Source organism: Hypanus sabinus, chromosome 16 (genome assembly GCF_030144855.1).
Source record: "Hypanus sabinus isolate sHypSab1 chromosome 16, sHypSab1.hap1, whole genome shotgun sequence".
Lineage (NCBI taxonomy): Eukaryota > Metazoa > Chordata > Chondrichthyes > Myliobatiformes > Dasyatidae > Hypanus > Hypanus sabinus.
Window position 1 is genome coordinate 45,557,545 of NC_082721.1, and position 121,896 is coordinate 45,679,440.

General features: G+C 43.2%; 3 protein-coding genes and 1 non-coding gene across 9 annotated transcripts; all 4 read right to left on the reverse strand.

Annotated features, from left to right (window-relative positions):
• Positions 1-29,376: 29,376 nt before the first annotated feature.
• Positions 29,377-46,704, reverse strand: LOC132405901 (uncharacterized). The gene is made up of 3 exons (XM_059990878.1): positions 46,597-46,704; positions 42,862-46,234; positions 29,377-29,394 (listed from the first exon to the last, which is right to left on the reverse strand). Exons 2-3 carry the CDS (start codon positions 44,950-44,952, stop codon positions 29,377-29,379), a joined length of 2,109 nt encoding a protein of 702 aa, XP_059846861.1. The 5' UTR covers positions 44,953-46,234; positions 46,597-46,704.
• An 87-nt stretch (positions 46,705-46,791) lies between these two features.
• On the reverse strand, positions 46,792-46,863 carry trnag-ucc (transfer RNA glycine (anticodon UCC)). The gene has a single exon. It is a non-coding gene; the product is annotated as a tRNA-Gly (tRNA).
• Positions 46,864-57,975: 11,112 nt separating this feature from the next.
• dapk3 (death-associated protein kinase 3) lies at positions 57,976-109,112 on the reverse strand. 6 transcript variants are annotated; one of them, XM_059991666.1, is made up of 10 exons: positions 108,942-109,093; positions 89,568-89,711; positions 88,800-88,948; positions 79,716-80,076; positions 73,661-73,790; positions 67,520-67,568; positions 66,865-66,891; positions 64,412-64,564; positions 64,244-64,289; positions 57,976-63,422 (listed from the first exon to the last, which is right to left on the reverse strand). In XM_059991666.1, the coding sequence occupies exons 3-10, from the start codon at positions 88,883-88,885 to the stop codon at positions 62,880-62,882; spliced, it is 1,395 nt and encodes a 464-aa protein (XP_059847649.1). In that variant the 5' UTR covers positions 88,886-88,948; positions 89,568-89,711; positions 108,942-109,093; the 3' UTR covers positions 57,976-62,879. The 6 variants fall into 6 exon arrangements, with proteins under 6 accessions (XP_059847649.1, XP_059847653.1, XP_059847650.1 ...); XM_059991670.1 differs by lacking the exon at positions 89,568-89,711 and having other exon boundaries at positions 109,054-109,112; XM_059991667.1 differs by lacking the exon at positions 89,568-89,711 and having other exon boundaries at positions 108,976-109,096.
• On the reverse strand, positions 96,946-100,588 carry LOC132405839 (uncharacterized). The gene is made up of 2 exons (XM_059990829.1): positions 100,364-100,588; positions 96,946-100,085 (listed from the first exon to the last, which is right to left on the reverse strand). Exon 2 carries the CDS (start codon positions 99,916-99,918, stop codon positions 97,648-97,650), a length of 2,271 nt encoding a protein of 756 aa, XP_059846812.1. The 5' UTR covers positions 99,919-100,085; positions 100,364-100,588; the 3' UTR covers positions 96,946-97,647.
• Positions 109,113-121,896: the final 12,784 nt, after the last annotated feature.

A 121,896-nucleotide genomic window follows, 5' to 3' on the forward strand; every position in this document is an offset into this window, starting at 1 on the left:
TCGATGATTTCTCCCAGTTTTTGTCGGACCATTGCCACCCTGAGATTAATTCTGGTCTTTCTCCACGGATGCTGCTCGGGCACGTTACGTCCCAGTGGCATCAGTGGCTGGGTGATTTCAAGCCAGCAAAGGGTTTCATTATCGTTGCACAGCATCAGCTCTGAGCCAGTGAATTAAAGACCAACTCCTCTGCTCTACAACAAAAGAGGGGTGCACAGCCTGGAAAATCTTCCTCTGACACGGAGTTAGTCCTAACACCTCTCCCCCCACACCACCGACAGGAGGCACTGCCTCAAGAAGGCAGCAGCTATCATCGATGCCCATGCCATCTTCTCACTGCTGCAATCAGACAGGAGGTACACCCCACCGGGTTCAGGAATAGATGATTCCCTTCAATCGCCCGCTTCTTGAACTGAGCTGCACATTGCTAACCCTATCTCCACAGCGGAACACTCTTCCACCACAATGGATTTGTCTTCGCTTTTCACTTTGCACCAAGCGCTTGCTTTCGTGCAGTCTGTTTCTTCAGCTTATCTACCAGTTATATCCAGTGTGTTGTCTGGATGCCACTCGCGTTTTTCATCGTACCTGGAGCTCACTGTATTTGTGCACATGACAATAGACTCAACCTGACTGGAAGAGAAGACGAGGGAGGCAGGACAAGCCAACAGCAAAGGGCAAAACTGACTGTGAGACCACCTTGCACCACAAAGAACAGAAGCAGGAGTAGGCCATTCACCTGCACAACTCCCCACATTCCCTTATAGTGAAAAATCTATAGATAAGGCTGTGTGAAGCAAGCTGTTTCCTTCATGAGGGTGCTTTGATAAGGTGGCTAAGGAATCGGAGGCCCTTTGCAGAGTGGACAGGTGGACAGACAAACCTTTTCCGTGATATTGTTCAGAAGGAATGGGCCAGGACACCAGGGAAAATTCCCTGCTCGCCTTCAGATTGTGCTGTGGTGCCTTTTAGGTGGGAACACCACCCCTTCAAACTCCCCCCAAGGTCACACACTGTCACTTGAAAAGGACCTCCCTTTCTCCACCATCCTGGAACACGCCCCCTACCCGCCCCAGCAACACAGTCGTTTCACCAGACAGACAGCAGAGAGTCACAAAGGTCAGCTGGATTCCCCCCCCCCCCACTGAAGGTAGTTAGGGAGGGGGGTAAATACAACCCTTATTCATGAGAGACATGTTCTGTAAACAAAAGAAAACCTGAAAGACAAATGTTCTTTTGATTTCATAAGGCCTAGTGCAACTCTCTGTCCACATTGTGTAGTCATGGGAGCTATTACCCAATCACTGGAAGTGAGAGTCAGCAACAATCATTGAGTGCTAAGTTGAGTGCTTGAGACATAAACCCAACCTTAAAACCTCTTCCCAAAAGTGATGCAGTATGAGGGTTGACAAAAAGATAGAGATGTAAAATGAGTCTTACACCAGCATTCATACTGAAACTGATTGAAATCTTGAGCTAACTGGAAGTCAAATGTACTGAGTGGAAGTCATCCAAATACTGAATTCTAGTGTGTGACCATACAACTGGGTGGAATTGAAAGAAGCCACATCAAAGATGCTCCCCTGTAGTGGGCCTTGATGCTCTTAAAACTATTTTCTGGTATCTTGGGCAGATAGTGCATAGATGCAAACTTCTACAGATGTATTGTTGAAAGTATCTGACTGGTTGCACGCTAGTCTGTGAAGGCAATTTGAAATCGCTGGACTATAAGAAGCTGCAGGGAGTAGTAGACTTTGCCCAATACATTATGAAACGTCCCTCCTCACCACTGCTAGTATCTACAGGAGGCATTGCCACGAGAAAGCAACATCTACCAAACAAAGAACCCACCATCTGGGCCACGCTACCTCTCGCAGCTACCGTTGGCCTGAAGTCTCACACCACCAGGATGAAGAACAGCTACTCTCCTTCAACCATTCAGTTCCTGAAGGAACCGGCACAACCCGCCTCACAAGACAGTATAGCAACACTCTGACCCCTTTCATCACTTTGCAATACAATGCACTTTATTTCTTGTTCTAATTGTGTTTTGTTTTAGAAAAAATGGTGCATGGATTATGTTTTCCTTGCAAATGTTGCATATCTGATGCTATGTGTCTGTGATGCTGTTGTAAATAGGTTTATCTTTGCACCTGTGCATATGACAATAAAATTTACTTTGACTGACTTGGGCGCCACGGTAACATAGTGCTTAGTGCAACACTATCACCACTTGGGGTGTCAGAGTTCGGAGTTCAATTCCGGCGTCTCTGTAAGCGAGTTTGTAATTCCACTCCATGTACGCGTGAGTTTCCTACAGGTGTCATAGTCCAAGTATGTAGCAGTTAGTAGATTAAATAGTTACTGTAAATTTTTCCATGATTAGCTTATGGTTTAATCAGTGGGTTACTGGGTGGCACTGCTCAAAGGGTTGGAAGGGCCCAATGGTCCATCTCCAATGCCAGAAGAGATGGACAGGAGAATCAGTCTGTCCACCAACAAACAGTACCTGATTGTGTAGAGTGTAGGGACCGAACCCCTCCATGTGACTGCAGTGGGCAGAGATGTTTAAGCACTGTGACACACAAAAAGGAAGAATAACCCTGGGAGAACTCAACCTCCTGTGAAGTCTTGTGGAATCAGGTCAGACATGGGCATGGAAATATCCCCCTGTCAGGCTGATCAGAAACAGGTGACATAGGGTCAGACATTGTTGAATCATTGAGGATAGAGCAAAGGAACTGGAAGGATAAAAAGACCCTGATGGAAATTGTATACAGACCCCAAACAGCAGTAAGGATGTGCTCTACAAATTTCAATGGGAGATAGAAAATGCTTGCCTAAAGGGCAATGTTACAATAGTCACAGGGAATTTCGATATGCGAGTAAGTTGGGAAAATCGGGTTGGTGCCGGATTCCAAGTGAGCACATTTCTAGAGTGCTTTTTAGAGCAGCTCGTGGTTGAGTGCATTAGGGGAGCAGCTTTTCTGGGTTGGGTGTTGTGCAGTGAACCAGAATTGGTTAGAGAGATTAAGGTAAAAGAACCCTTAAGAGAAAATGATCATAATATGATAGAATTCATTCTGAAATTTGAGAATGAGAAGCTAAAGTCAGATCCCTTTGACAAGGTTCCACACGGAAGGTTAGTTAGGAAGGTTCAATCATTAGGTATCAATATTGAAGTAGTAAAATGGATTCAACAGTGGCTGGATGGGAGATGCTAGAGAGTAGTGGTGAATAACTGTTTGTCAGGTTGGAGGCCGGTGACTAGTGGTATGCCTCAGGGATCTGTACTGGGTCCAATGATGTTTGTCATATACATTAATGATCTGGATGATGGGTATGCAGATGATACTAAGGTAGGTGGCATTGTGGATAATGAAGTAGGTTTTCAAAGCTTGCAGAGAGATTTAGGCCAGTTAGAAGAGTGGGCTGAAAGATGGCAGATGGAGTTTAATGCTGATAAGTGTGAGGTGCTACATTTTGGTAGGAATAATCAAAATAGGACATATATGGTAAATGGTAGGGCATTGAAGAATGATCTAGGAATAATGGTGCATAGTTCCCTGTAGGTGGAATCTCATGTGGATAGGGTGGTGAAGAAAGTTTTTGGTATGCTGGCCTTTATAAATCAGAGCATTGAATATAGGAGTTGGGATGTAATGTTAAAATTGTACAAGGCATTGGTGAGGCCGAATTTGGAGTATTGTGTACAGTTCTGGTCACCGAATCATAGGAACAATATCAACAAAATAGAGAGAGTACAGAGGAGATTTACTAGAATGTTACCTGGGTTTCAGCACCTAAGTTACAGAGAAAGGTTGAACAAGTTAGGTCTTTTTCCTTTGGAGCGTAGAAGCTTGAGGGGGGACTTGATAGAGGTATTTAAAATTATGAGGGGGATAGATAGAGTTGACATGGATAGGCTTTTTCCATTGAGAGTAGGGGAGATTCAAACAAGAGGACATGAGTTGAGAGTTAGGGGGCAAAAGTTTAGGGGTAATACAAAGGGGGACTTCTTCACTCAGAGAGTGGTAGCTGTGTGCAATGAACTTCCAGTAGAAGTGGTAGAGGCAGGTTCGATATTGTCATTTAAAGTAAAATTGGATAGGTATATGGGCAGGAAAGGAATGGAGGGTTATGGGCTGAGTGCAAGTCGGTGGGACTAGGTGAGAGTAAGCAATCGGCACAGACTAGAAGGGCCGAGATGGCTTGTTTCTGTACTGTAATTGTTATATGGTTATAGGAATCAGTATAACAGTGGAGTAAAGGGAATTACAGAGGCATGAGAGAGGAATTGGCCAGAATTCATTGGAAAAGAACACTGGCAGGGATGACGGTAGAGCAGCAATGGCTGGAATTTCTGGCAGCAATTCGAATGGCACAAGATATATACATTCCAAAGAGGAAGAAATATTCTAAGAGCAACCATGGCTAACAGGAGAAGTCAACGCCAACGTAAAAACCAAAGAGAGGGTGTATAATAGAGTAAAAATTACTGGGAAGTTAAGGATCAGGAAGCTTTTAGAAACCAACAGAAGACAACTAAATAAGTCATTAAGAAGGTAAAGTTGAAAAGTAAGCTAGCTAATGATATTAAAGAGGATACCAAAAGTTTCTTCAGATACATAAAGTTAAAAGAGTGGTGAGAGTGTACATCAGACCACTGGAAAACGATGCTGGAGAGGTAGTAATGGGGGACAAGGAAATGGTGGACAAACTGAATATACATTTTGCATCAGTCTCCACTGTAGAAGCCACAAGCAGTATGGTGGAAGTTCCAGGTGTGAAGTTACCATTATTAGGAAGAAGCTTCTTGGGAAACTGAAAAGTTTGAAGGTAAATAAGTCAGCTGGAAGAGATAGTGTACATGCCAGGGTTCTGAATGAGGTGGCTGAAGAGATTGTGGAGGCATTAGAAATGATCTTTCAAGAATCACTAGATTATGGAATGGTTCCAGAAGACTGGAAAATTGCAAATATCATTCCATGCTTCAAGAAGGGAGAAAGGCCAAAGAAATGACATTATAGGCCAGTTAGTCTGACCTCAGTAGTTGAGAAGATATTGAAGTCGATTGCTAAGGATGTGGTTTCGAGATACTTGGAGGCACATAATAAAATAGGCCATAATCAGCACAGTTTCCTCAAGGCAAAATCTTGGCTGACTAATCTGTTGGAATTATTTGAAGAAATAACAAGCAGTATAGACAAAGGAGAATTGGTTGATGTTGTGTACTTCGATTTCCAGAAGGCCTTAGACAAGGTGTCACACGTGAGGCTGCTTAACAAGCTACATGCTCATGGTATTACAGGAAAGATTCTAGCATGCATAAAGCAGTGGTTGATTGGCAGGAGATAAAGAGTGGGAATAAAAGGAGCCTTTTCTAATTGGCTGCCAATGACTAGTAGTGTTCCACAGTGGTCTGTGTTGGGACCGATTCTTTTTGTTATATGTCAATCATTCAGATTATTGAATTGCTGGCTTTGTTGCAAAGTTTGCAGACGATACAAAGATAGGTGGCGGGGCAGGTAGTCTTAATGAAGTAAAGTGACGAGAAGGACTTAGATTAGGAATATGGGCAAAGTACTGGCAGACAGAATACAGTGTCATGAAGTGTATAGTCAGGCACTTTGGTAGAAGAAATGAAGGGGTTGACTATTTTCTATGTGGTGAGAAAATACAAAAATCTGAGGTGCAAAGGGACTTTGAGTCCTTGTGCAGGATTCCCTAAATGTTAATTTGCAGGTTGAGTCTGTGACAAGGAAAGCAAATCCTAAGTTACCATTCATTTCAAGAGGACTAGAATATAAAAGCAAGGATGTAATGTTAAGATTTTGTAAAGCACTGGTGAGGCCTCACCTGGAGCATTCTGCGCAACTTTGAGCCCTTTGTCTTGGAAAGGATGTGCTGAAACTGGCAAGGGTTCGAAGAAGGTTCATGAAAATGATTCGAGGATTGAATGGCTTGTCATATGAAGAGCATTTGATGGCTCTGGGCCTGTTTTACTAGAATTCAGAAGTATGAGGGGTGATCTCATTGAAACCTATTGAATGGTGAAAGGCCTTGATAGAGTGGATGTGGATTGGATGTTTCCTGAGTCTAAGACAAGAGGACAGCCTCAGAAAAGAGGGCATCATTTTAGAATGGAGATGAGTAGGAAGTTCTTTACCCAGAGAGTGGTGAATCTGTGCAATTAGTTGCCATAGGGCACTGTGGAAGCCAAGTCCTTATGTATATTTAAGGCAGAGTTTGATAGATTCGTAATTGGTCAGGGCATGAAGGGATATGGAGAGAAGGCAGGTGATTGGCGCTGGGAGAAAATTTGGATCAGCCATGATGAAATGGCAGAGCTGACTCAATGGGCCAAGTGGCCTATTTCTGCTCCTATATCTTATGGTCTTAAAAACACCTCCACCCACTAACCCATCCCCCATCTCTCAGCACCACTACATCCACACCTCTCCACAGCTCCTCAGAACCCCTCATCTCCCCATGTAATGCCACTTATAATCCACACCTCATACCTACATTGATACAGTCACTGTCGTACTGTGTTCCTTAAAGTGTCACTTTATGAACATACAGTCTATATATATCTAATCTTATGTATATACAGCCACACTCAGTACTATAGATTGTGTTTTAAAGGATTGTTGTTATATTTATATTGATTGTTTTTTTTATTTTATGCTGCAGCAGATCCAGAGTAACAATCGTTTGCTCTCCTTTACACTTGGGTACTGAAGAACGACAATAAACAATCTTGTATCTGAATACGACCATGCCCTCCATTCGGGCGGTGATGAGTCCTCTTCCTGTTGGAACAGTAGGTGGATGAAACACTGGAAGTAGCAGGGGTACAGAACGTATTCTGGATGGGGGCTTCACCAAGACTGGCGTGGTGGCACCTCCACAGACTGGGCTAGCCAGGACCTGAGAGACAGGGCTATCAGACAGATAGTGAGTGACCTGACCCTCACCAGTCTACCTGCACATCCATTAGTAGAAGTGCCCCCCGCACAGTCCTTGGGGAGAGAAACGTTCATCCATGCACCAAGGACGCCCTCCATTGTGGTGTGTGGCTCTACGATTGGTACCAGGTCTGGCAGCTCAAACCCGGGTATCTGTGAGGCTCTTAGTATCAGCAGACACGTCCCCCAACACAACCTGTCAGCTCTCAGCACGGTACACTGTCACTGTTGAGCCAAGGTATAAAGTTCAGTTGAATGAGGAGCGCAGGAAGGCTTCTGGGAGTAGCAGCAGCTGAACCCAGCAGCTGTCCGAATGGAGAAAGCACCTCATGCACAGTAAACATCAAACACAGGGCATGCTGGACAGAGGTGAGGGTGGACTTCACATCCAGTGGTTCAGACAGAAGCACTTCATCAAGCAGTGGATAGTGGTAAACCTTAAATAGTTAATTGGAGAAGGAGGACCCAAACATATCCCCATCCTCAGCCCCAGTGGAGCCCAGTCTATCAGTGCTAATAACTTGTTGAATCATTAAAGCATTTACAGCCGTGATCAGTCAGAAGTGTCAAGTGGAAGATTGTCTCAGACGCCTCCTGAAATGCCAACCATCACAGAAACAAGTCTTCAGTGTCAAGCTACCAGCCCGCGAAGGGCTCCAATCCGGCTCGTGGGAAAAGAAGTATATTCATGACCATTTATTATGTATCTGTACGGCAGCCGTACAATAGGCAGCAGTTAACCACCCACTGTGCATCAGCACCTACCACCCTGCACTAAAGACCACTAGAGCCCCACGTACATCGACAGACACAGTATAAACACACAGGGTACTCAGGTAAGTAACACCTGCAGCAAGGCTGAGCCTGACGACGAAGGTTGGATATTCAATGACAATTGGAAAATTTGGAAAGATTGTTTTTTCCTTCTGTGAGGTCAACAGCAAACCTGTGTGTCTGATATGCTGGCAACAAGTGGCTGTGGCAAAAGAGTACACTATGAGACATCACTCGGAGAAAAATATGACAATAACACAGGATGACTCAGAACGCAAAAGGTAAATGAGCTTGAAGCAGCTCTGAAAAATCAGCAATCAGTGTTCACCAAAGGTCGAGGGACTCATGATGGAGCAGTCAAGGCCGGCTATATTATTGCCAACAAAATAGCTGCTGCATCGAAGCCAGACTCAGGGGGGATTCATCAAAGCATGCATGCTGACGGCGGCCGAGCTGCTGTGCCCTGAGAAGAGACAGGCTTTTGGTAATATCAGCTTGTCAAGAAATACTGTGGCAGAGAGAATCGGGGACCTTGCAGGAGATTTGAACAGTCACTAAATGACAAAGTAAAGTCATTTATTGCCTTCACTATTGCAATTGATGAGAACACCGACGTGACTGATGTAGCTCAATTGGGAATATTTATTCGTGGTGTTGATGCATCTTTGACCGTCACCGAAGAGTTTGTGGAGATGGTGCCCATGACAAACACCACAAAGGTGAATGACATTTTCTCCAGCCTCATCAAGGCCTTGGACGGAGTGGGGGTTAACTAGCGTCACGCTGTCAGCATGGCAACAGATGGCGCACCGTCCATGGTCGGGAAAAAGGCAGTAGTTGTTGCGAAACTCAGAGAGAAAGTTCAGACAGAGAATCCAGAGCAGAAATTCTGGAATTTTCATTGTATTATACACCAAGAGGCGTTATGTAGCAGGAGCCTGAAAATTGACAATGTCATGGATGAAGTAATCAAAACAAATTTTATTAGAGCCAAGGGACTCAACCATCAGCAATTTGACACTCTTTTGTCTGAAAGTAATATTGGACATGGCCTACCCTACCACAGTGAAGTCCGCTGAGTGAGCAGAGGGGTTGTGCTCAAACGTTATTTTCAATTATGTGCGGGAATTGGACTATTCATGAACGAGAAAGGGAAGCCAGTGGCAGCGTTGGATGACCCAGACTGGCTTCATGATTTTGCGTTTTTGGTGGATATAACAGAGCACTTAAATGTGCTTAATGTTAACATGTAAGGCCGCAACAAACTTGTTACGGAATACTACGACAGCATTTGTGTCTTTCAAATTAAATTAGGCCTGTGGGAGATGCAACTATCCCAGCTCATTTCCCTTCTGTGCTCATGGGAATAATGACAAAATGGACAGATACAAGGACAAAATATCATGGCTGAAAAGTCGGTTTCAGAATCGTTTCCAAGTCTTCATTCAGCTCGAGAAGTAATTCTCACTATTTTGCTCGCCGTTTGCCGTCAACGCAGCATCAGTTGTCCAGAGGAACTCCAAACGAAACTAATTGAAATTCAGTGTAACTCGGCTTTGAAATATAAATTTGAGCCTGTGGGTCTAGACTCATTCCATCAATACCTGAGACCGATGTACCCCAAGATGACAGACCTTGCCTCAAAGATCCTTTGCATGTTCGGGACAACATATCTCTGTGAACAGGCATTCTCCATAATGAACATTAACAAATTCAACTGCGCTCACAGCTGACACACAGACATCTAAATGACATTATGAAAATCACAACTGCCCAGAAACTGGTCCCTGATGTTGAGAGGCTGGTTAAAGCCAAGAGATGTCAGGTGTCTGGAAGCAGCAAGTGAAAAATGAGTGACACTGTTTGATGCACCGCGACATGTAAGCAAAATGCATTGTGAAATACTGAGTGTCATAATATTGTGATTCATTCATTTTCTGACTATTCTATTACTGTAAATGTGATCACTTCAATAAAAATTAGAGGCTAACTATGTCCATTGTCCGAGTTTGATTGCTGGAAGCAAGCTAATAAAAATTAGGTGCAGTTGTGTAGCCTACATTTACAATTTGTTTCATTAGGTCTATATTTGAGTCTGCTAATATTCGATTTTAAATGGTTTATTAATGGAAAGAGTGTGGCTCTTAAAACAGTCTTAGCCAAAATAGCATTGTTTTTTCTCTTAACAACACACACAAAATGCTGGTGGAACCCAGCAGGCCAGACAGCATCTATAAGGAGAAGCACTGTCGACATTTTGGGCCGAGACCCTTCCTCAGGACTAACTGAAAGGAAAGATAGTAAGAGATTTGAAAATAGTGGGGGGAGGGGGAAATGCGAAATGATAGGAGAAGACCGGAGGGGGTGGGATAAAGCTAAGAGCTGGAAAGGTGATTGGCAAAAGTGATACAGAGCTGGAGAAGGGAAAGGATCATGGGACAGGAGGCCTCGGGAGAAAGAAAGGGGGAGGGGGGAAAGCACTAGAGGGAGATGGAGAACAGGCAAACAACTAAATATGTCAGGGATGGGGTAAGAAGGAGAGGAGGGGCATTAACAGAAGTTAGAGAAGTCAATGTTCATGCCATCAGCTTGGAGGCTACCCAGCCGGTATATAAGGTGTTGTTCCTCCAACCTGAGTTTGGATTCATTTTGACAATAGAGGAGGCCATGAATAGACATATCAGAATGGGAATGGGATGTGGAATTAAAATGATTTGGCCACGGGGAGATCCTGCTTTCTCTGGCAGACCGAGCGTAGGTGTTCCACGAAATGGTCTCCCAGTCTGCGTTGGGTCTCACCAATATATAAAAGGCCACACCGGGAGCACCGGACGCAGTATACTACACCAGCCGACTCACAGGTGAAGTCTCGCCTCACCTGGAAGGACTGTCTGGGGGCCTGAATGGTGTAAGGGAGGAAGTGTAAGGGCAGGTGTAGCACTTGTTCCGTTTACAAGGATAAGTGCCGGGAGAGAGATCAGTGGGAAGGGATGGGGGGGACGAGTGGACAAGGGAGTTGCGTAGGGAGCGATCCCTGTGGAAAGCAGAAAGGGGGGGAGGGAAAGATGTGCTTGGTAGTGGGATCCTGTTGGAGGTGGCGGAAGTTACAGAGAATTATATGTTAGACCTGGAAGCTGCTGGGATGGTAGGTGAGGACAAGGGGATCCCTATCCCGAGTGGGGTGGCGGGCGGATGGGGTGAGGGCAGATGTGCAGGAAATGGGAAAGATGCATTTGAGAGCAGAGTTGATGGTGGAAGAAGGGAAGCCCCTTTGTTTAAAAAAGGAAGACATTTCCTTTGTCCTGGAATGAAAAGCCTCATCCTGAGAGCAGATGCGGCGGAGGTGGAGGAATTGTGAGAAGGGGATAGCATTTTTGCAAGAGACAGGGTGGGAAGAGGAATAGTCCAGGTAGCTGTGAGAGTCTGTAGGCTTATAGTAGATACCAGTAGATAAGCCATTTCCAGAGATGGAGACAGAAAGATCAAGAAAGGGGAGGGAGGTGTCGGAAATGTACCAGTGAACTTGAGGGCAGGGTGAAAGTTGGAGGCAAAATTAATGAAGTCAACGAGCTCAGCATGCATGCAGGAGGCAGCGCTAATGCAGTCGTTGATGTAGCAAAGGAAAAGAGGGGGACGGATACCCATATAGAGTTGGAAAATGGACTGTTCCACAAAGCCAACAAAAAGGCAGGCATAACTGGGACCCATGCGGGTGCCCATGGCTACACCCCTGGTTTGGAGGAAGTGGGAGGAGCCAAAGGAGAAATTATTGAGAGTAAGAACTAATTCGGCTAGACGGAGGAGAGTGGTGGTAGAGGGAAATTGGTTAGGTCTGGAATCCAAAAAGAAGTGAAGAGCTTTGAGACCTTCCTGGTGGGGGATGGAGGTATATAGGGACTGGACGTCCATGGTGAAAATAAGGCGGTGGGAGCCAGGGAACTTAAAATCATTGAAAAAATTCAAAGGATGAGAAGTGTCACGAACATATGTGGGAAGAGATTGAACAAGGGGGGGATAAGACAGTTTCAAGGAATGCAGAAATGAATTCGGTGGGGCAGGAGCAAGCTGAGACGATAGGTCTACCTGGACAGGCAGGTTTGTGGATCTTGGGTAGGAGGTAGAAACAGGAAGTGCGGGGTGTGGGAACTATGAGGTAGGTGGCAGTGGATGGGAGATCCCCAAAGTTGATAAGGTTGGTGATGGCCTGGTGCTCCTTAGTGGGGTCATGATCAAGGGGTAAATAAGAAGAGGTATCAGAGAGTTGTCACTGTGCCTCGGCCAGGTAGAGGTCAGTATGCCAGACAACAACAGCTCCCCCCTTATCAGCAGGTTTTATAGTGAGGTTGGGACTGGTGCGGAGGGAGCAGAGAGCAGAGCGTTTGGAAGGAGTGAGGTTGGAATTGGAACAGGGTGTGGTGAAGTCGAGATGGTTGATGTCCCGTCTGCAATTAGCAATAAAGAGATCCAGAGCAGGCAGAAGACCAGAGCGGGGTGTCCATGAAGAGGAGGAGGGTTGAAGACGGGAGAAGGGGTCATCGGTGGGGGTAGGAGAGTCCTTGACAAAGAAGTAAGCTCGGAGACGGAGACGGTGGAAGAAGAGTTCAGCGTCATGGCGTACGCGGAACTCACTGAGGTGTGGGCGAAGGGGGACAAAGCTGAGGCCCTTAATGAGGACAGAGCGCTCTGCCTCAGAGAGTTGAAGGTTGGAGGGAATGGTAAAGACCCGGCACGGATGAGAGATGGGATCAGAGGGGGGAGGGAGGCTGGTAGTGTCAGTGGAGAGGGGACGGTTGGGGTGAGAGGAAGATGGAGCCTCTGAGGGCCCGTTTTTTCTCTTTCTCATCACAACTTTCTTGTAGCCTACGACTGTAAGTTAATACCAATCATAAAAATAATGCTTGCTAGGCAATCATAAGAAATGAAATTCGTAAAGTGAAACACTTTATAGTTATAGCAGAGACTGAGACACATAGAACCATAGAACATTACAGCACAGAAACAGGCTTTTCGGCCCTTCTTGGCTGTGCCCAACCATTTTTTTGCCTAATTCCACTGACCTGCACCTGGACCATATCTCTCCATACACCTCTCATTCATGTACCTGTCCAAGTTTTTCTTAAATGTTAAAAGTGAGCCCACATTTACTACTTCAGCTGGCAGCTCATTCCACACTCCCACCACTGGAAGAAGTGTGAAGAAGCCCCCCCTAATGTTCCCTTTAAACTTCTCCCCCTGCACCCTTAACCCATGTCCTCTGGTTTTTTTTCTCCCCAAGCCTCAGTGGAAAAAGCCTGCTTGCATTCACTCTATCTATACCCATCATAATTTTATATACCTCTTATCAAATCACCCCTCATTCTCCTACGCTCCAGGGAATAAAGTCCTAACCTATTCAACCTTTCTCTGTAACTCAGGTTCTCAAGTCCCAGCAACATCCTTGTAAACCTTCTCTGCACTCTTTCAACCTTATTCATATCCTTCCTGTAATTAGGTGATCAAAACTGCACACAATGCTCCAAATTCAGCCTCACTGATGCCTTATACAACCTCACCATAACATTCCGACTCTTATACTCAATATTTTGATTTATAATGGCCAATGTACTGAAAGCTCTCCTTACAACCCTATCTATCTGTGACACCACTTTCAGGGAATTTTGCTTCTGTATTCCCAGATCCCTCTGTTCTACTGCACTCATCGCTGCTCTACCATTAAGAGTAGGTTGAAAAAACGAAGGCAACGAAAGCTGTGGCAGCACACGCATGTGCACAACTGATCCGGCCTGCATGAAGTCGCATTTTGCCCAATCCAGCCCTTGACCTAAAAAGAGTTTGACACCCTTGAGCTGATTCATTTCCTTTGCCACCCCCGGTGGTATCAAGAAACACTGTTCAAACTCAGAAAATCGACAAGTAAAGTTCAGAACATGGAGTTGAGAAACTAGGAATGTAGACAAGAGACATTCAGAATGAGACTTCGAACTTGAGGAACTCAGAACATAAACTTGAGACACTTGGAACATGGACTTGAGATCCTGGGAATGTAGACAAGAGACATTCGGAATGTAAATTTGAGAACCTCACAATATGGACTTGACAATAGATAGCATTCTCAGTTAAAGCTAACGAATGTCAAAACACCACTGAACAACTTCCACCAGGTCCATTACTTGCCCAGGCCTTTCTGTCACAATGTGCACTGCCAAATCGGAAACCAAGTGCTGAGGATAGTCAGACGTTAATGTAGAGGTGGCACCCAGAGTTTATTCATGAGAGTTCCAACAGATCATCGGCGGCTCAGCTGAGCAACAGCATACGATGTAACATTCTCAAAATTACAACACTGCAATTAGTGCTAATTGGGTATCTGCTTAAGTAGTACAAGTGACATGAATCCATGAGCCCATCAAAATAAACTTAACAAGTTGAAACAGAAAGCACCAAGAGACCATATTAGTGACTCTCATTAAGCAACAATTACGCAATTCAGGTGCTTTAAAAACATCAGAGGCCAATACTCTCTGATTCCCTGTACAGCCCTGAAGAGTCCATCATGTCGGCAGCAGAAAGATTGAGTACAGCAACAAGGATGTCTTGCCGCAGTTCCACAGGACTTTGATGAAACCCACTCTGTCTACAATTGTGTTATTTATTGGTTGTTAAACATACAATTATTGCTCTTATATTTGTGCAAATTCTTCCTTTTTATCCCATCCAAATTATGTCAACTAAAACTCTGCTGCCCTTATCCTAAATCAGCTTCTCCCTTTCAACCCCAACATTCTGCAACCACCACCACCTTCCTGATGAAATTCAGATGATCAGTCAGCTGATGAATGCTTCCTCTTTTGGCCACTCAAACAATGTGCAATTAGTTTAAGCAAAGTTGTCTCTCTCATAAGTTTTCCTGCATTTCCCTCACACTGACTCTGCTTGTCACTGGGTGAGATGAGTAATGAACCCTGTGACTATTCCACAATTCCTGCTCACCAAGCTCTTAGGTAATCATCTCTGCTAAACTTTCTGCTTGGATACAAAGTTAAAAGCTGATCTGAACTCAAACCATAGACTGGGTCCCATCTATTGGCTCTGTATCCTCACCTTACCTTGGAAGGCCATTGAGAGTCATAGCTTCTCCTTGGCTCTAAATCTCTATGCCAACAAGTACATTAATACAAGAGTTAAAGAGAATATTCCAAGTGAATTTGAAGAGATACCACTAAAAAATTTATTGCATGAAATGCAGCCTTGTGAGGTTGGAAGTTAAACATTAATATGGTGAGCAGATTGATTAAAGGGGAGAAACAGAGAGTGGAGATCCACAGGTTGTTTTCAGATTGAGAGAATGTTACTAGTAACATACCACAGTAATCAATGATTTATCCAGCAAAGTGTATGCGAGTTTGGGCCTTCCATTCGACATCAGTAAGACCAAGGACCTCAACCAACTTGCCCCACACTGCTCGACATAACGTTCGCAACAAGGTTCTGGAGATTGTGGACCATGTCATATATATCAGGAGCCATCTCTCTTCAAGGACAAAATGTGACAGTACAACCTTTGGTCAATTTAAGGAGAAAGAGTGAAGATCAAACCTGGCCAAAAAGCTGTGATCCACCAGGCAGTGAGTCCTAAGCTTAGGAATGTTTTTGAGACCTAGATTCTCTACAGCTGGCAGCTCAGGACACTGAGGAGATATCGCCAACTTTGCCTCTGCAGAATCTGTGGCCGAGTGGGTTTCCATTGTGTCCTCTGGGTTCCTCCCACATCCCAAAGACACAAGTGAGCAATTGGTCACATGGGTGTAAATGGTTGAGCTGGAAAGGACTGTTACCATACTGTATCTAAAATTAGATTAATAAAGATTCCTCCAGTGCCACTGGAAGGATAAACAAGCCCATGTTGGGATCCTGTCTCATCACCCAGTATTGAAGCCCTAGGTACTTGCAGTCACGTTGTTGAGATTCTACACTCTCTTACACTTGGTCAGAAGATTAGAGAAACAGATACTTTTTAAAAGGTGCTGAAACTGTAAATATTGGTGTAGAGCTGATTCATGAGATAGGGAAAGTAAACAGGCAGGCAAATGAAATGTCGGCCTTCACAGAAAAGGGGGTTGAAGTACAAAAGAAGGGAAATTTCACTCAGGTTGTCCAGGCCTTGAGTGAGACCCCACTTAGACGACCAAAGTGTATGGGTTACTCTGAAGAGAAGGGATGCAATTGATGGACCAAATGGCCACCCACATCAAGGGGAAGAAAGTACCATGACCACTGCTTTCCTTTGGCGCTTCACCACACAGGACAGCATGCAACAACATCCCACTCCAAACCTGGTCCTTGTGTTTCTGCTGTTACTTTCTCACTGAAAGTAAATCCTTTTGAAACCCTGAAATAAATAAATTAGAGTGGAATGGGCAGTAGGCTGTGGGCTGGGTTGTGGAAGTCTGCACAGCAATGGGGAAGGCACAGCACACGCAAAATGCCGGAGGAACCCAAGGTCAGGAGGTGTCTAAGGTTTGGGCCCAAAACATCGACAGTTCATTTCCTATCATAAATGCATCCTGACCCCGAGTTCCTTCAGGATTTTGTGGGTGTTGCTCCTCAGCCTGTGGGCTCATTTTCGGGGATTCTACAGCTCTCATCTCAGTAATATTCATTTATCTTTTTATTATTTTCATGATTTCCCCTCTTTTGCACATTGGATATGTCTTCGGTATGAGTGTTTTTTCATGGATTCTATCATATTTGTGTTTTCCTGCAGGTGCCAACAAAATCAGTCTGCAGATTGTACATGGTACACATTCTTTGATATTAGATTTACTTTAAACTTTGAGATTTCTAGCATTTTCAGTCTCCACTTGAAAGTGTCTCGGCCGTGGGTAGTTGTCAGTATTTCGTGTCGGTGTGTGGAGGCATGAGGACACTTGCAGGCACGTGCCAGAACTGCAGCAACAACTGTCATTTGTATCACACCTTCAATTAATGAACCAAATCCAGATAGATTCAGAGGAAATTTACTCCACACCCTGTCCCCCTCCCTGTGTTTAAACAGGGGAATCGCCTTTCCATTTTAAGACTAAGATCTGTAACTCTCACTTCGACTAGCGGCCTAATATAGGGGATGATAGCCCCCCCACCCCCGGCCCGGCCAAACATAAGAAATCTCATTTGGGCGGATGTCGCGGGATGTGTCCCCTATTACAAATCAATACCCCAAAATAACAAACACCATATGCGATTAAACGATTGAGCTTTATAATTCTTAGTTTGACTACATGGTTAGTAAAGAAACAAAAAAAAAAGGACCCATTCTCATGAAACAGCCTAATGCGCAAACATTGGAGCTCACTGATAAGGCCGTTCACCCACCGTCAACCTCCTCCGATCGTCACTGACCTTCGGACCCTCGCTCCAAGTCCACTCCGTCCGAGATCTACCAACTGCTTCCATTCGCGTCCTCTCTCCTCATCTCTCCCCGGCAAAAGACCGCGAATTCCCAGCTGCCAGACACACAAGAAAGAACAACATCCCACTCATTGGCTAACATGCCCCGTTATCTCTAGTCATACCCCAAACATTGCTGTTACAGAGAAACCATTACCTCAGCAGTGGAACATTACAGAGAAGTCATTACATTGGCAGTGATCTAATAGCATTCCCAAAATATGGAATTTCAGGCCTTCCCTCTGATACTGATGATCACCAGTGGTCACTCCAAAGGGAGAGAGGGTAATGGACCAACTACTAAATTGTCAGGTTAGTACAGATGGGTAGTGGAGGATTGGCAGGTATGTGGTGAGTTTATGTGTTCTGTTACTGTTGTGCTCAGATCCCAATGAACAAATACATTTAACAATACCACCTTTTTGATACTTCACCTGTAGCTGTTCCAACGAAAGTGTTGAACCTGGCATTCATTTGTGAGAATTCCCAGGATCGGCTAGAAACTATGCAGTTGAGAGAGACTTGCGGGAACTCACCTGTCAGTCTTTTAGCCAAGACACAAGATCACCCTGCACATTGAAGTCCATTGACGTTAGCCCATTTTCTATTGTATTCTCAAGTTTTATTAATTATATATAATGATTCCGTTTTTCTATTAAGTAGGTTTAATATTATTTCTACTGGTCATTAATTCACTGACAGATTGAGGCTGAGATATTTGGAACCTCATAGCTCTGACCCTTTAAACCACTCACACTGTCAGCCGGCTCCCATGCCAGAAATAACAAAGGCTTGGGCTTCCAGATGAAACAGTGCAGAAACTTACATTCATGGTCAGTGTAAATGCTGATGAAAAAGAACACTAACATAGCACTATTGCCATCCTGATGGCTCCCTGAGCTGGTTCCCTTTTCATTGTCCAAAGGGCTTTCCCACAGGGGGTGACCAGCCTGGACAGCTTCAAACTGCAGTCAGTGCTGAGCTGACTTGGTTTAGCTCATCCAGATCAGTTGGGGGTTGGGTGGGGGGGGGGGGGGGGGGTAACAAAGACAGTCTGGGTTACTGCCCTAACACCTGACTTGTTGAGCACTTGCAGTGACAGTCACGGAGGAACAGCGGACTCTGCCAAGGTGAGCGCTGGCAATGACTGAACCCAGGCAGAGAGGAACAGCAGACTGCTATGGAGACACGGAAACAAGAGATTATACATGCAAATACCAATGAAGTATCGGTGCTAACATCAAGCAACACTCTCCACACAACAACTCTTCCCCCAAGCGCTAAATGAGAGTCCACATTAAATAATCAAAAACCCTGTGCCAGTCACAATTAACTTGTCAAGGTTAAACAGAAACCACAAGGGTTGAACAACCCTTATTAAGACAACAATGAGTAAGTAGAGGTACTGGAGAAATCTGGGAGCCCAATGCCACGGAGGCTTACGGGGTTCATGACTGACACACACTGCTGAGTTCAGAGTCAGGCTGGAGGTGATAGCCAGAGCAGATAGACCAACAACGCTAACTGTCCAAGGCAGCATAGAAATGTGCAGAATATTCTCAATGGCCACTTTATAAGGTAGACCTGTACACCTGCTCATTAATGTAACTATCTAATCAGCCAATCATGTGGCAGCAATTTAATGCATAAAAGCACGCAGACCTGCTCGAGAGATTTTTGTTTTGTTTGGACCAAACATCTGAATAGGGAAGAAATGTGATCTCAGTGACTTTGACCATGTTTGTTGCTGCCAGAAGGCATGGTTTGAGAACCTGAGAAACTGCTGTTCTCCAGGGATTTTCACGTGCAACAGTCTCTTGTGTTCACAGAGAGAGAACTGTGTGTGAAGTGAAGAAACATTCAGCTCTGTGGGCAAAAGCACCTTGTAATGACAGAGGTCAGAGGAGACTGGCCAAACTAGTTCAAGCTGACAGGAAGGCAACAGCAACTCAATAAACAATAACGGTTTGGAGAAGAGCATCTCCGGATGCACAACACATCAAACCTGGAAGTGGATGGGCTACAGAAGAAGGCCATGAACGTACACTCAGTGGCCACTTCTTTGTAGCTAATGAAGTGGCCATTGATGTACGTCAGAAGCCATATTGAACCAACAGGGGAAAGCAAGAAACAGAAACAGACTGGAAGTGCTCAGCAAGTCAGGCAGCATCCGCAGGGACAGATCAGAGTTCACGTTAAGAGAAACTGGTTACAGAGTTAAACACCTGTATTTTTTTAAGATAGGGAAATAATTCCTGTTTATAAAAAAAAAAATGTGAGATGGGGCAGATTCAATTTTCTTCCGGACGACACATAGGGAGTCCAGATCGCGAGCACAGCTGATAAATTGCGCTGGCGATGTAACATCTTCACAGTTTGCTCCCACTGGGTTGCCCTGTTCCTTCTGCCCGTGGCAGGAATACACTTGCTCAGTACTTTGGCAATCAGATTATTCCAAGTTCAGAATAACTTTATTATCAAAGTGCATATACGTCACCATACACAATCCTGAGGACCGTTCTCTTGCGGGCATACTCAATAAATCCACGATAGAGTAACAACCATAATAGAATCAATGAAAGACCACACCAACTTGTGTGAAAGGCAGCATCTGAACAAGGACTTCAACCCTGGACCCTCAAATTAAAAGTCTGATGTTCCACCAACTGAGCCATCCAGGCCCTTATCGACAGAAACCTCATCAGCCACAGGATGACCGTTGGACAACAACATGAGAGGGAAGTGGGAGAAATTCTGAAGAAATTCATTCCTGCAATCTTTATAATGGTGGGACTTCCCTTTCATTAGCCATCTCCCCTCAACCTCCAGTGCTCCATAGAAAATGGTCCAAGTTTGTCCACTCTGTCCTTTCAGCTAATAAAGTCTATTCCAGGCAGCATCCTGCTGAACCTCATTTGCACCCTCTCCAAATCCTGCGCAACCTCCCTGTAATGGAGTGATCAGAGCTGTACATAAGTATTGGGTTGAAGTGTTAGACCCTACATACAAGAACAGTTAATATATACACCTTATATACTGGTTGGGTAGCCTCCAACCTGATGGCATGAACATTGATTTCTCTAACTTCCATTAATGCCCCACCTCCCCTTCTTACCCCATCCCTGACATATTTAGTTGTTTGCCTGTTCTCCATCTCCCTCTTGTGTCCCCCCCCCCTTTCTTTCTCCTGAGGCCTCCCTTCCCATGATCCTTACCCTTCTCTGGCTCTGTATAACTTTCACCAATCATCTTTCCAGCTCTTAGCTTCATCCCACCTCCTCCGGTCTTCTCCTATCATTTTGCATTTCCCGCTCCCCCCACTACTTTCAAATCTCTTACTATTTTTCCTTTCGGTTGGTCCTGACGAAGGGTCTCGGCCCAAAACGTTGACAGCGCTTCTCTTTATAGATGCTGCCTGGCCTGCTGTGTTCCACCAGCATTTTGTGTGTGTTGTTGTTTGAATTTCCAGCATCTGCAGATTTCCTCGTGTTTGCTCTTTAAAAGAACAATTAATGTCCATTTTCATTAGGGACCAGGCACTTTACGTCAGCACTGAGGGTGCTCTCTCCCCATCCAGGTAACATGCAATACCACTTTACTAGCCGGAAATTGGAGCTTTTTTCCCTGCTTCCCTTTTTCTCTCTAGACCGGATGACATTCTGAAGCTGACCAGCTGGGCTTGCTTCCCTCCTGCTCTGCATTTTGCAACCTCTACATCCTTCAGTTTAGGTTTTTTAGTCTGTGTTTTCACTCTCTAAATGCCGCCACATGTCAGAAAACCTTGTAACTATGGTCGCTCTGAACTTACTCTATCAGAGACCCTCGTCCACACACATCCTGTCCATCCATAAGTTTCCTTTGTCTGCTTTTTCAGTTCTGACCAAGGGTCTTTATCCAAAGACATTGATACGGTTTCTCTTCCCACAGATACTGCCTGACCTGCTGGGAATTCCAGAATCTTCTGTTTTAGATTTCCAGCATCTGCAAATCGTTATATTTCCATATTTTCCAGATTATCAGTTATTACTTCGATTAATACATTAACACATTCAATTTGACTTTTTTTAGAATGTTATCTGGTTGTATAATCTTCTGGTCAACCAAGTGAGCTGAAAGGGATTGTGGGATTGGGGCCTGCTGAGCCAAATGCTGGACCATTAAGATGTCTGCATTGTTGTCACGATATGTGGGTTATGACAAAAGAAAAATAATCGCTGAAATTTCTTCTTGCAAGGGTGTTTAGTCAATGCATCAAAAATCCAACTCACAAAAGTTAACCAAAATGGTTAAAAGAAAACTGCCAATATTTACAAACAGTTATCTACCAGAAAGCATATTTATAGCTGCATATCATGTCCAGTGCGAATGTCCAATATTGGCAGCTCAATCTCTCACCTACTGTGTGTGATCCACCAGGTCATACCATTTTTAATCACCCACGCAGTTAACTTTAGACTACACAGGAATCAGAATATGGTATACTCCACAATGTAGTTACAATCATATTGCAAAATAAACAGAAGTATCTACCTTAAATACAGTAAGCAAACAATATACACACATCATTTACACATCCCCATCACTAAAGAAATGGAATGGCAGGAAAGGCACCAGAAAGCCAAAGCTTTAGGACATTTTAGTAGAATATGCCTCGAAGACATTGAAGCGCACACTCTCAGCACAATGACAGCAGAAAGACAGGCAATGTTTGAAACGCTCTTGGGAATATGGATTAGCTAAGTTTTCCAGAAACTAAAGGGACAATCTGCTGGTGTCAGGAGATGACTATGCGGCACTTGAATCAACTGTAGAATATTCAGATTGTTAAAATATATTTTCATTAAAGAGATGTGGGCTCCACAGGCTGTACACCCTAGCTGCCCCTGAGATATTTTGTGAACTTCCTTCTGGAACCACTGCAGTCCTTGACGTGTGAGTGCACCCATAGTTTTGTTGGTTCCAGGGTTTTTACCCAGAAACAGGGAAGGGACAGTCTGGGTGGTGTGTGGCTCAGGGGCAACTTCCAGGTGTTGCTAGCCCAATGCATTTGCTGTCCTTCTTCTTCTAGCTGGTTGAGTTGGGTTTAGAAGGTGCTACCTAAGGAATCTTGGTGAGTTGCTGCAGTGTGTCCTGCAGATGATGCAAACTGCCGTGGAGTGAGTGAATGGTTGTGGGTAGGGGGGATATCAAATGGGCGGCTATGTCCTCTATGGAGTCAAGCTTTTTGAGTTTTGTTGAAGTTGCACTCATCCAGACAACTGGAGAGTGTTCCATCACACTTCTGACACTAGTCTTGTAGATGATGATCAGGCTTTTGGGAGTTGGGAGATAAAACTCCAAACAATAAAATCTTAATTAGCTATCAAGGTGGTGTTGGCAATACATGATGACAAATTGCAGCAGCTCTCAAAACTGTTCTTCTGAACTGTAATCACTGCAATCTGCAGCCTGTGGTTTCCCTTTAAGAAATGTACTTATGAACCATCTAAATAAACCAACAATTTGACGATGTCCTGAAGGGCTCAGCAAGCTTGATCGTCAGGAATGCAGGTAGAGCACCTGGAAGCAAATGGAAGTCCACCAGCACCAGGTTAGGCTTCAGGCCAGGCTGAAACAACGGGGAACACAACCACTGCTCCCCTGGCATCTTCCTGGCCAATATACAGTCACTCAAAGTCAGGTCAAGTCAAGTCAAATTTATTTATAAAGCACATTTAAAAGCAACCCATGTTGACCAAAGTGCTGTACAAACCATAACAGGTAGCTAAAATCACACAGACAAGAAACACAGATATAAACAACAAGGTACTCAGCTTAAAGGAACAAAATAAACAACACATGAGCCTAGGCACAAGGCAAAAATCAGCCACATCAGGAAGATTCAAATGCTAGTGAATAAAGGTAAGTTTTGAGTCTGACTTGAAAGAGTCAATGGAGGTGGCAGATCTGATAGGGAGGGGAATTCTGTTCCACAATCTAGGGGCTGCAACAACAAAGGTGCGGTCACTCCTGAACTTCAGTTTAGATCGCAGGACAGCCAGGAGCCCCAGGTCAGCCGACCTGAGGGAGCTGGAAGTAGAATAAGGGGTTAGAAGGTCTGCGATATAGGGGGGCAGCCCACTTAGGACCTTATAAACAAACAGGAGAACCTTAAAATCAATTCTGAACCATACTGACAGCCAGTGGAGAGAGGCCAGGATTGGAGTAATATGGTCCCTCTTCCAGGCATCTGTCAGGAGCCTGGCTGTGGCATTCTGGACCAGTTGCAGGCGAGACAGGGACGACTGACTAATTCCAGTATGCAGGGAGTTGGAGTAGTCCAAGCGGGAGGATATAAGGGTGTGGATGACTTTCTTGAGATATTTGTAAGAGAGAAACGGCTTGATTTTGGCAATAGTACGAAGCTGGAAAAAACTGGTTTTTACTACTGCATTAATTTGCTTGTCAAACTTAAAGGCGGAATCAAGTACCACACCAAGGTTTTTGACAAGGGTGGACATGATACCAAGACTGTTGGTAATCACTTTGATGGAGTCAGGGGGGCCAAATAGGACAAATAGGAAGTAGACTTGCCTTCATTCAGCTGTAGGACGTTTTGTGCCATCCAACACTTTATGTCCACAAGCAGTTCACGAGGCTAGCTAGATTTGACTGGTCGTTTGGTTTCAAAGGGAGATAAAGCTGTGTGTCGTCAGCATAACAATGGAAGGAAATGTTTTTGAATGATTTGGCCGAGGGGAAGCATGTATATAGAGAAAAGAATGGGACCTAGGATGGAACCTTGTGGGACTCCGCAGGAAAGACTAGCTGGGGAAGAGGAAAATTTGCCTATGTTGATGGAGAAGCTTCTATTTTTGAAATAGGATGTGAACCAGTTCAAGGCAGTGCCATCAACACCAACCCCATACTGGAGATGGTCTATTAAAATGACGTGATCCACAGTATCGAATGCTGCGCTGAGGTCAAGAAGAATTAGGATGGCAGAGTCACCTGAGTCGATAGAGAGGAGCAGGTCATCGTACACTTCCAGCAGGGCAGACTCTGTGCTATGATAGGCCTTAAAACCTGTGAAATCTTTCCAAGATGCTGTTTTGGTGTAGGTAGGACAGCAACTGACTAACAACAACCTTTTCGAGAACCTTTGACAGGAATGAAAGTTTAGAAATAGGTCTGTACTTATTAGGTAAGGTAGGGTCCAAGTTGTTTTTTTTCAGGACGGGCTGGACCATGGCACCTTGAAGCAGGTTGGAACGGTACCAGTGGCCAGGGAACTGTTGATAATAGAGAGGATGCTGGGACCAGCTCTGTCACAGACATCCTTCAGGAGGGCAGTAGGGACAATGTCAAGGGGGCAGATTGAAGATTTCATGGTAAGGGAGGGTAGCGTGATGGGTTGGAAACAGTCCAGTTTAGATGACCAGACCAGTGAGACAGCTAGGTCACAGGTAGAGGTGGGGAATGTTCATTCTAATGTCCCCAACGTTGCTAATGAAGAATTTTTAAGATTCTTCGCACTTAGCAGGTGCATCTAAACTAATACTGGGGGCAGAACAAATGACAGAATTTATGGTACCGAATAAGACCTTGGGATTATGAAAGTTGTTAGAAATTAGGTCAGAAAGGTATTTTGCTCTCGCAGCCTTAACTGCATCCTGATATTTGTGAAGGTTGTTTCTCAAAATTTCAAAGGAAATTTGAAGCTTATCACACTTCCACTTTCGTTCAGATATTCTGCACTTCCTCCTCAGGGCACTGGTGGTGTCATTAAGCCAAGGCAGACCTTCTGCCTTCTGAGAAGGCTCAGGCTTCTTGAATTTAAAGGGAGGTACAGCATTCAGAATAGAGGAGCAGATGGTATTAAATAAGGAAGTGGGAGTAGGGTTAAATTAAGCAAGTCACCAGGATCAGATAGGTATACAGCAGAGTGGTACAAACAATTTAAAAATGAGTTAATTCCTGTTTTACTCCCCACACTGAACTGGGCGCTAAAAAAAGGATAAATGTCACCCAGTTGGAAGGAAGCGATAATCTCAGCTATACCGAAAGAAGGCAAGGATAAACTGGAATGCAGGTCATTTAGACCAATATCCGTTCTTAATGTAGATTATAGGTTATTTACCTCCATCATGGCCAAACTATTAGAGGAGTTTCTACCCATACTGATACATAACGATCAGACAGGTTTTATATGACAACGCCAGACTCAAGACAATATACGGACACTTCACATTATGGATCATAAACAAAAAAATAAAGTCGAAGCAATAGTGATAAGCGTGGACGCTGAAAAAGCATTTGATTCAGTTAATTGGAATTTTCTTTACAGAGTTTCACATAGATTTGGTTTCCAAGACACAATTATTAAAACTATATAGACACTATATGACAATCCTACTGCTAAGATTAAAATCAATGGATATTTATCAAATAGTCTTACCCTAGAAAGGGGCATGAGACAGGGTTGTGCATGGTCACCACTACTCTTCACGCTATATCTGGAACTATTAGCTCAATACATCAGACAAAATGAAGATATCAGGGGAATTACTATTAAAGGGACAGAGCATAAATTGGCTTGTTATGTGGATGACATTTTGATCTATCCAGGGTAACCAACATACTCTTTGCCTAATTTGATGCAATCCTTTGAACAATATGGTCAATTATCAGGATACAAGATCAACATGGATCAAACCCAATTACTTTCATATTACTATAGCCCACCAAGAGAAATTGAAAGTCGATACCCCTGGGCATGGCACACAGAGTCTTTCAAATATTTGGGCATCATTATGCCGAAAGATTTGGCAAAATTATCAGAATGTAATTATCAGCCTCTATATAAAAAAATTAAGGAAGATGTGGCAAGATGGAACCTGATTCCTTTTTTCAGTCTCAGTTCAAGGATTGAGTCTATTAAAATGAATATACTGCCCAGACTGTTATATCTCTTTCAGACCCTACCAATAGAGATTAATCAAAGTCAATTCAATGAATGGAACAAGATGCTATCAGGGTATATTTGGCAGGGTAAAAGGCCTAGAGTTCGTCTCAAAACTTTGCAATTAGCAAAGGAAAAGGGGGGATGGGGCCTACCTTCTCTTAGAGATCATTATTTTGCAGTACAGTTGAGAGCTGTGATATGTTGGTGCAACCCATCATATGATGCTCAATGGAAAAACATTGAGGAGCGGGTACTTCCCATCCCCATACAAGCAATTTTGTCTAATAACAACCTGCAAAGTTACATAAGTACTATTGATAACCCATAGGTGAAATTGACTCTTAAAATATGGAAAACCACTATAAAAGAATATTATCTAGAGGGAGATACTGCAATTCTCAAATGGTATGCATATGACTCGGATTTTACACCAATAAACTGGATGCTAGATTTAAGGACTGGACAACTAAAGGAATAACAGTTCTTTGAAACATAATGAAAGAAGGAACACTGTTGAGTTTTGAAATGCTTAAAGAGAAACACTTATTAGAAAAATAAGATTTTTATCGATATTTACAGTTGCGACAATATGCTAATAAGATGCTTAAAAATGTAACCAAGGCAAATACATGCTTGATAGAGCTCTTTAGAAAAGCATATAATTCAGATAATGGTAGTAGAATCATTTCAAGCATGTATAAGGGGTTGTCAAATCTTAAAACACATTCAACTTCATACATTAAAACAAAATGAGAGAAGGAAGGAGGGATAATTATATCTGAGGAAGAATGGACAACAATATGGAGATATCAATGGAACTGTTCCAGTTCACAGAAATGGAGGGAGTTTGGATGGAAAAACTTGATGAGATATTTTATTACACCCTCTCAGAAATTCCATTATGATGGTAACCTCCCTGTTTGCTGGAGAAATTGTGGAAATCAAAATGCAAATCATTATCATATTTTTTGGGATTGCCCTATTATCAAAAATTATTGGAGGGGGATACACAATGCCCTACAAGACATCTTTAAATGTGAAATACCCTTAGAGATTAAGACCATATATTTTGGATATATACCTCAAGAATGGTTGAAAAGAGATAAATATTTAATGAATATATTGTAGGTGGCTGGTAAAAAGACTCTTACTAGGAAATGGTTATCACAGGAGAGCCCAACTTTAAATACATGGATGGAAATTACAATGAATATTTACAAAATGGAGAAGATAGCAGCATCTGTTAATCATAAGCTGGAACAATTTTATTCATGCTGGGAAAAATTGTTTAACTACATAATGCCTCATAGGCCTGATTTTATTCTCACAAATCAATGAATCTGTTGTAAAAAAAGAAAATCACTCCCTACTTGTACATAGTTCTTTCCTTTTGCTTGTTTTTTCTTTCCACTCTTTTGTATAAGTGTATACCCCAGATAAATACTTTGTGGAGATTTTGTGATATATCTGATTATATGATGTGTATGTACAATGTCTGAAATACATCTTATGGAAATGTTTGTTTGATGAACTTCAATAAAAAATAAATTACAAAAAAAAAATAAGGAAGTGAGTTCTTCAGTGGGGAGGAGAAGCCTCAATAGTACTGATATTAGGAGCAGCTATGAGAGCCTCAGAGAACTTTATTAGCAGTCGAAGAGTTAATGTAACAAGAGCAATGTATAGGAAGATGAAATTTAAAAGGCAGAGATGCATCAAACATAACAGCACTGTGATCCAACAGACAAGCATCAATTATTTCCACGTTGCAGATCGGAAAACTAGACGATAAGACCAGGTCAGGTGTGTGGCCTAGCATGTGGGTGAGTCCGGAGATAAGCAAAGCAAGATTACAAGACTCAAGCAGATGCATAAAATCACTTACGAGAGGCTTAGCCGGACAACAAACATGAATATTAAAGTCACCAAGAATCAGAACTCGATCAAAGTTGGGCATAGTATTTAAGAGGAAGTCCGCAAATTGAGTAATAAAATTTTTACGTATTTCTGGTGGACAATGCACAAGAGCAATGAAGAGGGGATTGATCAGGCTCATTTTAATTAATTGCACCTCAAAGCTGGGGAAATAATCAGAGTTCAGTAGACAGCAATTAAAATGTTCCTTAAACACACTGGCTAAACCCCCTCCACGTGCCAAAAAAGTTACATTCATCTGGACAGAGTTCAACAAGTGGAGCAAGCTCACCAGTGCTTAACCAGGTTTCTGTCACCAGTAAGAAAGCAGGATAGAGGACCTACGGGCAAGATTACTGCATGGGATGGAAATGAGGCACTGTTCCGTTCTCTGGATCATTGAGATATGGCTCACCTCCAACACACTGGACACTGCACTCCAGCCCGAGAGGCCCTCAATCCATATGACAGCATCTGGAAAGGGCAGATGCGGCGGCATCTGTTTCATGATAAACTCATGGTAGTGTTCCAACGTAGCAGTCTTGTCTCACTCTTGTTCTTCCAACATGGAGCATCTAAATATTAAGTGCCATATTAAATATTAAGTTCTACTTATCTGCTGTGATCCTGATTGCAATTTACATACTGCCAAAGGCAGATATTAAGTAAGTGCTCAATGTACTGGGTGTCATGATTAACAAACCAGAAACAGCCTACCCTGGTGCTTTTCACATCCTTGCCAGAGACTTCAATCAAGCTAGCTTGAAGAAATCTCTGCCCAGCTATCATCAGCACATTTGTTCAGCACCAGAGGACCCTACACTCAACCACTGCTGCGCTGTTATCGAGAATGCCTACCGTTCCATCCCTCGACTGTATTTCAGCAAATTTGATCATCTGGTTGTCCTCCTCCTACCTGTGTAAAGGCAGAGACTGAGAGTAAGGCACCAGAGATGAGGACATCAAAAAAATGGTCACAGGAGGGAAAGGAGATGCTATGGGATTGTTTTGAGTAGGTGGACAGGGACATGTTCAAGGGCTCATCAGAGCACCTGAATGAATATGCCACAATTGTCATGGACTTTATAAAGACATTCATGGATGACTGTGTCCACAGAAAATCATTTAGAGTCTTCCCCAACCAGAAACCCTGGATAAAACAAGAGATTCACAATCTGGTAAGGGCTCTATTGGTGATATACAGCACAGGTAGTCCAGCAAAGTACAAGAGGGCCAGGTATGACCTCTAGAAAGCTATCTCATGTGCAAAGTGGCAATCCGGATTAAACTAGAATCACAGGAGGATGTTTGACAGCTGTGGCAGGGCTAGAATGCCATCTCCTCCTACAAAGCAAAACCAAACAACATAAAGGACAACAAGGTTTTGCTCCCAGATAAATTCAATGTCTTTTATGCTCACTTTGACCAACAAAACATGGACGTAACTTCACAAACCCCCACGGCCCCTGACAACCCTATAACTGCATGGGCATGTTTGTTAGAGCTGTTGGGGAGGGTTTAAATTAATTTGGTGGGGGGGGGGGGAACCAGAGTGAAGGGACTCAGGTTAGGATGGGTGGTAAAAAATAAGCAAAGATAGCGTGCAGTCAGACTGTCAGGAAGGGCAGGCAGATGACAGGACAAAATTGCAGCCAGCAGGGTGAGTATCAGTGAATTAGGGATGCAGAATCAAGAAAGGTAGCAAATGTGGCACTCAAAGTGTTATATCTCAATGTACAAAATATAAATAAATGTGGATGATCTTGTTGCACCGTTGCAGATGGTCAGGTATGATGCTGTGGCTATCACTGAATTGTGGCTGAAGGATGGATGTATGTGGAAGCTGAATGCCCAAGGTTATGTGTTGTATGGAGGGATAGGAAGGTTGTCAGATAGGGTAGTGTGGCTCAGCTGGTAAAGAATGGCTTCAGATCAGTAGAAAGATGTGTCATAGGATCAGAAGATGTTGAATCTTTGTGGGTTGAGTTAAGAAACTGCAAGGGTAAAAGGACCCTGATAGCAGTTATATAAAGGTCTCCCAACAGTAGCTGGGATGTGGACCACAGATTACAGCAGGAAATAGAAAAGATATGTCAAAAGGGCAATGTTATGATGGTCATGGAAGAGTTAAACATGCAGGTGAAGTGGGAAAATCAGGCTGGTAATGGATCTGAAGAGAGTGAGTTTGTTGGATGCCTATGAGATGGCTTTTTAGAGCAGTTTGCCGTTGAGCCTGCTAGGGGATCAGCTAGACTGGATTGGGTGCGATGTAAAGAACCGGAGGTGATTAGGGAGCTTAAGGCAAAATAGCCCCTAGGAGGCAGTGATCACAATAAGATTGAGTTCAACTTGAGATTTGATAGGAAGAAAGTAATGTCTGACACAGCAGTATTTCAGTGGAGTAAAGGAAATTACAGTGGTATATTTGGAAATGACAGAGGAGTTGGCCGAAGTAAATTGGAAGGAGTTGCTGTCAGGGACGACAGCAGAGTAGCAATGGCGTGAGTTTCTACGAAAAATGAGGAAAGTGTGCGATAGATGCATTTCAAAAACAAGGAAAATATATAAATGGCAAAATTATACAACTGTGTCTGACAAGGGAAGTCAAAACGAAGCAAAAGACAGGGCATCCAACAAAGCAAAACAAACAGGAAGATTGAGGATTGGGAAGCTTTTAAAACCCTACTGAGAGCATCTAAAGTAATTATTAAGAAGGAAAAGATTGAATATGAAAGCAAGCTAGCAAACAATATCAAAGCGGATAATAAACACTTTTACAAGTTTGTAAAAAAATAAAAGAGAGATGAGAGTGGATATAGGACCGCTAGAAAATGAGGCCGGAGAAATAATCACAGAGGACAAGGAGATGACAGATGAACCAAATGAGTATTTTTCATCAATCTTCACTGTGGAAGACACTAGCAGTATGCCTGATGTCGTAGTGTGTGAAGGAAGAGAAATGGGTGCAGTTACTGTTACAAGAAAGAAGGTGCTTAAAAAGCTGAAAGACCTAAAGGTACATAAGTCATCTGTGCTGGCATTGGAGCGGGTCCAGAGGAAACTCACCAGAATGATTATGAAAATGAAAGGGTTGATGTATGAGGAGCATTTGATGGCTCTGGACCTGTATTCACTCTACTTTAGAAGAATGTGGGACAAGCTCATAGAAACATAGAAAAACTACAGCACAATACAGGCCCTTTGGCCCACAATGCTGTGCCAAACATGTACTCACTTTAGAAATTAGCTAGGGTTACCCATAACCCTCTACTTTTCCATTCACCTGGCCCAGATGAATTTCACACTAGTGTCCTGAAAGAAATTGCGGAGACATTAGAAATGATCTTTCAAAAATCATTGGACTCTGGCGTGGTGCCAGAGGACTGGAAAATTGCAATTGTCACTCCACTCTTTAAGAAAGGAGGAAGACAGCAGAAAGGAAATTTATAGACCAGTTAGCCTGACCTCAGTGGTTGGAAAAATGTTGGGTCAATTGTTAAGGATGAGGTTATGAAGTACTTGGTGACACAGGACAAGATAGGACAAAGTCAGCATGGTTTCCTTAAGGGAGAGCCTTGCCTGACAAATCTGTTGGAATTCTTTGTAGAGATGACACATAGGGTAGATAAAGGGGATGCAGGGTACGTTGTATACTTGGGCTTTCAGAAAGCCAATGGCAAGGCCACATGAGGCTGCTTGCCAAGTTAAGAGCCCATGGTATTACAGTGGTTACTGGCATTGTTAGAACATTGGCTGATTGGTAGGAGGCCAGTGAGAGGGAATAGAAGGATCCTTGGCTGGTTGGCTGCCAGTGGTTAGTAGTGTTCTGTAGGGGTCGGCATTGGGACCGCTTCTCTTTTTTTGCTGACTATCAATGATTTAGATGATGGAATAGATGGCTTTGTTATCAAGTTTGCAGATGATATGAAGATTGGTGGAGGGGCAGGTAGTGTTGAGGAAACACGTAGGCTGCAGAAGGATTTAGACAGATTAGGAAAAAGGGCAAGGAAGTGACAATAAAACAGAATGTTGGAAAATGCATGGTCATGCACTTTGGTAGAAGAAATAAGTGTGCAGTCTATTGTCTAAATGGGGAGAAAATCCAAAATTCAGAGATGCAAAGAGACTTGAGAGTCATGTGCAGAACACCCTAAAGGTTAACTTGCAGGTGGAGTCGGTGGTAAGGAAGACAAATGCAATGTTAGCACTCAGTTCAAGAGGACTAGAATACAAGAGAAGGGATGTGATGCTGAGGGATTATAAGGCCCAGGTGAGGCCTCACCTTGTATGTGAACAGTTTTGGGGTCCTCATCTAACAAAAGATGTGCTGGCATTGGAGAGGGTTCAGATTAGGTTCACAAGGATGATTTGGGGAATGAAAGGGTTATCATAGACGAATGTTTGACAGCACTGGGTCTGCACTCACTGGAATTTAAAAGGATGAGGGGTATCTCATTGAAACCTTTTGAACGTTGAAAGGCCTAGACAGAGTAGATGTGGAAAAGTTATTTCCCATGGTGGGAAGTCTAGGACAAGAGGGCAGAGCCTCAAGGTAGAGGAGTGTCCATTTAAAACAGAGATGTGGCGTCTTTGTTTAGCTTCTCAATCCTGATAAAGAGTCTCGCCCAAAAACATTGACTGTTTACTTTTTTCCATAGATGCTGCATGACATAGAGGCTACTGTGGGAGGCGAGGGAGGAGATTGCTGAACCTCTGGCAATGATCTTTGCATCATTGATGGGGACGGGAGAGATTCCAGAGGATTGGAGGGTTGTGGATGTTGTTCCCTTATCCAAGAAAGGGAATAGAGATACTCCAGGAAATTATCTGACCAGTGAGTCTCATCGCTTTGTGGATCCAGAACTGGCTTGCCCACAGAAGGCAAAGAGTGGTTGGAGACGGGTCATATTCTGCATGGAGGTCGGTCACCAGTGGTGTGCCTTAGGGATCTGTTCTGGGACCCCTACTCTTTGTGATTTTTATAAATGACCTGGATGAGGAAGTGGAGGGATGAGTTAGTAAGTTTGCTGATGACACAAAGGTTGGAGGTGTTGTAGATAGTGTGGAGGGCTGCCAGAGGTTACAACAGGACATTGATAGGATGCAAAACTTGGCTGAGAAGTGGCAGATGGAGTTGAACCCAGATAAGTGTGAAGTGGTTCATTTTGGTAGGTCAAATATGATGGCAGAATAAGGTATTATAATGGTTATACTCTTGACAGTGTGGAGGATCAGAGGGATCTTGGGGTCCGAGTCCATAGGACGCTCAGAGCAGCTGTGCAGATTGACTCTGTGATTAAGAAGGCATACGGAGTGTTGGCCTTTATCAATCATGGAATTGAATTAAGGAGCCGAGAGGTAACATTGTAGCTGTATAGGACCCTGGTCAGATCCCATTTGGAGTACTGTGCTCAGTTCTGGTCACCTCACTACCGCAAGGATGTAGAAGCCATAGAAAGGGTGCAGAAGAGATTTACAAGGATGTTGACTGGATTGGGGAGCATGCCTTATGACAATAGGTTGAGTGAACTCCCCCTTTTCTCCTTGGAGCGACGGAGGTTGAGAGGTGACCTGATTGAGATGTATAAGATGATGAGAGGCATTGATCATATGGATAGTCAGAGGCTTTATCCCGGAGCTGAAATGGCTAGAATGAGAGGGCAAAGTTTTAAGGTGCTTGGAAATAAGTACAGAGGAGATGTCAAGGGTAAGATTTTTATGCAGAATGGTGAGTACGTGGAATGGGCTGCTGGCAACAGTGGTGGAGGCAGATATGATAGGGTCTTTTAAGAGACTTTTGGATAGGTACATAAAGCTTAGAAAAACTAGAGGGCTATAGGTAAGCCTAGTAACTTCTAGGGCAGGGACGTGTTCGGCACAACTTTGTGGGTCGAAGGGCCTGTATTGTGCTGTCGGTTTTCTATGTTTCTATGAACTGCTAAGTTCTCCACTTTTTTGTGTGCGCTGCTCTTTGCTTATATATAGTTTTTCAAGAATTTTATTGACATTTCTTTATTTTCCTGTAATTACCTGCAAGAAAATGAATCTCATTTTAAATGGTAATAAATTTACTTTGACTTTTAACCTTTCAAAATGTGAGATGAAGCTAGCAGAGGGTGATTTCTGCAGCACTGAGCTGCTGATATGTTCATTCAGTGAGTGTCTCTGTGGTAACACAGGTAACAATAATCTATCACTAGAGAGTGTAATGGGGAAGTGACTGCAAGAAATCGCAGAAAGTTGTGGACACAACTCCCAGAGAGCAGCCTCCTCTCATGGACTTTGTCTGTACTTCTCACAGTCAACATCGTCAAAAGCTCCAGCCACCCTGGACGTTCTCTTTCCTCCCCTCTCCCACTGGGCAGCAGATACAAAAACTCTGAAACACATACCACCATGAAGGCCAGCTTCTATCCAGTCTAATGAATGGTTCCCTGCAATGATTAATATGATCTCTTGACCTCACAATCTACCTCATTATTTCCTTGCATCTTATTGTCTGCCTGTATTGCACTTTATTCTGCATTCTGTTATTGCTTTACCTTGTTCTACCTCAATGCATTGTGTAATGATCTGATCTGTATGAACACTCTGCTTTTCACTCATTCTCAATGCATGTGACAGTAATAACCCAAATCCAGTTCCACACTTCATCTAAGTGGCTCACGCAGATTGTTGTCACTTCTCTTAATGTGCATCTCCCCTAAGCACTGCACTCACAGACAGATTTCCATCCCATTCAATTTCATTGAAAGAGCATCCTGCACCTTGTGCATTGCTGGTCCCCATAGATACAGGCAACCATCGGCTGTGCTCATGTACATAATGGCTCCTAATCAATCTTTCCATTAACAGGGAGTGTTTCATCCCCTTAGTTTGTGGATAAGCATGAGACTTGTGCCATGCTCAATTCTTCCTGCTCAAGAAGTCTACACTACTGTGACTGGCATTGCCTGAAGACGATACTTGGGGACATGGGCTGCTTGCAACTTCCCCAGCTCCACAGTTCAGGGTCCACCCACACCTCTCCACTGAGAGCCAGGCAACAACAATAAACAGTTAGTTGTGGAAGTCTTTCACAGCTATCCTTTTACAGTAGGAGCAGATTTTGTCCATCTGGCGCTGACATTCTATCATGATTTGTAATCCCTCTCAAATCCACTCTCCTCCCTCCTCACCAAAAACTTTGATGTCCTTACTAATCAAGAAACCTCCAACCTCCGCTTTAAATACATCCAGTGTCATTTATATTATTGGGCAGCCAATATACGTTGTGCTACCTTTTGGTCTTTTTTCCATGGCCAACCCGAGTGCCCTAATTGGGTGGCAATGGAGTTGAGCTCCACTAAAGATTTATCTATTTCTGCACTTCTTGGCTCTGTACTCCCTAGTAGTTTGTCTAGATTAATAGTTAATCCTCTTGTTAGACACACTTTGCATAAATGGACTCAGTTTAGGAAATTTTATGGTTTCCATGGTTTTTCCTTTTCTAGCCCTATCTTACATAATCACCTTTTTTTTACCTACTACGTATGATTCAGCATTCCATGATTGGTATAGGAAGGGCATTAGACGTTTTGAAGATCTTTTTATTGATAATCGCTTCGCGTCTTTTCAACAGCTCTCTGCTAAGTTCAATCTGCCCAATGCTCATTTTTTTAGATATCTCCAAATTAGACACTTTATTAATCCTTTAATTCCTAACTTCCCTGAAATGCCTGAGAAAAATGTTATGGATTTATTTCTTTCTATTAATCCACTAGGTAAAGGTTTAATATCATTTATTCGTGATAAATTAGCATCCTTACGACGTGCCCCTGTGGATAAAATTAGAATGGCTTGGGAGCATGATTTAAATATCTCCTTATCTGATGAGACTTGGGACTCGATTCTCAAATCGGTTAATTCAACCTCTCTTTGTGCTCGCCATTGCCTTTTACAGTTTAAGATTGTTCATAGAGCCCATATGTCTAAATCTAAACTATCTCGATTTTACCCTAATATTAGTCCTCTCTGTGATAAATGCAAAAGAGGCGAGGCCTCTCTCATTCATATGTACTGGTTTTGTCCTAGCTTGGAGAAATTTTGGAAAGATGTCTTCATAACGTTATCGTATATTCTGAGTCACCACCTAGAACCTAACCATTTAATTGCTTTGTTCGGTTTTTTTGGGTGAGACAGATTTACGTCTGAGTTCGACTAAGTGTCGAATATTATGTTTTGCTTCTCTCCTGGCTAGACGTTTAATCCTCCTTAGATGGAGAGATGTTGCCCCGCCCATGCATGCTCAATGGCTTGATGATATTATGTCCTGCTTAGACCTTGAAAAAATTCATTATTCAGTTCCTAATTTGGATACAAAGTTCCATAAGGTCTGGGGACCTTTTATTGAGTACTTTCATAACCTTCCTCTTTACTAAGGTTTTTTTTCGGCCCTTTGCTTTCAGCTCCTTTTTTTTTGGTAGTAGGCATTAATATCTTCTGTTGCTAACTGTATTCACAGTTTTGGGGGTTTGAATGCCCTGATTTATACTCTCTATATTGTGTTGTGGTTGCTCTGGAGTTCTTTTTTGTTGCGGGGCTTGGGGAGGATACTAATTTTACATGTCTTCAATTTGGGTGCTTTCTCAATTATCTTTCTTTGTATCATATTGTTATTGTATGTTTATTTTTGCACTGTATCAATGTTCTTCATTTCGATCTGGGGTTTTTTTTATCTGTAGCGATGTAGAAAATGTATAAAAAAACTAAAAAAAAAATCCATTGTCTTGGTTTCCACAGCCATCTGTGGCAAGGAATTCCACAGATTCACAACTGTCTGGCTAAAGAAATTCCTCCTCATCTGTTCCAAAGGGACATCTTTTTATTCTGAAACTGTGCTCTCTGGTCCTAGATTAACCCACGATAGGAAATATCCACTTTATCTGGGCCTTTCAATTTTTGATAGGTTTCAATGAGACTCCCCCCCCCCCCCACCCCCGCCAACCTCATTCTCATTCTTCTAGACTCCCGCGTGTACAGGCCCAGAGCCATCAAATACTCCTCACACATTAACACAGTCGTTCCCAGGGTCATCCTCTGTACCCTCTCCAGTGCCAGCACATCCTTTCTTAGATAAGAGGCCAAAACTGTTCACAATACTCTGTGGTCTGACCAATGCCTTTTAAAGCTCCAGCATTACATCCTTGCTTTTATATCTAGTCCTCTTGAAATAAATGCTAACACTGCATTTGTCTTCCTTACCAGTAACTTAATTTGCAAGTTAACCTTTAGGGATTCCCAGATGACTCCCAAGATCCTTTGCACCTCTGATTTTTGAATTTCTCCCCATTTAAGAAGACAGTCTATGCTTTTAACCCTTCTACCAAAGTACATGACCATACACTATCCTATCCTCCATTCCATCTGCCACAATTTTGCTCATTCTCCTAATCTAAGTACTTCTACAGACCGCCTGCTTCCTCAACACTACCTGCCCCTTCACCTCTCTTTGTATCATTCAAAAACTGGCCACAAAACCATCAATTCCATCATTGAAATCAGACTATTAATGTGAAAAGAAGGGATACCAACATCAACTCCCAGAGAACAGCCCTAGTCACCAGCAGCCAACATGGAAAGTCTCCTATTATTCCCACTCTTTGCCTTCTTCCAGTCAGCCAATTACCTATCCTTGCTGCTGTCTTTACTATATTACTACGGCCTTTTAACTTGTTCAGCAGCAATGTCATGCTTTGCAGCCTCATGCGTGCCACTTTGTCAAAATCCTTCTCAAAACCCAATTAAACAACATCCACTGATTCTCCTTTGTCTATGATGCCTGTTATTTCCTCAAAGAATTCAAACAGATTTATCGGGCAAGATTTCCCCTGAAGGAAGCCATGCTGACTATAACTTCCCAACTTTTGTCTCCTTCCCTTCTTAAAGAATGGAGAAATACTTGCAATTTTCCAGTTCTCTGGAACCATTCCATAATCTGATGATTCTTCAAAGATCATTATTAATGCCTGCACAATCTCTTCAGCGACTTCTTTAAGAACCCTGACATATAGTTCATCTGATCCAAATGACTTATTCACCATCAGACCCTTCAGCTTCCCAAACACCACCTTATTAGTAACAGTGACAACACCCACCTCTGCCCACGACACCCACCATTTCTGACATACTGCTGGTGTCTTCCACAGTGAAGACTAATGTAAAACACTTACTGAGTTCATCTGTCATTGCTTACTACCTCTCCAGTGTCATTTTCCAGTGGTCCAGTACCTATTCTCACCTCATTCTATATCAGAAAATTATATCGTTGCCTAGCTGACCTTCATCTTCCATCTGTTCCCTCTTTATGGCTTTTTTAGTTGCCTTCTGTTGGTTTTTAAAAGCTTCCCAATCCTCCAGTTTCCCAATAATTTTTGCTCTATTATATGTCCTCCCTCTTGCTTATATATTTCATTTCCCTCATCAGCTACAGTTGCCTCCTCCTCCCTTTAGAATACTTCTTGGTGTATATCTACCCTGCACCTTCCAAGTTGTTCCCAGAAACTCCAGCCATTGCTGTTCTGTCATCATCCCTGCTAGTATCCCTTTCTAATCAATTTTGGTAGGCTTCTCTCTCATGGCCTCTGTAGTTCCCTTTATTCCACTGTAATACTGACAGATTTCTCTAACTTCTGGGGAAGTTGCCAGAAGTTAGAGAAATCTAGGTTCATGACACAAGGTTGGAGACTATCCAGACAGCATAAGAAGTGTTTCTCCCCCAACCTGAGTTTGGCCTCGTCGTGGCAATAGAGACGGCCATGTACAGATACATCAGAATAGGAAAAGAAAATCAAAGCCAGGCAGCATCTATAAGGAGAAGCACTGTTGACATTTTGGGCCGAGAAACGTTGACAGTGCTTCTCCTTATAGATGCTGCCTGGCCTGCTGTGTTCCACCAGCATTTTGTGTGTGTTGCTTGAATTTCCAGCATCTGCAGATTTCCTCATGTTTGCAAAATGAAATGGGTAGTCACCGGGAGATACTACCTTTTGCCAACACCTCATATTCCACCTGGGTAGCATCCAAAGTGATGGCATGAAGTATGATTTCTCTAACTTCCAGTTATTTCTCCCCCTTCCCTTCTCTCCTTTTCCATTCTCCATTCTGGTTTCCTTATCTCCCCTCTCTTCTCACCTCATCCTTCCATTTCTTCTATGCTCTACTGTCCTTCTCTTATTAGATTACTTCTTTAGCCCTTAACTTTTCCCACCTATCATCTCCCAGCTTATTTCAGCCCCACCCACCTTCCCCCTCAACTGGTCTCACCTATCACCTTCCAGCTTGTACTCCTTCACCACCCCACCTTCTTTTTCTGGCTTCTGCCCTCTTCATTTTCAGTCCTGATGAAGGGTCTTGGCCTGAAACATCTACCGTTTGTTCCCCTCCACAGATGCTGACTTGCTCCAGAATTTTGTGTGTATTGCTCAGGATTTCCAGCATCTGCAGAATCTCTTGTGTTTATGGGAGTGTTGTTTAGAAGCTGGGGGGAGAGAGGTAGGAGGCTGGGGCTTGTTTTCACTGGAGTGAAGAGGCCTGAAGGTGACCTGGCTCTCCCTTAAAGCTCCAGAGATATCGGTTCAATCCTTACCTTGGGTACTGTCATGTGGAGCTCCTGAGTTTAATGGTTCCACTTAATATCAGAGGATGCATATAATATACAACCTGAGATTCTTACTATATGCAGACATCCTCGAAACAGAACCCCACAAAGAATGAATGACAAAAAAATGTTAGGACGTCAAAGCACCCGACCCTCTCCCCCCTGCACAAACAGCATCAACCCTCTCCCACTTACTCTAACATAAAGCATCAGCATTCTCACCGCTCACCATGCAAGCAAAAGCAAAACCCCCAAACAGAGACTATGGTCTACGGCCCATCTAAAACTAAATGTTTGACCTCAGACTCTCTTTCTCACTAACAAGGGAGCGACAGATATCACTCTTTCCACGACGAGAGGGGAGACAAACAGTCGCTGTTTCGATGTTACAATCACAGTCTGAAGCATCGTTTTATTTAAGTGTAACTCCCTGGGTCGCCTCAGGCTCGCTCAGCTCGTTCTTGTCTAGGGGGAGCAGCCTTCGGCCCCGCCAAACTGGGTAATCAGCTGGTGTGGATGTTGTGTGATGTCCCCGCCTCACCCAAAAACAGACAGTACACCATATGCGATTAACTGAGTACAATTTATAAAGGTTACTATAACTAAGTGATTAATAACGATACAGTATATATGAAGAGAAAATTAAAGAAAAGGCGCCAAACTTATCAAAGTCCAAACCACTTCGTGCACAGCGTTGGAACTCAATTTCTGAAGTCTTCTGGCCACCATTCGATCCCCTCCGAACTCCTCGACTCGCAGCTCAGGACCCTCCGAACTCCTCGACTCGCAGCTCAGGACCCTCCGAACTCCTCGGACTCTCCAAACAGCTCAGGACCCTCCGAGTGGTCAACCAAGCACATCTAGCTTCATCCCCCCCCCCTCCTCGGAGAATCTCCCGGCCTCGGACCCCCCTTTGGGGTCCGATCCTCGCCCAGCTTAGAGCATTGCGTCCTCTCTCTCGACCCCCTCGCGCCGATCTGCCCAAAAGCCCGTCAACAAAAGCTTACAGACTCAGAAGAAAGAACATGATGCACCATCAATAACTCACACTGAGACGTAGGCGAGATATCGGCTTTTATTGACTGGAAGAAGGAACCAGGAGTGAGTGTCTATCATACAAGGTCCTGGAGACTGAGGCCGATCTTCAGGCCGCAGGTCTCCTTTATACAGGGGCCTGTGGGAGGAGCCACAGGAGCAGTCAGCAGGGGCGTGTCCCGACAGGCACATAGTTCACCACATTCACCCCCCCTTCGTTTGAAAAAGTCCTCATGTAGCGAAGGTTCTTACAAGTCAAGCCGATCAGGCGGTCGAATCTGTCGCTGCGATCTACGTAGCACCGGCTGTGACCGCATAGGTGCCGGCAACATTGGCGATTGCACAGGGGACGGGGGTTGCGCGTGTTCTTGCCCACTAGGCGCCGGTGATCCCTCATGCATGTGCGAGGCGCCTGGTATAAATGCGTACGAAACGCCCGGTATACAAGTGTCGTGAGGAGTCTGTGTAGGGCCTGGTGAGTACGGTGTCACCTCTGGTGCAGGGTTCACAGTAACCGGAGAGCCTTCAGGGTAGTGGTCTGCTCCACCTGCGGGTGCCAGGTCGCGGATGGAGACCGTGTCCTCCCGCCCATCAGGTAAGACCACGTAAGCATACTGGGGGTTCGCATGGAGAAGGTGAACCCTCTCCACCAGCGGGGAGTATTTATTGCTCCTCACATGTTTCCGGAGCAGCACTGGCCCCGGGGACGTCAGCCAAACTGGTAGGGTGGTCCCAGTGACAGACTTCCTGGGAAAAGAGAATAGGCGTTCGTGAGGGGTGGCATTGGTGGACGTACATAACAGAGAGCGGATAGAGTGCAGTGCCTCAGGGAGGACCTCCTGCCATCGAGAGACCGGCAACCCTTTGGACTTAAGGGCTAAAAGTGTGGCCTTCCACACTGTGGCATTCTCCCGCTCTACCTGGCCATTACCCCGGGGATTATAACTTGTGGTCCGACTGGTAGCAATGCCCCTAGCTAGCAAGTACTGGCGCAGCTCCTCACTCATAAAGGAGGACCCTCTATCACTGTGGATATAGCAGGGATACCCGAACAGAGTGAAGAGCTGGCGCAGGGCTTTTATGACGGACGTGGCAGTGGTGTCGGGGCAGGGGATGGCAAAGGGGAACCGTGAGAACTCGTCAATAACACTGAGAAAATAGACATTGCGGTCAGTGGAGGGAAGGGGGCCCTTAAAGTCAACACTCAGGCGTTCAAAAGGGCGGGTGGCCTTGACAAGTTGTGCCGTGTCAGGACAGTAGAAGTGCGGTTTGCACTCGGCACAAATTTGGCAGTCCCTGGTCATCGTCCTGATGTCCTCCAGGGAGTACGGCAGGTTCCGAGCTTTCACAAAATGGTAAAATCGGGTGACCCCCGGATGGCAAAGTTGTGCATGAAGGGCGTACAGCTGGTCGAGCTGTGTGCTAGCACATGTTCCCCGGGATAGGGCATCAGGGGGCTCATTGAGTCTGCCAGGCCGGTACAGGATATCATAGGTGTAGGTGGAGAGTTCTATCCTCCACCGCAAAATCTTATCATTTTTGATCTTGCCCCGCTGTTGGTTGCTGAACAGGAACGCAACCGAGCGCTGGTCGGTCAGCACAGTGAATCTTTTGCCAGCAAGATAGTGCCTCCAGTGCCTAACAGCCTCCACTATGGCCTGGGCTTCTTTCTCCACCGCGGAGTGCCGAATTTCAGAGCCTTGGAGGGTGCGAGAAAAGAATGCTACTGGTCTGCCTTCCTGATTAAGGGTAGCAGCCAGAGCGAAATCGGAGGCATCACACTCCACTTGGAAGGGAGCGGTCTCGTCCACTGCATGCATCGTAGCTTTGGCAATGTCCGCTTTAATGCAGTTGAAGGCCGCGCAGGCCTCAGCAGAGAGGGGAAACGAGGTAGACTTGACCAGGGGGCGAGCCTTGTCTGCGTAATGGGGGACCCATTGGGCGTAATAGGAAAAAAACCCCAGGCACCGTCTGAGGGCCTTGAGAGTGGTGGGAAGAGGGAGCTCTAACAGGGGGCGCATACGTTCGGGATCAGGCCCAATAACCCCGTTTTCCACGACATACCCAATTATAGCAAGGTGGGTGGTACCAAAAACACACTTGTCCCTGTTATAAGTAAGGTTCAGAGCTGCGGCCACTTGGAGAAACCGTTGGAGGTTGGCGTCGTGATCTGGCCTGTCATGACCACAGATGGTGATGTTATCCAGATAGGGAAATGTGGCCTGCAGTTGGTACTGGTCCACCATCCGGTCCATTTCCCTCTGGAAGACAGAGACACCATTCGTGACACCGAAAGGGACGCGCAGGAAGTGATAGAGCCGGCCGCCCGCCTCGAAGGCGGTGTAGGGGCGGTCCTCTGGGCAGATGGGGAGCTGGTGATAAGCGGATTTCAGATCTATTGTCGAGTACACCTTATACTGAGCAATCTGGTTGACCATATCCGCGATGCGGGGTAGGGGGTATGCGTCAAGCTGCGTAAACCTATTGATGGTTTGACTATAGTCCACCACCATCCTATTTTTCTGCCCAGTCCGAACAACAACCACCTGGGCCCTCCAAGGGCTTGTGCTCGGCTCAATGATCCCCTCCCTGAGCAGCCGCTGCACCTCCGACTGAATGAAGGCCCGGTCCCCCGCACTGTACCTCCTGCTTTTGGTTGCCACAGGTTTACAGTCGGGGGTCAGGTTGGCGAACAGCGGTGGGGGAGGGATCTTGAGAGTGGAGAGGCTGCAAGTGTCGGTAGCGCAGCTGTTGGCCTGGTTCTGGATGGGATGTGTGTGTCCGTGTGTGTGTGTGGTCAGTAGCGGGGTATGTGAAGAAGTCCCACAAAACTGAGGATTCTTGACAGTGAGTGGTGGGAGGGGCCCGTCGTATACCATAGTCACACTTTCGAGATGGCTCTGGAAGTCCAGCCCCAATAGCACAGGTGCACACAGATTAGGCATGACCAGCAGTTCAAAGTCCCGATATACTGTGCCTTGCACCACCAAAGTCGCTACACAACCCGCCCGGATGTCTGCGGACTGCGACCCAGAGGCCAAATGGAACCTCCGACTGACCGGCCGCGTTGCAAGTCCGCAGCGTTGCACTGTGTCCAGGTGAATAAAACTCCCAGTGCTGCCCGTGTCAAACAGGCATCCAGTCCAATGCCCCTCCACCTGGATGTCCATCATGGATCTTGCAAGCTGGTGTGGGGCGCTTTGGTCGAGAGTCACAGTGGCCAGAGTTGGATCGCCGTCGGGGTACCCGGTCAGCATCGGAGGGTCGGGGGCGGGGCATGCTGACGCCGACAAAGATGGCCGCTCACATCCGGGGTACCCGGTCAGCATCGGAGGATCGGGGGCGGGGCGTGCTGACGTCGACAAAGATGGCCGCCCACATCCCGGCATGCAAGATGGCGGCCCCCACGTTTCACCCGCAGCGCTGCACTCCGCTCGAGGTTGAGACTTACAGACCTTGGCGAAATGGCCCCGCTTTCCGCAGCTGGAGCAGGTCGCTTCTCGCGCTGGACAGCGTTGTCGAGGATGTTTCTTTTGGCCACAGAAATAACAAAGCACGAGTTTCTTACGGGCCACAGCCGTGGTCTGGGTCGGGGAGCTCGTGGAATGGCGACTGGCGGCGGCGTTGGCGAATTCGCTCCCGGGAGCCGGCGGTGGCGGGGTCTGAGGCGTCCACGAAACCGGCGGGGAATCGCGCGACTGGACAGCGTCGGCGTTATGCCGCGCAGCTTCTAGAGCGTTGGCCTTCTCTATCGCCGAGCTTAAGGTAAGATCCGAGTTCTCCAGCAGCCGCTGGCGCATGTACACTGACCTCAGTCCCGTCACAAAGGCGTCTCGCACCAGCAGCTCCGCATGCTGTTCTGCCGTGAGCGTCTTGCAGTCACAAGCTCGGACGAGTGTCTGTAGTGCTCGGAGAAACTCAGCGCACGATTCGCCAGGCCGCTGTTGCCGGGTAGCTAAGCGATGTCTTGCGTAGACGGTGTTCACCGGCCGCAGGTACTGTCGTTTGAGGGCGTCCAGTGCCCCTTCGTAGGTCGGCAGGTCCCGGATAAAGGAGTAAACTTTGGAGGAGACCCTCGAGAGTAGGATTCTGTGCATAACGGCGGGTTCAGTCGCACGAAGCTCCGCCAAGTACGATTGGAAGCATGCAAGCCAGTGTTCAAAAGCGAGAGCTGCGTCAGGGTCTTGAGGGTCCAAATCCAACCGGTCCGGACGCAAAACGGGTTCCATGTTTTAAAACTTCCAGTCAATAAAATTGATGCACCATCAATAACTCACACTGAGACGTAGGCGAGATATCGGCTTTTATTGACTGGAAGAAGGAACCAGGAGTGAGTGTCTATCATACAAGGTCCTGGAGACTGAGGCCGATCTTCAGGCCGCAGGTCTCCTTTATACAGGGGCCTGTGGGAGGAGCCACAGGAGCAGTCAGCAGGGGCGTGTCCCGACAGGCACATAGTTCACCACATTCACCCCCCCTTCGTTTGAAAAAGTCCTCATGTAGCGAAGGTTCTTACAAGTCAAGCCGATCAGGCGGTCGAATCTGTCGCTGCGATCTACGTAGCACCGGCTGTGACCGCATAGGTGCCGGCAACATTGGCGATTGCACAGGGGACGGGGGTTGCGCGTGTTCTTGCCCACTAGGCGCCGGTGATCCCTCATGCATGTGCGAGGCGCCTGGTATAAATGCGTACGAAACGCCCGGTATACAAGTGTCGTGAGGAGTCTGTGTAGGGCCTGGTGAGTACGGTGTCACCTCTGGTGCAGGGTTCACAGTTACCGGAGAGCCTTCAGGGTAGTGGTCTGCTGCACCTGCGGGTGCCAGGTCGCGGATGGAGACCGTGTCCTCCCGCCCATCAGGTAAGACCACGTAAGCATACTGGGGGTTCGCATGGAGAAGGTGAACCCTCTCCACCAGCGGGGAGTATTTATTGCTCCTCACATGTTTCCGGAGCAGCACTGGCCCCGGGGACGTCAGCCAAACTGGTAGGGTGGTCCCAGTGACAGACTTCCTGGGAAAAGAGAATAGGCGTTCGTGAGGGGTGGCATTGGTGGACGTACATAACAGAGAGCGGATAGAGTGCAGTGCCTCAGGGAGGACCTCCTGCCATCGAGAGACCGGCAACCCTTTGGACTTAAGGGCTAAAAGTGTGGCCTTCCACACTGTGGCATTCTCCCGCTCTACCTGGCCATTACCCCGGGGATTATTAATCCCCATTTGGTTTACAAAGGAATACATTCTCGTTATCAGTAAATTAGCATTCCTGCTAGTTAACAAAAGGAAACCCTTTCCCAACAGAGAAAAAAAAGAAACCCCCTTTACATAAGGTTCCCGGACGAGACCACCAGAGTTCAGGGGCTTCCTACAGCCTCCCTCGCCGTCCCGATGTACCGGTTCCCGGCGACGCTTCAGTACGCAGCACTGGCAAGTATTCGTGTCGACAAGGCCGCACCCGGACATTCCCAAAACACGGCCGCTGTAGATCACGGAGTCCGACAGAACCCCAACCTCCTTGAAAAGGAAATCAGAGACATTAATAAAGGAAGAATTTAACTGTTTCGCTGATAGGACAACAGAATTATCCCTCTGGCGCTATCTTTCATTGCTATTGTTGTGTGGATTCCCCCCATTTTCTTCCCATAGTAGGTTAATTTGCCATGCGTGTGGGGTTAAAGATATTGAGCATAAATAATGAGAGTGATGTTTGATCGTGCCAAACATAGAGCGATGGGCCATGATTCCTCATCGGGAACCACATTTATACGCCGATCAACAAGTATTGCGCTGTGCCGGTTCACCAGCTCGACACCGCCGCCAATATCGGGGCCCATCCACTGCCCCGTTCCAGGGTGAATGAATGCCCCGGTACAGACCTCCTGGGCCGGTTTGGAGCTGGTTGCTATTTGACAACATACAGCGGGTGGGCAATTCACTCACTCACAATGAAAGCGTAAAGCGAGGGGAAGGGAATGTAAAGATTGGTGTAAACGTTAGCGCCTGTCAGAGGGCGGCGCCGCGACACTTCCACGTATTAATTAAACATCAGCTGCGATTTTGTGTAAAACGGTTGCGATGGCCGGGAATCGAACCCGGGTCAACTGCTTGGAAGGCAGCTATGCTCACCACTATACCACCATCGCAGCGCTGGGAAACAGCCTGAAAGCGCTCGCTACATCGACACCACGTCAAACAGCAGTTATTGTTCAAGGATTATTGACTGGATTTTATGATTAAAAGTGGTGCTAGGAACTAGGAAAGACCGTGGAATGCAAAATGTGAGCAGCTACCGACGGCCATTCTATTTTCCTTCCGTATATTCTCCAATTTCCATCAATAGAATCACAGCCTGTTATGGAAATACCAAAGCCGACAAAAAGTGGCGGATACAGTCCGGTCCATCACTGGAAAGGAAGGCACAGCTACAAGAAGCGGTGCCAGAAGAAAGCACCATCGTAATCAAGGACCCCGCCATCCAGGCCGTGCTCCCTTCTTGCTGCTGCCATCTGGAAGGACGCACAGAAGCCTCAGGTCCCACACCACCAGCTTCAGAAATAATTACAGTACTACCTTCAACCATCAGGCTCCTGAACCAGCGTGGACATCTCAACTCTGGACTGAGTCCATAACCTATAGACTAACTTTCAAAGACTCTACAACTCATATTCTCAGTATTAATTAATCAATTCACAGATTGTTTCCCTGTGCTCTCCAGTTGTGTGTGTCAGTCATAGTATGTAGTTTTTTCATTGACTCTATTGTATTTCTTTGTTCTTCTGTAACTGCCAGGAAGGAAATGAGTCAAGGTAGTATACTACTTTGATAATAAATGTACTTTGAACTCTCCCATTAACCTCAGCTTATCCTGTACTGCTGTATTGTTGGATCTACTTTTGTCTGGTGTCAGGATCCCGGACTTCCTGCCAGATTGCTGGCAGGTGGTAAGAGTGGGCTTCCTTACCTCTGACCCTCAACACAGGAGCCCCTCAGGGCCGCATCCTAAGCCTCCTCCTTCACCCTCTGTATATCCATGACTGTGTCGCCACCCACAGTTCCAACCTGCTAATTAGATTTGCTGACGATACTACATCGATTGGCCTTATCTGAAATGATGACAAGGCAGCCTACAGAGAAGAAGTCATCACCCTGACACAGTGGTGTCAAGAAAACAAGCTCTCCCTCATTGTAACAAAAACAAAGGAGCGGATTGTGTATTACGGGAGGAGTGGAGACAGGCTAACGCCCATTGACATCAATGGATCTGGTGTTAAGAGGGTGAACAGCTTTAAGCTCCTGGGCATCCACATTATTGAAAACCTCACATGGTCTGTACACACCAGCTGTGTGGTGAAAAAAGCATTACAGTGCCTCTTTCACCTCACCTTGGTTTGAGTCCCCAAATCCTAGGGACTTTCTACAGGGCACAATTGAGAGCATCTTGACTGGCTGCATCACCACTGCCTGGTATGGGAACTGTTCTTCCCTCAATCACAGGACTCTGCAGAGAGTGGTGCGGACAGCCCAGCACATCTGTAGATGTGAACTTCTCACATTCAGGACATTTACAGCAACAGGTACATAAAAAGGGCAGAAGAATCATTGGGCCACCCAGGAAACGATACCACAGCATAAAAGCCAGGACCAACAGGTTCCAGACAGCTTCTTCCACCAGGCCATTAGACTGATTAATTCATGCTGATACAATTGTATTCCTATGCTATATTGACTGTCCTGTTGTACACACTACTTATTACAAATTATTATAATTTCCACATTGCACATTCAGACGAGATGTAATGTAAAGATTTTCTCTCCTCATGTATGTGAAGGATGTAAGAAATAAAGTCAATTCAATTCAGTTCAGAAAGGAGGTTGATAAATTGAATCTGTTCTCATTTAAATTCAGAGCACTGTGGGTCGATGTTATTGAACATGTTAGTGCAGACACAAGAGACTACAGATGCTGGAATCTGGGGAGCTCAGTGGTCAGACAGCATCTGTGGAGGTAAAGGGATCACTGATGTTTTACGTGGTGATCCTGCACTCTTGACTCAAAGCTGCAGCTATCGCAATCCTAGTGAGGTACTGGAGTTGTTTTACCATGGTCACACGCACAGTGAAATCACGCCATCCATACAGATCATTCTGTACATCTAAGCAGATCAAGGAGGTAAACAGGAAAACAGGTGCACAAGGACCACATGAAGATAAGGAATTCATCTTAAGCATGAGGTCCATTCAGAAGTCTGATAAGTGGAATAGAAGCTGGCCTTGAATCTGGCAATGAATGCTTTTGTATTTTCGGTCCAAATTCAGCAGAGAGAAGAGAGGTCTGACAGGCTAAAATAATATTTCTTTCCCCTATTGGAGGTATCTATATTAGGTGGCATTATTTCAGAGTAAAGGGTTGTCTGTTTTGGAGGGAGGTGAGGAGAATGTTCTTGTCTTAAAAGACGTGAATTTTTGGAATTCTCTAACCCAAAAACCAGTGGAGACAGAATCAAGGGAAAGCATGAGGGTGTGGGTAAAGGGGTGTTACAACCCAGACTGGATCAACTGTGCTATGGAAAGGGAGGGAAGGTCAGAATCAGGTTTAATATCACATGAATAGGTTGTGGAATTTGTTATTTTGCGGCAGAACTACATTGCAATTTATAGTAACTGTAAATTATAACAAGTATGCATAGTGTGTGTGTATATATATATATATATAGAGCGTAGAAAGAAAAGAAAAATTACAGAGTGTTTGTGAGTTTACTGCCCATTCTGAAATCTGATGGTAGAGGGGAAGAAGTTGTTCCTGAAGTGTTGAGTGTGAGGGCATGTCCTGGGTGATGGATCAAGGGTGGACTAACCCATATTTGCTTCTGTTCCATTTCTCATTCCATTCTCTCACACTATCCTCCCTTTATCTAGTTCTCCCTTTCGTTCCTAGGGTGATCTTACAACCCAATAACATTAGAATAAGGCGTTGACCCTCCATGCAATTAATATTTTAATTTTTTTTTAGGATCTAGGTACCATTCATTCTCAAATGCCTAGAAAAGCTGATGATTTTCAGTAGGATTTTCCAAGTTATAGACCCAATGACAAAGAAGGACTGTCAATATATTTCCAAATTCAGTGACCTAGAGGGGAGCTCGGTAATTGGTGGAGTTCCCATTACCTATTACCTTTGCCCTCTGTGGTAGATGTTGAGGGTTTGGGAGGTGCTTTCAGAGTAATCCAGGCTAAGAAGAGCACTGCCTTTCACCGGTGGTCCACACTTCAACCATTTTACAGCAGTGGTAGCAACAATCTTTGGTTCAGGTGGAGTCTGGGTGTCAAGCATTCCAAATGGTGTTTAACTTCTTGAGAGCTGTTGGTGATGCACTCCTGCTGTCAAACTGAGAGCATTGTATCACATACCTAACTTCCTTTCAGATGTTGAAAATTTAGGGTGTCTAAAGGAGGGCAACAAATCAAAATGAAGATTTTTAAAAAACAACTATCTCCAACTACACACCCCGCCATTATACTAATTTCAACCAGCCCCAAACATGCCCCGGTTTGTCACACATGCTACCTGAACTTCTCCTATTCCACAATCTCTCTCGTCCCATCTCTCCCAGGCCAAATCCATTCCTGCCATCATCCTGCAGAACACCAGAAATCACAGGCATCCAGTTGCAAAAACAACTCACTACTATCATCTTATCGAAGCCAATTTCAAATTTAATTAAACGATGTGCCGTGTATCTCATGGGTTCTATCCTTTTGGACCAGTCTCCCTTGTGGGATATTGCCAAAGTCTTACTGAAATCTGTCTAAACCACACCTAATGCACTCTCTCCTCTTCAATATTTTTCTTACTTCAAGTTTAATCAGTTTGCTCAGAGACTCACAACTCCACCCTTCTCCTGCATGACATGCTGTGGCTGCCCGATATCCCTCACCTACCAAGACAGGTAGATAAGTCACCCAGACCAGATGGACTGCATCCCAGGATTCTGAAAGAGGCAGCGGAAATGGCTGTGGATGCATTCGTATGATCTTTCAAGAATGACTGGGTTCTGGAAAGCTTTCAGAGGTCTGGAAAATTGCAAATGTCTCTGGAACCATTCCAAATGTTACTCCACTCTTTAAGAAGAAAGGCAAAAGACAGAAAATTATAGCCCTAGGCCAGTTAGCCTGACTTCAGTAGTTGGCAAGGTGTTGTAGTCCATTATTAAGGACGAGGCTTCAGGGTACTTGGAGGCACATGATAAAATAGGCCAAAGTCAGCATGGTTCCTTATGGAGAAATCTTGCCTGACAAATCTGTTGAAATTCTTTGAGGAAATAACAGGCAGGATAGACAAGGTGTTAAACACATGAGGCTGTTTAGAGGCCATGGCATTACAGGATAGAATGGATAGAAGATTGGATGATTGGCAGGAGGCGAAGAGTGAAAACAAAGGGGGACTTTTCTGCTTAGGTGCCAGTATTTAGTGGTGTTACGCAGAGTCTGTGTTGGGACCACTTCTTTTCGCATGATATGTCAATTATTTGAATGACGGAATTGATGTCTTTATGGCCAAGTTTACAGATGATACACAGATAGGTGGAGAGGCAAATAGTGCTGAGGAAGCAGGGAGTCTGAAAAAAGACTTGGATTAAGAGAATGGGCAAAGAAGTAGCAGATGGAATACAGTTTAAGGAAATGTATAGGTATGCTCTTTGTAAGAATGCATAAAGGGATAAACATGTATTTTCTAAACCAGAGCAAGTTCAGAAATCAGAGGTGCAAAAGTACTTGGGTGTCCTCGTTCTGGATTCACTAAAGGTTATCAGTGTTGTCAGTGGTAAGGAAGGCAAAAGCAATGTTGGCATTAATTTTGAGAGGACTAGAACATAAAAGCAAGGATATAATTCTGAGGCTTTATGAGGCATTGGTCAGACCGCACTTGGAATACTGTGAGAGATTTGGGTCCTTATCTAAAGAAAGGATGTGCTGGCATTGGAGAGGGTGCAGAGGAGGTTCGCAAGAATTATCCCAAGAATGAAAGGGTTAACTTATGAGCATTTGTTTGCTCTGGGCCTGTGCTCACTGGAGTTTGGAGGGGAAATCTCATTGAAACCTGTCAGATATTGAAAGGATGTCGAGAGGCTGTTTCCTATGGTGGGGATATCTGAGATCAGAGGGCACCACCTCAGAATACAAATACATCCCTTTAGAATGGAGAGGAGGAGAAATTTCTGTAGCCAGAGGGTGATGAATCTGTGGAGTTCATTGCCACAGATGGCTGTGGAGGCCAGGTCACTGAGTATATTTAAAGTAGGTTTGCTAGGTTCTTGATTAGTCAGGGTATCAAAGGTTACAGGGAGAAGACTTTATAAAACTTTATGCAACTTTATAAAGCTCTGGTTAGGCCACATCTAGAGCATTGTGTACATTCCTCTAGCCCACTAGAGGCTTTGGAGAGGGGGCAGAAGATGCTGCCCGGCTTAAAGGGCATGTGCTATCATGAGAGGGTTGTTTTCTCTGGAGCACCGGAGGCTGAGGGAGATCTAACAAAGGTTTATAAAATTTGGAAAGGCATAGAGTGAACATAGACGTAGTGAATATTGAAGCAAAGTGTTCATTAAGTACCTCCACTATCTCCTCCGGTTCCATACACACTTTTCCATTGTCACACTTGATTGGTCCTATTCTCTCACATTTTATCATCTTGCTCTTCAATGCTTGTAGGATGCCTTGGGGTTTTCCTTAATCTTGTCCACTAAGGCCTTCTCATGGCTCCTTCTGGCTCTCCTGATTTAATTCTTAAGCTCCCTCCTCCTAGCCTTATAATCATATCGTTAACTAGTTTTTTTAAACCTTTCATAAGCTCTTCTTTTCTTCTTGGCTAGCTTTACAATGGCCTTTGTGCAACACCGATCCTGTACCCTACCATCCTTTCCATGTCTCATTGGAACGTACCTACTCAGAACCCCACGCAAATATCCCTCGAACATTTGCCATGTTTTCTTGGTACGTTTCCCTGAGAACATCTGTTTCCAATTTATGCTTCCAAGTTCCTGCCTGATAGCCTCATAGTTCCCCTTATTCCAATTAAATGTTTCCCTAACTTGTCTGTTCCTATCCCTCTCCAATGATATGGTAAAGGAGATAGAATTGTGATCACTGTCTCCAAAATGCTCTCTAAGGCAATTTCCAGTCTTAGCCTGGAACCATCACATTTGAAAAGATATATATGAAGAACAATGCTGACTTTCTACTGTATATATTCAGTGGATTTAAGCTTCTAATTATTGAAACATTCACTTGGACAAACTGAACCCATCTTGTTTTACTTGGGTGCCTCATCTTTAGTTGCCAGTATAAGTTTGGATTGAAAGGTTAATTAATCCCTGTAAGTTACCATTTATCTTGGGGATGATAGGAGAATCAGGGTGGAGTTGTCGCACTGAGAGGAGGATAACTGAAAATCAACTCCAGGGACTGTTGGGATTATGGAAAGACAGCACAGATTAAATGGGCCTTGACAAAAGGCCTGTGAGCCTGGTTCTCATTACACAAGTGAAAGGGGGAAGTTTAAAGGAGATGAGTGAAGCAAATTGGGTGCTTGATGGGCTGCCGGGGTGGTGGTAAAAACATACCATGATACCGTTAAGAGGCAGTTAGATAGACAATAGCATGCGGGAAATTGGGTGGGGGCGAGTGACGGATCAGGTACACACAGAAAAGATTTAGTTTAATTTGACATTATGAGCAACACACTGCGGGGTGAAGGCCCTGTTCCTCTGCTGTACTGTGCCATGTTCTATAACAAGTAGTGCAACAGTGTCAAATATCCATTTTAGTTCTACTTCTGTAATTATAAATTTCATAGCAGTCCCAGAGTGCCTTCAATTACATTTCCCTCTAGCAATTTGTTCCGTCTGGTTTCTCTGAATGAAAGTGTACAATGGGGATTGTGTGGGTATAAAGTGTACTATTTTCTGTTGTGAAAAATCAGTCTTCCATGAAGAGAAAACTCTAGTTATACCATTTTCACAAAAAGACAGATCTGGAGGATCACAATCATGAGAAATGCTGGAAATCCAAATGAGACCACACTCATGTTAGAGGAACAACACCTTATATTCCATCTAGGTGGCCTCCAACCTGATGACATGAACATCAATTTCTAAAACTTCCAATAATTGCCCCACCTTCACCATTCCCCTTTCACCTTATCTCCTCATCTCCTTACCTGCCCATTACTTCCCAATGGTGCTCCTCCCCTTTCCCTTACTTCCATGGTCTTCTGCCCTCTCCTATCAGATTCTTCTTCCAGCCCTTTATCTCTTTCACCAATCAACTTCCCAGCTCTTTACTCACCCCTCCACCAGTTTCACCTATCACCTACCACCTTGCAATTCTCCCTCCCCTCCCTCCACCTTCTTACTCTGACTTCTCTTTCTTTCCAGTCCTGATCAAGGGTCTCGGCCCAAAATGTAAACTGTTTACTCTTTTCCATAGATGCTGCCTGGCCTGCTGAGTTCCCCCAGCGTTTTGTGTCTGTATATCTGGAGGATTCACTAGAGGTCACTTTGTTCCAAGAAGTGTTGGGAGTTACATTGACACCATCTTTGAGCTGCAAATTTGTGGCATTTGGAAAACAATTCCCATATAAGTGACAATAGCAACACCCTGGAAGTGAAACTCATCCTAGGCTGTAGAATAAATGGTCACAGGTACTGGCAGCCACCTTTTGTAAACCTGCCCATTAAACCAGCAGTTGAACTGCAAATATCAGTTTCTGTTGCCTCTCAAGACTAGTTTAAGTTGATCATTCCAGCCACTTCAAAATTAGTACTTGCTGCACCATACACCAGACACTCTCTTCAGTTACCTGATGAGGTGACCGTAGCCTTTGGCCATGAGCAGCTGTCATCAGAGAGTGTTTCAGGCCTTGACCACGACACTCTCCGGCTGGTGGAGCAGCAGTGACTTCCAGCTCAGCTCCTCTGATTTCTGTGCTACACATGGGTTCAGATCTATCTCCTCTCTCAGCACACTAAACAGAAGGTAGATGCCTTCCACTGGGGAAATATTAATAAGTATGTCACAAGCCAATCTACTTCAAAACTCATGTCCTATAAGTAATGATAATTACCACTCTGAGTTATTCAAAATTTACCTTAGCCTTCAGTCCACTTACTAACTCAACAAGAGCTCCCGAGAGTAGGCATTTCCAAAGATCCATAACCAGGCAAAATTCCTTCATGTATCAGTCTTAAATAACAAACAGAAATGGAAACCAAAGTCTGGAAACACTCGTTACCTCGCTTTCTTAAAAACTCCAGATCTATTCGATTCACCAATTGAATCTATTAAGTAACTTCAGAATCTGTTCACGTTCCCCATAAATCATTATCCCATGAATCAATCTAGTGATGCAGGAGTGGTGAACTACATATACCTGTCTGGACACGCCCCCTGCCACAGACCCCTGTATAAAGGTGATCAAGGCCTGAGCCCAGCCTCTCAGTCTCCAGGATGTAGTATGGTGGTCACTCACTGCTTGTTCCTTCTTCCAGTCAATAAAAGCCAATATCTCGCCTTTACGTCTCAGAGTGAGTTATTGATGGTGCATCAGCAGGGAAGCTTCACCTCAAATATAACCCTCTCCTGAACAAGGAGACTGGAACTGCACAGTACGTAGCCTCAGCATTGCCCTCTTCTAGGAAAACGTTTGCGCTCCATTGCTATAGCGGAAAAAGGTCCGCACTGGTTGTCATCCTAATAACGTGTACCTGCATGCTACCTCTCATTTTAGCTCACCCCAAATCTTAATTATTCTGCTTTTCTATACTTCTTACCAAAACAGGTAACCTTGTACATTATCTCAGTCTGTGGCCCTTTGTAGACATTGCACATCATTCTCAATTGGCTTTCACATTATTTGTGTATGTGATTAGGCCACACCTGGAGTGTTACAAAATGTTCTGGTCACCCCACTGCAGGAAGGTTGTTGAGCCTTTGGAGAGGGAGCAGAAGATGTTTACCGGGATGCTGCCTGCTTTGCTTCAGAGGGCATATGCTATCATGAGAGGTTGGGTAAACTTGGGTTGTTTTCACTGGAGCGGCAGAGGCTGAGGGGAGATCTGACTGAGGCTTATACGATTATGAGAGGCATAGACAGAGTAGACAGGGAGCATCTGTTTCCCAGGGTTGAAATGTCTAATACTCCATGGCATGCATGGAGAGGGGGGAATGTTAGATTCAAAGGGGAATTGATGTTTAGATGGGCACATGAATGTGAGGAAGATGGAGGGATATGGACATTATGTAGATAGGAGGAATTAGTGTTTGGATGTTTTCAATTTGCTTTTTAGCTGGTCCCTCACAATGTTATGGGCTGAAGGGCTTGTTCCCATCCTATTCTATGTATTCAAGTGTGCAAGTAACACCCTACATTGCACAGAAACCTTTCATTATTAAATGCAGTTGAAGCTCACAGCCCTTACTCTTCCAACTATCTCACCAGTTATACCCCATTTTGCTTCTTGAGTAATGAACAAATTTAACTAATATCTTGGAGGGAGGGGTACAGGAGAAGTAGTAACTATTTGCATGAGCTCCCCCAAGATTACTCAGTGAAGGTAAGACAAGATGATATAGGACCCAGTCAGTCAGCTCATTCCATCATGGCTGATTTATTATCCCCTTAACCCCATTCTCCTCCTTTCTCTCCATAACCTTTGATGCCCTGACTAATCAAGAACCTATCAACCTTTATTTTTGTTACGAATGTGCCACCGCTCTGAGGGGCCGAAGGGTGCGGGGTAGCCCCCTCCTTTGTGAGAATCGCAAGATCACTATTAAGTCAGTTCAGGAGACCCAGGAAATGAGAGAAAGACATGCAGAATCCACAAAGAGTTTGGAATGTGTCCTGGCCTCCGAAAAGGTGGAACCATTGATGCCGGTTATTGTCTCTTGGAGACGGAATTGTGTATTGAATCCTGTACGATGCATCGAAGCCCCAGGCAATGAACTGAGGGGGGAGGTTGGTGGAGGGATTGCATCATCCCAACATGATTTACATCTGAGACCCTGTGAGTCAGGATAAAAAGAGGGTCTGTGGGAACAGCCCCTTGAGACGCACCAGAAGAAACGCTAGCGATCCCTTAATAGCGAAAGCCAGTGGGAAGGCCACGTGCGTCCGTTTCCATTTGCCCCGGAATCAGTGGTCCTTTACCACAGAACAGTTTTTAGCTAACAACGGGGAAATCAACTCCCAACGACTCGAAGGATTGACATCATAAAAGAAATGGGCAAGTTTTAACCCGTCTTTCTCTCCAACCAAAAAGCTGCAGCTTGAATGACCTTGAGTGACCTTTATATTTCCATCAGACAATACATTATCCCCTAGACAACGATAGAGCTATTTCTTATTGATTATTATTATATCCGCGCTTTTAGATTTAGTATTGACGATGTATATTATCTGTATGTTTGCATTGATATTTTTGTGTATTTTTATCAATAAATACTGTTAAAAATAGTACCATCAGACTTCAAAGGACCTCTCCATCTTTGCTGGTAAGTGACCCAGTTACGGGGTACGTAACATTTTAAATATACTCAGTGACTTGGTCTCTACAACTGTTTGAGGCAATGAATTAACAGATTTACTACCCTCTGGCTAAAGAAATTGGAGAGAGAGAGAGAGAGAGAGTGAGCCTTATATTTTACTGAGGCAGTGGGAAATATAATGAGAAGTCCATTGAGGGAGGCTGCTCCCTGTAATATCAACATCGCTCAGAGCAATTGCTGTACCAAGTTGTTTTGCCTCTGTATACAGTGCTTTCTATGGTGTAATGATAAAAATTAGTAAGGGTTGCTCGAGGCATGCCGGATTTCAGTAGATTCACAAGAATCTGGTAGTCCTATAATTTAACAAGCTTAAACATCAGTCTGCCTTGACTCGTTGTTCCAAATACACCATTTGTCAATTTTCTTTATAATTAGGTGCTCTCTACACCTCGTTCTGCAACGTTGCCCTGTATGTCAGAAGAATTCAATTAATTTAAAGTAGTTTATTGATGCATAGTTAGCTCATGAAAATACTCTGTAGAGACAAGCACAAGGTGGTGTCTAGTACCCAAGTTCCATGCCACTGATCAGCTAAACATGAAAAGTCCTCAGAGGATCACAAGGTACATTTTTGGGAGGGATCAGCAATGAAACATCTTAGTGACCTATTATAAATAGAATGCAAGTATAAAAATGCCACCATATTTTGTTTAAAAAGTTTATTACAAAATGTTAAAGAAACAAACCTTGGTCACCTTAAACAGTAAAATACTTTGTTCATAGCTCTTAAAATATTCGTGTGTGATGCATACAAATAGCAACTAAAGATCAAAGTTTACAATAAAGGAAATTAGAAGTGGTTTTAAATATATGCGTCATATGCAATAGTTGGTGTATAACATGCCCACTAATGCACTAGACAGTGAAGACAAAATTAAAGTGAACACTAAGTACTTGATAGATAATAAACAGACTTTTATCTCTCCCCATCATTGACTAATGAAATACTGTATGCCATATGTCCCACTTGTTTAAAATAGTGTAGAAAGCTTTATCACATTAAAAACAGTTTCTCCCATAGAAGTTGTGTTCATTGAAATAATATTGGCAAGTTTCGTTGCACCATAACAGTAATTAACAAGAACCAGCAGTCAGGCGAGGAAGCTAGCTGACATCAAGCTTCCAAACACAGGGCAGATAACTGCTTACCCCTAAGTGGGGCCTTACACCCACTGAAAAGGGCTTTAAATAGGAGAACCTCTTGGCTGTAGCTAGAAGTTTTAACCACTACTCATTGAAGGAAATACATGGACAAGTGATCTTTTCAAATATGCAAATACAGCTCAGAAAAGTTCATTTCCATTTGCACTGAAAATTCAGGAAGTGAAACCTGCACCTGCAGGAAGGTTGGGTCTATGGGTATTTAAAAAGGAAGTTGAATACACAGGTCATGTTGAAAGTTGGACAATTTGCTGTATAAGTAAAGACCTGATAGATCAAACGTCATTTCCAGCCCAGAAAAATACTTATCTTGCTGTATTGAATGACTTGGATTCTGCTCATTAAATATGAAATGGTTTAATTATGTGTGCTAGTCTACAGATAACTTCTCCAGTGCTGGGTGGGCGAAAATGTTGCCCGCTTTTTCTTTATAGTATAATTTGTTCCTCAAGTGTGTTACACTTGCAGCCCATCAAGTGCTGGTTCGATAATCATTCCAGAGTGTATACCTTACACGGTATTAAACAGCAGCGCAAGATGCAACAGGATGAACTTGACTGGTTACAGAATACACTTGACACTGTGTAAGGCTTTATCCTGCAACTCCTGTCTTGCTGATACTGACCAAGTCATTTCATAGAACTCAGGACAGTTGAAACAAACTATAGCAAGATTTGCTGCAGCTACAGAAAGTCAGGTTTTGTCGCAGATTGTGTCTTTAACCAGTTCATATATTAGTCTAAATTTATACACAAAGCATTTTTTCAAATCATTTAAAATATTATCTCTATAGTACTCTGCTGCAAGTTGATTAGCTATTAAATTGCTAGGTAACTCCATTTTATTGAAGGTTGGGTTACATAAGATAATCAATAGATCAAAGATATGAGGGTAATGAAATTAGTCACTGTTGTAATATAGAAAATGCAGCAGCCATTTTGTGCGTAGCACATTTTCACAGAGAAGGTTATAATGATTCCGTCATGGTGGGGATGGGGCACAGGGTCCACAGAAATCTAATTAACACTTTGCTATTCAAAGCACCAGGGTAGGCCAATTGTTTATCATTTTTCTCAATTCTAATTAACTAAGGACTAATAATCAATTTTGATTATTGATCAAGTAAAATTAATGGCAAGGTTAATGTACTGACAGATCAATTGGATGGAAAGCAAAGTGTGATTTTAAACAAAACAGTACAAAGATTTAAAATTACAGCATCAAAAAGTTCCTTGTCAGAGATAGTTTCCCAGTACAACATCCTAATAGAATTCTGCCCCTCTCTTCTGAACAGCCAGCACGGAATACAGGCAGAACAGGTCAACTATTCAACAGGTCTGACCCCAGTGTCAGGGTACTTGACTGTAGAGAAGTAACATCACTAATATCCAAGTAAGCATAATCACCGGAATTGCTAGAAAGCAGATGCTGGAATATTCACTTGATTTTTCTCCTTGACATGTACATTGCTGACACTAAATATAAAGGACTGTAAACTCCATGCAGATCAGAAATCAATCTAGTATGTTTCCATTCTCTCCGGCTGAGTGCAGGGTAGGTGGTTGAAGATGTGCAGTCTGGTGGTCTTTTCCAAGACTGAACAGACATTTTAATTCTATCATGTTTCTCCAGTACTGGAGGGATAGTTAGCACATTAACACACATTAATAGATTTGTGTTTAAGATGTATCCATATTGACTTATGCTATGAAGATCACATCTCTGCCATTTTCAAGAAATGCACTATGCGTTAAAACATTTAAAGGTGCTTTTAGTGTTCAGCTGAATAAATATGAACTTTGCAGTGTGTAGACAATGCCAGGACTCGATGTGCATATAATACATCTAGTCACATTCATTTTGTCTAGCAACCATCTCATACTACTGTGCAGGATTCGAGTTTTAAAACAAAGTATGCATGTGGAATGTTACAGTGACTTACCTCACAGAATAAGTTAATATTTTGCTATATATATTCCAGGATAGGAGAGAATGGAAACCCAGAATTTTAATTATCCAGAACTTAAACAGTTTAATGAAATGTTTTGGCTTTGTATCAAACATCAAGACAAAGTGACATGGTGATATTGCTGACAATACTGATCAGTTCTGAGTGTTGCACTAAAAAGTCTGTTCAATGCAAAAGCACATTATGTGACCAAAATGGATTTACCACCACAAGAGTATTAAATTACTCTAAGTTTTACTGTTCCCTCTGTTTGGTATTCAAGTATATTTTACTCAAACAGTCCAAGAATAGTTAATATCTGTGTGGCTATCTCCACAAATTAAACCCATCAACAAAACTAATTTCCTAACTTCAAATTCTTGGAATGGTTAATGTTTATTATTGCATGGAAAGTAACGCATTACGTGCAAATGGTGTTAACTGGACAGTTAAATATTAAGACTAGATCAAAAGAAATTTGCATAGTATACTACACTGAGGTTCTTTACATCACAAATTATAAACAAAGATTTAACTTGCTTATAACAAAGCTCAAAGGAAATCAAGTTAATGCCATATTAAATCTTAAGACAATATTGTTATACAAATAATAGGAGTACAAAAAAGTGAAATATTTTAGCCGCTAATGTTACAAAAGGAGTTGGGAAGGGAATGGCAGCAAACATCACTTGCAAAAGTTCAGTGAAATGAGTACAGTACCAGTGACTGCAGTAGATCCCTCTAGTGCATGGCACATTGAAACACCAGCTACTTACAGGTAATTCTTTCTTATAAGAACTTGCACAAAGTTACTACTAGTCAATACAACCTCTAAAGTATTTAGTGAAAACTGCACCACAAATTGAGCTGGTGGAAAAACATTTTTGTGAGGACAGGTCATCCCTTTCACACAAAGCAGGCACAATCTTGTACTCAACTACTGGCATTTGCACATCTCCTGAAGATGCACTAGCATTTACCTGGTTTGGCAAGTGGGTTGTGGGGGAGGGGCCACCTAAGGAAGGAACTGGTGTAACTAGAACTGACTTTGAATTTACATAATGGTTTGAGGAATTCCAGGTTCATATTAGAAATCCAAAAATAAGCAAAGGATGCCTTTTCAGAGGATACTATGTTGCAATACATTTAAAAGGGAACAATGGAATTTTTGGAGATCTCAGCAGTCATTTTGCAAGAGGTAGTCAGGTTCGATAATTTGTGGAATTTAAGTTTGGTATCACATCATCCCCTGTTCTGCTACTCGACTTCTGCTAGCTGGACTTTCATCCCTGACACAGGAAACATTAACTTTGCTGCCAGAACTTAAAGCTGTTCATAATTATGTAAATGTCTAAATAAAGTTTCCATAACACCTTTGTGTAGCAATGAACAAAGCATTTCATTACTGAGATTCAAATGAAGATCCATTTCAACTCATTCTTCATTAGTACCGAGTCAATGTCATAACATCCAAATTAGAGATTTCCAGGCAACAAAATCCGAGACCCAACGTCAGAATGTTTTAAAGGAAATGCAAAAGAGCTGCCCATTGGATTCTGGAGAATTGGACCTGAACTTGCAATGAGACAGAAGCAGTGATAGATTCGCCCCACTCATCATCTCCTCACTACAGAAAACAAGGCAGCTGCTCAGAGAATTTGGCATTTTAGCTGTCTGCCCACATCTACAATTCAATCTGCCAATCAGAATTAGCAGCGCGTATTGCAAAAGGTTTACTCTCCCTACTGAAGCAGTGAAGCAAATGCCAGTGTGTAAAATAAGGAGATTTTCCTTCAAAATCAGAAATAAGTACATTTGGTCCTTAGTTTCACTAAGCACACTACTGAAGTCATTGATGCAAATCATGCATCTGGTCTTTTCTGAAGATTTTGCTATTTCTCCAGTGAATGTCAACTCATGCAAATAGGAAATTCTCTTAACTATTTCATATGTAACCATTTTAGATTATAGAAGGGATCAAAAGACTCAGGCCTGACAACAACTGAGTCATCCAACTAGATTAGTTATTCCTGTCAGCAAAAGATCCAAATAATTTCAGTAACAGTAAAGATTGGGATGGTGGGTGGGGAGGGTGTTTGAATCTCATCGAAAAGAAAGCACATCTCTCATAACAAATAAATCCCCTCCCTGCCAATAGGTGTTGGGAAGGAAATTGTGCTCACGGGGAGGTGCACAAGTACTCAAATGTAGCAAAAGCAATGCCAATAGTAGCATGCACTGCTAGTGATTGAGAATCCACTGACAGGTCGTTATCCTCAGGGATTTAACAAAAAAATTCATTTACATTTAACAATAACCCTTCAGAGGGCCAGAATAAAGATAAACTCAAGTTTGTGAACAGTGGCTGAAGTGAAATTCCAATTTGGCAGAGTTCCAGATAATGAACTGGCTCAGGAGGTTCACATTTTTTCAACCAAATGGCACCTAGCGCATTCCTCCATGTCGGCCATCGTTCCCAATCCCTCCTTTCATTCCCTCCTGCTCCACAGACTTCAAGAGTTCCTCAACCCACTTTAGTTCTGCAGTTAGTGCATCATAACGGGTTTCTAGTTTAGTATATTTTCGCTTTAGGATGTTGGTAGACAGCATGGTTGATTTGACTTCATCCTGCGCCTGCTTCCTCAAGGTTTCTGTCTTGCGCAACTCATTTTTAATGTGCCCAAGGTCCTGGCTGATGCTTTCATTCTCTTCTTTATACCAAGATTCCTTCTCATCGTAAATAGAAACAAGGGCATCAATGTCCTCTTTGAAGGACTTCTTGTTTCTCACCAGTTCCTGAATGCTTTCTTCTACTGCAGTGATTTCTTCGAGCACTTTGGAGAATCTCTCAAAGTTGACATAGGTGTTGTTTGGAGGCATGCTGGAGTGGGATTTGATTGTGTACTCCTTGAGGCGTGTTGTCTTCAGTCTACGACGCTCTGGCTTCTTGCCGTTATCCTCCCGTCTCACATTCCTCCTCTTGATCACCTGCAGATGGGTGAAGAGGAATAAGATGTTAAATTGGGTACTTCTCCTTTAATCAAGTTCTGCACCATTTCAAGGCATGTAACTGAACCTACCTGCATGCACTGCATACTTTCACATTTCTAAATATCATTATACTGTCCAGCCTCCCATCTTGTATCCTGTATAAACAAGCTCTGGTACCTGAATACCTACTCACTTTAGTTTACTGATCTACTCTGGCTGAGAAATGAACCTCAGGGTAGTATATAATGACAAGCTTCAAAGTAAACTTATTATCAAAGCAGGTTACGAGCTCCTCAGGTTGAAACTTACATCCTCATTTTCAAATCTATTGATTCCATCTGTAACATTTTCTAATGCTTCAAATTTGAGGACTATACTCTGACACCAGATTTTTTATAGTTTATAGTTTGAGATGACTGGAACTTAAATTCTGACATTTTCTCCGTACCAGGTAATTCTTAACACTTTGCATCTTTTACATACTCAATTTTGAGTAACTATCTTGCAATCTGCTATGTGACTAGAAACCACATATTTATAATTCACAGATGATTTATCATATTAAAATAGCGGTGGGGGGCGAATAAAACTTCGGCACATTGTAATACTTCACTGATACTACTAAACAGAGGTAGTGTTCTGGAGTGAATCATACTGCTTGAACATCACTACAGGCAGGGTAGAAGCCTTTGTTAGTTAGCAATTTGTTAGTTCCTGGTCATTTAGCAACAACACGAACAAGTAAGCTGTGTTCCCCACAGAATATCAAAGTGTAATTATTGGACCTCTACGATACAAGCACAAAATAAAATAATTACCTTAATCCATGGATGTTCAAGACTATCACCAATGGTCATTCGTTTTCTGAAAGAAAGGCAAAAGATGAAAAAATGCACACATATTTATGGATACACAGGTCTCCACATTCTCTAACTAATCAAAGTACTCTGTTCATTACCACTAATTTGGCAAAAGGTGGTTCTTACTTGGGGTCTTTCACCAGAAGTCTGCGGATGAAATCCTTTGCCAGTTCACTGGTGTTACTGAAGTACTCTTCATCAAAGTCATAGTTCACAGCAGAAATGTTTGTCAGGGTTTCTTGCTTGGTTTCACCCAGGAATGGAGAAGCACCACTCAAACTGGAAATAAGAGGGAAGAATTGCACTTAATATCAACATATCATTCCATCAGCTGTCTCTTCTGAAAATATTAAGGACAGTACACCTTTGAACCATAAAGACAAATAATTTTAAGAGTATAGCAGGAATATGGCAGATTCACTTCTAATTTCCAAGGAAAATATATTGAGAATTCAATTTTCTGGTAAAGGTTTCAGAAATCCAAATCACGTCATGTCAGAGAAAAGCACTTAACCTCAAAAACACAAGAGAAAGGGAAATACTTCAACTATTTCATACCAATCAGTAAACAGTATTAACAATCACAAGCAGGACTTTGTTAAAAACTGTTGTAAATGGAAGTTACTTTGTGATTTAGTTTCATGGGGGAGTGGCAAGAAAACCCAAAGATAAGTTTTTCACAGAAGTGATTACATGAAATAAAAAAGTTGAAGTCTAAAATTAAATGTTTTGATAAGAGTCCAAGGAAAAACAAAGGATTTGTAACAAGATATTTGGTTAAGCCAAGCCAATCAACAAATATATCTATGAAAGATGTAAAAAAAAATCAGTTTTCAGATTTCATAATCAAGCCCGAGCCAATTCTGTATGAAAGTCCCAACTAACAATATCTACAATGCACCTCTTCTACAGTCCCTTACCTCAAGATCCTTTCTGCACTTAGCGCAAACCTATGCCCTATATTCTTAAGCACCTCTGCCAAAGGAAAGGTTTCTGCTCTCTACAACCCACCTTTGTCCCTCAATTTTGAATCAGGTGCCCCCCTCAGCACACCCCATTTCAGGGAAATCAGACCCTCCAGTCTTCCCTCACACTGAAACATTCCACCCCAGCAATAACTTGGCAAATCTCCTCTGCACCCTCTCCAGTACAATTTCATTCCTTTTAATAGTGTACTGAGTAGAACTGTACATGATACTCCAGTGACCCAAAGCCATTTAAAAAAAAAATTGATCCAAGATCTCTCTGTGCTTATACTCCATCTTGATTAATGAAGCCAAGCATCCCATTTTTCACCACTATCTACTTGTATTGTCACCTCCAAAGATCCTTAAGCTTGTACACCAAGGTTTCTTCATTCCACTATACCCCCAAGGCACCTACCATTCGTGGTATAAATCCTACCTTGATGAGAAGTCACAGCATTTATCAGGATTAAATTCCATCTGCTATTTCCCTGCCCGATTTACCAACTGATAAAGATTATTCTGTAGCCCAAGATTACTTTTATCACAATCAATAGCAATGGTCATATCCTCTGCAAACTTAATCATATTATCACATCCAGGTTCTCAATGTAGATAACAAACAGCAGAAGTCTCAGCATTGATCTCTGTGGTACACTCCTAATCACAGGCTTCCATTCACAACAATAGCTCACCATCACCCTCTGCCTCCCTTTCGTAAACATATTTTGGGTCCAATTTACCTTTGCTCCAACCTTTGGACTAGTATTCTAGTATTCAAAGATTTACTGACATCCATGTAAAACCTCATCAACCACACTGTCCTCCATATATTAGTTTTCTTCCGAAAGCTCAAATTAATAAATTAGGACCTCCCACCAAATCTGACAACTACTGCTCATCAATCATTTCTATTTAATTTTCCCTATTTGTTTGAAGCAGCTGCTTCTCAACTAATTGCTGGAATATAAGGCAAGATTACACCACATCCCACAAGTAAAAATGGAGCAAAATTGGGTAAGTACCTGTTAAATTACCTTTGTGACCTAATGAACCAAAATAACCCTTGGTTAGCACTTAGTCCCTACCAACAAACATCCCAGTTATAATTTCTGGTTTAACTTGAGTTAGCTAACCTCAAACAAGTTATTAACAAAGCACTATAATTGGTGTTGACAGTTTTAGGCGGAAAGTGAAATAAAAAGATGACTCCTCACACTTCTAGCTTGTAACCAGTGATTCCCACAGGAAATTACTCGTACTGGATTAGATATGGTCATTATCATCCAGGGTCAAATGCAGGAAAGGGAATGGGAGGAAGGCACGATGGGCAGAAGAACAAACTTGTACTCAAGTAGAAGACTATGACAAGACTGCAAAGATGGGGAAAGAAGTGAACAAAAAAAAATCAGTACAAATTCCAGTTATGCTATTGGGCATCCAGAAATGCTTTTGAGCTGCAGTCATGAACTTTGAAACTACTCCATGATCTCAACTGATCAATTGTCTTTATTGCCCTCAAGGAAAATACTTCTGCAAAACCAAACACGAATTGCAAACTGAGTCACACTATGCTCTTCGCAAGTTGAGGCATAACAGGCATGATATACTTACAGAATGTAAGTGATAACACCAATGCTCCTGTACAAGCAAAGGAAAAATAAGATCTGGTTAGTTTAGAATATTCTGGACAAGTCTCAATATAGAATCAGCAATAGGACGTGTGATATGCTAAGTTAATTTAAGAAAAAAGTCTAGGTAAATCTGCTTTTAATTCTGTACATACAGTAACAATAGGTGACAGTATCAATTTAGCAGAACAGCAAAACGAGACAATGTCAGAAAGGATTCTTAATCTGGCGCAACGATGTTATGGAACTTTTCACAATAAAGTCAACCAAGGTTCATCAAACTTCTTCTGAAATCCTTAAGCCCATAAATTTGGAAATATAGGTAACAACTGTGCAATGCAGGACATCAGAAGTATTCTCATTTTTTGTGTAAACTATTGAAGAATGGCACAGCTGAAACCCAAGGATATGGCTTAACCCCAGTATTGCCTCACTTAGAAATGCTGCTAAGATACTACACCCAACACAATGATTATTTGCAACAGCTATATCTACAGTCATACCCATGGATCTGTATTACAGCGTAGAATGATGCCTTCAGTAAAGGGGATATCGAAAGGTAGAAGATTAAAGGATATATCCACTTTATTTTCTTAACAAAGAAAAACAATTTCATTACGGATGTGGGATGAACTTACCACATGTCTGCTTCTAAAGCCAAAGGCTCATAATTGACTATTTCAGGGGCTAAAAGAAAAAAAAAGACAAAACGATGCTCAATAAGCTGCTATTTATCAAAAAACTGTCCTGGAGAGAAAGAAGGAACAAATAATGCAGAGTGTATGGTGGATAACCACAAAACAATGTTCTTTCTCTCAAACATACTTATCATTACAATGGTCAATGAACTCAGAGTGATGGAGCTCTCCTCAATCTTCCCTAAAAATCAAAGAATGTTTCAGACATCAAAACTTGGATGTCTCAAATTATTTTTGTTTAATGCTCATCATGATGAGTACTTGAAACTGATTTGAGCATAAAGACAGGAATTCAATGGAATTGATTGAGGAAAGTTTAAAAACAAAGGTTAAATGGGGTTGCTGTTTGAGTAAAACACAAAAATTCAGATAAAACAAGTTCAAAGATTACAAGTTAAACATGCTCACATACATTGGCCCAGATATTCCTTTAAAGCCAAAACAAAGATTGTGCAATTAAAAATAATGCTTATGCTAAAGATCAGACCTCACCTATTGCCAGTTCTTTAGGAATCTGACAGGAAATCCAGTTTCTAGCAGAACTTTGTTAGCCCTGGAAGCACTTAATGCAACACTCCCCTTAAATGTCAATAATAGTTGATTGCCCAATATTCATCTCTTACTAGGCAGAAAAACAAGTTGCTTTTTACTCACAAAACTAACACTTTGACTTGAAACTGCACTCTTTAATACAGGATTCTGCAGACTCACTGCCTATTCAGAATACTGATCAGATATACTTTAACTCTTTTGCTCTGCAAAATGATTTCCAACAGGTGTATATCCACACTTAGCTCCTCTCTTGCTGCATGGTATGGAAGCGGATCACAGGTACTTTCAGAGAACACATGGTGAAAGGCTCAGAATCCTTGTCTGTCTCAGCTTACAGGGGGCCATGTTCCTCAGACTTCTCCAAGGTACAGTATCTATGCAGGCCAAGCTGCATCAGTGCAATTCTCACTAGGTTGTGGCTCAAGACCTCAAATACAGCTTCATATACATGCCTGGACTACTTTGTCTTCAGGATCTCAATGACAACCTCTCTCAACTACCTGATCCAAATCATGTCAAGCTGACCGCGATCAGATGTTAGAATTTGCTACTCCCTGTGAAAGCAGCTATATTCAAGGATAAAAGACAACCATTTTATCCTACAGCCCTCAAGACATACATTGTCCATAGATTTGCAAAGTGCAGGCTTGTATAGGCTACATTCATATACCAATCCTTCAAGACTTCCCATGTAATCTCCTGCCAGATGTGCCTCAACAAGCTCCCGACTAAAGTACTATTCTCTAATGCTTCATCCAGAGTCCTCAAGTGAACTTTCCTCCTTCCATACCCCAATACCTTATCCAATTATTTAAATTCTTGAAACAAAGCTTCTCATAGTCCGTGCTAAAATTGCAGTGCTTATCAAGAAAGCCTGTCAATTTAGCTCTGAAAACCTTGCAAAATAAGACTGTGATTTGAGATTTAAAAACAGCATTGGGATGACAACACTGGCTTAAAGTAGCAAGGAATCTTTAGGCAATGTTAAAATAACATTTAAAATGCAAATATACAATTGAACAGATGGGATGTGCTGAAGACTGGACAGTATGTAAAAGAATGATTGAAAGGTAAAATTAAAAAAGGTGAAATGGAAATGCGAAAGTGATTAGTTTCTTCAGAGACTTATAATAACAAAGTGAACACTGGTCCTACAGAAAGTGACTCTGGGAATTAATAATGTTAAATAAATAGATGGCAGATGAGTTAAACAAGTATTTTGCTTTGGTTTCCTCGGTATACAAATTACCTTGCAGAAATATCTGTAAATTCAGCATCAGGAAGTAAAGAGTATTCACTAGCACAAAGGAAGTAGTACACAGAAAATTATTGGAATTTTAGGCAGACAACTCCTTGGATCCTTGTAGTCTTCATCTTGGGTCACAAAAGAAATCCATGAGTATTAAATTTTCCAAAATTCTCAATATTTGGTTAAGGTTCTGTTAGAATAAGTTTGCTACTTTCCCATTTTTCAAAAAAAAAGGCAAAAGCAAACAACTGAAGGCCAATTGGATTAATGTCTCTCAGGGAAAATGTGAGATGCTATTACTAAGGTCATAATAAAAGAGTACTTAGAAAAATTAAAAGTATACCCTACTCTCATTATATGTGTCTCCAGACTATGCGGATTCAGTTATGCGAGGAATCTATTTCTACCAATGTCTCCTTATATGCATCCAAAACTCAGTTATGCGAGGAGCACTGCTTTCCCGCCAATACAAGTCACGTGCGCACGCCTCACAGTCTCACTATTGGGACAAGAAGCACCGCTTTCCTGCCAACGCAAGTCAGGTGCGCACACCTCACAATCTCACTCCCACCAGTCTCACATTGGTTTTGGCAAGGTGTAGATGTGCGATCTTGCACTCTTAAATTTTTGTTGATTTTATCTACGGTGCAGTGATTTTGTGCTTGAAATATTTAACTATGTCTCCTAAGCGTCTGAAGTCATGTCTGGGCCATCAGCCGAGCTGTAGAGAATCGCTTTAACTCTTGGAAAAAAAGTTGGAAATTATAAACAGTGCGGCATCAGCTGAAGGTAACACAGCTCTGGGACACTACTACCGGGAACAGAATCTTGCCTCTAAAGTTCTTTTGTTGCTTGACAATACACCAGCCTAACACAACATTGCTGATTCAGCCACTCGACCAAGTTGTGATCCACACTCAAGGTGTTTTTTTTTTTAAATACGGCGAACTCTCTCACAGATGCTGCAAGCAACAGATGATTTTGAAAATCCCGGGAGTTACTCAACGATGAGGGAATGGTGAAAGCCGGAACACTTGGCACAAATGGCGATGGACATGGACCCAGGTTTAGAACGAAGTCAGCATTTCAGTCGTTCCCTGCCATTAACCCTTCTTCCCGACAAGCAAATTTATGCTGGAGAAACAAAATACTGCCAAGCAAACAACCCTCACCACTTTCTTCAAACCGGTGTCATCTCCTGCTGCCAGGAGTTCTAAGAGTTCTGTGAGTCTTCCTTCACACCTTGATGTGTTTGATATGATCCCAACACTACACCCACTCATCTACCGGAGCGAACACACCTGCCACTGTTGGTGAGTACTGTACACCCTAGTATGTTAACTTTCAACTTATGCTGAATATTACCTTAAATTGATGAAATATAATATGAATGTTGCCTTGTGGTACTGCTTTTGTGTCGTATTGGTATGAAAATGTGAATAAATTACAGATAAAACATATTTAGGAAGCCCTCTGGAACGCATCCCTATTTTCTCCATTTAAATAATTATTCACATTATGCATCGACTGTGAGGAACGTATCCCCCACATATAACGAGGATAGGGTGAAATGAGAAAGTCAACCTGGCTTTGAGAGAATATTCAAGTTTGAACAATTTACTAGCATATTAGCATGTACAGTGAGTGGGTAAAGGGGAACATTTACATTTAGACTTTGAGAAGCATTTCATAAGGTGCTACATCGAAAAGTTATCAAAGATAAAAGCTCATGGTGTTGAGGTTCTGGGGTAGATGACTGGCAGCCTTAAGGATATATTTTCCGGGTTTATGCCATAAGGATTGGAACTGAGACAAATATAACAAATCTTAGTTAACACAGTTTTTGATGACCAAGTGGAATTGCAAGTAGTAAAGAGAGTGACAGGCTGCAAAGGAACATAGATAAAATTAGTTGACTAAAATCTTAAGTGTAGTACGATGGGCAGGAAACATGAGGTTGTACATTTTGGCAGAAAAAATAAAGCACATTTTGAGAGAATGCAATGCTCAAACACAGTGGGATAAAGTCATTCTATTGCTTGATTCACAGAAAATTAGTATTCAGATACAGCAAAAAAATTAAGTAAACTAAATGTTATTTGTTACTGTGAGGATAATTGAACACAAAAGCAGTTATGGTTCAGTTATTATAGGACCTTGGTAAAACCTATAATCAGACATACTCTTGACAATACTACTCTAATTAAGGAAACAAGGAAATCCATTAGCAGTTCAGGGACAAATTACAAGATGAACCATGGTTGAATAGGTTATTTTGGGGCAAAGCTTGGACAGGCTTGCCTTGCAGCTTGATTAAAGCAAGATCCGTAAGAGTCTTTACATGGTTTATACGCAGAAAATGTTGAAAATCTAAGAGTTTGCTATTTAAAATAATGGGTCACTCATTTAAGACAAGGCAAAATTCTAAGGTTGGCCTTTGGAATCTTCGTTCAAAGAGCATGCTGACCAGAATCTTTGAATATGTTGTTGGACTAGACTGAAAATTATGATATGCCTTGTAGTTTAACTTTCTTATGCTTGTTTGTATTTTTATATAGTTATCTATGTATAATGCAATTGTTCAGTGTGTTTTCTAGTGGTTACAATACTTTATCTTTCTGGAAGCTGCTTGTGTATCACATTACTTGAATGGGAACCAATTTATTAGTTGATTCAAGTAGAATTTGAATGAAATTTATTATTAATTAGCAAATTGGTACAAGGCCAATCCACATTGGATTCCTTCTCTTTTGACATTCTGCTTTCACCCTCCCTCACTATTAGACTTTGCTTCTGCTATGCCTTCCCAATTACATTGCTTTGAGTGCTTAATAATAACCAAAAGCAACAAGTTTTATGTCTCATTCTTGACTTCCAAAGAACCCCATATCAAAAACAGCAGGTATCCAACAATATTTAAAACAGAGTAGATAGATTCTTGATTAACAGAGATGAACAGTTACGTGGGTTGGGCAGAAATGTAGTGTTGACGGTACAACCAGATTCACCATTATCACATTGAAAGTGTTATGATCCCAGCCCCCTCCTTTGTGAGAATTGCAAGAGCACCCGTTGGGGGGGGGGGGGGGGGTGGTCAGTAGACCCAGGAAGTGAGAGAGAGAGAGAGAGAGAAACGTGTCAAATTGCACATCCCACCCGGGATACAGAATAAGACGACAGCGACTATTGTCTCATGGAGACCACGTGAAAAGCTCTCGGGCAAGGTGGGCTGGTTGAGAGAGAGATTGCATCATCCCAACCTGACTGACTCCTGCGACCCCGTGAGGAAGTATAAAGGGGAGTCTCGGGGACAGCCCCCTCAGACGCACCAAGAAGACACGAGAGTGTTCCCGCAGCAGCGGGAAGCCATTCTGAAGGAAGTCACGTGTGTTAGATTCCGGGATTGGAATTTGTGGCTGGAATCACAGAAAACCGCTTTTAACTAGCATCGGGGCAAGGAAACCAACGCTCCCCCGATTTCACGGAAGATTCATCGAGACTTGGCAAGTTCTTTCTCTTCTCCCCCAATCTCTCTCTCTCGGTCGCCCCACATGAAACCCAGTGATTTTCAAAGGGCTGAGGCCTGCAGACTTTCTGAGTGATTTTTATATTTCCAACGGACAATCTATTAACCCCTAGACATCAGAAGAACTCACTTCTTAATGATGACTATTACTATACCCGCTCTTTAGATTGAGTGTTGACGATGTGCATTATCTGAATGTATGTATTAACCCTACTTTTGTGTCCCTTTATAAATAAAACGTTTGAAAATAGTGACATTAGACTTCAACGGACTTCTCTATCTTTGCTGGTAAGTTCTCCAGTTACGGGATTCATAACAAAAGGTAGAGCAGGACTGAGGAGCAAAGGAGCCTGCACCTGTATGTTTCATTCATGTCTGTTCAACATTGTCAATACTTGGGTAATCAAAGGAGTGCAATTGCCTATCCCTCGTATTCTCACCACAGTAGCCACGAATATGAGTTAACTTCACATTGAAGGAGAAATTTACAGAAAGCAAGATGAACATGGGATAGCACAACAATTTGACATGGCACATCTTGCAACATCTGGAAATATCAGTTTCCAAACAAGTTGGCAACACCAAGCAGCAAGATCCCACTGCCATCTCTATCAAACCTTTCATCACTGTGTCACTATCTTAATAAAGGAGTCTTCCCCTCAAATAGGGTACTCAATTACTTGATTTCAACTTATGTTTGTATTACAATTGTTTGAATAGCTAAGTAACTCAAGTAACCAACAGGTGTACTGACCAACAAACTCGGGGGTTCCAAAGATGTTTTTAAATTCATTTCCATCTTCAATTTTATGTGCAATACCAAAATCGATCAGCTTGATGCGGGGATTGGGAACATTTTTATCCAGAAGCATAATATTTTCAGGCTGAAAGAGATATTAAAAAGGTTTAAGATAGAGGAAACTTTTGTACATAGAGAGCAAAACCTTGAAAGCACATTTCTACTTGATAATGCAAGTCCAGATGGGACCAGGGTGCCCAACCCAAGATCCATGGACTTGTAGGTTAATGGTAAGGGTACACAGCATAAAAAAATGGTGGGAACCTCTGGTTGGGACAATTCCAGTGTCTCACCAGGTTAATTAATGCAATGACATTGATCTGAAATCTTGGTTCAAGTAACATCAAACTCTTAAAAAGGTAGTCTTAACATAAAGTTTACTATACACAATAATGCACAACCAGATTTAAGGCATGAATTAAGTTGGCTGTTGATCATGAAGTTTACAAAATCCTTCTGATGTTTTTAAAGAAACAGTATATCCTTTCCCAGGATTTAATGCGTGGCTTGCTCTCCAGTCTTATATAGTACCAGCTACTTGTTTCTGCAATTAATACCATTTTTAATACACACAAGTGCAAAACCATCACAAGTTTTCTGTTGGCAATGATCACCGTACTATTTATTTTCTGGAGAGAATTGGAGAGTTCAAAAGAAGTTCACAAAAATGATTCTGGAATGAAAGGCTTAAGGAACATTTGATGTGGAGAAAACGTTTCCTACAGTGGAGGAGTCTAGGACCGGGTCCCACGACCTCAGAATAGAGAAACCTTCATTTAGAACAGATGAAGAATAATTTCTTTAGCCAGAGGACGGTGAACCTGTGGAATTCATCGCCACAGACAGTCCTAGAGGCCAGGTCATTGAGTGTGTTTAAGGCAAAGGTTGACAGATTCTGATAAGTCAGGACATGAAAGGTTATGGTGAGAAAGTATGAAAATGGGGATGAGAGGGAAATGGATCAGCCATGATCAAATGGTGGAGCAGATGCAAATGGGCAGAATGGCCTAATTCTGCTCCTATTTCTTATCTAATTCAAATATCGTGTTCAGTTCTAAGCTCAGTTTTTCCCTTGACCTTAACTGTCATTGCATCATCCCTACATCCACAGTATCCTCTGCTTATCATGTCAATGTGCTATTACCTTTTCCTTGCTAAATTTTAAAACTTCAAGCTGAAATGGTACCATGCAACCCACTATTTTGTACAAAAACTATTACTTTAACTTTTCCAACTTGCCAGGACATTCAGCCCAGCCCCATCAAAAATACAGTAGGTGCAGGCACGAGATCCCTCGAGCCTGCTTTACCATTCAACAAGATCATGACCATCTTCTACCTCAACCCTATATTACTCAGTTGCTATTGATTACAGTTTTCTAGTCTTGAATGCAACCTGAGAAACTTCCGCAGCAAGGCAAAGGATTTTAATGATTTACCACCCTCATTTCTTCCATCCAACACTGATGTCCTAACCCATATTGAGAGTAGTTCTACATTCATCAGCCAGGGAGAAACAAGCTCCCCATATCCATCTAGTTGAACCTTTTGGTAATCTTTGTCTAGCATTGTCACTTCTTGTCCCTCCAAACTCCAGAGAACAGAGGCCTAATCTTCTGTCTCTCCTCTTGTAGCACACAAATATCAACCCAGGAGGAGTCTGGTGAATCTTCACCCTTCTTAGAAAAGAAGAACATAAATCATGCACAAAACTCCAGTTATATTCCAAGGCATTATAATTATAATTAAGTACCCAGATACTTGCAATTTAATGTGTAAAGCGATGCACTTTAGGGTCATTAAACCAGGCCAGGACATACACAGGCAGGGCCCTGGGGAGTGCTGCTGAAGGGAGAAATATAGTCGTACAATGCCCAATTCCCTGGAAGTGGCAACAAAGGCAGACAAGATAGTGCCTTCCATCAGTTGAGGCACCAAGTACAAAACCTGAAATGCCAAGTTACAGTTATAAAAAATGTTAGTTATTCACACTTGCAGTTCCAGTCACCTCACCACAATAATGTGATTATGCAAGGGGGTGCAGAAACAATTCATAAGGATGTCTACAGGACTGGTGAACAAGTTAAATAAATCTACAGTGGTGCTAGAATGTTCATCAGCCCTGTAGAATTTTCCTTATTTCTGCATAAATATGACCTAAAATGTGATCAGATCTCCAAACGTCCCAAAACTAGATAAGGAGAAACAATTAAATAACACAAAAAATTAAACTTGTTCATTTATTTGAGAAAACTAATCTAATATTACATGTATTTGTTGGAAAAAGTATGTGAACCTTTGCTTTCAGTAACTGATGTGACCTGCTTGAACAGCAATAACTTCAATCAAACATTTCCAATAGCCATTGATCAATCCTGCACATCGACTTGGAAGAGTTTGAGGCCATTCCTCCTTACAAAACTGCTTCAATTCTGGGATATTAGTGGGTTTCCTTCCATGAACTACTTGCTTCAGGTCCTTCCACAACATTTCTATAGGATTATGATCAGGGCTTTTGACTCTCCATTCCAAAACACAAATTTTCTTCTATTTAAACCATTCTGTTGTTGATTTACTCATCTTTTAGATCATTGTCTTGTCACATTACCCAACTTCTATTAAGCTTCCGATGATGAACTGCTACCCTGACGTTTTCCTGCAAAATGTCTTGATACAATTTTTGAATTCATTGTTCTCTCAACAATTGCAAACAGTCCTTGGATCCGAAGCAGCAAGCAGCCCCAAACCATGATGCTCCTTCCACCATGCTTCAAGGTTGGGATGAGGGTTTGGTGTTGGTGTCTGGTACCCTTTTTTCTCCAAACATAGCAATGAGCATTTCTGCAAAAAAGTTCAACTTTTGTTTCATCTGTCCACAGAACATTGTCCCTGACACATTACAGAACATCCAGATGGTCTTTTGCAAACTTGAGATGTGCAGCACTGCTTTTGGAGAGCAGTGGTTTCCTCTGTGGTGTCCTTCCAGGAGCACCATTCCTGTTCAGTGATTTTCTTATAGTGCAGACATGAACAGAGACTTTAGCAAGTTCTAGAGATTTCTGCAGGTCTTTTGCGGTTACCCTTAGATTCTTTTTCACCTCCAGCAGCATTGCATGCCATGCTCTTGATGGGATCTTTGCAGGATGCCTAGGGAGAGTAGCAACAGTACTGAATTTTCTCTGTAAACTATTTCTCTTACTGATGAACAACTCAGGTCTTTGTAGCCTTTTTTCAGCTTCATACATCTCTACAGTTCTTCTAAGATCCTCTAAAAGTTTTTTGATTGAGGCATGGTGCACATAAACAGATCTTTGAGAAAAGCAGTTTTTTTAAAAAAAAAGTAGAGCAGGGCACCTCTACAACCCACACCTCCAATCTCCTCTCATTGATTGGAACACCTGACTCCAAGTAGCTTTTGTAGAAGGCATTACCCTAGAGGTTAACACTCTTTCCAACAAATACAGATATAAATATTAGAAGCAGTAAGAATAAAAAATTAGTTACCACAAACAGTCAAACAGGAGGGGGTCATCATTTCCCCGCCTATAGGTTGACTCATTATAGAGCCTAATGGCCAAGGGCAAGAATGACCTCTAACGGAGCAGCACAGTTGTCTTACTGTTACTAAAAGTGCAATGCTGACAGTTATTGACGGTTATGTGATGGTTGACAGTTATTGTTATAAAGAATCCAAGCCCAAAGAAAAAAATTCACAGGATTAGATAGGAACAGAAAACTGATCCAGACAGAGCTTCCTTCAGGAGTGTAAACCCAAGGAAAACACCTGGCCCAGATGGTGTATCTGGCCAAATACTGAATACCTATACTAATCAACTGGTTGGAGTGTTTATAGGCATCTTCAAACCTCTTGCTTCAGCAGTCTGAAATAGCTACCTGTTTCAAGCAGACTTCAAATCATACCAGTCCTCAAGAAGAATGTGGTAAGCTGCCTCAATGATTATCATCCATAGCACTTACATCCCCTGTGATGAAGTGCTTTGAGAGGTTGGTGATGAAACATATCAACTCCTGCCTGAGGAGCAACTTAGATCCACTCCAACATGCCTACCGTCACAACAGGTCCACAGCAGAGGGCATTTCATTTGCTCTTCACTTAGCCTTGAAACAACTGGACAGTGAAGGTGCATACATCAGGATGCTCTTCATTGACTACAAATTTTCATTCAACACCGTCATCCACTCATAACTAATCAATAAGCTCCTAGACCTTTGCCTCAATACCTCCTTGTGCAACTGGATCCTCTGTTTCCTCACTTTCAGACCCCAGTCAGTTCAGACTGGTGACAACATCTCCTCCACATTCACTATCACCACAGGTGCACCACAAAGTTGTGTGCTTTGCTCCCTACTCAACAATTATGTCTGTGAGGCTATGTACAATTCCAATACTATATTTAAGTTTGCTGATGACACCACTGTTGTTGGCCAAATCAAAGGCCAACACATAAGAGAAAGATTGAAAATCTGGCTGAATGGTCACACAACACCCTCGCTCAATTTCAGCAAAATCAAAGAGTGAATTATCAACTACAGGAGGAGGGAAGCCAGACGTCCATGAGCCAGTCCTCATCAGGGGATCAGAAATGGAGAGGGTCAGCAACTTTAAATTCCTCAGTACTTTCATTTCAAAGGATCTGTCCTGGGACCAGCATGCAAATACCATTAAAAAGGCAGCACAGCAACACCTCTACTTTCTTAGAAGTTTGTGAAGATTTGGCATGCTATCTAAAACTCTGACAAACTTCTAAAGATATATAGCAGAAAATATATTGACTGGTTGCTTCATGGCCTGGTATAGAAACACTAGTGTCTTTGAACAGAAAAGCCAACAAAAAGTAGTGGGTACAGCCTAGTCCAACACAAGTGAAGCTCTCTCCACCATTGAACACATCTACAAAGGGTGCTGCGGCAAGAAAGCAGCATCTATCACTAAACACTTCAGGCCATGCTCTCTTCTCGCTGTTATCAGGAAGAAGGTACAGGAGCCTAAGGTCCCACTCTACCAGGTTTGGGAACAGTTATTGCCCCTGAACCATTAGGCTCTTGAAGAGGAGTGAATGACTTCACTCACTCCAAAACTGAACTGATTCTACAACCAATGGGCTCATTTTCATGGACTCTATATCTCATGTTCTCAGTATTTAGACTTGTATTTCTTTTTATATTTACACATTTGTTGTCTTTTACATATTGACTGTTTGTCCACTTTTGTGCAGCTTTTCATTGATTACATTGCATTTCTTTGCATTTGCTGTGAATGCCCACAAGAAAATCTATCTCAGAGAAATATGGTGACACATGTACTTTGATAATAAATTTACTTTGAACTTTGAGAATGGCCATTTCCATATTTGAACATTTTAGGAAAGAACTTTTGGTAAAATTCAATATGTTGGTGATTTTTCAAAGTCTTTTAGATTGTCAGATTATAGGTACCACCAATATTATGTGGAACCAAAACTGTGGTTCAAAAATAAAATACCACAAATGGTGGGAATATGAAATCAAAACAAAGTGTTCCAGACTGATATCACGTTATGCAGATTCTGCAGAACTTGCAGCTGTTAATGTTTTCAGCTGATGAATTTTCTTCAGAAATGGGGAAAAATAGTAATGAATCAAGTTTAAAGTTTTGAGATAGGGGAGCTGTGGAAGTGAATAACCAGAGTTAGAGTGAATGCAACGAAATGAATGAAATCAAATGAGATCACAATACACACTGGAAGTGAGACAATGGATTGGTTGATCATGTGAAATTGTGAAGCTGAAACCTGTATTCGGAAAGTTTGGATCAGAGTTTGAGCTGTGATTGAAGACCAGGTCTGAATGGAATGGAGAATTTAAGTGACGAGCAGCTGAAAGCTCGGCATCATCCAGGTAGAAATGTACAACTGTGTAGTAAGATTGCACCTTAAAAGCCAAGTGACTATAGCTAAATCATTGAAATAGAATCCACAAATCTTTCAGTAACAAAGCCATAGAAACTGTACCTTTAGATCAAAATGTGCAATCTTCTTTGAGTGGAGGTAGTGTACACCATCCAAAATCTGTTTAAGAAATTCAGTTGCCTCCTCCTCAGTCAATGATTCTTTCTCAGCCAGGAAATCAAAAAGTTCCCCTCCTGACACCAGTTCAAGGATGAGAATAACATCAGTCTTATTCTCAAATATATCATGCAGAGTAATGATGTTTGGGTGCTGGATTTCCCTCAGAATGTTTACTTCCCGCTCTATTTCCTCTAGGCTCACGCCTCGGCGACTGGAAGAAAGGCGGCGCTTCTTGATGAACTTGGCTGCATACTCAATATTGGTGCTTTTCTCACGGCATTTCCTCACAATGGCAAACTGGCCACTAAGGGAATAAATACAGTGGTGGTTATTAAGCTGCAAATGATGAGAATCACAATACTTAAGTATAAAGCTTGAAATATACAACAGATCTATCTGCACCTGGAAAAGGAATGGGCAAGCTTTTCAATGCAAAGAATGAAGAATTTGCAACCAGAATTCCCACTTCTCATAATGCTGTAATTCAAGGCCAAACTTTCAAAAGTTGAGCTCGCCAGGATAAATCAAAGTCTTAGGAAGAAAGTGCGAACTCCACAGACGCATCCTAGAACAGGATTGAACCCCATTCTCTGGCACTATGAGTCAATGTCTCTAAAACGGGTAGTGATATGGAAAGGATTATGATGCGATTCAAGTTGTATTTGGAGGGTATATTTGACAGCCAGGTGCAGAATTACACAGCAGAATGCATAATTTATTCATCAGTAACATCCACAACCTGGAAATAAGATCGACATTTATTATCAATTATCTTCAGTAGTTGCCTTCAACCATTGTATCTGTCTAGTGAAAATAACCCAATGTTGTACGTAGGGCATTATACAATCTGGACCCAGCAACAAATACCCAACTTTTATGACTTGCCCACCAACTTGGTGGTTTTCAAAATAAGGAACAGTCAGCATGGCTTTGTTGAAGGCAGGTCATGCCTTATGAGCCTGACTGAATTTTTTTTGAGGATGCGTCTAAACACATTGATGAAGGTAGAGCAGTAGATGTAGTGGATTTTAGCAAGGCATTTGATAAGGTACCCCATGTAAGGCTTATTGAGAAAGTGAGGTGGCATGGGATCCAAGGGGAAATTGTTTTGCCCACAGAAAGCAAAAGTGGTTGTAGACGGGTCATATTCTGCATGGAGACCAGCAGTGTGCCTCAGGGATCTGATCTGGGACCCCTACTCCTTGTGGTTTTTATAAACGACCTAGATGAGGAAGTGGAGGGATGGGTTAGTAAATTTGCTGATGACACAAAGGTTGGGGGTGTTGTGGCTAGTGTGGAGAGCTGTCAGAGGTTGCAATGGGACATTGATAGGATGCAAAACTTGGCTGAGAATGGCAGATGGAGTTCAACCCAGATAAGTGTGAGGTGGTTCTTTTCGGTAGGTCAAATATGATGGCAGAATATAGCATTAATGGTAAGACTCTTGGCAGTGAGGAGGATCAGAGAGATCTTGGGGTCCGAGTCCACAGGACACTCAAAGCTACTATGCAAGTTGACTCTGTGGTTAAGGTGGCATATGGTGCTTTGGCCTTCATCAATCGTGGGATTGAGTTTAGGAGCCGAAAGGTAATGTTGCAGCTATATAGTACCCTGGTCAGACCTCACTTGGAGTACTGTGCTCAATTCGGGTCGCCTCAATACAGGAAGGATGTGGAAGCCATAGAAAGGGTGCAGAGGAGATTTACAAGGATATCGCCTGGTTGGGGAACATGCCTTATGAGAATAGGTTGAGTGAACTCGGCCTTTTCTCCTTGGAACGACGGAGGATGAGAGGTGACCTGATCGAGGTGTACAAGATAATGAGAGGCATTGATCATGTGGATAGTTAGAGGCTTTTCCCCAGGGCTGAAATGGCTAGCACAAGAGGGTACAGTTTTAAGGTGCTTGGAAGTAGGTACAGAGGAAATGTCAGGGGTAGGTTGCTTCTTTTTAAAAAAAATGCAGAGTGGTGAGTGCATGAAATGGGCTGCTGGTAGCGGTGGAGGAGGCGGAAATGATAGGTTCTTCTTTTAAGAGACTCCTGGATGGATACATGAAGCTTAGAAAAATAGAGGGCTATAGATAAAGCTTAGGTAGTTCTAAGGTAGGGACATGTTCAGCACAGCTCTGTGGGCAGAAGGGCCTGTATTGTGCTGTAGGTTTTCTATGTTTCTAAAGAGTGTCACCCAAGAGTTTAAAACCAGAGCACTAGAATACCAAAGTTAATAGATGAGATAAAAACAAATGCAGGGAACATTTGTGGAAAGAAAGAGTTAATATATGTTATCTGCTGAATACTTCCAGCATCTTGTTTTAGTTCCAGATTTGAAGGAACCTGCAACCTTCAGCTCTTTAGTAGAAGGATCCAAGTTCGATGTTCTGCAATAATTAGGAAAAAATGTACTTTTTTAATACTCCACTGAAAAAAGCCTCTACTTTACAGACTTTCCTATGCAGAGATATACTGTACAAAAATCAAACTTTCCCTGGACACCAACATACAACCCCCCAAAATGCAGGCTCTTCAATATCAGACTGCATTGTACAACTCACTGAGCCCGAATGTGAATCAATAGGAATAAGCCATACAGCAGCTTGAAGAATGCTTCCTGCTCAATGAAATCAATTGATCCTGTATCTTACCCACTTCCTTCCAATTTCCATCCCCTTTTATCTCCATCAATCTCAACCTTAAATACACTGAAAGCCTGAGAATCCAGAGGCCGAAGCAGAGAAATTCAAATAATTTAAGTTCAAAATAATTTTATTATCAAAGTACATACATGTCACCATATACAGCCCTGAGGTTCACTTTCTCACAAGCATACTCAATAAATCCATAATACGATAACCAAAATAGAATCAATTAAAGACCCCACCAACTTAGGCGTCCCAACAGTGTGTAAAAGACAACAAAATGTGCAAATACAGAGAAAGAAATAATAATAAATAAATGAGCAATAAATGGTAAGAACATGAGATGAAGAACCCTTGAAAGTGAGTCCATAGGTTACCGGAACATTTCAATGATGAAGCAAGCAAAGTTATTCCTTTGGTTCAATAGTCTGACAGTTGAAGGGTAATAACCATTCCTGAACCTGGTGGTGAGATTCTTGAGGCTCCTGTACTTCACGATGGCAGCAGTGAGGGAACAGCTTGTCCTCTGTGGTGGGGGTCCCCAGTGATAGATGCTGCTTTCCTGCCACAGAGTTTTCAGTAGATGTACTCAGCAGTTAGGAATGCTTTACCTGCAACAGACTGGGCCGTATCCACTTCTTGTAGGGTTTTCTGTTTAAGAGCACTGGTGTTTCCATACAAGCCTGTAATGCAGCTGGGTCAATACAATCTCAATCACACATCTATAGAAGTCTGTCAGAGTTTTAGACATCATGCCAAATCTTTGCAAGCTCCTAAAGAAATAGAGGCGCTGCTGTGCTTTCTACGTAATTGCAATTGCATGCTAGGCCCAGGACAGGTCCTCTGAAATAAGACCGAATAACTTAAAGTTGCTGACTCTTTCCACCTCTGATCTCCCAATGAGAAATGGTTCATGGACCTCTGGTTTCCTCTTCCTAAAGTCAATAATTAGCTCTTTGGTCTTGCTGACACAGGGAAGTTGTGGCTTCACTAAACCAGATTTTCAATTTCCCTCCTATATGCTTATTCATCACCACCTTTGATTCAGCCTATGATAGTGCAGTTGTAAAGGGGGTTACTTCTTTTTTCTTTGTTACTGTGTATGTAATCAAAAGGGCTTCTTTGTTTTGTTAAAAGCAGGAATGCTCCTTTGTTGCGAGAGAGTGCTAGAAGCTTGCTTGGGTTAAAATTTACTGATAATGAGAATTGTATTCCTTTGTAAACCAAATGGGGATTAATGTTCTTTCTTCTGAGTCTGTAAGCTTTTGTTGACGGGCTTTTGGGCAGATCGGCGTGAGGGGGTTGAGAGAGAGGACGCAATGCTGTAAACTGGGCGAGGAACGGACCCCAAGCGGGGGTCCGAGGCCAGGAGGTACTCCGAGGAGGGGGGATGAAACTAGATGTGCTTGGTTGACCACTCGGAGGGTCCTGAGCTGCGAGTCGAGGAGTTCAGAGGGGATCGAATGGTGGCCAGAAGACTTCAGTAATTGAGCTCCAACGGTTGTGCACGAAGTGGTTTGGACTTTGATAAGTTTGGCACCTTTTCTTTAGTTTTTCTCTTCATATATACTGTATCGTTATTAATCACTTAGTTATAGTAACCTTTATAAATTTTACTCATTTAATCGCTTATGGTGTACTGACTGTTTTTGGGCGAGGCGGGGACATCACACAGCATCCACACCAGCTGATTACCCAGTTTGGCGGGGCCGAAGGCTGCTCCCCCTAGACGAGAACGAGCTGAGCGAGCCTGAGGTGACCCAGGGGGTTACACAGTCATATGGCATTGGAGCTGTGCTTGGCCACACAATTATAAGTGTTAAGTGAGTAGAGCAGGTGGCTGTGCACAGCCCTATGGTGTACCTGTACTAAGAGGTATTGGAGGAGATGCTGTCAATCCAACCTGACTGGTATCTGCAAATGAGGAAATCAAGGACTCAATTGAAAAAGGAGGTACAGAGGCCAAGGTCTTAAAAGTTTATTGATTAATTTTGAGAGGATGATGGTATTGAATGCCGAGCTGAAGTTGATAAAGAACATCCAGATGTATGAATCTCTGCCGTCCAGATGTTCCAGGGTTGCATGTAAGATGGCATCTACAGTGGACCTGGTGCTCTGGCAGGCAAATTGGAGCAGATCTGTTTAAAGATAACTAGTCCTGAACCGGTTGGTGTGAGTCCTGAGGCTCCTGTACCTTCCTTCTGATTGCACTAGTGGGAAGAGGGCATAACCTGAGTGGTGGTGGTCCCTGATGATGGATGCTGCTTTCTTGCAACAACACTGTGCAGATGAGTTGAATGGTGGGAAGGGCTGTTATGGACTGGGCTACATCCACAACTTTTTGTAGGATTTTGTATTCGAGTATTGGTGTTTCAGTTGAGGATAAGACTGATGAAAACTGATAGCTGATGAAAATAGTTTGATTTCAAGTTAATCTACAAATTAGACTAGTGCAATTTTCCATTTGATTACCTTTCAAAACCCAAATCTAAGTAAAACTATACAACTTAAAGGAAAGCAAGAAGGGGGGGGGAGGGAAGAAAAACATATAATTATTTGAATTCCAAAAGTTTTCAGAGGTCAGCACTAGATATGGGAGCAGTTTCAAGTTCCTGGGCCCAACGTATTGATGCAATTATGAAGAAGGCACACCATTGGCTATACTTCATTATGAGCTTCAAGAGATTTGGTACTTCACCAAAAGCTCTTAGCAAATGTCTACAGATGTACTGTGGAGAGCATTCTAACCAGTTGCATCACTGTCTGGCATTGAGGGGATTGGGAAAAGCCAAAGAGGGTTTCAAACTCAGCCAGTTCCATTATGAGCACTAGCCTCTCTAGCATTAAAGTTATCTTCAGTCTGTTCCCTGGTCCAGGCAGTTGTCCCCACAAGCTTCAAGATCGCCACCATCATGCCAGTCCCAAAGCATTCCACTGCCATGGGCCTGAATGACTTCTGCCCAGTTGCACTCACCCCCATTACTGCAAAGTGCTTTGAGAGACAGGTTCTATCACATCTGAAATCCTGTCTGCCCACTACCTTGGACTCCCATCAATTTGCCTATCGCACCAACAGGTCAACAGAGGACGCCATCTCCACAGCACTTCACTCTGCCCTGACCCACCTGGACAGCCCCAACTCTTATGTCAGAATGCTGTTCATTGACTTTAGTTCAGCATTTAATACTGTGATCCCCTCCAAGCTGATCACCAGACTTTGCCAGCTTGGTATCAGCTCATCCCTCGGCAAATGGACCTTGGACTTTCTGACTAACAGACCCCAATCTGTTAAGTTAGACAACCCCTCCTCCTCCACTCTCACCCTGAACACCGACGTGCCTCAAGGCTGTGTGCTGAGCCCTCTTCTGTACTCCCTTTTCACCTATGACTGCGTTCCTGCACATGGTTCTAACTCCATAATGAAGTTCGCAGACGACACCATGGTGGTTGGCCTGATCAGAGGGGATAACAAGATGGACTACAGGGACGAGGTCCAGCACCTGGCCGCGTGGTGTGCTGACAACAACCTGGCCCTTAACACCCAGAAGACCAAGGAGATCACTGTGAACTTCAGGCATGCTAGGAGACACATTCACATCCCCATCTACATCAATGGAGTTGTAGTGGAGCGTGAATCAAACTTCAGATTCCTTGGTGTCCACATTTCTGAGGATCTCACCTGGTCCCTGAACTCCTCCATCCTGATCAAAAAGGTGCAGCATTGCTTTTATTTCCTGCGGAGCATCAAGAAAGCTCATCTCTGTCCCAGGATACTGACAGACTTTAACGCTGTACCATTGAGAGCATGCTCACCAATTGCATCTCAGTGTGGTATGGCAATTGTCCCGTTTCGGACCACAAAGCACTCTAGTGCGTGGTGAAAGCTGCCCAGCGGATTATTGGCACCCAATTGCCCACCATTGAGAACATCTACCATAAATGCTGCATGGGCAGGGTGAAAAGCATTATTAAGGATGCATCTCACCCTAACCATGGACGTTTTACTCTCCTTCCATCCACTAGGCACTACAGGAGCCTCCGCTCCCACACCAGCAGGCACAGGAAGAGCTTCTTCCCTGAGGCTGTGACCCTGCTGCAGCTCACATCACAGCGCAAAGCGGTATTGCACCCACATTGTACTGTCTCAGTACTTTTATTTTTGTGTGCTGTAGCACTTACTTTTTATTAGCAGTTATTTTGTAAATAACACTATTCTTTGCATTTCTGGTTAGATGCTAACTGCAGTTCATTTGGTTTTGTATCTGTACTCGGCACAATGACAATAAAGTTGAATCTAATCTTTAAAAGGCAATGCCTGAAAAGATGACGTCCATCATCAAGGATCCCCATCACTCAGAACAGGCTCCCTTTTTAATATCAGAAAAGGATTTACAGGAGCTTGAAGACACATGCACTCAATGTGTTAGAAACAGCTTCTTCCCATCGTCATCAGATTTCTGAATGGACACTGAACCAACCCATGACCACTACTTCGCTATTTTTGCCCTATTTATTTAATTTTAACATTTTATGCATTTTATTGAAATTATTTTTATGTATGCTACTGCAGCAAAGCAACAAATTTCACATCACTGATATTAAACCTAATTCTAGCCCTGAATCTGAAAAGTTGTAGTTACTAGCAGCCTTTAGTCTTTCAAAAAAAAATCTCGATCGTACAAAAATCCCTATATAGGGATCTATAGTGCAAACAAGCATATACAATAAAAAAATTATCCTTATAAAGGCAAAAGTCTGCACTTTAGTCTAAATGACAATGACTCACTGACTAAGAATGACTCAAACACTTAAATAATCATAGTCAGATTGCATTGGGAATTTTTTAGTTATGTAAAGCTTCCCTTGAATTAAACTTGGGATTGCTCAAAAGCCTGAAGTGACGCACATATTGTGGAGGGAATACAGATTACCAAAGGTCAATGGTAGTGCAATTTGAAAATTAATAATTCGTAAACTGAGATTTTACGAAGAGGAAATAATATGCTCAGGAGTACAGGGATTTTGCACAAATTTATTATGAGGATGCAAGCAGATCATTTAAGATTGCCCGAAGTTAGAGTAGAAAAAGTGACATCAGCCAGACATACATTGCAATAGGCAATTTAAGACTGATAGAGTATGTGTGAGGATCTTGACCACAGAGGAGCTGAGGCAGGGGGCAGAGAAAGGCCTATGTTTAAAAAGGTAGAAACAGCTAAAAAGGTTTTATTGAATCTTACTCATCTTGGAGCTTCGTGCTACACCAAGGTAGTGACCAGTGAGGGGAGGGAAGTGTTGCATTTCCAATTTTATTTTACATCCAAAACTGTGCTGGACATTAGGTGAAATTAAGTAAATGACTATTCAATCCTCTTGTCAAGGGCAGGGAGTCATCAGCTTACAAGTGGAAATTGACCATGTTTTTGACATCAAAAGGCATGATATCAGAATTAGACTCAAACTCAAAGACTAACAATATCTGCAGCTGTGGTCTTTTTAAGAGTTCTGAAACTATGTAATCTCTCAAGTAGTTAAAATATTAATTCATGTATTTGTTTTCTAGAATTTAATACGTTCCATTAATACCCATTCCAAAGGGGCAAAGGCAAGAGGTGTGATCTTACTGTTGGGGTGTGGGAAGGGGTGACAAGATAATAGCCCCAGCTTCCCACTGGGCAATCTGAAGCAAAGGAAACCAGCCAAGCATTGACAAGACCAAATAACTAGCTCAGTAATATTGCTCTCAAAAGTGGAGTATCAAATTTAGGGAAAGGAGCAAAAAGATTTTTAATACGAGAACATTAAACTCAAAGCAGAGGCAATGCTGCAGTGCAACCACACAACAGTCCAACGAAAAGCTTCAAAATGAAGATCACCACCAGGTTTACTCACTGACTAAACATAATGTTCAATGATATTTCTTCATAAATAGTCTTTAAAGGATTACTGCACATCCAAGGGTGCAAGTGACAATATCACACGGGCAAAATATTATGAGTACTGAAATCCTGAAACAAAACTTGAAAATTTCATAAATACTCATGACATGCAGCATCTCAGAGCAAAGGCTTAATGATTCAGATAAAACTTTCAATAGGTGAGATTAATCAGTCAGAAACATTATCTGTTTCTTGAATCACAGATAATCTTTTGACGAAAGAATGAACAAAGTTTCTGACAGCAAGATACCAGATTGAATAATGGCCTTTATTTACTCTTTAGACTACGCAATCCTGTAAATGATTAGTTACAAAAGTGACCACCAGATTATTTGTTAGAGGACGAAAAAGTAACAAGGAAACTTGGGTGTTCCCAGTAAAGCATTCTAGAAGCTTAACATCCAGGACAAGAAGTCAACAAAACTGCAGTGAATAAGTCATGACGTCTCACCTTCCCAGCTCTTCACCCATCTCATAGTACTTCTCTACATTATCTTGCTTGAAAACTGCCATAGTGCAGGTCAGACCCAATGTCATTATCCACAAGAATTATCAGCCGGAAGTGATATTGCCTGGGCAAATTCTTCAAATTTCAATGGTCTAGAATACAAAATATACATTAAAAAAGTTAAAACAAAGTACGCAGAACAGTTCAGATTTTATTTACAGGAAATTAAAAGTCATGCTTTCATCTTACATAAAAGATTTTCTAAAACTGATTTTCTTAGGAGACAGTGTCTAAGTGATACTTGGAATGATGTTTTCTTGTTGTCTTTAAAATCTAAGCAGTAACTAAGGCATAATTACAGCACATCACACAAGCTCTCCAGTGCACCATACATGGCTATCCATCATCTATAGAGTGCCTTCTTCACTACGGATCATAGCGCACAGAAACAGGCTCTCTGGCCCATCACAACTATGCCAACCATAGCGTAACCTTCTATACTCATCCCATTAACCAGTATCTGGTCTGTTGCCTTCTATGCTTTGGTGGTGCAATTGCTTACTTAAGTAAGCAAGTTTCTGCCTCCACCAATTCACCCCAATCTCTTAAACAGTGCATTTCAGAATTCATTGACCCTCTGCAAAACCACATCCTCAGAACATCTCTAAATTAAATGCATTGTTCCTTAAACTTGTATCCTCCGGTTTCACGTACCATTGCAAGGAAAAAGTTGACTATTATGTACCCTATCTATACTTTTATTTTATTTACCTCTGTTGGGTACCTCCCAGGAAAACAAGCCAAGCCAATCCAGTCTCTCCACAAAATTGAAGCATTCCATCTCAAAGTTCAAAGTAAACGTATTATCAAAGTACAACCCTGAGATTAATTTTCTTGCTGGCATATTCAGTAGATCTATAGAATAATAACCATAACAATCAATGAACAACACCCCATCTTGCGTATCCAACCAGTATGCAAAAGACAACAAACTTTGCAAATTTAAAATGAAAGACATAATAATAAATAAGCAATAAATATCGAGAACACGAAATGAAGAGTCCTTGAAAGTGGGTCCGTAGATCCTGGGAATACTTCAAGGATGGGGCAAGTGAAGTTACCCCTTTGGTTCAAGAGTCTATCGGTTGAGGGGCAATAACTGGTGGTACAAGCCTTGAGGCTCCTGTACCTAATTCCTGATGGCGGCAGCAAGAAACGAGTATGCCTTGGGTAGTAGGGGGCCCCAATGATGGACGTTGCTTTCCTGAGACAGTATTTCATGTAGATGTGTTCCAAAGTGGGAAGGGCTTTACTAGTGATGGACTGAGCTGTATCCACTACTTTTTGTAAGATTTTCTGTTCAAGGGCATTGGTGTTTCCATACCAGGCTGTGATGTAGTCAATCAATATACTCTCTACTAAACATCTATAGGTTTAAGAGCTTATTGTTTAGTTTTGAGGGGAATGATGACATTGAATGCTGAGTGGTAGTTGATAACGAGCATCCTGATGTATACATCTTTGCCATCCAGATGTTCCAGGGTTGAGTGAAGAGCCAATGAGATAACATCTGCTGTGGACCTTTTGCTCCAATAGGCAAGTTCTAAGTTCTCCAGCTATGGAGAATGTTTGCAAACCTGTCTTCATCACCTTTTGTATTTAAAGATTAAAAACCTGAAAGTTTAGATTAGCTTTATTTGTCACAGGTACATTGAAATATACAGTGAGATGCATAATTTGCATCAAATCAGTGATGATCGTGCTAGGCAGCCTGCAAGTACCAACGTAGCATGCCCCACAAATCAATAACCTTAACTGTATATTTTTGGAATATGGGAGGAAACTGAAGCACCCAAAGGAAACTCACATGGTCACAGGGAGAGCAAACAAACTCCTTACATGCATGGCAGGAATTGAGTCACAATCTTACAGATATCGTTGTAAAGGATTATACTAACTGCTACATTACCATGTCATGTGTTTGTAATCAGAAACCATTTGGGTTTGTACAGGAGTACCACGCTTTATGAACATTCATTTTACGCCACTTTGCTTTTACAAAAGACCTACATTAGTAACCTGCTTTGGCATTATAAAGAGGATTTTTGCTTTTACAAAATTTTTTCCCATATAAATTAATGGTTCTTTGCTTTAAGCCATTTCGGCTTAAGAAATGTTTCATAGGAACATTCTACCTTTGTAAAGAAGCGGGGGGGGGGGGGGAACACCTGTACTGATCTTCTTACACAGTATTCACTAGAGCCACAATTACCAATATTGGCCATGTGTCATAGTAGCTTTTGAACTAGCACAGACATTCTCCAGCATATATCCATTTCAAACGGTTCTTCAATTCTCTACCTAGCCTTCTTCCGAAAAAATAATAAATTGCATTGTATTTAAAATTACTCTCGAAATAAGCAAAATGTGAATTGCTATTAATTACTTTGGAAGATACTACAATTTCAGAAAAGCGAGTTTTATAAATGGCATACGGAAGGTCTTGCACTGTATTAAAAATATGGGCAAGTCAGATGAAGCCAAATCTAGTTGTGTTTTCTTTTAAAGAAACTGAAATTAATATACTCTTTAAGCTTGGTGCAAGGCCAGTGAGCTGCATTCAAGTGCACAATACAGCCAGAGACTATGAAAAACAACAGTAGAGAGGGAACAATTCGAATCATGTGTGGCGACCCATTTCCTGGCACATCCGAACCGGCTCACAATTAGATAGCCTACGGGGGTTTGCGAGCACAGAGCTTTGGAGCCTCTGCGCCACGGGGGGCAGGTTGAGGGAGGCTTAAAAGTAAGGCTGAGGATTTGGAATAAAGTTTTTCCTTCGACTGCAGTTACCAACTCCTTGTCGTAATTTTAGCGCTGCGTGTAGCACACCGCTACAATTGGTGACCCCGACGGTCCAAATGATTTTTGGACCAGAAATGACCGACGCCGCCTCTGTTCATGCGGTTTCGTTGAAACTGCCGGGTTTCTGGACACAGCGACCGAACCTATGGTTCCAGCAAGCCGAAGCCCAATTCCACGTTTGCCGGATCACCTCAGAAGTCACCCGCTACTACTACGTGGTGAGCTCCCTCAACCAGGACACAGCGGCCCAGGTCGCGGAGTTCGTACAGTCGCCCCCGGCAGACGGCAAGTACACGGAATTCAAAGCCCTGCTCCTCGGGACTTTCGGACTCTCACGGCGCAGGCGGGGTGCCCGTTTACTGCACCTGGATGGCTTGGGCGACAGACCTCCATCGGCTTTAATGAATGAGATGTTGTCTCTCGCCGACGGACACACACCCTGCCTCATGTTTGAGCAGGCATTCCTGGAGCAGCTGCCTGAGGACATACGCCTGCTGCTGTCCGACGCGGATTTCAGTGACCCCCGGAAGGTGGCAGCCCGGGCGGACTTGCTGTGGAACGCCAAAAAGGTGAGCGGGGCGTCCATCGCACAGATCTCCCAGCCATGCTCCCGGCAGCAAACCAGTCCAGGCCCGGCCGCAGAGCCCGCCAACCCCCGGCCCAATGAACACTGGTGCTTCTACCACCAGCGGTGGGGCGCAGAAGCCCGCCGTTGTCGCCCGCCCTGCAAGTTCCCGGGAAACGCCAGGGCCAGCCGCTGCTAATGGCTACGGCGGCTGGCCATCGGGATAGCCTCCTGTATGTGTGGGATAGAAGGTCGGGACGCCGGTTTTTGGTCGATACTGGGGCTGAGATCAGCGTTTTACCTCCGATGAGTTACGACACCCGCAGCAGGGCACCGGGTCCCCCCCTGAGGGCCGTGAATGGCAGCACAGTAAGGACCTATGGCACCCGTCAGGTGCAGCTACAGTTCGGCTCCAGCCAGTTCATGTGGGACTTCACACTGGCCGCCGTAGCCCAACCGCTTCTGGGTGCGGATTTTTTGCGAGCTCACAGCCTACTGGTCGACCTGCCCCAGGAAGAGACTGGTACACGCCGAGACCTTTCAGACGTTCTCCCTGGGTGCAGCCCAGTTGCCAGCCCCTCACCTCGGCTCCATCACACTGTCCGACAACGACTTCACCAGGGTCCTGGCGGATTTCCCATCGGTTCTGGCACCGCAGTTCACAGCGGCCATGCCCAGGCACGGCGTACAGCACCACATCCCGACCCAGGGACCACCCCTCCACACCCACGCTCGGCGGCTTCCCCCGGACAAGCTCCGACTGGCGAAGGAGGAATTCCAGAGGATGGAGGAATTGGGGATCATCCGGCGGTCCGACAGCCCATGGGTCTCCCCCCTGCACATGGTGCCCAAAGCGACGGGAGGCTGGAGACCGTGCGGCAACTACCGCAGGCTGAACAAGGCTACCACACCGGACCGCTACCCTGTGCCGCACATTCAGGACTTTGCAGCAAACCTGCACGGCGCACGGATCTTCTCCAAGGTAGACCTCGTCCGAGGGTACCATCAAATCCCGATGCATCCTGATGACGTCCCCAAAACGACTCTCCTCACCCCGATTGGTCTTTTCGAGTTCCTCCGCATGCCGTTCGGCCTGAAAAATGCCGCACAGACGTACCAGCGGTTAATGGACGCGGTGGGACGGGACCTGGACTTCGCGTTCATCTATTTGGATGACATCCTCATAGCCAGCAGGAGCATCTGTCCCACCTCCGTCAACTCTGCGACCGACTGAGTGAGTACGGTCTTACAATCAACCCCGCCAAATGCCAGTTCGGACTCGATACCATTGACTTCCTGGGCCACAGGATTACTAAAGACGGGGCAACCCCTCTACTCGCTAAGGTAGATGCGGTCCGCCACTTTCCCTGACCCACCACGATCAAAGGCCTTCAGGAATTCGTAGGTATGGTCAATTTCTACCGCCGCTTCCTCCCTTCAGCTGCCCGGATCATGCACCCCCGTTCGTCCTGATGTCGGGTCCGAGCAAGGACATTACCTGGGACGAGGAGTCCGCCGCCGCTTTCGTTCAAACGAAGGAAGCTTTGGCGAACGTTGCAATGCTAGTATATCCCAGAATGGACGCTCCTACCGCCCTCACAGTGGACGCATCTAACACGGCAGTCGGTGGGGTGCTGGAGCAACTCATCGCAGGTCGCTGGCAACCCCATGCGTTTTTCAGCAAACACCTGCGGCCACCCGAGCTCAAGTATAGTGCTTTCGACCAGGAACTGTTGGTGCTCTACCTGGCAATCCGGCATTTCAGGTACTTCCTAGAAGGTCGGCCCTTCACCGCGTTCATGGACCACAAACCGCCTACCTTTGCGTTTACGAAAGCGTCCGACCCCTGGTTGTCCCGCCAGCAACGCCACCTGTCCTACATCTCTGAATACACGACGGATGTCCGGCACATCTCGGGTAAGGACAATGTCGTGGCGGATGCGCTCTCTCACCCTACCGTTCATGCCCTTTCCCAAGGGGTAGACTTTGAGGCACTGGCAGAGGCGCAGCAGGCGGATGAGGAGATTCCGAGTTACAGAACCGCAGTCTCCGGTTTGCAGCTCCAGGACCTCCCCGTGGGCCCAGGTGACAGGACCCTACTCTGTGACGTCGCCACCGGCCAGCCCCGTCCCGTCGTCCCGACAGCCTGGCGGCGCCGTGTTTTCGACTCCATTCATAACTTGGCGCATCCCTCCATCCGGACAACTGTCCGGATGGTTTCCAGCAGGTTCGTTTGGCACGGACTCCGCAAACAGGTCAGTGAATGGGCCAAAACATGCATGCACTGCCAGACGGCCAAGGTGCAGCGGCACACCAGAGCCCCACCGCAGCAGTTCCATCCCGCCCACCGGCGTTTCGACCACATTCATGTGGATATCGTGGGCCCCTGACTGTCGTGGACCGGTTCACAAGATGGCCAGAGGCGGTCCCGCTCACCGACACCACCTCCGAATCTTGCGCCCGAGCCCTAATCGCCACCTGGATATCTCTCTTTGGTGTACCGGCCCACATTACCTCCGACAGAGGCGCCCAGTTCACCTCCAGCCTGTGGTCAGCTATGGCCAGCCTTTTGGGGACTCAGCTGCACCACACCACTGCCTACCACCCACAGTCGAACGGGCTAGTGGAGCGTTTCCACCGTCACCTGAAGTCGGCCCTCATGGCCCGCCTGCGAGGAGCCAACTGGGCGGACGAGCTTCCCTGGGTCCTACTCGGCATCTGCACAGCGCCCAAAGTCGATCTGCACGCCTCGTCGGCCGAGTTGGTATACGGCGCGCCCCTGGTCGTCCCCAGGGAGTTCCTACCAGCCCCACGGGGGCAAGAGGTAGATCCCGCAGCAGTCCTGGGCAGACTACGCGAGAAGCTCAGTAACCTGGCCCCCATACCCACTTCACAGCACGGGCGGCACCCGACCTGCGTACCCAAAGACCTACAGAACTGTAAGTTTGTGTTTGTACGAAGGGGCGGGCATCGGCCACCGCTGCAGCGGCCATACGAGGGGCCGTTTATGGTGCTCCGGAACAACGGGTCCACGTTCATGCTGGACGTTGGGGGGAAAGAGGAGGTTTTCACGGTGGACCGCCTCAAACCAGCCCATGTGGACCTGGCGCAACCGGCAGAGTTTCCGGCACCTCGGCGCAGAGGCCGACCTCCCAAGCAGGTTCTGGCCCAGACTGTGGACATTGGGGGGTGTATCGCCGGTTCTGGGGGGGGGGGTTATGTGGCGACCCATTTCCTGGCACATCCAAACCGGCTCACAATTAGATAGCTTACGGGGGTTTGCGAGCACAGAGCTTTGGAGCCTCTGCGCCACGGGGGGCAGGTTGAGGGAGGCTTAAAAGTAAGGTTGAGGATTTCGAATAAAGTTTTTCCTTCGACTGCAGTTACCGACTCAGTGTCGTAATTTTAGCGCTGCGTGTAGCACACCGCTACACATGCACATTTTTTCTTCAAAGTAGTGTCAAAATGAGAGTGTTGGAACACAAGCAACTTTGGAATTTATTTTCCCAAGCTCCACTAGTGATCTGTATCTTAACATCATTTATCCACTTCACTTTCACCTCTCCTGATCCTGATTTGATAAAGATCAACCAAGGAGCTTTTTTGGTTTTAAAAGCTGCTAGCTCATCAGCCTAAAGCAGTACTTGCCTCCTGAATTCTCTGCTCATTAGCAAAATAATTTTTACTTTCAATTTAGAAACTCCTAAAAACTTCAAGGTTAAGATGTGATTTATATTGAAATTCAGAAAGAGCGGATTCAAATTTAATTGAAACAGAATTTGGCTAACAGTTACAGAAATATTCAAACAGATGATGCAGCATCTGTAGAAAGACAACAGTTAACCTTTCACCATATTTCATTTCAGATTTTCAGCATCTGCAGTCTTGTTTTTCATAATACTTGGGGACAGAGCAAGAAATATTTCCAATCAATGACATTTTATTTGAAGTTGAAAAAGTTACAAATAGAACAGGTTGAGTTAGGAAAAGGGCCAAAGAAAATTAAAGCAGGAAGAAGTCTTGCAAGGTGGAAGGTATGATCAATTGCCAAATGAGAAGATAGTGAAAGAATGTGGTAATTAGAAATTAAGAAACAAATAAGATTCAGTCAAAACATGTGAAAAATAGCAGTATTACCAAACGTACTCAAAAGTTGATTTAAACTGATGATTAAAGTTGAGAAGGCTACAAAATGTCAAATGAAAGGTTACTACTGTGTAAGCTGTCCTCAAAACATAATATTCTGGCTTATCTGGGGTTAACCCATCCTTACCAAGGTGTGGTGCTCTGATTCAGATCCCTCGGGGCCATGACAACTCCAAAACAAACAAACAAAATAAAACCCTATAGATACCAAAAGTCCAAAGGAAATGATTGGAAACAGGTCAGGTAACTTTTGAGTACAAGGTTAATATTTTGGATACTGAAATGTTCTCTTAGGTTTTAGGATGGAATGCATGAAGGACTGGCTAGTGAAGTAAAACATACAAAATCATTAACTTCAATAGCTATTCATAAAAAATGGGAATAGTTACAATCTGAATTTGGTGTTCTGCTGTGTGCAACTGACACCAAGAAGAGAAGCTCATCTAATGATGAACCTCTGAGAATGGGTCAGTACATTAAAATGACAGACAACTTGGAGCTCAGGGCACAATTGCTCACAGAATAGAAGACTTTACAAAGTAGTTGTAACGTTCTCCTTCGGGTGTAACGAAACGCCGAATTTAACGTCCGGATAAACCACAGTTAATAAGAACCAGATCGCAGTAAGATTAACCATTTACTGTTCACTCTTCACATTAACATATGGTGAAAACTGTTGATAAAACAATACAAGATTGATACAGTATTTGTTCCTTCCTTAATATCACATTTCAAGTGTAAATACTTGCAAAGGTGACTATAACTACATTACACTAAGGTGCAGTATACAGGGAGAGGTTACCTGCTCCATTGACTACTTTAAATACACTTCCATGCAAACTATCCGCGACTCTTTAACTAACGAAAGCATAAACATTATCTACCGTCGTTACCTCTAACAGGATCAGCATTAATATCTTAGTTCAATATATCGATTATCTATTAACTTACAGCGTTGCTCTCACTGTGATTTCTCATGCCTGCAAAACTGCTTGTGCTCAGGTGAGCCTCGTGGAAAGCCCCCACCCTCGCGCTAATTTCAAACCGGTGTTTTCCCACAAGACGCGGCGAAACCGGATGTGACGTCATCGCATGCCGATATATTTTACATGCAATGAATACACTTTAAACACTTATAATTCTAACTAGAAAATACTATTGAATGAATTACTAAGCGAAAATATTATAAACTAAATAACTGTCGTAAAGACAGCACACTCCCCGCTTGACCTTCGTAAGGTCACAATGAGCAGAGTACAAAACTTAGTCTCTTAATCAGTCATTGGGTAGAAGTAGAATAACTTCTGTAACTGGCCTTTGGTAAATTTTCACATCGCCTTGGTCGGTAGTCTTCAATTCGATCTTCCTGACATGTCCATCCTCGATAGGGAATGTAGCAGTGATTCTGGCCGTTGGCCAGCTGTTGCGGGTGGCTTGCTTGTCCCTGAGCAGGACTAAGTCTCCAACTTGAAGATTCCTGCGGGGTTCTGTCCACTTTCGTCTCTGTTGCAACAAAGGTAGATATTTTTGTCTCCAGCGAGGCCAGAACTGATTTGCCAGAGCCTGGACTTGTCTCCATTGCTTTGTGTACAAATCCTTGTCTGAGAAGTCTCCTGGTGGAGGAGGTGCTCCTGCCTTCTGCGTAAGGAGCGTTGATGGCGAAAGTATAAAGGGGTTTTCTGGGTCGGAAGACACAGGTAGGAATGATTGTGCGTTTATAATGGCTGTGACCTCTGCCATTAGGGTGCACAGTACCTCGTGGGCCAATCGGGTGCGTTGCTGTATCTCAGGTTTCCTTTTCCAGGTTTTCCGTAAGGACGTGAACCGTTTGACTGCCTGCTCTTTGTTATCTGGTGAGCGCTGGCATGGTTCTCTGATTGGCAATGGGGCAACTCCATTATTTGCTTCATCTCTGAAGACCTTGGTGTCTTTGGTTTTTAAAGAAATGGTATCTTGAGCTGATTGTGCAAGTTTGTTGTCATACTTCGTCAGAGCGAAGACTGACTGGCCCAGCGACTCGTCGCTTGCCTCGCGCTTGTTAACGCCTTGTTGTGCTTCCTTGATGCACGGGACACTCGGGCAGGGTCGAAAGATTGAATGGCGGCCACTCTCTAGCACATTGGTCTTGAGTGTGTTAACCATCGGTTTGTGTACGTCACCGAGACACACTTCTCCTATCACCACCCAGCCCAGATCCAGACGTTGCGCGAAGGGGGCGTTGAGTGGTCCATTGATCTGCTGCCTAACCTTGTGTACCTGGATAACATCTCTTCCTAATAGCAGGAGTATTTCCGCTTTCGGATCCAGTTCTGGGATGTGTTTGGCGATGTGGTGGAGATGCGGCTGGTGTAGCACCGCACTTGGTGTCGGGATCCCAGCGCGGTTATTCATGATTTCATTGCACTCTAAGAGCGGAGGGAGACAGATGACGACTTTACCATCCAGGGACTCGATCTGGATGCCTTCTGCCTTCCTCCCTTGGGTTTTCATGTTGCCTGAGCAAGTTTTGAGGTAGTATGGGAACCGCTCACTCTCAATGTTGAACAATTTAAAGAACTCTGGACTGACTAGTGAACGATTGCTCTGATCGTCCAGAATCACATAGGCTTTGATGGCCTTGTCTTTGGCTCCTTTAGGGTACACCTTAGTGAGGCAGATCTTGGAACAAGAACGACTCGACTGAGCTTGACCGCAAACTTCTGTACAGTTCGTGCTGACAGCTATTGACCTAGAGTGAGCCTCTCCCTCCCCGCCGTCCTGTTGTGGGGGTGAAGGAGCGTTGTCGGTTCTTTCATTCTTGACTTCGTCACGGAGCCGTGAGGGTAAATTTCCTTCCTCGTATGGATGTGATGCAATCGTGACTCTCTGAGGTTCCTCGTAGCTGGGGAAGTTATCGAATAGGTATGGAGAGGGGAGACGAGCCTGCCTGTCTGCTTGATATTGTACATAGTCGCTCGTGCGTTCCAGTCTGGTCCTTTCTAAAGTAGATCTTACTTCGGTCAGATCACGCGACCCTTCAGCTTGTTCTATGTACTTTGCTTCCACCCTGGCAGCTTCTCTTTCTCCTTCTAGCTGCAGCACATGCAACTCTGTCGATATTTTTGTCATTTCCAACTGGGTTTCGGCTTCTCTGGCGGCCTCTTCTCTTTGTCTGGCAGCCTCTTCTCTCTGGATTTCGGCTTCTCTGGTGGTCAGTTTCATTTTCCAAACTGCTTCTTGTCTGGCGTAACGCAGTAGCACCTTGGCGGCTTCTGCCTTTCTGGCGGCCCTTTCGGCTTCTCTGGCAGCCAGTTTAATTTTCAAAACTGCTTCTTGTTTGGCGTAATGCAGTCGCACCTTGGCGGCTTCTGCCTTGGCTCTTGCCTGTGCGGACTTACTTGATGTCGTTCTACTGCCCTTGTCGCTGGGCGCCATCGACTTGATCCCGGATCGAGCTGACATTGCAGCACTTGGAACACCTGATAACGCCTGGGTGGGCTTACTTGATGTCGGTTTACTGCCCTTGTCGCTGGGCGGCGTCGACTTGATGCTGGATTGAGCTGACATTGCAGCACTTGAAACACCTGATAATGCCGCTTTTTCACTGTAACGTTCTCCTTCGGGTGTAACGAAACGCCGAATTTAACATCCGGATAAACCACAGTTAATAAGAACCAGATCGCAGTAAGATTAACCATTTACTGTTCACTCTTCACATTAACATATGGTGAAAACTGTTGATAAAACAATACAAGATTGATACAGTATTTGTTCCTTCCTTAATATCACATTTCAAGTGTAAATACTTGCAAAGGTGACTATAACTACATTACACTAAGGTGCAGTATACAGGGAGAGGTTACCTGCTCCATTGACTACTTTAAATACACTTCCATGCAAACTATCCGCGACTCTTTAACTAACGAAAGCATAAACATTATCTACCGTCGTTACCTCTAACAGGATCAGCATTAATATCTTAGTTCAATATATCGATTATCTATTAACTTACAGCGTTGCTCTCACTGTGATTTCTCATGCCTGCAAAACTGCTTGTGCTCAGGTGAGCCTCGTGGAAAGCCCCCACCCTCGCGCTAATTTCAAACCGGTGTTTTCCCACAAGACGCGGCGAAACCGGATGTGACGTCATCGCATGCCGATATATTTTACATGCAATGAATACACTTTAAACACTTATAATTCTAACTAGAAAATACTATTGAATGAATTACTAAGCGAAAATATTATAAACTAAATAACTGTCGTAAAGACAGCACAGTAGTTACTCAATCTGCACTTACCATCTCCAGCGTAAATGAGACAATGGCACAAACTAATACAATATCAAATTGGAAAAAAATTAAGAAAGTACTGATTCGCCTGGAATGTGTCTTTGAGACTCAACATTGGAAGAGGGAAGTTAAAAGGAGAATGTGCTACTTCCCCTGTGCTTGCACAGAAATGTTGTGGGAATAAGCACAGAGGATGATGGAAATAGATAAGGGTATTGCAGAGCCAAAGATCCATCAGAATTTCCAAAGGGAGGAAAGGAAGAGTGTGGCCTGCTGACTAAAAATGAAGCATGAGGAATCCAACTATGGTTCCGGGAATGAAGACAAAAGCCCTGAAAAGAAACAGCTACTTGAGGGCCTCAGCTACAGAGGATTCCTTAACTGAGGTACAGTGATAGAGGCAAGGACACTGGTTTCTGATGCCCACTTCCAGCTCAAAAGCATCCCTATTTTGACATGGCCTATCTTTACAGCCACCAAGGCCCTTAACTTTGGAAATCAATTTTTTTCCTGCACTTCATCCCAACCTCCATTCCTTTATAGAAACACCCACCCCTTATTCTACTGCCTGTTCAAATGCAACTTGCAATTCATGGGCAAACATTGCCTGACCACACTTTCAAATATTTTATTCCACTAAAGATATTATACAAATGTAAGCTGTTATTTGGTCATTAATACACATGGAAGAGCTTCGTAAGTTCGACTTTACCAAAACCTGTCTTGACTGTCTCTCAATTGTTAATATCCTTGTCTGAAATCCAGCACTAGATTAGAAAAAGTTTTCAACTATGTAGTAAAACACCTTTAACATCCGGTTACGATGGCACTACTGAATGCGTGCAACAGCTCACTGGTAGTTAAAAAGGCAGGAAGTACAAAAACACTAATAATACCTTTCCTGAGGTAAATTGTATTAAATTATAGCCGCAAACAGTGAGGGGCGAGCAAAGGCGAGTTCGGGGGATGAGCCAAACTGGTGTGCTGCAGAATCGAGGCCAATGGAATGAGCCATTTGGACAGAAGTTGGGGCAGAGAAGATTCGATGTGTGTACAACTGATCTGGGTGCAATGCTGGATCGTACTGAGCACCAAGGTGATTGGAAGAGCTTTATCGATCTATGCCTTTCCTTTGGGTTCACCAGATTCATGGAGAAGGGGAGCTTGCTACATGGGCAACAACTTGTTCTCCATACCAGACTGTATTTGCTTGCGTATCTAATCAGTTAGGATGCAACATCCATGGTCGACCCTGACCAACAGAGGCCTCAGACAGTGAACTGAAGGAAACACAGGAACTAAAACATTGTAGATTTCCAAATAGTCTGATAACATTAGTTTTACAGCAAAGTGGGGAAGAAAAAATTGAAACTGTTGTCTTTGGTCTTTATTCCTTACTCCTCAGACAAATGAACCAAACTTTTCAAATCTTACTACTGTCACTTTCTAAGCAATACACTTCACATCATCATCAAGAGTGCCTATGTGGACCACCTCAACATGGTCTGGTACCTTTGCAGCAGAAACTGAAATTCACATTATATACCAATGCACCCTCGCCCAGAGTCCAGCTACCTGAACTGAACTTGCAATAGGATCTCACTGCACAAGTTGGGTATTGAAACCATATATTCTCAGCCTCTGTGGGTTTGGCAGCGACAACTATTTATAAACAGATACTCTTAGGCTCAGAAATGCAAGATGTTATAGGCTGACTGCCAACAAATTGCCAGGAGATAGCACAGGAAGCAATTCCTCTTAATACGACTCCACTGTACAGCTGCTTCCCCGACTTCAATTGTTTGTATCGGCAGTGCCAGCTCTGGTTTTCATTTTGTATCCTCTAATCTTGATCATTTTCTCACTGTATTGCTTATAAATCAGATTTTTTAAAAAAAAATTCAGAGTCCATTAGTCCAAAAGCACCAAATTGGATTCATCCACCATCTCACCTCAGGCTGACCATCTTGTTCAATTTAAGATTCTTAATTGTTTGCCATTTTCTTCATGGTCTTTATCCTCACTTTCCCCAACCTGCTCCAGTCTTCTAGCCTTTAGATATTTCCAGAATGCTAATTTTGGACTTTATCCCAATTTTAAGTTAAATCCCTCTATCAAATGAACATACTCAATGACCACCATCCCATGTTTGAAATCTTGTTTATAAATTTCTGCCCTTCTACTACTCTTTCATACTTTGAGATGTTCCTTAAAACTTATTGCTCCAAACTTTGAGAAGTCTGAACGTTAAGTTTGCGTGGCTTAGTAATGCACCCATCTTAGACTTCCTGTGATAACGTGACGTCGTATGAGGATATGGCTTATCTTACAGTTGAAACCCGCTTCCACTGTGTTAGTCGTTGGTTAGCCTGTTTGAAACTGGTAGCAGCTCTTTCCCATTGGTTGCTTTGTGTGCTACAGCTCTGCTGTCTGGTTTCAGACATCCTAGGTATAAGAATGACACGTACAGGAGGCTTACTCTCTTTCCTTTGTCCCTAGCACACTTCACAGAACCACTGGGAAAGTAAGCTAAGTGTGCATGCCTGGAGCAAAGTTATCTGCTTGTCCAATATTTAGTCTCGTTGCTTGTGTAACTTGTAACTTGGTGGGGAGGGGGACACAAATGTTTGATAGAATCTTTTACTGCTTGTAAACAAGTTATTAATATGTTTATTCATAGTCAGTATTTTCTGTCTCACTCACCAATCCCTGAATCTGCTCCCACGTTACATGTGATTCTAAGCCTTTGGCGTATTAGAGTAGAACCTAGCAGAGATGGTTATAGTACTTTACTGTTATTTCTACAATGCAAAAATTCTGCACAAAAATGAAAATTAAAATGTTAAGAAACCAGTATTTAATTGCAGCAAAGCAGAAGCCAAAATAGTATTCAAAAGGGTAACCAACTCCTTGACTAATTTTCTTGGAGTGTAGAAAAAGCAAATGGATAATCCACACACAGTGGATGATACGATTGGTCAAAGCTGAGTACTCTTCTACAGACAGAACTTGAATGTTCCAAGCAAATCCTACACATTGCAGTTAGCATCCCTTGACACATGATAAATCAAAAATTCATTGACCTCATCCAAAAGGATTGTTCCCAGCAATCAATAAGGCAGCTCAATGAACAGCAATTAGACACTTCCTCTATGCAGCTACAATTTAATCATATTTACAAGTAAAGACATTTCAGTCATTCCCTATATTAACCAATGGCTCCCAATGTCCCCACACTTGTGGAACACATTAGGCAGAATTGCAAGATCCACTTTTGCCTGCTTTGTGTTTGAAGGTAATAAACATGTTATTTAAATTCCTGAGTCATTAAATAATTTCAAGACTGTAGCTAAACTCATTGTTCCATAGACTCTGAAAGCAAATGAAACCAATTCCCATAAACCACACAGTGATTTATTAAGCGTTAGCATGTCATTTCCCACTATTACTCACTCACTATTAACCAAATTTGTGCTTACCACCATCCTGGTATGCAGTGAAACATGTAATGTATTGTGGATATGCTATTTATGGATCCCTTGTACTCCGACCACTTTTCAGATTGGTTCTGACAGAACATTCCAACTACTTCTGGAATCAATTTCCTTCCAATAACTCATTTTTAGAGAATGCTCGAAGTAAACGCATTTCACAGTAGAATCTCGATGCCACATTCCATTAGCAAACCAAAGGAAAGCACTAAAGCCACCATCCTTTACATCTCAAGCTGAATGTGTACTTAACTGCACATGAACAATGTCAGTTTCTAACATCTGAAATAGTGCTGATCACAATCTTATTATACTTAACAGGTTTTGAATGCTACATGATACGGAGACAGGTAATTCTCCGCTTAATTTGCTTTCTGATGACCCAGAAATAGTGTATACAAGTATACAGGATCACTGGATTAATGGTCAGCTGAACAATGAGAGAAAAACCCTAATCTATGATAGGTAAATTGATCTCGGCCAGGCAGCACTGCAGGGCTGAGTAGGTGGTAAATTACCCCTGAGGAACAAAGACTAAGCACAGATCTCCATCTCAAAGCTTAGCCACAGCCAGGGAGTTGAATAGTACTTTTAGTCCTCATCTTCCAACAGTCCTTAGCAAAAAAATTCTTTCATCACAGATCACAGAACTTGGAGATGAGAATTTATTGTTGAATTTCTGGGAAAGAACAAATTCATACACAGAACAGCTCCTTGCTTTTTTTAAAAAGTGTGTCGCACCAGACAGTCAGCCATTCTCGTCTGGCGCATGGTGTCAGGGTTGGTCCCCTGACTTGACCCTATTTTTTTTAAACGATGCCGAGTGGCTAGCTTAATGCTCAACCCGGCACAGATGGAAGTGGCCCGACTTGAATTAGAGCTCGGGAGCCTTCGCTCGAGTCTAGCTCCTTGCTGCATTACTGTTATATACAAGTTTATACCAACAGCGGCTAACGAGAATTTTCTCATTTTATAAGCTGTGACTACAGTTATATGCACCATGGTCATTTTACATACTGTAAGATTTTACAAACTACAGCAAGGTAAATAACTGAGTAAAGAATCCCAAGCTGGACACTTGTGGAACTTTTTCAAACTTAACTGTGGCACAGGATCTTTAACAGCTGTGTGAAACAGTATTGAATGTGGTTTAATAAACTTGGGGACATGTCTTATCATTAGAAAACCCAAGGATTGAAAGTACTTCTTACTCTTGAAACAGTTCACTCTTCCTCAAAATCCACCGAGCTTGCAACAGCAGCAAAGTAAGGTTGCAGGTTTGTTAACACCACTTGATGGAGGGTAATAGGGCCAGGAACACATTGCCTTTAAAAAGTGGCAGAGGCAAAAACCTACATCACATTTAGACAATATTGGATGCGCACTCAGGGCAATAGAGGGCTACAGACAAAAAGCTGCAAGGTAGATTAGATTGTATGGCTTTTAAACAAACCAGCACAGAAATAATAGGTGAATAAGCTCCCGTTTCATTACTAACCAATGACTTATTGATTCTACAACCTGATCCTAGAAACAAAAGTACATCTTACTGTCAAAGGTAGGTAACAGTAGGCTTTAGTTGTTTGATGTTGAACTAAGTAAATGCCACTATTTTGGTCTCTTGTTGAAAAGGAAAGCTTTAGGAACTCTGACAAATCAGTATTCACAACTATTTGCATCTGAATTGAAATACAAGCCTCCCGCTGAATACTGAGACCAAAACTATTTTCTATGGATCCCACGCAATAACATGTAATGCCATCTCTCTCCGGAAAATATTTTGGTGAATTAGACCATCTGAAATCATACTGTCTCATTATATCCCGAGAAGAGTTTAACTCTATGCTCTCCATCACAATAATCTACCTCCATTAAATACTAACATTACTCTTTGCCCTCATTTCAGAATCCTTGCTACTAAAACCTTATCACATTAGATTTCCCCCATCCAATCTCATTTTCCATGATCCAATCCAAAACTCTGTAGTCCTTTGCTTAATTCATTCCATCCCTTTCAGTCCTCCATGTTTGGAGAGCGAAGCTGGTTCATCAAGGTACTTTTCTCATCACTGACTTCAAATCCCTCTGAGCCATCTGCCCTCAACACCAATATCCCCAAACCAGGGACACTGCCCATTTGGTTTTCACACAACCCCATTTATTAGACTTCAGTTAATGGGCCAGAGATTCTTAGAATTCCTCCCACATTCTTTCCACACTAATATTTGCAATTCTTTGATGCTTTTGGTCATTTGCCCTGGTATCATCTGTCAAGCTCTGAGATAAAGCATCCCAAAGGGACTTAAAATTTACAAATTTTAACTATTTAACACTTGCAGCTTCACCAGAAAACTTGTTTACATTGTTTTGTTAAAGTATTGTTACATTTTCCATATTTCATTAAAATAAATTTAGCTGAGGTAAATGCAGGTTATTTTTGTACACCTGAAAACTTGATAAAGGGAATATTCAGTAGAGATACATCATTTCAAAACTAGCCCAGTAATGGACATCTGGACTCTGGATGCATTTTCAAATCTGCAAATACCTCACGCAAAATATGTCTATTTTACAGAAATAATATTAATTCTTTCCCCTTCATCAAACTCTTTGAACAATAGTCATAGAATCATACAGCACTACAGTGCAGAAACAGATCCTTTAGCCCATGCCAAACTGCATTTCTGCCTCATCCCATCAACCTCCACAAGGACCATAGTCCTCTACTCCCCTCCATTAAAGGTCTTGCCCAAACCTTTCTTAACTGTTGAAATCAAACCCACATCAACCACTTTCACTGCAGCTCATTCCACACCTACACCAACGCAAGTTCAGTTCTCCCTTAGGTTCCCCTTAAGCCTTTAACCCTTAAATCCATAATTTCTAGTTCTCATCTCACCAAACCTCAATGGAAAAAGCCTGCTTGCATTTACCCCATCTATACTCCTCATAATTTTGTATTGTTGCTGTTGTTCCTTGAGGTGCATCAAGCGGTAGTCTAGCCATTTCTTTAGTGTTTTTGTCTATTTGGGGTTGTCTATTTTAAAAATCAAGGCCAAGTTGCCAGCTCTATGTTCAACCCAGTACAGATGGAAAGCCTGCAAGGAACCAGCCAGATTTGAACCTGAGACCACTCACCTCAAAGTCCAGTGCAGATGCCACTACACCATCAGCCAGCTATAATTTTGTATTTTTCTATCAAATTTCTGCTCATTCTCCCATGCCTGGTGGAATAAAGTCCTAAACTAAACAACCTTTCCCTATAACACAAGTCTCAGCAACATCATTTTAAATTTTCTTTGTACTCATTCAATCTCATTGATATCTTTCCTGCAAGTAGGTGATCAGAACTGCTCACAATACTTCCAATTTGGCCTCACCAATGTCCTGTACAACTTCAAAGTAAACACCCAAATCCTGTACTAAATACTCCAATTATGAAGGCCAATATAACAACTCTATCAGTGATGCCACTTCCAAGGAATTATGGATCTGTATTCCCAAATCCCTTTGTTTTACTAAATTCAGTACTAAGTTCTACCCTGGTTTGTCCTCTAAAATGCAACACCTCACTTGTCTGCATTAAATTCCACCTGCCACCTTTCATCCCATTTCAGGAACCTGCTGCAGGCAATGATGGCCTTCCTCACTATTCACAATTCTCCTGATTGAGTTTGCCACATTACCATCCAGAAAGCTGACCACAGATGACAAACAACAGGCCCAGCGTCAGTCCTTATGGCAGAGTTCAGAGTTCAAATTCTACATCATCTGTAAGGGGTCCATACGTCCTCCCCTTCAAATGCAGAAATTTTCTCCAGATCCTTCAGTTTCTTCCCAGAGTCCAAAGAACATACTGGCTCATAGATTAATTGGTCATTGTAAATTGTCCCGTAATTAGGCTAGGGTTAAATTGGGAGTTGATGGTTGTGCAGCTCGAAGGGCTGGAAGAATCAATTCCACATTGCCCCTCTAAATAAACAAATAAACTACCAGTCACAGGCCTCCAGAGAGTCAACCACCCACTGCCACTCTCCAGCTTCTCCCCCTAAACCAATGCTCAATTCAACACCCTAATCCAAATTTTCCCCAATCCATTTCTGCAGAGGGGATGGCATTTTGAAATACAAGACTAAGTACTTAATTACATTTAAATAACACTTCCATTATTACATATCCACCTCTGCCAAAGCATAAAGTCAGAGAAACAAAGCAGTTACAGGCACTTCAGCCCAAAGTCTGCACAAACCACAACTCACACTCATCCTGCATCAATCCGATTGTTTTGTTTTCCCCACATTTCTACAATTCCCCCAGAATTGACCCATCATCTATAGTAGGTGCAATTTATAGAAGCCCATAAATCTCCCAACCTGCACCTGGAGGGAATGCCACTCACAGGAGGAACTTGCAAACTCCACACAGATAGCACCCAAGATCAGGTTTGAATCCATATCTCCAACCTTAAAGAGAGAAGGTTCAGACAGAAGTGCAAAGGAAGAGTCAGATAGTAGGGATAGGAAGACTCAAGACAGGGGCAAAGGGAAGGATGATGATGAGGGAATGAGGTAGGGTGGATGTTGAGGGAGGGGGAAGAGGGAATGAGGGTGGGTGGGGAGGGAGGGGGAAGAGAGAATGAGGGTGGGTGAGGAGGGAGCAGGGAGAGTGATGAGGATGTAAGGAAGAGGGTATAGGAAGGGACAATGGCGAGGTGAGGGTGAGGCAGCGCTTGGCCGCCTTCGGCTCTCCACTATCCTCTGCGCCTCCACTTTCATTGTTCGCCTGAAGGAGAAAACGCCTGCATTACCGGACAATGATACGGCCACCCGGAGCCTCCCTACCGCCTGGCCATCCACCTGCTCACAGCTGAGAAAGGAACCCGTTCAGGGTCTCTCCCGGGACGGAATGAGGGGCCTCACCGCTGTCAGGATCCCAGACCCGGCGGAACAACCGGGAGGAACCCACGTCACGGACGCACCTCCCACCCTCGCATGCGATAGGCCTTATTACAGACTACGCTATACATCAATCAAATAAACTGCATAATATAATAACGGGACGTACAACCGGCTTCTTTCTACGTTTCTGATTCGACCGATCTCACGTCAATCATTGAGTAGACTGACGTAAGTGGTTCACGGAAGGTCGACCTTTCCTCCTTTGTAATTGGCTGCAGTGAGGACAATTGCTTTCTGATTGGACATCTATGATGTCACACGGTTGCTACGCGGGTGAAATATGTCTGGCCTGAGATTATCGATCAAATCTGCCCGCTGTTGCAGCGAGGTTTGTTCGAAGATGGGGAAGAGTGCGAGTGGGGTTAGGATGATAAACACCAAGTACACTGCAGATGCTGCGGTCAGATCAACACGTACAACAAGCTGGAGGTCGGGCAGCATCCGTGGAAACGAGCAGTCAACGTCCGGTCCTGACGAGGGGTTAGGGTGATACTTGCAGGAGATGTAACAGGAGGATTAAAGCGAAGATACTGTGGGAATGCGCTCTGGTATAACTTGCGGACAGCTCCGGGAGGAGCGATGGGCTGTAAAACAGCTCTGCTGGGATCACCAGACCGGTTAGTGGTAGGTTCCTCGTTAGGTTGAGGACCTTTCAAAGCGACCTAGCTGTATCCAGCATTTTCCATTTAATCCTCGAATTTTCATCACGGTCGCTGGTTTGCATTTATATAGAGAGGGTGTGGACTGGGAGTGAAAGGGTGCAAACTTTATATGCCAACAAATCTGTGGGAACATCTCGTTTTTTGTTCCAGTGACTCTGCATTTTCGTTTTTTCTTTTTAATTTTAAAAACTAATTTAGTGGTTCTATCACGGATTTAAGAGGTCGATAAACTTGATTATGCGTTACACCAAAATAGAATATTTTACAAGCAAGCTAATGCTTCGCCTGGATTCTAGAATGACAGGTAAAGTTGTAAAAGGGCATTTGATCCAGATTTCCAGCATCTGCAGAATCTCTTGTGTTTAGGATTAACGAACTTTGGAAGCCTCGTTGTCTGTCTATGTTCCGAGCCTACACTGGTATCACTAGCCCCGACGCTACATTGACCACCGCATTGGTGCTGCTTTTTGTACCTACGCCCAGCTCGTTGACTTAATCAACATTGCCTCCAACTTCCCCCGCCCTCAAATTAAACTGGTCCATGGCCGACACCTCCTTCCCCGTTCTCGATCTCACTGTCACTATCTGGAGACAGCTTGTCCACTGATTTCTATTATCAACCCACGGACTCTCACAAATACCTGGACTATACCTCTTCTCATCCTGTTACGTGTAAAAAACGCCACACCGTTCTCTCAATTTCTCCGTCTCCGCCGCATCTGCTCTCAGGATGAGGCTTTTCATTCCAGAACGAAGGAGACGTTCTCCTTCTTCAAAGGAAGGGGCTTCCCTTCCTCCACCATCAACGCCCGATACTCTCGGTGTGGCCTCCTGTATACTGGTGATACCGGGCGGAGATTGGGAGACACTTTGCCGAGCACCTATGCTCTATCCTCCAGACGAAGCGAGATCTCCCATTTTAATTGCACTAGCCATTCTGATATGTCTCCTCTACTGTCGCGATGGGGCCACACTCAGGTTGGAGGAACAACATCTTGTATTCTGCCTAGGTAACCTCCAACCGGATGACATGAACATCGATTTCGAACTTCCCCACTTCACCATTCCCATTTCTCTCACCTTATCTCCTTACCCGCCCATCGCCTCCCTCTGGTGCTCCTCCCCCCCCCTTCTTTCTTCCATGGCCTTCTGTCATCTCCTATCAGACTCCCCCTTCTCCAGCCCTGTATTCCTTCACCAATCAACTTCCCAGATCTTTTCTTTACCCCTCTTCCCCCTCCCAGTTTCACCTATCACCTCGTGTTTCTCCCTCCCCTACCCCACCTGTTACTCTGCTCCTCATCGTTTTTTTCTCCAGACTTGCTGAAGGGTCTCAGCTGGAAATGTGGACTGTACCCTTTTCCATAGATGCTGCCTGGCCTGCTGAGTTCCCCCAGCATTGTGTGTGCGATGCTTGGGTTGACAAGTATCATTTTACAATGGAAGGTGCCAGGAGAAGGGAAGTGGGTATTGGTAGATTATCAGGAAAGGGATAGAGCAATGAGAGAATGCACAGCACTGGATCTGCTATTAGGGAACGAGACAGGGCAGGTGACAGAAATTTGTGTAGGGGGACACTGCATGTAGTGACCACAATGCCATGAATTTCAAAGTAAATATGCAAAAAGATAGGTCTGGTCCATGGATTGAGATCCATGGAAAGGTCAACTTTGATATTATGATCAGAAATGAACTGGCAAGTGTGGATTGCAACAGGCTGCTTTCTGGCAAAGGTGTGCTCGGAAAGTGGGAGGCCTTCACAAATTAAATTTTGAGAGTTCAAAGCTTATCAGAATAAAAGGTAAAGATAACAAGTATAGGGACCTTGGTTTTCAAAATATATTGAGGTCCTGGTTAAGGGCAAAAATGAGGTGCATTGCAGGTAAAGGTAGGTAGGAAAAAATGAGGTGCTTATGGAGTCCAAGAAATGCCAGAGAACACTTAAGAAGGAAATCAAGAAGGCATGAGGTTGCTCTAGCAGACAAGGTGGAGGAAAGTCCTAAAGGATTCCACAGCTATGTTAAGAGCAAAAGGACAGCAAGGGACAAAATTGTTTCTCTGGAAGACCAGAATGGTAATCCATGTATGGAGCCAAAACAGATGAGGGAGATGGTAAATACCATTCTTTGTATTTAGTCGGGAGGTGAATACAGAGTTTATAGAAGTGAGGGAAAGCGGCATTAACTTCATGGATCCTGTGCAGATTACAGAGGAGGAGATATTTGCTACCCTGTGGCAAATCAGGGTGGATAAATACCCATGGCCTGACAAGGAGTTCCCCCAGACCCTACAGGAGGCAAGTATTGAAATTGTCAGGGCCCCAGCAGAGATATTTAGAACATCCTTAGCAACACTAGAGTTACCAGAGGATTGGAGGATAGCCAATGTTGTTCTGCTGTTTTAAAAATAACTGAAAACCAGGAAATTATAGTTCAGTGAGTCTGTTTCCCATCAGTTGTGAGAAAGTTATTGGAAGGTATTCTAAGGGACCAGATATAGAAGTATTTGGATAGACATAGATTGATTAAGGTTTGTCAGTATGGCTTTATGTGTGGTGAGTCATGTCTAACCAATTTAAAAGAGTTTTTCGAGGAAGCTACAAGGAAAGTAATGGTTGTCTATGTGGACGTTAGTAAGGCATTTGACAAGGTCTCGCGTGGGAGGCTGGTCAAGAAGGTTCAGTTGCTCACCATTCAGGATGAGGTAGTATACTGGATTAGACATTGGCTTGGTGGGAAAGCCAGAGACTGGTTGTAGAGGGTTGCATCTCTGACCATAGACCATAGACAATAGGTGCAGGAGTAGGCCATTTGGCCCTTCTAGCCAGCACCGCCATTCACTGTGATCATGGCTGATCATACACAATCAGTACCCCGTTCCTGCCCTCTCCCAATATCCCTTGACCCCGCTATCTATAAGAGCTCTATCTAACTCTCTCTTGAATGCATCCAGAGACTTGGCCTCCACTGCCTTCTGGGGCAGAGCATTCCACATATCCACCACTCTCTAGGTGAAAAAGTTTTTCCGCATCTCAGTTCTAAATGGCCTACCACTTATTCTTAAACTGTGGCCTCTAGTTCTGGACTCACCCATCAGCGGGAACATTCTTCCTGCCTCCAGCGTGTCCAATCCCTTAATAATCTTATATGTCTCAATCAGATCCCCTCTCATCCTTCTAAATTCCAGTGTATACAAGCCCAGTCACTCCAATCTTTCAACATATGACAGTCCCGCCATTCCAGGAATTAACCTTGTGAACCTACGCTGCACTCCCTCAATAGCAAGAATGTCCTTCCTCAAATTTGGAGACCACAGCTGCACACAATACTCCCCAGGTGGGGTCTCACCAGGGCCCTGTACAGCTGCAGAAGGACCTATACTCAATTCCTCTTGTTATAAAGGCCAACATGCCATTAGCTTTCTTCACTGCCTGCTGTACCTGCATGCTTGCTTTCATTGACTGATGTACAAGAACACCTAGATCTCGTTGTACTTCCCCTTTTCCTAACTTGACTCCATTTAGATAGTAATCTGCCTTCTTGTTCTTGCCACCAAAGTGGATAACCTCACATTTATCCACATTAAACTGCATCTGCCATACACTTGCCTACTCACCCAACCTGTCCAAGTCACCCTGCATTCTCATAACATCTTCCTGACATTTCACACTGCCACCCAGCTTTGTGTCATCAGCAAATTTGCTAATGTTACTTTTAATCCCTTCATCTAAATCATTAATGTATATTGTAAACAGCTGTGGTCCCAGCACCGAACCTTGCGGTACCCCACTGGTCACAGCCTGTCATTCCGAAAGGGACCTGTTAATCGCTACTCTTTGTTTCCTGTCAGCCAGCCAATTTTCAATCCATGTCAGTACTCTGCCCCCAATACCATGTGCCCTAATTTTGCCCACAAGTCTCCTATGTGGGACTTTATCAAAAGCTTTCTGGAAGTCCAGGTGCACTACATCCACTGGCTCTCCCTTGTCCATTTTCATAGTTACATCTTCAAAAAGCTCCAGAAGATTAGTCAAGCATGATTTTCCTTTCATAAATCCATGCTGACTCGGACTGATCCTTCTACTGCTATCCAAGTGTGTCGTAATTTCATCTTTTATAATTGACTCCAGCATCTTTCCCACCACTGATGTCAGGCTAACTGGTCTATAATTCCCTGTTTTCTCTCTCCCTCCTTTCTTGAAAAGTGGGACAACATTATCCACCCTCCAATCAGCAGGAACTGTTCCTGAATCTATAGAACATTGGAAAATGATTACCAATGTGTCTACAATTTCTAGAGCCACCTCTTTAAGTACCCTGGGATGCAGTCCATCAGGTCCCGGGGACTTATTAGCTTCAGACTCAACAGTCTATCCAACACCGTTTCTTGCCTAATATAAATTTCCTTCAGTTCATCCTTTACCTTAGTTCCTTTAACCACTATTACATCTGGGAGATTGTTTGTGTCTTCCCTAGTGAAGACAGATCCAAAGTACTTGTTCAACTCATCTGCCATTTCCTTGTACCCCAGAATAAATTCACCTGTTTCTGTCTTCAATGGTCCAATTTTGGTCTTAACTATTTTTTTGCTATTCACATACCTAAAGAAGCTTTTACTATCCTCCTTTATATTCTTGGCTAGTTTACTTTCATACCTCATTTTTTCTTGGCGTAGTGCCTTTTTTGTTATCTTCTGTTGCTCTTTAAAAGCTTCCCAGTCCTCTGGTTTCCTGCTCATCTTTGCTATGTTATACTTCTCTTTTATTTTTATACTGCCCTTTACTTCCCTTCCCTTAGGATCTTTCTTCCTCTTTGGAATGAACCAATCCTGCACCTTCTGCATTATTCCCAGAAACACCTGCCATTGTTGTTCCACTGTTTAGGGTATTGTTCCATTGAACTTTGGCCAGCTCCTCGCTCATAGCTCCATAGTTCCCTTTGTTCAGCTGTAATACTGGAGGCCTGTAACTAGTGGTGTGCCAGAAGGATTATTGCAGGGTCTTTTGTTGCTTGTCATCTATATCAATGATCTGGATGATAATGTGGTTAACTGTGTCAGCAAATGGATGGCACCAAGACTGAGGGTGTTGAGGAAAGCTATCACGGTTTGCAGAGGGATGTGCATGAGCTGGAGGAATGGGCTGAAAAATGGCAGATGGAATTTGATGCAGACAAGTGGGAGGTTTTACACTTTGGTAGGACCAACCAGGGTAGGTCTTCCACTGTGAATAGTAGGGCATTGAAGAGTGTAGTAGAACAGAGGGATCTGGGAATACAGGTCCATAATTAATTGAAAGTGTTGTCACAGGTAGATAGGGCCATAAAGAAAGTTTTTGGCCCATTGTATTCATGAGTCTTGCCTGCTTGCCTCTTTCTGGGGTTTTGAGGGTGGGGGGGGGAGGGGGATTCTTTTTTGCTTTTGCTTTTTGCTTAGTTTTTACTTCATGGGCTGGCTCGAAACTACCAAAATGGCTGGAGTGTCATAACTTCCAGTTCCTCTTTGAACTTGCTTTCCTCTTCCGGATTTATGAGTTCATCTTCTTTTTAACCTTATGTGTTAATTGCGATACATATGGGCAATATGGATAAGATTATCAATTTTGTTTCTTGGAATACTAACGGTTTAAATCACCCAATCAAACGGAAAAAAATATTTAAAGTATTCCACAGAATGAGTGCTAATATTATCTTTGTACAAGAGACTCATGTGAGGAAGGAGGATAATGAACTTTTTTTAGGTTTTGGAAAGGCCAACAGTATCATTCAAATTCCCAAGCCAAAGTAAGAGGCTTTTCCATTTTTATAGATCCGTCAACCTCTTTAATACACTATGAAATAATTTCGGACCCACAAGGTAGATTTTTGCTTCTCACTGGTTTACTTTTTAATCAAAAAGTTGTTTTAGTTAACATTTATGCTCCAAATACTTACTGTCCTGAATTTTTAAAGTGTTTATTTACATCTTTTCCTAATTTAAATGAGTACATGTTGATAATGGGTGGGGATTTCAACTGTTGCTTAAATCCCTCGATGGATAGATCCAAATCCACTCAGGTTCTTCTGAATAAATTGGCCTCTCTTATTAATTCCTTTATGGTTGATTCTGGAATTTCTGAAATTTGGCGATTCTTACACCCCAATGACAAAGAATTTTCATACTTTTCTCATGTTTATCATAATTATTCAAGAATTGGACTATTTCAATCGATTATAATTGCGCATAGCACCCCACTTCACAAATAACAGATAATCAGTTCCGGAGTGGCCGCTGCAAGCTGCGTCGCACCGCCATTTTGGATCATAATCATAACTTACAGATGTTATTGATGGTAAATATGATTCCATTACCACCTCTGACCATGCACCTTTGAAGCTATCTATTAAGACAATGAATTCATCTTCTAATGCTAAATCTTGGAGGTTCAACTCTTCTTCAGGACTCAGACTTTCTTAACTTTATTAAACAACAAATTGATTTGTTTTTTTTTCAACAAACTCTACAGAAGAGATCTCTAGTGGAATATTATGGAACACTTTTAAAGCATTTATTCACGGACAGATTATTTCATATTCTGCTGGAGTTAGGAAACGAACTAATACTGAAATACTAACATTGGTCGATAAAATTAAAGAAATTGATAAGATTTATTCAGTGACCCCAGTCAAGAGCTTTATAAAAAGAGTGTTGAACTTCAAATGGAGCATAGTTTGTTATTATCCTCCTCGATTGAAAATTGGTTAATTAAATCTAGAACACAGTTTTATGTACATGGAGATAAATCTGGCAAATTATTGGCTAATCAATTGAAAACTGCTTCGGTTAAACAACAAATCATTAAGATTCGTAAACGAGATGGCACTTTGATAATTGATCATAAAGAGATAGATAAATCCTTTCAAAATTTTTATAACTCTTTATATCAATCAGAATTTATTGAGGATTTTTCCATAGTGGATGAATTTTTAAGAAAATTGAATATCTCGAAATTAACTGCAGAAGATTGTGTATTTCTAGATGCACCTAGAGTATTGAAGCATTCGGGCTCTCACGACCAGACTGTGCAACAGTTTTTTCCCCCAAGCCATCAGACTCTTCAATACCCAGATTCTAGACTGACATCTACATCATTTATTATTATATTGTATTTGTCCTCTACTGTGCCTGTTGTCTTGTTTATTAATTATTTATTAATTAATTATTGTACTGACTTGCACTGTTTTGTGCACTTTATGTAGTCCTCTGTAGGTCTGTAGTCTAGTGTAGCTTTCATGTTGTTTTTACTTAGTCTAGTGTAGCCTTGAGTTGTCTCACATAGTCTCACATGTAGCACCATGGTCCTGAAGGAATGTTGTTCCATTTTCACTGTGTACTGTACCAGCAGTTTATGGTCGAAATGACAATAAAAAGCGACTTGACTTGACTTGACTTAAATGGACACCCCTCTGTGTGGAGGCTGTGCCCCCTTGTCCAAGACTCCCACACCATGGGAAATATCCTTTCCACATCTACTTCATCTAGGCCTTTCAGCATTCAACAGGTATCAATTAAATCCCCTCTCATCCTTCTAAATTCCAACGAGTACATACCCAGAGCCATCAAATGTTTCTCATATGATAACCCTTTCTGGAATCATCTTTGTGAACCTCCTCTGAACACTCTCCAATGCCAGCACATCTTTTCTTAGATGAGGAGCCCCAAACTGTTCACAACACTCAAGGTGAGGCCTCACCTGGGCCTTATAAAGCCTCAGCATCACATCCCTGCTCTTGTATTCTAGACCACTTGAAATAAATGCTAACATGGCATTTGCCTTCCTCACCACTGACTTTACCTGCAAGCTAAACTTTAGGGTGTTCTGCACAAGGGCTGCCAAGACCCTTTGCGTCTCAGATTTTTGGATTTTCTCCCCATTAGAAAATAGTCTGCACATATATTTCTACTACCAAAATGCATGACCATGCATTTTCCAACATTGTATTTCATTTCCCACTTTCTTGCCCATTCTCCTAATCTAAGTCCTTTTTACAGCCTACCTGTCTCCTCAACACTACCTGCCACTCCACCAATCTTCGTATCATGTGTGAACTTGGCAACAAAGCATCTATTCCATCATCTAAATCATAAATATACAGCATAAAAAGTAGCGGTCCCAACATTGACCCATGGGGAACACCACTGGTCAGTGGCAGCCAACCAGAAAAGGATCCTTTTATTCTCACTTGCTACCTACCACCAATCAGCCAATGCTCTAACCAATAACTTCCCTGTAATGGCATGGACTCTTAACTTGGTAAGCAGCCTCATGTGTGGCATCTTGTCAAAGGCCTTCTGAAAATCCAAATATACAACATCTACTGCATCCCCTTCATCCATCCTACATGTAATCTCAAAGAATTCCAATGGATTCGTCAGGCAAGATTTTCCATTAAGAAAACCATGATGACTTTGTCCTATCATGTTCTGTGTCACCAAGTACTCCAAAACCTCGTTCTTAACAATTGACTCTTAACATCAACCCCAACCACTGAGGTCAGGCTAAACTAGTCTATAATTTCCTTTCTGTTACCTTCCTCCTTTATTAAAGAGTGGAGTGACAATGATTTTTGAAAGATCATTACTAATGCCTCCACAATCTCTACCACTCTCTCAGAACCTTAGGGTGTAGCTGATCTGGCCTGGGTGACTTATGTACCCTTAGGTTGATCAGCTTTTTGAGCCTTTTCTCCCTCATAACAGTAACTGTACTCACTTCTCTTCCCTCTCAGCCTTCAACATCTGGTACAGTGCTAGTGTCTTCCACAGTGAAGACAGATGCAAAATACTCATTTAATGCAAAATACTTGTTTAGTTAATCTGGCATCTCCTTGTCCCCCATTATTGTTTCTCCAACCTCATTTTCTGGCAATCCCTATGTCCACTCTCATCTCTTCTTATTTTTGAGGTGGTTTTATTGACATCTACAATTCTTGCTCTTTAGGGGTTCAAACTGGAGTTTTATTATAGAAATTAAAACTGAAAATGCTGGAAACATTGAGAAGATCAGGCAGCATCCATGGAAAGAGGAACGATCAACTTCTCGGGTTCAGACCTTCATTCCTAGATCTTGATGAAAAGTCCATGAAACATTAACTTTCTCTTTGCACAGATGCTGCCAGACCTACTGAATGCTTCCATCATTTTGGTTATATTCCAGATGTGCAGCATCTGCATTTTTAGCAAATTCTTATTTAACCTAGCAAAGAGTATTCTTCACCACCCATTGCCTACAACAGTTTTGCCTATTAACAGATTGTAATTCACCCCAGACATCTTGAATCACTGAGTAAAAATTCACACACCTGTAACAGGCAGTAAGATAATGGTGAGGATATTAAAGTTTAAAATGCATTTAATATGTGTAAAGAGGGTTTCTTCTTTTTGTTAACTAGCAGGAATGCTAATTTACTGATAACGAGAATGGTATTCCTTTGTAAACCAAATGGGGATTAATGTTCTTTCTTCTGAGTCTGTAAGCTTTTGTTGATGGGCTTTTGGGCAGATCGGCGCGAGGGGGTCGAGAGAGAGGACGCAATGCTCTAAGCTGGGCGAGGATCGGACCCCAAAGGGGGGTCCGAGGCCGGGAGATTCTCCGAGGAGGGGGGGTGTATGAAGCTATATGTGCTTGGTTGACCACTCGGAGGGTCCTGAGCTGTTTGGAGAGTCGAGGAGTTCGGAGGGTCCTGAGCTGCGAGTCGAGGAGTTCGGAGGGGATCGAATGGTGGCCAGAAGACTTCAGAAATTGAGCTCCAACGGCTGTGCACGAAGTGGTTTGGACTTTGATAAGTTTGGCGCCTTTTCTTTATTTTTCTCTTCATATATACTGTTTCGTTATTAATCACTTAGTTATAGTAACCTTTATAAATTGTACTCATTTAATCGCATATGGTGTACTGTCTGGTTTTGGGTGAGGCGGGGACATCACACAGCATCCACACCAGCTGATTACCCAGTTTGGCGGGGCCGAAGGCTGCTCCCCCTAGACGAAATGAGCTGAGCGAGCCTGAGACGACCCAGGGAGTTACATATGTATAATATATACAACCTAGAGATTTGTCTCCTTACAGGCAGCCACAATAGAACCCATTAAAATAAAGAAGACCATCAAAAATCTAAACATCCCATGTGCAGAAAGAAAATAAATCATACAAACAATAAAAGTACAAGAATATCAGATTCAGAACTGAAGTTCAGTGTTGTATATCAGCCAAACAGGTGAGTCCTCACTCTTGGATCTGACCCTGCAGCTTCGATACGCTTTTGGGCCTGGAACCTGCCATCTCCATTCGGCCCATAACCGATCTTTCCAAACATCTGCTTGATCCTCGATCTCAGGCTGGAGCCACTGCCCCAGCTCTGCTGCTTCAAATCACCTCCATTTCCACTCCAACACCAAAACATTGGCTCATGCACCAGGGCCTGGGCCCCGCCACTTCAATTCGGCCCATACACGCCACACCACAACCGTCCTGCACCCTTGAGTCTGCAGTTTCCATGGCAAAGATGTCAGGCCTTACAGGCCAAAAGCTCCATTCCAAAAGGGAAGTTACAGGTTATTGATTGCAGTGACTGATATCGAGAAAAGTGTGGTTAATAAAGCAGCTAATAGTTGTGTTTATTGCCAGAAAGTCTTCACTGTTCTTCACCCGCGTCATCTTAAACCAGAAATAGCTGATCAGCCAAGACTTTGTCATTTTCTTGCTTGAACATTGGCCTTTATCAGTCTATTTGAAAGGACTGACCTTAGTTTATCTGGAGAGGCCAGACCATGTGGCTAGGTTTCCTGAGCACCCATCAGTTAATGCACAAAATGCAGCCTTCCACAAAAGTATTCAGATTGACTGCATTAATGATACTAGCTGAAGAACAAAAAGAGAGTGCATGTTCAATCAAGAGTACGTGTTTTAAACAGAAGTTATCATTAAAATGTTTACCAGTTAGTAGCTAATTAACCTTGTGGCAGGCAGATGGCAGAAGTAAAAGAAAATATCAGATATAATTAGATGCCTTGAGTCTGGAGTTTAACACATGTCTAACACAGAAATTGCTGAACAAAACAGGCTGTTCACCCCCAGCTAATCATTTTTTTGTTCTCAAACTTTCTTTCTATATCCTTGCATCTTCAGAAACAGCTCTATTTCTATCTTTAATATCTCTATTTTTCCTTTTCAGGGTTCTTTTGAAGACCCTGACCTGGAGTTACACACAGACCTGTTCTCAGGGTTTCAGGACGAGCTGTTGTTTGGCACGCCAAAGGTCCAGCCTTAGAGTCAGGCTCGAATTCAGAAGGCTAGGATCTTGGGACTCTGGAAATGGGCAGATCGAGGGTCGGTGTCACAACAGGAGACCCATGTGTCATCGGGGAAGTTGGGATATCTGTTGTCTTCTAGAGACCCAAGATGTTTGCATTCTTTGGGCACAGAGCTTGATAAAAGCAACGTAACGGACTTTTAACATCATAAACCAACAAGTTGTTTATGTTTACCCATTCGCTGGGAAATGGAGACACCTCTTTCTACCTTATTAGGGAGAGAGGGAGAGCCTGTGGTATGTAATATACCCGGTGAAGTGCAAAGTCTTTGGGGTAACTGCAAGTCTGTGTCTTTGCTGTTGCTTTGCTCACATTTGAGTGCTCAGTGGTGGTGCTGATGCTTGCTTTTTGCCCGGGGGGGGGGGATTTGTTGCTCACTGCCGCTTATGTGCGGGAGGGGGGAGCTGGGGGAGACTTTGGGGTCCTAACATTTAACTGTTGTTCTTTCTTTGGGGCACTTCTCTGTTTTCGTGGATGGTTGCAAGGAAAAAGCATTTCAGGATGTATATTGTGTACATTTCTCTAACATTAAATTGTACCTTTGAACCTTTGAATCCTTTACCTTCAACCACCCATCTGACATTTACAAACATTGACATGATCTCTGCTTCAATCACTCCCTGAGACAAAATCTTTCAACTTCTTTCAATATTAGCAATTCTTTCTAATGCTTCTTATGCTGTACCAGCCTCATCTGTACACACACTTCACCGTGCTGGGGCCCGCAGAGCTCTGCACCGCACTGGTACCACTTCCTTCGACCCCTAGTGTTTTTTCTCCTCAAATCCTTTCCTT

What these genes read in the sequence shown, in the direction of transcription:
- dapk3 (XM_059991670.1), bottom strand. Translation starts at nt 88,885, where the DNA reads ATGACATTGGGTCTGACCTGCACTATGGCAGTTTTCAAGCAAGATAAT. An exon ending in GGTGTTATCACTTACATTCT is followed by an intron (nt 64,565 to 66,864) that starts GTAAGTATATCA and finishes TCTTATTTCCAG; the next exon opens with TTTGAGTGGTGCTTCTCCAT. An exon ending in CTTCTGGTGAAAGACCCCAA is followed by an intron (nt 64,290 to 64,411) that starts GTAAGAACCACC and finishes CCTTTCTTTCAG; the next exon opens with AAAACGAATGACCATTGGTG.
- LOC132405901 (XM_059990878.1), bottom strand. Translation starts at nt 44,952, where the DNA reads ATGGAACCCGTTTTGCGTCCGGACCGGTTGGATTTGGACCCTCAAGAC.
- LOC132405839 (XM_059990829.1), bottom strand. Translation starts at nt 99,918, where the DNA reads ATGTCAGCTCAATCCAGCATCAAGTCGACGCCGCCCAGCGACAAGGGC.